This window comes from Macadamia integrifolia, chromosome 12 (assembly GCF_013358625.1).
Source record: "Macadamia integrifolia cultivar HAES 741 chromosome 12, SCU_Mint_v3, whole genome shotgun sequence".
In the NCBI taxonomy this organism is placed as follows: domain Eukaryota; kingdom Viridiplantae; phylum Streptophyta; class Magnoliopsida; order Proteales; family Proteaceae; genus Macadamia; species Macadamia integrifolia.
Window position 1 is genome coordinate 30,100,544 of NC_056568.1, and position 144,179 is coordinate 30,244,722.

Sequence of the window (144,179 nt, forward strand, 5' to 3'; positions counted from 1 at the left end):
GCTCTATTCATGACCAAATACAACAATGAATCTAGGATCCTATGACTATTTATCATATAGTTATTTGGGTCATAAGGTGAAAGCTTTAATTAGTGGTCCTTGAGCTTGCAACATGCCATGTAAGGATGTGAATTTGAAACCGAAACTGAATCGAGCCGTTTAAGTCAAAACTGCAAAATAGTTTAGTAAATGGTTTGATTATGATCTCAAGTTTCGGACTGATTAGCTAAACGGGTCAGATCTGTTTTAACCATTTAACCCGATGGTTTCAAACCGAATTGAACCCATGAAAATAGAACCGTTTAAATCGTCAAACCGATCCGATTAACCGGTATAACAATTAAGTAACCAACTTTTGGAGGTAATATTTTATCTTTTAACCTCATATGAAATTCTATGGACATTAGTTTCATATTCTAAGTAATTGTTTTCTTCCTTTATATAGCTGAGACAGATGAAGAGGAATTATTTGAATCCTTGGAATGTGTTTTCAATTTTCAAAGCCTTCTACTCCTATTTTAGCATCATCCACCACTATTACCGGTGTTCATTAGTAGTTTTGTTTGCATTTCACTTTTTCAATGTAATATTTTCTTTTGCCTAGTTGTTTGGTTGTTTTAACAAAACATAATGATTTGCATTTCACAATCTCAAGATTGAATCGTTTATCACCAAAAGTGAATTTTACTAAACAAGCGAATAAACTAGCAAACCGATTGCTAGCCATTTAGAAACCGTATGGAATAAATCAAAATTGAAACCATTTAAAATCATAAAATTGAAACCATTTAAATACCGTGGAACCGAAATCGTTTACCAAACAGTTGTGGTTTCAGAAAATACAACCGTTTAGTAAATGGAGTGGTTTTGGTATCAGTCAAATAAATGTGAATCGAACTGAACTGCACTATTTAAATCGAATCCGAATCGATTAACACCCTTATTGCCATAGGGGAGGGTAATGATCACAAAAAAACAATGAGTTTAAAGTTTAACATACATGATAATTGTTATTTGCACTGCTATTAAAATTCAATGAGTCTTGATGGATTTGAACAACCATCTCTTGGGTAATCCCCAAGTGCTCTACCAGTTTAAGCTAAAGACTCTCATACAAGAAGAATGAGAGCAATTACAAAGCCCACTCCAAAATCATCAACCAAGGCTATCACAAGAGAAATAAAATTAGGAAAATGTTGTTTTATGGGTGTCCTTGTTGGCAACTTGACCACGTGGCGAAGATGACATGGCCAGTTTGGGTGACGTGGATGGAAATGATGACATTGCAGTGTCCCATGTCACCGATGAGATAACAGAGCAGCTTGGTATGCATGGAATGGTTTAATACATCCTTAGTATGTGGTGCTGATTTTTGGGTCAAAACTGGCAAAATTAGTTTATTTACGCTTGGGGGCATTTTTTGTAGTAAAAATGATAATTTTGAAAGATCATTTCTTCATGAAAAAGATATATTATAATTTATCTAATCCAGTGCATCTGATTTTATCACATTCCGATACCGTATGAAGAAGTTACAGCATTTGTGGTAGTCGATGGTAGTTTCAGTATTTAAGATGAATTTTTTAAAGGAAGTGTTCTCCATGTAACGATACGAAAAAAATTCAATCTTTCCAACGGTTATGATTTCATCGCGTTCCGATTCCGTATGAGAAAGATGCGTCATTGAAAAGGTCTAGGGCATTTTGGTCTTTTTATATGGCTGAGTCAGAGGATCGGGTCTTTTGAAAAGTCATAGAGAGTCCAGTCATGGTTCCAACGCACTTTGTTTCATCTCGATCGGATATCATTTGAAAAATTTATAAGTGTTTCCGTGAATCCGGTTTGAAAATCCAAACCGAAAATTCATCAGTTGCTCTTGGTGTCGAGTGGATTTTTTGGAATTTATTTTTAAAATTTGAAGGGCTTTTGTATAATTTCAAGATTTTGAAGGTCTGAGTTGCAAGGGGTCTTTAAGCACTGAAATATATGAAGGCAAGGGTTTATGTGTATATAAGAGAATCAGAGGGATCCTTAATAAATGGCTCCGATTGAGCCAAGCCGGTCAAATTCAGATCTGACGTTTCGTGCAAGAGCTTGCGTTGAAGATGCTTACCAGAGGCTTCTCATTGGTGCAGTGTATTAGATATGATGGTCTGGCGCTACACCATATTGCATTTGACTATTGTGTGTCACATGTGCATCATCACCGAAGCTTAGATTCCAATCCCTTAGATCTGGATCAACTAAATCTTATAGATCCAGATCTAATGGTCTCTAAATGATTCTCCTTTAAGGGTTAAGCTGACAACCTTCCAGAATATGCGCTGATGTCGCCAATTCGTGGTCGACAACGCCTCTGACGATATCAGCGCCTACGTCATGATGATGTCATTGAGATTCAAAACCTATGGTTTAGATCTATTGTCCGTTGGTTTAATTGGATAGCTCAGATTAAGAGATACCTTTTGATGAGATTTACGGGCAGATCTGCGCCTCTGTTGCATGTGCCGCCGGTGTAGCCTACGCCACCCCTACGAAGATTTCATTTCAGGCTATTTCATTACTCCAACTTCAAATGGTCATATCTCTCTCATTTTAACTCGGATTTGGGTGAACCAAGTTGTAACTTCTTCGTTTTTTCAATCCCTACACTATGGAAGCAAGAAAAATGAGTTTTGAGTGAAGGAAGGCTACAGTTTTGGCAAAAGAAGCTTTTCCCTCTTTGTTGGTCCTTGAATGAACATGAATACTTGATGATAAATGTTCTTAGGCCATTAAAGGAGGTAAAAGAGGTGACTGAGGTGTGTTAATGATACATTAACTCAAAGCCAAGGAGGAAGAGAAGAAAGCAATGATGTGTTTGCTTTATGAGCAAGAAGCCAAGGAGAGAAAAGGTGTGAGCACCAAACTTGTCAGTACAAGTTTTCAGTCATCCTAGGCAATCGGTTGTGAGATTCTCTAACCTTTGATTTACATTACATGCATGTATGTATATTAGGGTTAGTTGTGGATGAATGTATATATGCTAGGTTAGTTGTGGATGAATTGTAAGCATGGTAGCCAGTTGTGGATGTATATGCTAGGCTGAGCTTGACTGTAGGACATTGATATAAGCCCAAATTTACTGTATTATTTATTGAGTGTTTAGTGGATGTTAAGCACCGGGAGTGGGTGTTACACATTGTACCGGCACTACGAGTGCCATCTCAGCTTCGGCTTGAGAAAATTAGGTGTGGGTGTAATAAAAAGTAGTGTATTGAGCAGGTACGAAGCCTTTACAGGCATTATTCAGGGGATATAGGCAAATTGTCCAACCTCGTAAAAGCCCTGTGTTATGGGTGCTTGTTGTTTGTATTTTATATTGAAGTGCGTGGAATGTGGAATGGGTGTGCACACTTGGAAGTGCCTATGAGAGGCTGTGTGCATATGACTGTAAACAGTGATAGGTATATCAGGTTTTTCTTGGCCAGACCTCGGATAGGTTTTTAGGGATCGAAATTGGACTCACTAATTCACCCTCCCTCTCAGTGATTGTTGGGTTACAATAATTTATATCAGAGCAAATACTCAGTGACAATTTGATCAACAACTGAGTAATCCAAAGGCAATGGTAGTGACAGTATGACAGGTGAAAGCCATTCAGGACATGCACTAAAGTTTGATGGATCTGCATTTATCTTATGGAAGAGGAGAATGTAGTCGTACCTAGGTTCACTAGGTTATGATATTTGGGCATCAGTTCTAATAGGGTACAAGGAACCTGAAGGAGGTCCGATTGACAATGAAACTAAGAAAGCTTATTGTTACAATCAAAAGGCTGTGAATGTAATAATCTCAGCGTTAGATAAGAGTGATGGCTAAGGTAATGGATTGTGACTCAGCCAAAAATATATGGGGAAGACTGAAGAGCATTTATGAAGGAGATGAAAAGATAAGGAAAGCAAAGCTTCAGGCCTTCAGAGGCCAGTTTGAAAGTCTATTAATGTAAGAGGGAGAGAATATTGACACCTATATGATCAGGGTAAATAAAGTGGTCAACTCTATTAGGGGTCTGGGAGCCAATTTGGATGATTCAGTTGTTTGTCAAAAAATCCTGAAATCTTTGTTGCCCAAGTATAACTCCAAGGTGTCAGCTATTGAAGAGGCAAAGGACCTAGACACTATCATTCTTGATCAAGTGCATGGCACTTTCATAGCTCTTGAAATGAGATGGAAAAATGGCAAGTCCACTGACAAACAAGCTGTTTTCAAGGCAATGAAAAAATTGAAAATCAAAGAGAAGAAGAAGCAGTCTGTAGAGGATACTAATGAGAGTGAATATGAGGTTATAGCTCATTTCACCAGAAAGTTGAAAAAGGGAACAGGAAAATATAAGGACAAGTTGCCTTTTAAATGCTTCAACTGTGGAAGGGTTGGACATTTTGCAGCCAAGTGTCCTAACCAAGGAAAAATAGAAAGTGATGAAGATGAAAGTAAAAAGAAAAGTCATTTCAAAGGAAAGAAGAAATTCTTCTCAAACAGATACAAGAAAGGCAAGGACAAGAAGAAAAGTTTGGTTTATAAGAAATGCAGTGACACATCTAATGAAGAGTCTGAAGAATCATCTAATGATGAAGATGATGAGGCTATGTTCATGGTCTCAATAGATATGGAAGAAAACAAAGAAGATTCTTCTAGCAAGGAAGATTTTACAGAAGAAGAAGAGGAAGATGAAAAATCACATCTAGAGACTGAACTCACAGTGGCCCTTAGAGAGCTTAAAAGAGAAAGGAAGAAAGTGAAAAAGGTCACTCAAGACCTTAAGGGACAAGAACAAATAGTTCTTGAGTTGAAAGATCAAGCCAATAAGTCAAGGAAGACCTTAAATGATCTTGAGTATCAAGTCTCACAGAAGACCATTGACTGCAATACTCTTGAGTTAGAGAAAGTGGCTTTGAAAGCACAACTAAATGAGCAATATGAGATTCTTGCACAATTTGATGGTTATGTAGATGAGCTAGCCTTATTAAAGGCTAAGGTTGAAGACTATGGGAGAACTGAGATTGAGAGAGAAGACTTAGAAAATGAAGATGTTGATGATGACTCTACTTCAAAGAGCATCCTAGCAATAATAAGCTTAATGACATCATTAATGCTCAAAGACCGACTCACATCAAATTTGGGCTTGGATTTATTGGGGAATCTTCGAAAAATACCAAGGCGGGAATAGTACATAATCCTGTCAAAGTCAATGATAGGAATGCTCAAAAAGGAAAGGCACATGTTACTACGGCTGGCAATGTCAAGAGAACAGTACAAAAAGATAAAGTGCAGACTGGTCCAATCAGAAGAGGAAATCCATCTATATTCCATAAGACTAACTATGCTAGACAACCATAGTTGACAAGGCCAAATAGGAGAGCAGAAAGCTATGGATACAATCAAGGTCCTCAATAGAGACCTAGAGCATTTGACAACTTTAGAGCTCCTTACAGATGGTAGATGGAACATGTGATGCAGAGTATACCTTTCAAGGTTATTGTCACAAATGCAACAATTTTGAACACAATATCTCAGATTGCAAGTTCAATATTGGTCCAAAGAGTTATGTGGACAGAAATCCTTTTACACCCCTTATGGAGAAAACAGTTGAATGTTATAGATGCAACAACCTTAGACATATTGCAAGGAATTGTAGAACTGTGTTTCCCCCACAAAGACAAGAGAATAGAAGTAAGTAGAGAGTTTTCAGAAACACAGAAGATGATGAGATGGAAAGACAGTTCTCAAGATAGAAGAAAGCAAAGAAATCTCAATCTGTCAAGAAAGTTTGGGTTCAGAGAAGAGAGAGTAGAAGATGAAGAAGATGCAACAACATTTATTATTCAGAAAGTTTTCAAGGCTCAAGGAGACTCTACTCCATGGATTCTTGATAGTGATTGCTGAAGCCACATGACAAGAAATAAGAAAATGTTTGAACAATTACATGACTTTGAAGGTGGATCTATGAAGTTTGGCAACAACAATGGTGCCATAATTACAGGGAAGGGGTCCATAAGTTTGAACCATGGGAAGGTGAAATCCCTTGATGTCTTGTATGTTGAAGGGCTCAAACACAATCTTCTCAGCATCAGTAAAATTTGTGACAAAGGACATGAAGTAACTTTCATCGGTAAAGGTTGTGAGATAAGAAGATCAAGCAGTGGAAAGGTTGCAGCTACTGGACAGAGAACTTCAGGGAACTTGTACACCTTGACAGAGTTAGAGAAAGAATCTTGCATGGTCAGCATAGATGAGGAGACATGGTTGTGGCACAGAAGACTTGGGCATATTGGTTTCAAAAACCTTGCCAAGATTTCTTCGAAGAAGGCAGTGAGAGATTTTCCTGAGTTGAAAAAGCTCTCCAATCCTATATGTGCATCTTGTCAGAAGGGAAAGCAAACCAGAATCTCTTACAAGTCTAAGGAGTACTATTCTAGTTCTCCATTGCAGTTGATTCACACAGACCTATGTGGTCCTATGAGGACACCTAGCACCTCAGGAGAGAGATACATCATGTTGTTTGTTGATGATTATTCAAGAATGATGTGGGTTATGTTCTTGAAACATAAGTCCGAGGCTTTAGAAAGATTTAAGATCTTTAAGAAGCAAGTTGAGAATCAGAAAGGGAAGAAGATAAAGTGTCTGAGATTTGATAGAGGAGGTGAGTACAGTTGGGATGATTTTGATTGAATAATACTACTATGAGCATGGTATCAGGAAACAAACTTCAGCTCCAAGAACACCTAACAGAATGGTGTTGCAGAGAGAAAGAATAGAACAATGCAAGGCATGGCTAAAACAATGTTGGCAGAGAATGATATGAGTAAAAAGTTATGGAAGGAGATAGTTCTAATTGCAGTGTACATCCATAATAGATGTATGTTGAAACCTCATGAAAGCAAGACTCCATATGAAATCTTGTTTGGAAGAAGGGCAACAACAAGACACTTCAAGGTCTTTGGTAGCAAGTGTTACATCAATAACACAACCCAAGATTTGGGTAAGTATGATGATAGGGCTGATGAGGGTATATTTTTAGGCTATTCTACTTCAAGTAAGGCCTATAGATGCTACAACAACAAACTTGGGAAAATTGTAGAGAGTGTTGATGTCACAGTTGATGAAAAAAGGGATATTCCTTCAGGCTCAGGAAATGATCTTCTAGAATTTGAAGATCTTGATGATGAGAATGATCTGATTGATAGTAGACCCAAAAACAAAGATGAGGTTGATGTTGAACAGGCTGAGGTAGATTCAAATGAGCGGAGGAGACACAACAGAGTTGATCAAAAGGAAACAGATAAGTTAATCATTGGTGACCCCACTGTAGGTGTTCAGACTAGAAGAATGAAGACCAACACCTGCTCTCTTCTTTCGAAGATTGAACAAAAAACTATTGATGAGGCAAGCAATGATGAGAGTTGGATGAAGACCATGAATGAAGAACTTGATCAGATAGAAAGGAATCACACTTGGGATCTAGTCCCTATGCCAGTTGACAAGAATGTGATTGGTACTAAATGGGTTTTCATAAACAAACTCAATGAAGATGGTCAAGTGGTGAGGAACAAAGCAAGACTTGTAAGGGGTATGCTCAAGTGGAAGGCATTGGTTTTGAGGAAACTTTTGCTCCAGTGGCAAGACTTGAGGCTATCAGAATGTTCTTGGCTTTGTCAGTGTACAAGGGGTTCAAGGTCTATTAGATGTATGTCAAATCAACTTTTCTAAATGGAAACTTGGAAATGGAGGTTTACATATAGCAACCTGATGGGTTTCAGTTGAGTGAGGGCCCCACTCTTATGTGCAAATTAAAGAAGGCATTGTATGGTTTGAAACAAGCTCCAACGGCATGGTACTCTAGATTGGACTCTTACTTGTGCAAGTTGGGTTTCAAGAAAGGCTTAGTGGACAGTAATCTCTACATCAGAACTGAAAAAAGCAGTCAACTTGTGGTAGTTGTGTATGTAGATGATATCATCTTTGGAGGTCACAAAGATGAATTGTGCAGAGATTTTACAATGAGGATGCAAGATGAGTTTGAGATGTCTATGTTGGGTGAACTATCATTCTTCTTGGGTTTGCAGATAAGTTAGAAGAATGAAGGTATCTTCATATCTCAGTCCATGTATGTGAGAGAGATGTTGAAGAGATTCACCATGGAGGATTGCAAGCCAGTTAGTACACCTATGATGATTAGGTGTAAGTTGAGCAAGGAAGATGACTCTTCATCAGTTGACCACACCTCGTATAGGTCAATGATTGACAGCCTATTATAGCTGACAACTAGTAGACCTGACATCTTCCAAGCTATGTGCATGGTAGCCAGATTCCAGGCAGGACCAAAAGAGAGTGGCAGCAGTGAAGATAATTTTCAAATATCTGAAAGGGACTAGTGAGTTTGGGTTATAGTATCTGAAGATCAAGAACTTTAGTTTGTCAGCTTTTTCAGATGCAGATTGGGCTGGATGTGTGGATGACAGGAAAAGTACCAGTGGTGGTGCATTCTATTTAGGGAGTAGCTTGGTGGCATGGTACAGTAAGAAATAAGAGTCAGTCTCTCTTTCAACTGCAGAGGCAGAATACATTGTAGCTACAATCTTGTTGTACACAAGTGTTATAGATGAAGCAGATGTTGAAGGATCTGAGTGTGGAGGTTGAGCAGGCAGTGCCACTATATTATGACAATACTAGTGCTATCAACATCTCCAAGAACCTAGTGATGCATTCTAGAACGAAGTACATTGCTATACAATATCATTTCTTAAGAGACAAGGTGATGGAAGGTGAAGTAAGGATGGAGTTTGTTTCCACAACAGAGCAAGTGGTTGATATCTTTACTAAACCACTTCCCAAAGATCAGTTTGAGTTTCTCAGACAGAAACTGTGAGTGGTGGTTCTTCCCAAGCACTACGGGCATTGGGGGAGAAGGAGCAAGTTGCTTGATGTTGCTACCCCATATTGGACTCAGGGGAGTCCATTGGTTCCACCCTCTGTACTTGTTGTCAAAGGGGGAGACAATTACTCATCGGAGTTTTGGAATGTTTTAGTGATGAGGTGGTTGTTACTCATCGGAGCTTTGGAGTGTATTAGTGATGAGGTGGTTGCTAACAACTCCAAAGGGGGAGACTATTTTTTTATGATTGTCCTTGTTGGCAACCCAGCCACGTGGCGGTGATGATGTGGCCAGTTTGGGTGACGTGAATGAAAATGCTGATATGGCAGTGTCCAGTGTCACCGATGAGATAACAGAACCGCTTGGTATGCATGGAATGGTTTGATACATCCTTTGTATGCGATGCGGTTTTTTTTGTCAAAACTGGAAAAATTGGTCTATTTACGCTCGGGGGTATTTTTGGTAGTAAAAATGACATTTTTGAAAGATCATTTATTCATGAAAAAGATAGATTATAATTTATCTAGTCCAGTGCATCTGATTTTGTCGCATTTCGATACCGTATGAAGAAGTTACGACATTTGTAGCAGTCGAGGGTAGTTTCGGCATCGAAGATGAATTTTTTAAAGAAAATGTTCTCCATGTAACGAGACGAAAAAAATTCAATATTTCCAACGGTTCTGATTTCATCACGTTCCGATTCCGTATGAGAAAGATGCGTCATTGAAAAGGTCTACGGGCATTTTGATCTTTTTACATAGCTTAGTCAAATGATCGGGTCTTCTAGAAAGTCATAGAGCGTCCAGTCACGGTTTCAACACACTTTGTTTCATCTCGATCGGATATCGTATGAAAAAGTTATAAGTGTTTCCGAGAAACAAGTTCGAAAATCCAAACCGAAAATTCATCAGTTGCTCTCGGTGTTGGGTGGATTTTTTGGAATTTATTTTTAAAATTTGAAGGGCTTTTATGTAATTTCAAGATTTTGAAGGTCTGAGTTGCAAGGGGTCTTTAAGCACTGAAATATATGAAGGCAGGGGCTTATGTGTATATAAGAGAATCAGAGGGATCCTTAATAAACGTCTCAGATTGAGCCACGTCGGTCAGATTCAGATATGACGTTTCGTGCAAGAGCTTGCGTTGAAGATGCTTACCTGATGCTTCTCATTAGTAAAGTGTATTAGATATGATGGTCTGGCGCTACACCATATTGCATTGACTTTTGTGTGTCGCATGTGCATCATCACCGAAGCTTAGATTCCAATCCCTTAGATCTAGATCAACTAGATCTTATAGATCCAGAACTAATGGTCTCTAAATGATTCTCCTATAAGGGTTAAGCTGACAACCTTCTGGAATATGCGCTGATGTGGCCAATCCATGGTCGACAACGCCTCTGAAGATGTCAGCACCTACGTCATGATGACTTCATCGAGATTCAAAACCTATGGCTTAGATCTATTGTCTGTTGGTTTAATCGGACGGCTCAGATTAAGAGATACCTTTAGATGAGATCTACGGCCAAATTTGCGCCTATATTGCGCGTGCCGCAGGCGTAGCCTACGCCACCCCTACGAAGATTCCATTTCAGGCTATTTCATTGCTCCAACTTCAAATGGTCATATCTCCCTCATTTTAACTCGGATTTGGGTGAACCAAATTTCTACTTCGTTTTTTCAAGCCCTACATTATGGAAGCAAGAAAAATGAGTTTTGAGTGAAGGAAGGCTATGGTTTTGGCAAGAGAAGCTTCCCCCTCTTTGTTGGTCCTTGAATGAACATGAATACTTGATGATAAATGTTCTTAGGCCATTAAAGGAGGTAAAAGAGGTGGTTGAGGTGTGTTAATGATACATTAACTCAAAGCCAATGAGGAAGAGAATAAAGCAAGGATGCATTTGCTTTGAAGAGCAAGAAGCCAAGGAGAGAGAATGTGTGAGCATCAAACTTGTCAGTACAAATTTTTAGTCACCCCAGGCAATTGGTTGTGAGATTCTCTAACATTTGATTTACATTATGTTCTTGTATGTATGTTAGGGTTAGTTGTGGATGAATGTATACATGCTAGATTAGTTGTGGATGAACTGTAAGCATGCTAGCCAGTTGTGGATGTATATGCTAGGCAGAGCTTGACTGTAGGGCATTGATATAAGTCCAAATTTACTGTATTATTTATTGAGTGCTTAGTGGGTGCTAAGCACCGGGAGTGGGTGCTACACATTGTACTGGCACTACGAGTGCCATCTCAACTTCGGCTTGAGAAAATTGGGTGTGGGTACTCCCGACTGTGGGTGCAGTCAAAAGTAGTGTATTGAGTAGGTACGAAACCTTTACGGCACTACTCCGGAGATGTAGGCAAATTGTCAAACCTCGTAAAAATCATTTGTTGTGGGTGCTTGTTGTTTGCATTTTATATTGAAGTGCGTGGAATGTGGAATGGGTGTGCACACTTTGAAGTGCCTATGAGTGATTGAGTGTGCATACGACTGTGTGCAAACAGGGACAGGTATATCAAGTTTTTCTTGGCCAGACATCGGATAGGTTTTTAGGGATCGGAATTGGACTCACTGAATCACCCCCCTCTCAGTGACTGTTGGGTTACAACAGAAAGCTCAAGTTCACATTGAGATATAAGATGCTACTGAATGAGTTCTCTTATAACAATCCAAGTTGCATTGCAAGTTGTTTGGTACCCTTACCATAACCAGCCACAATAATTCCACTGAATGGATGGGTAGGGGACCGAAAGTGGAAAACACTTATAGACATGGTTGCAGATCTCACAGTAAGAAAAAATTAATTTAGGAGAAAAGAGAAGTACAAGATTGGGGTTTTCTTTCAAGCATAGAAAGTTCATCACAATAGTCCCTTACTTGGATCAAACAGATTAATGAATACTAAGCACTTGAGGCAAAAGATCCAACACTCACCTAGTTGCAGACAAAAAATATATATATATATATATAGACATGGTTTATTCAAGAAAAGACCATAAGTGAATTTCTCTAAACAGGAACAACCCTCAATTACTACATTGAATTATGAAAACTTAAAAATGCAGAACAAACCTTCAATTCCTGCTTTATTGTTGAAGTTAAGATCTGACTGAAATTCCAGGGCAAGTAGAGGGACTGCACTCCCGTAGATAGTAATGTATAGTCATTACTACCAAGTGAAAGGTAAAGTACCTACTGAGAGATTATAGCATTTGCTACCTCCTTGCCCAGGTTTAATATGAACTACTGGAAGGAATGATGCTGGGCTGATGAGAAGAGCCATGAAAGACATAGGAATTAAGAAAGCACCCGGTGTCAGATGGGAAACACAAACACTTTGTAACTTGCAGTTAAATTGAATAGATGGGAAATACAATGCTCTGCCTCAAGAATCAAGAAAGAAAATAAAAGACAAAAATGACTCTATGTTTAGGTATAGATCATATTGTTGAAAGGTTTGCCATTCAAAATTCACCTACTTATCAGCTAGTTTGCTATGTAATTAGGAATGACTTGAATCCAAAAGAACTTATGCCAATAATATAATGGCTATGGTCTTTCTGACAGTTGAAAGTAGCCTGATGTCTCTGAACCATTATCTTTGTGATGAAAGTAGGCTACCAAGGAGAGTAAACTCTTCATAAATGCTTACTACTATCTAATGATGGTTGCTACTATTACCCTATGATGACGATGCATATTCTGATTTTTCTTAAACACCTTCATAAGGGTGACAAAAAGTTAAAAGTTGAACAGCAGAGATGCTAACCAAGTAAAAGGTTGGACCACACGTTCCAATTAAGAATCACAAATCACAGTCTATATACATGGTATAAACAAGAGTTTTAGAGGAACTATCTTATAGTTGTTTCGAAAACATATTCTTACCAAGAAGGTCCATGCATTGATGTGTCACGCTTTCAGAACCAATTGGCAATGAAACAAGAAGTCTAACATAAACTTTCCAATACTGAAGATAGGTATATCAAGGATATAACTAAGTAATCAGTTTCAGATATTAGTTTTCTAAACTTTAGGTTTTACTTTATTCTCCCTGAATTCCTTCAAAGTAGGGGACATGGCAGAACGACTTTGACACCGTCAAGTAGTTACTAACAATAGATTGCAAAAGTGAAATTGATCGATGTTAAAGTCATCCCTGCATTGAACAACAATATAGTGAGCCCAATTTCTAAGGAGGAAGTGTAAACCAATTCAACAAAAAATAGCTTTAATAGGAAACCCTTTTTTCTCCAGGGATAACCTAGTGAAGACCCTGTCACCACCTAATAATGGATTTGATTTTAAGAGAAAATTTTCAAACTCCTTAAGTCCTTTTGGGTTTCTTATTTTTAGTGCAAAAATCATGAAAGCTTGCATGCATCCATAGGATATCCCATTTGAATCAACAACAACAAAAGTCAATTCAAAATTCTACATATGTCCCCTAAATCTCAGATTGGTAGATGATAAGTCTATATTCAATTGGGCTGAAAATCAATGTCAGAATCATTAGTTCAGCTTGTTTGAAGTGTAGATAGATATGAGAAGAGAGAAACAGAAGCAGAGAAGAAGTACCATCCAGTCAACCATGAGGCCAAGGGCGCCCAATCCTTGCCAGCAAGCTTAGCACTCCAGTAGTAGAGACCACATGAGCTTGGGTAGGAGGGGCATATCTCAGCCATTGATAACCCAACAGTCATGGTGAAGAGATCAGCAATCAACCACCCATAAGTCATAACAACAGGGCCACCATATATAAGCACAATATTGTAAGGGTAATTATCCCTGTAAGCACTGATATAATCAAAAACGAGAACGTAAAAATTCGAAATCACCCTAAAAATCCGTAGAAGACCCATGAACTATAATTATACCAAAAAGTGAAATCAACAAAACTCCTATGATTCATCTACTCAGAATGAAGTGGGTATCAATGAACAGAAGCAGAAAAGGAAAATAAACACACGAGAAGGGGAGTTCGAAGTGGTTACAAGAGATCATGTTTTAGGTCCTGCTTGTAACCGAGTTGTTGTAGACGTGTAATGCCTGTATACAAAGACGCATCGCCGATGTGAACTCGAGAAGGGAGGTCTCCCTCTTCGCATGTCTGATCCTTCTGTATATTCGAATGATATAGATCAATCCAAAAGTAAACAATCCCAAACAAGAAAGCCCTCTTGCTTGTAAAAGGAAGAGACTTGAACAAAAAAATAATTGGGATGAGGAGTGAGGATCACTTGAAAAATAACTCAGATGTCAAAATTCAAACTTCTATATGCTTAGCAAGAAAAAACCAGTTGTAGAGAGGAAGCTCCCATCTTTAATGAAGGATAACCACATTTCCGTAGACGCACGATTTAGGGCAATGGAGGTGCAGCCAGAATGAAGCTATCGACGGGGGAGAATCAAATGTCAAAATAGAACGAAACTGTATTCCTTTGGAAGGGATCGTATTTCGCTCGAAATAGAGTGAGGTATGTAGTATGGAGTATAAAATTAATAAACGAGTGAGTAATTAGCACGTATTATAACAATTAAATTTGGTAAATTTGATTCTTTTTATAAAAATCCATGATATGATCGATCAAAGATTGAATTCCGAGCTTCTCTTGATGTCTTTCTCATTCACTTCCGAGAAAACACTTTTGTGTGCACCCATTCGGATATGAAATCTTTGCTTGCGATAAGTAGCCTTCAATTTTGATCTCTAGCCTGCTTTTATTTGATAATCTCCATTTCTCTCTCTCTCTCTCTCTCTCTCTCTCTCTCTCCCCTCTCTAATATATGATCTATTAACCAATTGTGATGCGGTAAAAATTGACCAGTCGATCTTCTTCGCAGCTCCTGATGCTCCAGTTGATCTGTATAGAAGAGAAGACAAGGGAGAGCCGGGCTGACTCGATGGGGGACTCTCCGATGCCTAATTCAGATCTTTCCACAACAGTTTGTTCAAGAGAACTTTAGTGAAAAAAGTGTTCCATCCCTTGTGATGGAGCTTACCTTGGCATTTATAGGCTGCTGATGGAGAGACATTTGTGGAGAGTCCTGTCAGGTGTCAAGTCATTGAGAGGAATGGCTTTCTGATTCTAGGAATATCTTAGATCCCATGGCATGTTCTGGGAATATTCCTCTTTGATCTCTGAGGTGCAAGTCGTGAGAAGGGTGGATGCTTATGGTGACGTGTAACGACCTGAGTCTTGCCTCTATAATCAGGGGTCATGTCCCTTAAATGTAGGAGTGGACGTGTGCACATTTCTGGGTGCCTTATTTGATTGTGTACCGAACCGAGGTGGCAAGTAGGCCTGAGGAGAGACCAAGGTGGCAAGTCAGCCTGAGGGGTCGACTCGGCCAAGGATGACCCAAGGGATGACCCGAGGGAGTGGCATTTTTACCCTCATCATAAGCCCCCCACTCCTTCAGGTCGAGGTCTGTAGGTCGACCTATAGGAGTTCCATAAGTAAGGATTATGTGCTCGGATCAAGTTATAGATCTTCAGTTTAGTGAAGACAACATTTTTATTTTTTATTTTTCTATAGTTGTCTCTCCGTACCGACCTTTGAAGTTGGGTTTTTGAGTGCCGACCACCAAAGAATCATTGGCTTGATGGCCTTTGGTGTCGAGCTGAGGTTGGGCCTTACATGCTTTAGTACGTAAAGCCTTGGCGTGTCGAGTTGAGGCTCAGGCTCGCGTGCCTTAGTGCGTACAGTCTTGAGGTGCTGAGCCAGAGCTTGGGCTTGAGTGCCTTAAGGCCTAAGGGCTTGAGTGCCTTAAGGCCTAAGGGCTTGAGGTGCTGAGCCGGGGCTCGATCTTGCATACCTTAATGTTTAAGGGCTTGAGGTGCCGAGCCAGAGCTCGAGCTTGCATGCCCTAATGTCTAAGGACTTGAGGTGCCAAGCCAGAGCTCGGGCTTGCATGCCTTAATGGGTAAGGACTTGAGGTGCCGAGCTGGGCTCAAGCTTGAATGCCTTAATGCGTAAGGTCTTGAGGTGCTGAGTCAGGGCTTGGGCTTGTGAGGTGTCGAGCTGGGGCTCGGGCTTACATGCCTTAATGTCTAAGGGCTTGAGGTGCCGAGCTCAAGCTCCGGCTTATGTGCCTTAATGCGTAAGGTCTTGAGGTGTCGAGCCGAGGCTCGGGCTTGCATGCCTTAATACGTAAGGGCTTGAGGTGCCAAGCCAGAGTTTGGGCTTGTTTGCCTTAATGAGTAAGGTCTTGAGGTGCCAAGCCGGGGCTCGGGCTTGCATGCCTTAATGAATGAGGGCTTGAGGTGTCGAGCCTGAGCTCGAGCTTGCGTGCCTTAGTGGGCAAGGGCTTGAGGTACAGAGCCGGAGCTCGGGTTTGCATGCCTTAATGTCTAAGGGCTTGAGGTGTCGAGCCAGAGCTCGGGCTTGTGTGCCTTAATGCGTAAGGTCTTGAGGTGCCAAGCCGGGTCTCGGGCTTATATGCTTTAATGTGTAAGGGCTTGAGGTGCTGAGTCAAAGCTCGGGCTTTTGTGTCTTAATGCGTAAGGTCTTGAGGTGCTATAGTTTGTGGATGAAATGTTCTTTTACCGACCAGTTCGGGTCGGCCTTTCTTTCCTCGCGAATGAGGTCTTCTTTTGCCAGCCATCGGGGTCATCTCATCCTTTCATTGTGGATGAAATCTTCTTTTACCGATCAGTTCAGGGTGGCCTTTCTTTCCTCATGAATGAGATCTTCTTTTGCTTACCATTAGGGTCACCTCATCCTTTCATTGTGGATGAAATCTTCTTTTATCGACAAATTCGGGGTGGCCTTTCTTTCCTCGCGAATGAGGTCTTCTTTTGCTTACCATCGAGGTTGACTCATTCTTTTATAGTGGATGAGATCTTCTTTTACCGACCAGTTCAGGTCGGCTTTCTTCTTCGGTGGAATGATTATCCCATTATGGACCGTGATTCTCACCTTTGCCCATTCATTTTGCTCGGCTTGGTCTCATTATTATCGATGGGGTGATCATCACGCCGACAACCTTGTTCAGGTGTTCATGAATAGGCCACAGTTGATTCTTTGACTATTGTCGCGATTAGTTCTATGGTTTGTTCATCCTCGCTCCATGAGATATTGGTGTTATAGCTCATACAGTTTAGGCTCAGCTATGTCAAGCGGTCGATCCGTCATGTTCTTTTTTGGCTCGCGAGAGACATCCCTAAGCTTTGGGGGTCTTTTCCTTTCTTTCTCTGGTACCTCATTCCTGTCAGTTATTCCCTTGGCGGCTAGGACCTCTTCCATGTTGGCATACTGGTTGCACCTTCTTAGCAACTCGGGCATTGTATCTGGCAAGTCGAGGGCCAGAGATCAAACCAAATTAGGGTATGTAATCCCATTGCACAATGTGCTATAAGCTACTCCTTTCTGGCAAATTTTTCACTTCCAGTGTCACCTTGGTAAATTGGGTAAGGAAATCCCATATAGTCTCCGTGGACCTCTATCTCATGTTTATCACGTTCTTTGAGGTTTGCTTCTGCTTCATGCTAGCTTGGAAACGTGAGGAATGTTTTCGTCAGTTCTTCATAGTTGTGGATGGACCGAGACCTCAAGTTCAACATCCACACTAGCACGACCCCCTTCAGTGAGGCTGTGAAAGCTCGACAAAGAGTTGCGTCCGATCTCCCATAGATTGTCATGGATGAACTATAGTATAAGAGATGATCATAGGGGTCTGTGGTGCCATCATATGTGTTAAAGACAGGCACTATGAAATTTGGGGACAGCTCGACCTCTATCAATTCATTGGATAGTGTATTATGGTGTTGGGTCACTGTTATGTCAATCGGGTGTCTCTACCTCTTCATTCCCTCGATCCTTTTAGTGAGACGCTGGATGCGCCTTTCCAGTTCATCCCTTCTCTCCTCGACTCGGTGGACCATGGAGAGGCGTTTGCGTTCAGCTAGTCTGGGGCTTCTTCCTCAATCCTAGCATCTGTCAGGTTGGTCCTGTCGGTGCTGACGCTCTCCCCTAGTTGGCTTGTGAGGGGAGTTTCGACGTTCCTCTGCCCTGGGTGGGGATCTATTGGCATCTTGTCTCTCGGGGCTCTGATCGCAAGTTGAATGACATGCCCTCTCGTTCTGGGCAGGTGAAGGCCCTCGTTGACGTCTCTCGATGGGAGATCGGGGCAGCACCGAGCGTACCATACGTGACATCCTAACAGACCCCCCCTCGCTGTCGATTGAGGGCCCACTTTTATCAGGTGATTTATCCGGAGCTCACCTATCCGGAACTGGCCTAGGTAGCTAAGCAGAGCCTGTGCGGGGTACAGGAAGCACCAAGCCGAACTGGCGTATGAAGTCCCACACCAGGTTGTTGGTTGCAAACACCTGCAATTGCAGACTCTGGTTTTGTTCTTCCACAATCGGGTGGGTTATCTGGGATGAACTGCTTTGGCGAGATTATTGAGGGTTTCGATCGCGCTGCCCTCCTTCTCCTGGAGTAACCCCTACATCGGCCTGAACTTGTGAAGGTCTCGATAAGGGCCCCTCTACTGGTGAGGCATTCTCTTGGTCTGCCATTGGAAGTGGGCGAGGTTCCTCTATTTGTTCAGGTAGCAAACCACGAGATGATCTTACTCGTGTTGTAGTGGAGGAGACGGCCTTCTCTCTTCTTAGTTGCATTAGTTAAAGTAGCTTTTCATATCAGTTTCCCACAGACGACACCAATCTGATGCGGTAAAAATTGACTAGCTGATATTCTTCGTAGCTCCTGATGCTCCAGTCAATCTGCACATAAGAGAAGACAGGGGAGAGCCAGGCTGACCCGACAGGGGACTCTCCGATGCCTAAGTCAGATCTTTTCATAACAGTTTGTTCAAGAGAGCTTTAGTGAAAAAAGTGGTCCATCCCTTGTGATGGAGGTTTACCTTGGTATTTATAGGCTGCTGATGGAGAGAGAATGAGAGACGTTTGTGAAGAGTCCTATTAGGTGTGGAGTCCTTGAGAGAAATGGCTCTCTGATTCTAGGAATATTTTGGATCCCAGGGCATGTTCTGAAAATATTCCTCTTTGATCTAGGAGGTGCAAGTCGTGAAAAGGGTGGATGCTTCTGGTGACGTGTAGCGACCTGAGTCTTGCCCCTATGATCAGGGGTCACGTCCCTTAAATGTAGGAGTGGACGTTTGCACGTTTATGGGTGCCTTACTTGATTGTGTACCGAATCGAGGTGGCAGGTCAGCCTGAGAGGAGATTGAGGTGGCAGGTTGGCTTAAGGAGAGACCGAGGTGGCAGGTCGGCCTGAGGAGAGACCGAGGTGGCAGGTCAGCCTGAGGGGTGGGCTTGGCCAAGGATGACCCAAGAGATTGGCATTTTTACCCTCATCAAGTTGTAAATCTATTATGAACCTAATTACAAAACTGATTGGAAACGTTAAAACCGAAAAGTGAAAGAAAACGATTTTGATTTCAGCTTAGTCTTATCCGGTGCAATTTTGACTTCACATTATCAAAATATAATTCGGATCAGAACTAGACCGAATAATAAAAATCGCACTGTTTGACACACTAGTTATGGGTGGAAAAATAGCAAGCGTCTTGTCTTGTCTAACCCATCTCTTCCAAAATCCTATCAATTTGGTGAGATTCATGAGAGGGAAATAAATGAATAGTGATGAGTGAAAGGAGATGCTGATTTTCGTCTCAATGGCAAGAACATCTTCAAAGTGAGGAAAATGAATGTCGGTGTACCATCTCTGCCGTTGAACAAGGGAAAACGAAGGAGGAGCAATGACCACAAGCGAAAGTTGGGGGGAACCCCAACGTATTCGCATGGGATCTCTATTGCTGAACCTTATTCTCTGCCATTGAAATCTGCATAGAAACCCCTCAAGCTATGTTTGGTTGTAAATGGAATAAAAATGAATGGAATTGAAATTTTCATACTTAAAAAATAAATATATTTAATAATTATCCATGTGACTTTAACATTAACTTCAAATCATTCCATATTTGGTTATAAAATTTCACTTTACTTTGCATCCAAAACCCTTTGCTGTAATATGTAAAATACATTAGTACTAAATATGGTTAAAAAAAGTAGATAGTTTATACAATCATATGGGGTAATGACTATAAAAATTATTTTTAAAATATGAAAGTTTCACTTTCCTTTCCTTTAAATTTCCATTGCAACCAAATGGAGCCTCAGGGATTTACTTCGCGATACCTATCATGGATTCATCGCTAATACTAGCATGGATCAAATTTATTATGCCGAATCGGACAATTTTAACCCTCAAATGATGGATATCATTTTTCATTTTTACTAATTTGACTTCCCTGTACTTTATACCACCAATTCGATATCTATCATGATTCACGAATCACGATCAATACTAACTCGGATCGCGGATCCGATCCTGATTTTTGAGTCGTAACTTGTAAATCCATGGTCCAAGTATTTTTATTTATTTTTGGTAACCATCCATGGCCTAAGTCCAACCCCCAAAATTTTCCCACAATCTTGAAATGGGGTCCTTAGGGTAAAGTGCATCAGGCCCATACCTCGACGGTTTTTATAATGCAGGCTCTAGAATTGAGAAGGTAAGATGGAGTAAACGGGCCGACCCAACTTTTGTTTGTCAAATCATGTGGCCGTAATAGAACAGGAATGGCCCATACATAGGTGAGGATGGCGTTTGTTATCATCTAAACTTCGATATTATATTGTAAAGGAGTGAGAGGGGAGCTTCTCCTGCACTGCAGACAGGCTGCACTCTGCAGCCTTTGCTAATGTCTATTTTTTTTATGGCAGCTTTGCTGACTGTTGCCTGCTTTTGTATGCTACTAGTGCCGCATGGGGGACCTGACAAGGGCACAAGGTCCACGTGAAATCCATGAACCCTTCTTAACAGGTAGAGTGACAAGTAGTAGTCTAGCAGAAAAAAAAAGTGACAAGTAGTATTTATTTATTTATTTTTATAAGGCCTAGAATTTTCCCTATAAAAAAAAGCCGGTTTATCTCAGGACAAAGAAAAAAGAAAAAAACGGGAGAAATCTCAAGCTCATATGCACAATGTATTTTGCAAAAGCATTTCATATACATTCAAGAAGATTTGAAAAGAGAAGCGCAGTAGCGGCCAGCTGGTGGGAGTGGGACTAGCTCAAAAAACTTTTTGTTTTTTCGGTGAAAAGGCAAGCTCAAGACACGAGAAATTTGTAAGGAGAGAATGGGTGAAGGAATTTATCAGAAAATAAAAAAAAAGGTTGAAGGAAAACAATCGACTACGGCTAACTTTAAACAGCCTATCAAGGGATTGTCTCTTGACCATGGTTGAAGGAAAATCGGGTCCAACATAGAAATTCTTGGAGCCGAATTTATGGCAAATTACCGTAGCTACTCTTTATCACCATTGAATACTCTAAAGCTGAGTCTGGCATACGAGTGTTTTTTGGGGTTGGGGTTGGGGTTGGGGGTGGGGTTGGGGGTGGGGGAAGATGGCATGAAAAAGTACAGTATGTGTGAGATAGAAAGAGGACGAATGTTTTCAGAAATGGTGAAGAATGGGGATGAAGATTGAGAGAGACTAGGAGAATTGAGGCAGTTGAGAAGTGAGACCGAGAGAAATGGAGAGTGTGTAGAGATTGAGAACTATTCACGATGTAGAAAATACAACAAAAACAAAAAGAGATGCCACGCTCTTGTTTTCAATGATGGCATGATCGCTGCTTTCGTGTACCTAAAGTGATGCCCTCGTTGAATGGAACTTGCTTCCCATCGATCAATACAATGTCTGCCACCTCTTTCAACAGCCTTCTCCTCCCCTCAAGAGGTGTTGCCACCACCCTTCTTCTCCTACTTCTTCGGATATCAAGCTCGATCGGGAGAGATACCTTGATCTGCCTCCACGTTCTATTGACCATAATTCATCATCCTTATAGGTTCTTCGTTTGTTTATACTCTATCATATACAATAAGTTATGACTGTCAATCTAATGCACCATTACAAACGAGCCACAAGCTTATCAATTTCACTATAATGGGCCTAAATTATAACAGAGTGACGGTAGAGCGTCGGGGTTGGGTAGGTTAGGTAAGACAACAAGTACCCAACGGTGTAGATTTAACCCTTCTAATCTAACAGTCAAGGCCTGCTAGCATACCTGATACTTGGGTATCTTGCTAGCATACTTGTCCTGAATTGAGATCTCGGGGGCTCCTCGTCCCTTGACATAACACAACACCATCTCCTTCTACCAGTCATTTTCTCCTTTCTTCTCCCTCACAACCTTGAAACCACACTTATCTTCTACAGTCGCATTTTCTAGGTTGCCGCATGTGTAGTAGTTGGAACCCACCTTGTCTTGCCTTGCCCTACTTAGTGCATCACCCTTGAGCATCTTTGATGCAAGCACGCCCCATCCCGCCTTTGTGCATCATCTGGCTAGGGATGTCAAAACTTAGCCTGAATCGGTAAACCATAAATGACCTAGAATTGATCAAATCAAACTGAAGTCTTAATGGGTTGGTTTCGATTTTGGATATTATGACCCCAGACCAGATCGAATCGATCGCAATAGAAACAGACCCAAAATCAAACCGTAAACTGATACAAAACCTGGACAGAAACCAAAACCAACCCAAAATTCCTTAAAAAATCAAGTTTTTTTTTGCATTATGTTGTATAAATTTGCATAGCATGTTGAACACAAATCGAACCAAAATCAAAACGAATTCGATTATAAACTGAACGAAGCCAAACCAAACGAAAATCAGAACCAAATCGAAACTGATATTTGCTAACTGAAACCGATTGGATCTAGAACTAAACCGACGGATTGACACCCCAATCACCCTTGTGTGTCATCGATGCAAGCCCACTCCATCTTGCCTCGCCCTGTGTGACTGTGCATTACCATTGCTGCTATTGAACCTATGCATCGGCCCCTATGGAGAAATCGTGAAGAAATCGACAGGTAAGCCGCAGCCCACCCCATCACCATCTATTTTTTTTTGCAAGCCCACCTGAGTCAGTGTTGCACGTGTGCATCGCCGTTGCAAGCCATCCTATGAGGGAAATTGGGGAAAGACGAAAGAAGAAGTGTAGTTTTTATTTTTATTTTTTCCGAAATAGATTATTAACTTACATAAGTACTTTTTAAAACTTCAACAGAAAAAGTACTTTTGAAGGAAAATTACTTTCTTTAATAGAAATGATGCCAAATAGATCCATACATTTTTTTTTAGTAGAACATAAATGTGCTCAAGGCGAATTTACTCACACACAAGAGAAAAGGGGAGGGGAATACGTGTGACCGGGTGTTGATCCGTAGATCACAAATTGAACTCGCCTTCTTTATCAACAGAGACTGCAACCAATGCACTATGCATTGGATTCACGTATTCCAAAAAACTCAAACGATCCAAAGAAAGTGTAATTTTTTACAAACGTTGCCATACACTGTTTTTTTGATAAAGAACGTTCCCATTCACAGTTTCACACCCTTACATACCCAGTTGCATTGCCTCTTCGGTCTGTGGACCCTGCTCTCATTCTTGGGTTGGTAACCGTTTGAATCCTTTGAACTCTTGCCTCGCTTTGTACCCAGAAAAAAAGAAAAAGGAACTCTTGCCTCGCCTAATGCTATTTCACAGTTCTACGGCGCTATCTCTGAAGAACCCAAGGCATTTTATAGTTTTATAATCTGTTCTTGGTGGCCCCTGCTTCTCCTTCATGGACAGGACGAGCCAGGGATTCAGATCGAGATATAGGATGTGTCTCTTGGCTGTCTTCGGGAGTCGCAGCGTGGTATGAATTAACTCCCTCTCCAGTCTCCAACGATGCTGAAGCTGTTTTAGTTTCACGAAGCGAAGTTGATCATCTATGCGAAGTGGGTTTCTGGTTTGAGTCTGGAAGTCAAGGTTAGACCTCTGCTTCTTTGCTGTTCTGGATGAAAAGGATGTTATTTCATCATTGAACGACTTACGATAGCCTTAAGTGGTGGTTTTTCTAGTTCCCGTTATCTCTTTCATGGAGTAATGAATTGAAAGGTTGCAGCTCGTCTCTGAGCGTTCTTCGATCAACCTTCTTCTTCCTTTCCTGTTTCCTGGTTTATTCTACTTATCTTTCGCCTTCTGTTGTTCGTTTTGCTCGTCTTCCTCTTCTTTCCTTTATATTTCACTAAAGGAATCAGGGTCTTTGCTGTTGATAGATAGCATTATTTACCGGGGTTCGGTGAAATATCTTGTTGAACTATGATCCTACCTTTCTTCGTTTTCTATCTTTCGTAAGAACCTTATTGTAATTTTGAACAGTATTAAAGATTTGAATCGATCAAAAACTCTAGGAGTTTTACTTCAAGATGTTTTGGATGCTAAATGTGATATTTCCGTGATAGACCCCCTGATCTGAAAGGTAGTTGAATCTTAATGAGTTCAGTTCAGTAGTTGTAAAGTACAACTGTGGAACTAAACGAGGTTTCTGCTCCTTCTTACGAAAGATATCTTCTCCTTGAAAAAGGATCTTCGGGTAGATTTATTTTAGCTTTTCATTATATGTATTAAGTGTGGCAATGTCTTCTTCCAGACCCAACCAGTCCACGAGTAGTTCTAGCAGATCTAGACACAGTGCTAGGATTATCGCTCAGACCACTGTTGATGCAAAGCTTCATGCAGACTTTGAGGAATTGGGTAGTTCATTTGACTACTCAACTTCTGTGCGCATAACTAACAAGGTATCTGGTGATCAGCAACCCACGTCTGATAGAGTAACCACAGCTTACCTCCATCACATACAGAAAGGCAAGCTGATCCAACCTTTTGGTTGCTTGTTAGCCCTAGATGAGAAGACTCTTAAGGTTATTGCCTATAGCGAGAATGCCCCAGAGATGCTAACCATGGTTAGCCATGCTGTCCCCAGCATGGGAGACTACCCAGTGCTTGGCATTGGCACAGACGTGAGGAGCATTTTTACTTCCCCTAGTGCCTCTGCATTGCAGAAGGCCCTAGGATATGGGGAGGTTTCTTTGTTGAATCCTGTCTTAGTGCATTGTAAAACTTCTGGGAAGCCCTTCTATGCAATTGTCCACAGAGTTACAGGTAGTTTCATCATTGACTTTGAGCCCGTGAAGCCATATGAGGTACCTATGACCGCTGCTGGGGCCCTCCAGTCATACAAACTTGCTGCCAAGGCGATTGCACGCTTACAGTCATTGCCAAGTGGGAGCATGGATAGGCTGTGTGACACGGTAGTCCAGGAGGTTTATGAACTTACAGGTTATGACAGGGTCATGGCCTACAAATTTCATGAGGATGATCATGGTGAAGTTGTGTCTGAGATCACCAAACCAGGTCTTGAACCGTATCTGGGTCTACATTATCCAGCCACTGACATCCCTCAGGCAGCAAGGTTCCTCTTCATGAAGTGCAAGGTTCGTATGATATGTGATTGCCATGCGAAGCATGTAAAGGTACTGCAGGATGAGAAGCTTACATTTGATTTGACATTGTGTGGGTCGACACTGAGGGCCCCACACAGCTGCCACTTACAGTATATGGCGAACATGAGCTCCATTGCTTCTTTGGTTATGGCTGTGGTTATTAATGAAGGAAATGAAGAAAGTGAGAACTCTGGTTCTTTGCAGCCACAGAAGAGGAAGAGGCTCTGGGGCCTTGTGGTCTGCCATAACACAACTCCGAGGTTTGTTCCCTTCCCTCTACGCTATGCCTGTGAGTTTCTAATCCAGGTCTTTGCCATTCATGTCAATAAGGAGATAGAATTAGAAAACCAGATTCTCGAGAAGAACATATTACGTACACAGACACTCTTATGTGACATGCTGATGCGGGATGCACCTCTAGGAATTGTTTCACAGAGTCCTAATATAATGGATCTGGTAAAGTGTGATGGGGCTGCACTTTTGTACAAAAATAAAATCTGGCTACTTGGAATGACTCCAACCGAATCCCAGATACATGAGATAGCCACATGGCTCTCTAACTCTCACATGGATTCCACAGGGTTGAGTACAGATAGCCTGTATGATGCGGGGTTTCCAGGGTCTCTTTCTCTTGCTGATTTAGTATGTGGGATGGCAGCAGTTAGGATAAATTCTAATGATATGCTTTTCTGGTTCCGGTCCCCCACTGCTGCTGAGGTTCAATGGGGAGGAGCAAAACATGATCCAAATGATAAGGATGATGCAAGAAGGATGCACCCACGATCATCATTCAAGGCTTTCCTTGAAGTCGTTAAGACAAGGAGTTTACCTTGGAAGGATTATGAGATGGATGCCATCCATTCTCTGCAGCTTATTCTCAGGAATGCTTTTAATGAGATTGAATCCACAGATATGAACACTAGCATGATCTACTCACGGCTTAACGATCTAAAGATTGAAGGGATGGAGGAGCTAGAAGCAGTGACAAATGAGATGGTGCGTTTGATTGAGACAGCCACAGTGCCAATATTGGCAGTCGGGTTTGATGGGCTCATTAATGGGTGGAATATCAAAATTTCTGACCTAACTGGGCTGCCTGTTGATCAGGCAATCGGGAAACATTTGCTCACTTTAGTTGAAGATTCTTCAATTAATACAGTCAAGAAGATGCTGCACTTGGCACTTCAGGGTATGTCCTTACTTTCTTTTTGGTTCTTTTTCAAACCCCATATGTTTTGTTTTGCGTGATCTCATTTTCATTATTTAATGGCCATATCCCCTGTGAATAACATGGATGCAGAATGATTTAAGTATAGAATTTCATGCTGCCTAATTGTTTATTTAAGAAATATGGAAGAGGGTGGTTGTTTGGAGACTGTTTCCCTGGCACATTTTACCAATCTAAGAGTAAAGAAATCAGTTACTTCTGCCGTTGTTTATGTTAAAATGTTGCGATTACCTGTTTCTGAGTTATTGTTTCTGGTCAGGGAAAGAGGAGCAAAACATCCAATTTGAGATGAAAAATCATGGTTCAAGGGCAGACAGTGGTCCTGTTAGCCTGGTTGTGAATGCTTGTGCAAGCAGGGACCTTCAAGAAAATGTTGTGGGGGTGTGTTTTGTGGCTCAAGATATGACTGGTCAGAAGGCAGTTATGGACAAGTTTACTCGGATTGAAGGAGATTACAAAGCGATTGTACAGAACCCAAATCCACTAATTCCCCCAATATTTGGAATGGATGAATTTGGTTGGTGCTCAGAGTGGAACCCAGCAATGATCAACTTGTCTGGATGGGATCGGGAAGCAGTGATTGATAAGATGTTACTAGGTGAGGTTTTTGGGACTCACAAGGCATGTTGTCGACTCAAAAATCCCGAAGCTTTTGTAAATCTTGGGATTGTATTCAATAATGCAATAATGGGTCAGGAAACTGAGAAGGTTTCATTCAGTTTCTTTGGAAGGGATGGGAAATATGTGGATTGCCTTCTCTCTGTGAGCAAGAAATTGGATGGAGAGGGTAGGGTAACCGGGGTCTTCTGCTTCTTGCAGCTTGCTAGTCAAGAGCTACAACAGGCACTACATGTGCAGCGACTATCAGAACAAACCGCTTTTAAGAAACTAAAGGAATTGACTTATATAAGACAGCAGATTGGGAATCCTCTCTCTGGGATTATATTTTCTCAGAAGATGATGGAGGGTTCCGATTTGGGTGAAGAACAAATACAGCTTTTGCATACCAGTGTTCGATGTCAACACCAACTGAATAAAATTCTTGATGGCAATGATCTTGGGAGCATCATGGATGGGTATGATTTTTTCATTATTTGTTTGCGTCAAATTATTGAATAGTAGACAACCAGTAAAAGCAATAACAATTAATATGTCATGTTATTCTGTTAGTCTGTGAAACTTATTCATAGGCTGTAATTTCGATTATTGTAAGAAAATTCTTAACTGAGAAAAGGGACTAGAGAGTTCAAAATTAGTCTATTAAAAAAGAGAATGTTCTCACAAGAAAGCCAAGAAAAGGGTAGGTCAAGAAAACAAAACAAAACAAACAAAAAAGTACACTCAATAATTAAACTCTTTAAGATAACTAAGTTTTGGGTTGTGACCAGTTGAACCAAAATTCAAACACCTTTTGCGTAGAGTATAGAGTACTATAATAATTTTAATGATGCTGATCGACATCAACACAACATTCAGTGGTTAAGTAGTAGTAGTAGTAAATTAATTATTTTAATGATGCTGATCAACATCAACACAACATGCAGTAATTATCGGCAAGTATTTTTGGTAGAAATTTTTAATATTTTTTAATTACGTTTTAGATATTTATAGTTTTCTGAATAATAATTTTGTTTTTTTGCTTGTCTAGCTTTCTGACCAAAGTTGTTGAACCTTCCAACCCCATCCCTCTAAAGGAATTTCAAATGCTGTTCTACTAAAAGTTTCCCATGTAAATAAAGGATGGGCTTCCTCAAGGATGAACTATATCTGTGTATCACTTTGAGTCACTAATGCTGATGCTAAACAACTCTTCTGTTCCTCCTATGATTTCTTTCCCTTTGGGATGGTCGATTTGGTGCAGTTTCTATCACCAATGGAATTGATTTAAGTTTTGAAGCTACATGCCTTGAGTGACTCTTGGATGGTCTACTTAAATGAATTCATGCTATTTGATGGCTAATAGAAGAGTTCACCACTGACTCTATGGTCTGTTTCTCTTATCGAAGCTTCCACTGGCTCCCTCTCTGGAAGCCATATGCATCTTGTCCAATATCAGAGAGAAACCAGGTTTTCTATCAAGTCTTAGATAGGGATGCTAACAGGCCAGACTCAGGATGGATCCTAGCAGATCCAAATTTAAGATCCAATTATTGATCCAGCAGATATAGATAACCTGATTAGGGATTCACATCCGATTAGTATCAGATAATTGGATTTGGATTCGGATTGGAGATCCGGTAATCTTAATAAACCTGTCAAATTATTTTCTGATATAAATTCTACCCATAGATACCATCTTTGATGGGGTTTAAATCCACCTAACACTGGTCAGAAAACCAACCACAAGCCAGAATCATAGACAAAGGAAATAGACCAGATTCAAAGAAAATCCAATAAAATAGAATCAAGGACTTAGATGTGAATAAAATTGTGAACAAAAACTAATCAGATGTAGGAGAATGACATACCAAAAATGCAGAACAATCTGAAGGTCAGAGTTTAAGATTTGACAGAGTTCCAGTTCAGCAGGTAATCTCAACACAGAAATAACAGCAGCAATATTGGATAAATTAAACAACAGCAGATCAGAGCGGCCTGAAGTCTGGTTGAAGCCTATTGTGGGGTGAGAGAATAAAACTCCAAAATCTCAGATTATTCAAATGGTTGGATTCTGAGATCAGGTAATCTCCTAATGTAACAAGGAATTCCAAAATAGAACTGCATCAGATATTGACTTCAGAAATTATATATTGACAAAGCATTGATCAAGCAATGTGTCTAGTGATAAGAAACAGCAGCTGAAGATTAACTGAGATCATAAGGCTTGTTAGAATCAAATTAATAGTTGAATATAATACAGCAATAAGAAGAAGATACAATAAGAGAGATATGAACTATGGATTCACCAAAGTCAGAGTCACCACTAACCAACTGTTGCATCACCACATCACCAAAAGATTTCATGAAGCAAAATTCATAATGAAGTCAAATCATGAGCTCCTGCTCAGCAGCTTCTTTATTTATAAAACATCATAATGAGATTCCTAATAGGAATCAACAACAATAAAGAAATCAATATAGACAAAGGATAGGACCCTTAGGTCAATATACCTAGTGAAGTGTCCCACTCCCATCGGTCTAAAACACTACTAGATTATAGCGTCCAATTAATTAAAATTTAAAACAAGGGTGCCTTAACTAATTTAAACACGTAAGTAGATATGATAGTATTCTAATTAGGCAGGACTCTAGTTCAACTAGAAATAAGAATTTAACTAAATAAAAGCAAACAAATAAAGAACCAAAACAACAATCCCACTATGGAGAAGGTTGAGCTGGTTCACTGCTGGCCCAAATCAGGTGCACCAAGTTCAGAACTGTTGTAATAATGGGTTTTAGGGAAAGTGTCAGTTGTCAAACATACCCTTAGATGTTTAATGGTCTTTGTAATTCTCTAGAACCTTTTCTCCATTATTATAAATAAAGAGGGCTGGTGTCATATTTCGCACAAGTCATTATCCCATCCAGCATGGAATCAGAGCCATAGGATCTGAAATGGTAAGGGCTCTCTCTTTTTTTTGTTAATTTCTCTCTCTCAGGGCCTTCCTCCATCTGCGCCTACCTCCATTTCTCTTTAATTGCCTCTTCCTCGTGGTGGGAGCTTCTTAAACCACTAAGAGGATTTCTAGCCTCCATCCATCCTTCCCGTGGGCTCTCAGTATTTTTTCTGCAATGATCTGAGAGACCTAGACCCCTTTTTTTCCATCTCTTTTTCAGGGTTTTCTTTTCCTTGAAATCGTTTTTCCATTGCCAAAATGCTTTTCCCTGCTTGATTCTCCGATCTTTTGATGTTTGTTGCAATTGGTGCTCCTTATCCTTGTAATGGTATGTACCAACCACTTTTCCGTTTGAGGCCTCTGTTCTAGAGCTATCCCCAAAATCGATTTCTTAGGGTTTTTCTCCCTTTATCGATTTTTGGGTTTTCAAGCCTTTTTGATTTTCTTGTGTTGTTTCTATCTTCGGCTAGTGTCTCTTTTATTTTCATAGCCCCTTTGAATAGCAATCATGTCTACCAGCTCTTCAGCTTCTACCGGCGGAGGCACCATAGCTCTTTCTACCTTTCCTCGTTGTGCTATCAAGCTTACTGGCACAAACTACCTTATGTGTTCACGCTCGGTCTGCATCTCCATCAAGTCTCGTGGCTATTACGAGTACCTCATTGGAACCACGAAGCGTCTGACCATCAGTTTTGAGATCGACAAGTGCGGGTGTGCCAACTCTCTAGTTATGGCCTTCCTTGTCAACTCTATGTTGCCACAACTTTCGCGTGGCTATCTTCTCATTGACTCTGCTGCGAAGATCTAGAAGTTTGTCCAGGATATCTATTCCTAGGTGGGGAATGATGCTCAGGTCTTTGAGCTTCGCCTGAAGGTTCGTGATCTGAGGCAGAGAGGGCTCACTTTGTCATTGTACTACTATGAATTGTGGACACTGTGGATTGAACTTGACTTCTATGAGGAGTATACTCCTTCCACCCCTGCAGATGTCACCAGTTTTCAGAAGTGAGAAGACAAGATCCGGGCTTATGACTTTCTGGCAGGTATGAATGTGGAGTTTGATCAGCTGCAGACTGTAGTCCCAGGTTTTGAGTCGTGACCCCTTCATACGTTGGATCAAGCTTATGCTTTGATCCAATTGGAGGACAGCCGATGTACCACTATGCTTCCATAGCCTACTGCGACTCCTAGTAAGAGATCTGCACTTGTCTTTGGCACTTAATCCCTTAGTGCAACCCCACAGATTGGTGGCTCCTTTACCAAAACTCCATTGAAGTGCAATTGTTGTGGGAAGGAGCGTCACACCAAGGAGCACTGCTGGAAACTTCATGGCTGCTTGCTGATACATCTAGCAAAGGGCGAGGGAAGGGTTGTTCCGGTACACCTGGGCAGGCTAACCATACTGAGAGCCCCGACTCTGACTCTACTCTTAGCACCTCTGATGAGCTTATTGCTCTCCAACGTCTTTTAACACGTTCGGACTCTTCTGTATAAGCCACTGCGAGCTTTGCTTATTCCACCTCTTTTGGGTCAGGTATCTCCTTCTGTGGCCATATTATGTCTGTCCCTTCTACCCCTTGGATTATAGACTCTGGGGCTTCTGATCATATGGCAGACTGCTTACCTCTTTTCTCACAGTACAGTTCTTACCCTGGTAATGGTAGGGTCAAGTTGGCTAAAGGGACTTATTCCACTATTCAGGGAAAGGGCTCTATTAGCTGTACCCCTTCTTTTTCCCTTTCTATTGTATTGCATATTCCTTCTTTTCCCACTAACCTTTTGTCCATTAGTAGTCTTACTTCTAGTCTTAATTGCAAAGTCACTTTTATCCCATCTTATTGTGTTTTTCAAGATCTGGTGACAGGGCCAACAATTGGCTCTGGTAGGGTGCGTGGTGGTCTGCATCTGCTTGATGATGACTTGGCATTGGTCTTTGGTCAGGCTCTTCGGACTTCTTCTACGTCACCTCCCATCTCTGAGTTACTATAATGGCATCGTCGGTTAGGACATCCCTCTTTGGGAACTTTAGCTAGGTTTTTCCTTCTTTTAAAAATTGTTATTCGAGTTACTTTTTTTTTTTTTTTTTTTGGTGATGCATGTGTTTTGACCAAAGAAACTCAGACCACTTATTCTGTTTCTGAAAATAAAAGTGTCACTCCTTTTTTATTGATACATTTTGATATTCGGTTGTTTGTTTCTTTTATTGATTGTCATTCTCGGACCACTTGGGTTTATATGCTGCGAACCAAGGGCGGGACCTTTTATTGCTTTCAGCAGTTTTACCGCATGGTTCAGACTCAGTTTGGTGCTCCCATTAAGATCCTTCGAAGCGACAATGGCCATGAATACTTTGAAGGGTTCTTTCAGGCTTGCCTTTCTGATCATGAGATATTCCATCAGACTAGTTGTGTGGATACACCGGCTCAGAATGGGGTTGCTAAGCGGAAGAATCACCACCTTTGTGAGGTAGCACGCTCTCTTATGTTTGAGATGCATGCTCCTCCCCAATACTGGAGTGACGATTCTCGTTACTACCTTTCTTATTAACCTAATGCCTTCTCAGGTCCATTCTTTCTGCTCCCATCTGGATCTTCTCCAAGATTCCACTGCTTTTCCTGTTCCTCCTAAGGTATTTGGTAGTGTTGGCTATGCTCGCGACATCATCCTCATGGAGGCTTTGATCCTTGTGGTCTCCAGTGTATTTTTTGGGGTATGCTCCCACTTAGAAAGGCTATTGGTGTTTTCATCCTCCCACTCGGTGTTGGTTTATGACTATGGATGTTGTCTTTCACGAATCTGCGTCCTACTACGTTGTGACATCTCTTTAAGGGGAGTCTCCTTCCATTGTGGAAGATGTGTCATCGCTTTTGAAATTGCTATCCCTGCCAGTATCTCATTTCAAGGGAAGAGTGACACTCTTGCTTCACCTCGGCTAGAGATACGTGTTTATAGTCGCAGAGAGTAGGCTCAGACCACTACACATCCAACATCTACCCTACCATGCCAGTTGTCTCCTTGGACCCATGTAATTCTCCTTCTTCTGTTGATTAGTCTCTTGAGTTGGCTATTTTTATTTGTAAAGGCACTAGGTCTTGTACTTTATATCCTATTGCTAAAATAGTTTCTTATAACTCACTTTCTCCTTTTTACTATAGTTTTGTCTTTTCTTTCCTTTGGGTCCATTCCTTATACCTGGTAGGAAGCGAGTGTAGACTTACAATAGCAGACAGCTATGGTTGAAGAGATGCAGGCTCTGAAAAAGAATGGCACATAGGATCTGGTATGTCTTTCCTCACAAAAGAAGACAGTTGGGTGTAAGTGGGTTTTCACAGTTTAACAGAAGGCTGATAGTATAACGGTACAAGGCCATACTTGTTGGCAAGGGCTTCACTAAGACTTATGAGATTGACTACCAAGAGACTTTTGCTCCAATTGCTAAGATGAACACAATTTGTGTTATCTTAGCTTGTGCCGCTAACTTAGATTGAGATCTCTAACAGATAGATGTGAAGAATGCCTTCCTTCATAGGAAACTTGATGAGGAAGTGTATATGGACATTCCTCTTGGGTTCACTTGTTCCAAAACCCAAAGGAAGGTATTCCGTATGCAAGCTGAAGCGTGCATTGTATGGGCTGAAGCAATCCCCTCGTGCTTGGTTCGGGCGTTTCCATAAGGTTATGGTTGCTACAGGCTACTCTCAAAGCAATACTAACCACACTCTGTTCATTAAGATATCTGGTGGGAAGATTGCTATCCTGATAGTCTATGTAGATGATATTGTTGTTACTGGTGATGATCTAGCTGAAATCTCTCGCCTCAAGAGATATTTGAGTGAGGAATTTGAGATCAAAGATCTAGGACAAATTCATTACTTCCTTAGCATTGAAGTTGCTAGGTCTTTTCATGGGATATACTTGTCTCAGTGGAAGTATGTGCTTGATCTTCTTTTTAAGATAGGCATGTTGGGATGTAAGCCGACAGACACTCTTATTGAAGCTAACGGTCACTTGAGTAGCAAAGAAGGTGATCCTGTGGATAAGGGGAGATATTAGAGATTAGTGGGGCATTTGATCTATCTTTCTCATACACGCCCTGGCATAGCATTTTTCGTCAGCCTGGTTAGTCAGTAGAAGCATGATCCCTACTCCATTCATAAGGAAGTTATGTTGCCTATTCTCTGGTACTTGAAATCTGCCCCAGGACGTGGCATCATTTTTTCTCCTCATGATCACCTTCGGGTGGAGGCCTTCACGGATGCTGATTGGGCATATTCCCCTGATGACCTCAAGTTTACTACTGTCTATTGGTTATTGCACCTTTATTGGTGGTAACCTTGTTACATGGCGATGCAAGAAGCAAGTCGTGGTTGCTCGTTCAAGTGTCGAAGCAGAGTTTCGTGCTATGACACATGTCATTTGTGAGCTCCTATGGCGTCATGGTCTTCTTACAGATTTGGATGTCCCTGCCACCCTTCCTATGCAGCTCTTTTGTGACGGTAAATCTGCCATTAGCATGGTTCACAACCCTGTCCAGCATGATCAAACCAAACATGTGGATTTTGAACGACACTTCATCAAAGAAAAGCTAGATATGGGTCTTATCACTCTGCCTATTGTTCCCAGTAGTGAGCAACTAGCTGATGTATTTACTAAATGTCTTTGTAGTAAGATGTTTCATTCGATTATCTGTAAGTTAGGCATATGTGATAACTATGCACCCACGAGGGAGTGTTGTAATAATGGGTTTTAGGGAAAGTATCAGTTGTTAAACGGACCCTAGAGGTTTAATGGTCTTTGTGATTCTCTAGAACTCTCTCTCTCCTTTGTTATATATAAAGAAGGCTGGTGTCATATTTGACACAAGTCATTACCCTGTCCAACAAGAACTGAGTCAACTTGGTCGAGTTACTGAGTTGACTCTGATTTTTTTTTTCCCTTTAGTATATTTCATCATCAATCTTTAACAAAAAGTGTATAGTTTTATAGGGAAAAGGTGGTGGCGTGCCCAGCATGGCAGCATGTATCATCCTCTCTCCTCCCCCTTTGGAAAGACCTCCTTGCTCTCCTGTGTCCAGCCCTATGATTGGTGCATGCCGCTAGCTAATTGAAAGCTGGTGGCATGCCCAACCCTCTCCCATTTTCATATTACTAATTAAATAAATATGTTATAAGTAGTACCCCTAAAAAAAAAAAAAAGAAGCATGAAGTATCTGTTACATATGAGAATATAGCATATTATAAGTATTATGTATGGTATGTTATATCTATTTAATGTGATGCTATATATGTGATTTATATATATATATATTTGTTTTATACGTGTTATCCACCTAAACGGAATGGATACACATTGATCCACCAAGTGGATTCTAGCTTTTCTTGTCTGACCATGGAGTCAATAAAAAGCTGTTGCATCCTGCACTATCATATCCCCATGTGTTCCAAGTTCTTCATGACTTAATTCATGAAATGACATAGGTGGATGGAGGGAATCCATGTTGCATACCATTGGGATTTACTTGAACCAGTTATATTAGTAACAAATTCAGTACTCATTAAATATGAATTAATAAATTGGTGAATTGCTACTATTAGGCGTTCCAGTGGACCTTAAGATTAACTCTGAAAGCTATATTTCTACCAGAATGCCCTCAATGAGTTTTGTGCTATAAACTGACACTGTTCTTTCTCCTCTTCTCTTTCTCCTCTCTCCCTTTATATTCTTCTTTTCATCTATTTTTTCTATCCTCTCATTTCTCCAGCATCTTATATGGATTTCTGGCCATGCATCTAATACTGTATGATATCGATGTTAACAGCTATTTGGATTTAGAAATAGTTGAGTTTACCCTGCAAGAAGTGCTGGCTGCTTCAATTAGTCAAATCATGATTAAGAGCAATGATAAAGGTGTTCGGATCATCAATGATACAGCAGAGGAAATCATGGCCGAAATCCTCTATGGAGACAGTCTGAGGCTTCAACAGATACTTGCTGATTTTTTGTCAATATCTATGAATTTTACACCAACTGGAGGTCAGCTTGCTCTTGCTGCCTTTCTGACCAAAGATAAGCTGGGAGAATGTGTTCATATTGCATGTCTGGAGCTTAGGTATTGATCCATTCACTGGTTCATACATTTATGGTTTGCATCATTTTGTAAATAGTATTGAAATCCTGTTCCTAGTATTTGGCAAGTCTCTAGAATTTTATTTATATATAGATCTATATACTAGCTTTGTGTGCTAATTCTTCTTTTCCTCGGTTCCTACTGTTATTGTGTGTGATAGTTTGATTTGATTTGATTTCTGAAAAATGGTTGCTACGGGTGATTGGTACTTTATAGGATTGTTATAGTTGAGGTTTGGAAGCTGTCTCCTGTTGATCCCCTTGGCTCAAAAGTTGATATAGCATGATATAGCAATTAAATCCAAGCTGGGGGCCAACCGCAGCTGCATGGGTCACAGGGCATTATTTACCATCTATTGGATACAATGTCTTCCTGTTCTACAACATGAATATTGCATTACCTCTATATTTGTAGTCATAGTTTTAAGCTGGAGTAACTGTCATTGAGGTGACCCAGCAATTCAAGGGTGGGCTAGGCAACACTGACCTAGGTGATGGAGAAACTAGGTGTATGCCTAGGTTGTCATTTTGATTGGTGAATGCCTGACTAATAAAGTGTCTGTATATGCGCTTTTGTTCTGTTTTATTTGATGTGATGTATATGTATCACAAGTATTTCTTACAGTGTCATTTTCTATTTGTCATCATGTGCAGAAAAACAAAATTAGTTGAATGCTCTTTCTCAAGTTTTTTGCTTCCTTTGCAAATATATCTTTACGTGCTTGCGTTATAACACAAACTCAAATGGGCTTCATGGTTGGGAATCATAGAACTCGAGAACCTCCTGGTTGAATTAAACATTTCACATCAGCCAATTTTTCTGGTCTTGCCACTGTGCCTGGTTTAACAAGTATGTTTAATAGTGCATTTTCTGTCAAGTTGTTTTGCATGACTAATTGGAAAACGTTTAACTGATACACGGAGGCTTCTATGCTCATGACACTTGATAGCAACTGTGGTACCTGGACACTTCAAAATAGATGTGGAGTTTGCCTCTGATATGGCTACTCAGATTAATTGTTATAAAGTTGTTTATCGGTTCAAATAATGTCCTGCAGTTGAGTTTGACATTGGGCTTGTCTATGTATATGAGAAACATGAGAATCCACTCATGTTGTAAACTAGAGTCAGCCTCAGTTGTCATTTGTCTCTTTAAGCATTTGGGTCTTGTTGCATATTGGTTGTCCTTGTTGGCAACCTTGGCCACGTGTCAATGATGAGGTGGTCAGAGATGATGTCATGGTTGTGTATGATCACTAAGTTATCTTGATAGTGCTCAGAGACGTGTCACACATTGCATGCGTGAAAGTGGAAGTAGTGTGTGAAGGACCCTTCATTAAAAGGGAAGAAATCATTGTTTTATACAATGGCAGCACGTTTGAGGGTATTTTCGGAAATCTAGATGAAATATTTAAAAAAATACGTGCATGTAAGTTGTAGATCCTTGAGCTCTGAGTCTATCACAATTGGAATCACGTCGATCGGATATCGGAGTAAAAAGATAGGACGTGTTCTTCAGGCCAACGTGTAAGCTGAAAAAGGCAATGTCTTATACATTAGTTGGGTTCAATCCAATTTTTGAAATTTATGCATTACATCTGGGTTGAAAGTATACACATGAGAAATGTAATTCTTTGAGTCTTCTATCCGTAAGAGAAGAAATCGGGCCAATCGGAATTCAGACGAGAGAGATGATCATTTTCGTATGATCGCTTTGAAACAAAGCCAACCCAGTTTCTTATGACGGGTTCAGTTCACATGACTTTGAGTTGAATTTTGAGATATTTTGGAGAAGAATTAAAGGAAATGATATTTTTACAAAAGTTGTAGATATTTGAATCTACTTCAGAAGCAACAAGAATCGGTTTATATGGAGTTATATATAAAAAATTAACTCTCGCATTGAGGTAAGGTCAATCTGCCAGAGTAGATTCCGGTCTGAACCGGGTGGTTAAATCTACACGATTTTGGGGTTTTTGTTGGACCTTTTTAAGTGGATTTTGGGGATTTTCTTTCATAACTTCTTGAAGAACAAAAGGAAGAACATCCCTAGAAGAGAAAAGCGGAGAAAACAGAAGAAGCCAAGTGTATGTTCTCATGCTTAAATCTTGGGAAAAACCTTTGTTTGAAGATTTTTACGTATTGAATACTTTAGTGCCATCACCACCAAGCTTGAGAAGCCATTAAAGACAACATTGAAGGTTGGAGAAGGGTTTTGGAGTTCATTAAAGACAAATAAGCTTCTTGTGTGTGATAGAAGAAGAAGAAGGAGAAGGCAAAGAAGATGGGATCACCATCTTCAACTCTTGAAGGTTTAAGATTCTCCATCAAGTTCATTAAAGACAAAGAAGCTCCTTGTGTATGATAGAAGAAGAAGAGGAAGAAGACAAAAAAAATGATAAACCATCTTTTTCTCTTGAAGGTTTAAGATTAGCCATCAAAGAGGGAAATTTGAAGATTCCAGTGTATATAGGAATCTCAAAGAAGCTCTCCACCTCTTACTAGTTAAGTGAGGTAATCTTTGCCCACCAAGTTCTATTTTGTATGACCTAGGTTGTTAAAGTTGCATAACCTAAGATATTGATTGTAAAGGGAGGGACTTGTACTTGTATCTATCATCATATACCTTGTAGAGGGGGGGGGGTGAAACCCTAGCCTGAGTATTATCTCAGGTAGTTAGGTTGAAGCAGGTGTCATAACACCTGGACTGTTGTAATGGTCTCAAGTTAGTTGAGTATTGAGCAAACTATGAAACCCATAAAGGGTGTTGCTCCGTGGAGTAGGTAGTGAATCGAACCACGTATATCTTGTGCCATTTGTGTATGTTTGTATATTGGAATGCGTCGATTGTGAATGCGTGCAAGATGGGTATGCTTGTCTGGTAGACCTGGCCATTGAGTGGTGCAAGGTGGACAAACATAGGATTGTGTGTGTTGAACATAATAAAGGGTAGCTTCAAACAGACATCTCCAGGAAAGATTTTATGGACACTGTTCACCCCCCCCCCTCTTAGTGTTAACTTGGGATTAACAGGTCTTTTAGTTTTGTATGACATTTAGACCTTATAGTTTTTTTTTTAGGTGAGTAAATAAATTCATTACCAAAGAGGAAGAAAAAGGGGGGAGGTGGGAATATACAGCCCCAAGGGGCAAAAAAAAAAAGGAGGAAGAGGGGGAAGGGGGAAGGGGGAAGGGGGAAGGGGGAGGGGGGAGGTGAAGGCCCAAAAAAATAATCATACTAGGCGGGGGGGGAGGTACAAGAAGAGGAGAGCTCCCAGGAAACAACAATGAGCTTATTCCTTAGGGAGTAGCGATAAGGACGGGGAGGCTTACGTAAAAAAAGATGGTTTTCCAAATTGTATCAAAAGAACGAGAGTTGGAAGTCCATTTACGAAGATTTCACTCCATTCAGATATGATTGATGGTCGCCCAAAAGGCTAAGTTCCCAGTAGCATCACATATAGAAGGCTCAAAAACCTCATATCGATCCAAATCCATTCTCTAGCAAAAGGGAGAATCCTTCTCCTAGCAGGCCAACAAGCTTTAAGGACATGCTTCCAGATTTTGGACGTGAAGGGACAGTTGAAGAATAGATGATCAACGTCTTTAGAACCATTCCAGCACAGACAACAAGAAGGGGAAACAGCGATGTGCTGGGAGAGGAGAAAAGAATGAGTGGGGAGGCAATTAGAGAGGGCTCTCCACATGGTGAAGCTATGGCAAGGGATATGGCCAGGGAACCATACAATTTTCCACCAGGGTACTAGGGGGGAAGGGGAACGAACAAAATGCCAAGTTGAGGAGGAGCTGAAAGAACAAGAGGAGGGGGACCAGATGATTCTTTACTTCTTCCCCTGTGCCCAGGGGGATTGGGAGGGCAAGGAACACAAGAGGTCGAGGAGGGAGGAGCAAAAGTAGGAGCGGAAGGAGGAGGGGACCAACCATCTATGGAGATAATCTAGGAGACCAAGGAGAACTTGTCCAGACCAAAGGAGTACACCGATCTGGCTCTGAAAAGAGATAGGAGAACCCCTTGAGGGTGCCAATTGTCAAGCCAAAGAGAGGTGGAGAGGCCATTCGAGATAGAGGAGTGAATTGCCTGGATAGCCACCATCCGAGATAGGCCTTATAGTTTAGATTCTGGTAAAACACATTGAGCTAAAATTTTCTCATTTTCTGGCTAACAATACCTTGGGGCCTCTGGTTCAGTATGCTATTTTCCGTTTTTTACCAAAAGAAAGGAAATTGTCTTTATTTATGTAGTAGATAAGAATTGGACTCTAGGGAGCCCTCGTACAAAAGGTCAGTGAAAACCCTGGTGGTCAAACTAAAAAAAAATTTATTGGCGAGAAAATAAGACATGAGAAGTGAGCCAATCAACAGCCCAGTTTACTTTACGGAATTGGTGTTGTAGATGTATCCATACGAGTTGTGTCAGATGTAGTTGACAGTCTGTCAGAATTGTCCTGTATCTCCATGGAAGATATCAGAGGGATCCAGGAAATATTAAACTACAACAAGAGTGTCATATTCAATAATGAGATTCTGTAAGTTATGAGAAATGGCATAGGACAATGCAGTGCGAAGTGCTAGAGTTTGGCTGTTAGATTAGTAGTAATTCCTAGATATTTAAAAAAAAAAAAACGTGTATATATATACTAGGGCCTTGGGAATCACAAATGAGGCCATCTATCATGGCCAAGATTTGGCTTTGCAGAGCCATCTGTGATCGGGCGGGGGGGGGGGGGGGGGGGGGGGGGGGAGGGCGCCATAAGAGAAGTGGCAGAGGGATGACAAGTGAGGCAGATAAAAGAAATTCTTCAGTGTGAGAGGAAATAGAATGAAGTATGAGAGAGGGGACAAGGGTTTATATTGAAACAGAAAAGGTTCCTCACTTTCCAAATGCTCCAAAGCCAAAGTGGGAGATATGTTGTAAATTTTCCAGGACAAGGGTTGTTACATATAACCTGAAGAATCCATGAAGAAAATGGCATCGTGAAGAGAAGGGGACCATCATGTAGGGGGAAGTGGATAAGGCTTGGTTGAGTTCAGTTAGTATGGTACTTTGGGTCTACTCTTACCATTAAATTAGTTATGGAAGGGAGAATGAGGAACGATTTCATTTCCATACGTGTGTACTGGTTTCTATTGATTATAGTTCTTAATTGAATCCCATAAGGTGCAGAAATGTAGTGATTCAACCCCAAGGCATCTTGTTTGCGCAGCAACTTGAGAGCATGCGCACGCACATATGAAACAAACCACCTAAGTGGGTTCTTACTGAGTTCTGTGTTGGTGTTCCTTCCATTTTTACTATTATCTTTGTCTTTCACGAATCCATGTAGCTAAACCCATGTAGTTGGGATAAGGCTGAGTTGTTGTTATCGTCATCGTTGTTGTATAAAATAATTTAAAATATTAATAAAAATGTGCCTCTTAATCTTCTTGTCGGGTTTGTTTTTGGTCCAAACACCTTGCACCATATCCGTTATATGAGGATGACAGTAATCAACCCAAATCAAGTTTCTGTTGGTATAAAAGCTTAATTTAATTAGGTTCTACATTATAAATCAGATACGTAATCTTGGTGATAAGACTGGGCTACAAAAACTAATTTGTTCTTTCATCTTCATATGGGGGAGAGAAAACTTTCCTATTTTAAAATGATTTTCAAATCCTTATTCAAATAGCTTAGATGGTCAAATTGGATACACTTGTGGCAATAATCCTTTCTCAGGTGCTATTGCTCCAAAATACTCCCCTTCTTAACAAAACTGATGCACAATATTTTGCATCATTTTGGTTGAAAGCATAGAGTATCCAAAAATTCCCCTCCGCCCCGTGTGCATTCACTAGCCTTTTTTCTTTGTTTCAGGATAACACATACTGGAGCTGGGATACCGGAAGAATTGCTGGGCCAGATGTTCGAAAGCTACAGGGAGACATCAGAAGAGGGAATAAGTCTACTTGTCAGCAGGAAACTGTTAAAGCTAATGAATGGAGACATTCGGTATTTGAGGGAAGCAGGCAAGTCATCTTTCCTTATATCTGCTGAACTTGCCTCATCCCAGAAGTACCCATTCTCAAACAGATCTAGGAGGGGAGTAGCTTTGTGAAAGAATGTGTAGAAAAGGACGCGTGATTTTCTTTTTTGTACTTGATTGAGTTTGGTTAACTGCAAGCCTCGCTTCTGTTAATCAGAGTTTGAGAACACCTCCCCTCACCCTCACCCTTTGGGGCGGGGGGGGGGGGGGGGGTGAGGGGGAGAAAAGAGGCTATCATGGCCAGATAGTCATGTAATATGGATGAATCATGCTGCCGTTTACATTGCTATGGAACTTTATAAAGCATTGCTCTTGTTAAAGCGAGCAAGATTGACCTGTGTAGGTACTTTGATAATTTGTATGGTTGCGGTTGTGGACCAAATGTTGGCTTCTATGCCGTATCCGGGATGTAGTGAAGCGCTTTCTTATTTCATGGGTTGTTTCGATTAGATTAGTTGCATGGACTGGTACTCTTATCTTCTTTTTCTCCGGATTGGTCAGGGATTATACAATATTGCCCGGGGGAATGGTTTGGTGTTGGGGTCCTTTTGCCATAAAAGTGAGATGAAATTGGCTGAGGCCTTCTCTCCAATTGATAGGTTTCATTTGTAGTATTCCAAGTAAGGGTATGCATAGTTGGGTTTGGGCTGGGCCTTGATTGTTAGCCCAGGACTAGCCCACTTAAACATAGCTCAGGCCCGGGTCAACCCAAGGCTCAAGGAAAGTCCAAAACATTCCAAGCCAGTCCACCAAAACGCACCGACCCTGGGTTGGGTTCAGGCTAGCCGATAGCCTAAAAGAGTGAATGTACTGTACATAACATATGGTAGTTAGGAAATTACGTTTATGCTATGGATGGCCTTGAAACGATCAACGCTATTTTTTTTTTTTTTTTTTTTTAATGAACTCTATTTGTTTATTAGCCTTGTTTTGTTGTATTTTTTTCCCTTCTAGTAAATAGAATGAAGGTAGGTAAAGCACCTGGACCGAATGAGATCCCAATTAAAGTGTGGAAGTGCCTAGGATCCCACGGTATGTTTTGGCTAACAAAGTTGTTTAACAATGTTATGATTTCCATGAAGATGCTGGATGATTAAAGGAGAAGTATTGTAATCTTGATTTATAAGAACAAAGTGAAATCTAGGATTGCAATAACTATAGAGGTATAAAACTAATGAGGCATAACATGAAACTTTGAGAAAAAGTCATTGAAGCACACTTAAGGTAGAAATTGTGATATCAGAGCATGGTTGGAAAATCAGGTTTTTTGACCCGACTCGTCCGCTCAAAAACCTAGCGAGTTGACCTAGTTAAACCCAATGAGGCCGAGTCTTTTTTTTCCTATTATATATATATATATATATATTTACATACAATAAATATGTAAATAAATCATAAAAATACTGAAAAATATGAAAAGGAAAAAAAATCACATATCAATAATTCGAGGGTTGCAGGCAAGAGCCTTTCTCTTGGTTAGAAGTTAGGTTAGGGTTAAGGATTAGAAAATATAAATTATATCTTCCAACAATCCAACTTTCAATAAAATAAGAACTTTGGATTTAGAAATATGGGAAGTTTCTTGGGTCCCAAGTTCCTTTTGGTAAAAGGAAAGGAGTAGGAGAAGTTGCTAAGTTAGGAGTCTTGGGATTTGGGCTTGTAAAGAGATTTTATTTGATTTTTTTTTTAAACGCCTTTTAATATAATGATCAGATTCGGTGGGTTTTTCTAGACTTGGCCAAAAAATCGAGTCAATGTAGAATCATCTTGACTAGTCTCGAGTCTTGTTCTTTTTTAAAACAGGGAGTGTCTTTGTGACTCTTGACCAGGAATCTCAAATTTTGACTCGACTCGGGCGAGTCTTCCTAGTCAAAACCTGGTTTTCCTACTATGTATCAGAGAACTAATTTGGTTTTATGCTAGGGAGATCCACTATAGAAGCTATCTACCTTTTAAGGAAGTTTATGGAAGTTTATAGAGATCACAAAAAAGATTTCCATATGGTCTTTATCGACTTAGAAAAAGCCTATGACAGAATACGAAGGGAGTTAATTTGGCATATCCTAAGGAAGAGAAAGGGCTTAAATATCTTGATAGATATAATTAAGGATATGTACGAGGGAGTGGTGACGAGTGTCAAAATGTTAAAATGCCAAAGTAGTGAATTCTCAATTACAATTGGATTACATCAAGGATCTTCCTAAGCCCCAACCTATTCACACTCATCATGGATGAGCTAACGAAACACATCCAAGATCAGGTACCATGATGTATATTATTCACTGATGATATTATACTCATAGATGAGATCGTGGAAAGGACTAACACTAAATTGATCGATTTTAGAATCAAGAGATTTTATGATAAGCAAAACAAAAATAGAGTATATGACGTGTCCCTTCAATCAGACTAGGAGGGGCGATGAGGCTGTGAATATGGCAGATAGGAAACTACCACAGAGAGACTATTTTAAATACTTAAGGTCAAGCATTAGCAAAGATGGAAATATAGAGGATGGTGTGTCCTATAGAATTAAAGTTGGATGGATGAAGCGGAGGAGTGCATCGGGAGTACTATGTGACAAATGTATGCCAGTTAAACTCAAGAAAAAATTCTCCATGACAACAATATGACTTGCAATAACTTATAGGACAAAGTGTTGGGTAATCAAGTAGAATAATTTGAATAATCTAGGGGTAGCAGAAATGTGGATGTTATATGGGATGTGCAGCAAGACCAAGAGGAATAGAGTAAGAAATGATTGTATTAGAAAGAAAATGGGGGTTGCTCTGATTTAGAATAAGCTCCGCGAGAGCCGGTTGAGATGGTATGGCCATGTCCAATGGAGACCTATGGATGTCCTAATTAGGAAAAGCAACCAAATTCATATAGAGAGTTCCAGAATAGGTAGGGGGCTTAAAATGACCATTAATGAAGTGTTAAGGAAAGATATGCAAATGGTAGGGTTGGATTCTAGTATGACTGTAGATAGACCGTTGTGAAGGACAAAGATCCGCATAGCCGACTCCGTCTATGTTCCTGAGATGCTGTTCTATTTTACTGCTAAAACTTATTTCCTTTTATCACCTTTTAGTCTTATGTGCATTTCATTTTTCTGTTTTTCTTTTACTTTGATACGTAGCCGACCCCATTAAGTTAGGATAAAGTTATGGTGGTTGTTATTGTTGTTGTTGTTCTAGTAATAGAATTTTACATCAGAATTTTACTTTTCTTTTTTCTTATATCTGCTTTTTTGGCATTTTAAATTGAACAAACGATGAAAAAACACTCAATTTACAAGAAAACTTTTCTTTTCCATCTCTTGAGGATCCCACATCGTATGGGAGTGGGATTTCCATTCTTCATATGCTTGTGAGTCCTTCCAGCTTGTCTTCGGGGTTGAAACTTGACATGGTATCAGAGCAAGTTTTTATCTTACATGTGTGATATTTTTTAGTATGAAGTCTATTATGATCCATTTACACGTGAGTGGGAGTGTATTAGGATCTCAATTTTAATTTTTTCTATTTTAGCTTTGCATTCTCAGAGAGCAATCTTAGCCCTTAAAAAAGAAGAAGAAGAAGAAGAAGCAATCTATGCCAAGACCACATTTGGAACGACAAGAACGCTATTCATTCGATATACATTCCTGTCCTAGATTTCTAGAATGTGATAAAAAATGGCCTCATTCTAAAATGAACCATTTTCTGCGTGATCGTCTACCCCTTGATACAGAGAATTAATTGTGCATTTCTTCATAACGGATTTATTTCTTTGAACGAGTTCATATCATTGAATGGCCTCCCCTTGGAAAGTTGATGAAATGGGGCCAAAATGATATGCTTTTCCCATTCCAGAGTGAAGACTGCATTCTAGGCAAATAAATTCCATCCAATCATCGCTTCTTTAAAATGAGTTTGTGCATTTGGTAATGGGAATCATGTTGGTAAGAGAATGCGTTCTTCAATTTAAAGCTAAACTTTTTTTTTGGGGGGGGGCGGGGGGTGTGTGGGGTGGGGGGTTGGTTAAATGCTTTAAAGCTAAACCGTTGTATCAATTTACAAAAGAGCTCTTTTTTTGGCGTAAAATACAAAAGAACTCTCTTCGCAGAAAAGAAAAAATGCTCTTGATTCCAGGGTTGAAATCGTCTATAATTCCGATCTCGTACAATGCCGTGCAATACCACCTTCAGGCGGTGACACGTGTATTGATGCCAATACAATGGCCCGGATCTGGTACAACTAATAAAATATTAAATCAATTAAAAAACATTTAAATCAGATCTGGGCCATTGTATTGGTATCAATACACGTGTCACCGCCTGAAGGTGGTATTGCACGAAATTGTACGAGATCGGAATTGCAGACGATTTTTTTCCATGAAATGTATTACAGCCTGTGACTGTGACATAACCTGCCGTTCTGGAGGTTTCCGGATTAATTCTAGAAAAAGAAAGTCTTTTTTTTTTTTGTGGTACACAACTCCCAAGTACGAAGGTTGGAGTTAGAAGCTGATGCCTTGGATGGATATACATGTGAGGATGAGACTGTGGGTTGCGGAGTGGGATCGAACATCCATACATGCTCAAAGTTCACGGTGATATGACCCATCTTCATCTGGGAGTGACTTGTGTACAATCACTGAAATCTTCGTCTGCATCCATGGCTCCTCTCAGCGTTCAAAACCTCCGAATCCCACCTTTGGATTCTCAATTTCTTGGTGAAACCCGTTTCAGTCTCATCAATTCTCCTTGCAAACAATCTTTCAGAATTCAGAAAGCGCCATCTACTTCCCGTAACCTAAAACCCACGGCCAAATTCAACCTCTCGGAAGTCATGGGGGGTAGAGGACTCTGCAATGGAGAGCGGGGCCTTCAATTAGAGCTCCAGAGAATGGTTGAAATTTCAGAAAATACAGGTACGTCTTCCTCATCTTCTACGGTTACTGTTGTGTCGTCGTCGTCATCATTTGAAGTTCCAGAAAATGCTTTCGAGAAGGAGTTATTGGGCCTTACCGGGGGATTCCCTGGCGGTGAGAAGGGATTGAAGAACTTCATTGAAAAACAACCTCCAAGAAATGGGGATTCTGATTCTGAGCCTCCGGTTCCGTTTCCAAGCTCAAAACCCAAACCGCCAGAATTACCCCTGTTGATGCCTGGTATGATCGCCATCGTCAAGAACCCAAACAACCCATTTTACATGTATTGTGGGATCGTCCAGAGAATTACAGACGGCAAGGCCGGAGTTCTCTTTGAAGGTGGGAACTGGGATAAGCTTGTCACCTTCCGCCTCGATGAGCTCCAACGGAGGGAGAAGGGTCCTCCCATGGTCAATCCCAAGTCTGCTGTCCTTGAGTCTATGCTTCCAAAGGAGTCATCATCACCATCATAATAAGTACATCTGTACATGATTCCTGCCTGATTTATGGGACCGAGAATTCTTCTCCCGAGTGTCTTTATGATGTTTTCGCGTCTTCCTCTCTGTTTATGTTGCCTTTCTTTCATCTACTATACTACCAAATTTAAGTGATCCCTCTGTCTTCCATTTCTCAATAGAGATATCAATTTAGCAATGGTGATTGCATTGCATTGTCGAATAAAAGTAATCATGTAGCTGTAACACGATCGCAATTTATCAGTGTTACTTGGTTTCTGTGTGTTGAAACGGAGACAAAATCATGAAATCAAAAGCTAAGTAAACTAGATATATATGAGCTTGAGTGAAATAGGAAAACAAGATTGACCAAAAAGAACCTTTTTAGCTCACTTCGTATAGAATCAGACCTCACACAAAACCCTTGGATTTTGAGTGAGATATTATAGCAAATCTGGCATTTAATGGACAGAAAATAGGATAAAACTTCTTCAATCATTTTAAAGGAGTTCAAATCTCTTTTTTCCATTTTTTATTTTTTTTCAGTTAAGATGTGTTTTAAAAAAAAAATACAAGTTAAGATGTGTTGGAAACATTGTTGGAAAACCAGGTTTTTCGACCCGACTCATTCGGTAAAAAACCTAGTGAGTCGACCTGGTTAAACCCAGTCAGGCCGAGTCTTTTTTTTTTTCTATTATATATATATATATATATATATATTATATATATATATATATATAAATACAATAAATATGTAAATAAAGCATAAAAACACAGAAAAATATGAAAAATGGAGGAAAAAAGGAAAATCACATATCAATAATTTGAGGGTTGCAGGCAAGAGTCTTTCTCTTGGTTAGAACGTTAGGTTAGGATTAAGGATTAGAAAATATAAATTATATCATCTAATAATCCAACCTCTAATAAAATAAGAACTTTGGATTTAAGAATACGGGAAGTTTCTTGGGTCCCAAATTCCTTTTGGTAAAAGGAGAAGAGTATGAGAAGTTATTAAATTAAGAGTATTGGGATTTGAGATTGTAAAGAGATTTTATTTTATTTTTTTTTAAAGTGCCTTTTTCATATTATGACCAGATTCGGTGGGTTTTTCAAGACTCGGCCAAAAAATTGAGTCAACGTAGAATCGTCTTGACTCGTCTTGAGTCTTATTTTTTTTTTTAACACAGGGCGAGTCTTCGTGACTCTTGACCAGGAATCTTAAATTTTGACTCAACTCGGGCGAGTCTTCCCAGTCGAAACCTAGTTTTCCAACTATGGTTGGAAACATAAAAAGGAATATTGGCATAACTCTTTGGGAGCAAATAGAAATGAGACTTCCTAGTGGTATTGATGCGATAAAAATTGACCAGCCGATCTTCCTTGCAGCTCCTGATGCTTCAGTCGATCTGTACAGAAGAGAAGACAGGGGAGAGCCGGGCTGACCCGACGGGGGACTCTCCGATGCCTAAGTTAGATCTTTCCACAGCAAATACTCAAGAGAGTTTTCAGTCAAAAGCAGTGATCGATCCTACAATGGAGGCTTACCTTGGTATTTATAGGCTACTGATGAAGTGGAGAAAGGGGGAACGTCTGTGGAGAGTCCTACTGGGCGTGGAGTCCTTAAGGAGAATGACTCTCTGATTCCAAGAATATTCCAGATTCTGAGGGCATCTTTCAGGAATACTCCTCTCTTATCTCGGAGGTGTGGGTTGTGAGAGGAGTGGATGCCTCTGATGACGTGTAGTGGATAGACTCATGTCCTTGTGATCAAGGATTACGTTCCTTGAATGTAGGAGTGGATGAGAGCACGTTTCTGGGAGCCCTGCCTGATGATGCTGGGCCGAGGTGACTGCTAGGCCAGAGGAGAGGCCTAGGTGGTAGTACGGCCTGAGGAGATGCTGAGGTGGTAGCTCGGTCTGATGAGAGGCCGAGGTGGTAGCTCGGCCTGATGAGGACCGAGGTGGTAGCTTAGCTTGATGAGGACCGAGGTGGCAGCTCGGCCTAATGAGGACCGAGGTGGCAACTCGGTCTGATGAGGAGCCGAGGTGGCAATACAGCATTAGTTCGAACGGTCCTTGGCCTTGCTGTGGTCATCGACATTTACCCTCATCAGGTATCTTTTTTTTTTTATAAAAACAGTTATGGTTATATTTGGTATCATTTATGGAGCTTGTTTCTATTAAAAAAAAAAATGATAAGATATAAAATCAAAAAGAGATCAAGAGTTATTTATGTATTTTAGTCAAAATTGATTTTCAATTATTTTTACGATGAATTTTAATTGAGCACATGTTTAAAGTCCGAATATGGAGGGTTAAAGTAGTCATTTTTTTTGTAAATAGAAATCCAAGCTCCTTATCTCCTTTTCTTCAATCCAAAGTAGAGAATGATAATTAATTATAAGAAAGATGAGTGTAGAGAACATCTCTTCACCTATTTTTTGACAGAATCATTTTACATATAAGGATGTCAAACTAGTTCTCACATAAAACTATTTTTCTCAAGTAGTTATTGAATTATTTTTATATTTTGATAAAAAAATAGTTTTCATTAATGATTTTTGTTAAATAATGAAAAATAATGATAATAATAATAATAATTATACCTAAGAGAGCTTTAGTCAGCAAGCTTGAAACCCAGGAGTCGATAGATCAACATTTTTTTTTTTTTTTTTTTTTTTTTTTTTTTTGAGGGTTGAAACGATAGATCAACATTGGATGAATATCAACTGACATAGACGAGGTGTCGATAGCTGACATTCATTTTTGAGCCAAGTGCGAACCTGGGTTGGGTCCAGATCGGACTCATCTGATAAACTAGGATAAAAGGTCACCTCTAAAATCATTTAAAACATCATGAGTCTATCAAATCTAACACATTCAAACATATTTTATGGGTAAGAAATACGGTTTGGACCCGACAAAACTTATCAATAGTATTTTTGTTAATCCCTGCCAAATATGTGAAAAGTTTACCTAAACGTAGCTGGAGGCACAAGAGATCTTAAGAAACATCTATACAACTCCACAAGATCAGGTCTTCCAGGATAATAAAAATGAGTTGTCTAAAGAATGTCTCCCTTCGATTGATAATAATTAAGTAGAAGTCACCAACTAAATGAAAAAAATGAAGTGTTGACTATGTAAGATGTATGATTGTATATCAAAATGAATTTTTTTTGTGGGGTGTACACATACTGGTATATGTTGAAGTCTTTTTTTGTTAATCTTTGTCAATTGATTATTTCACCCCGTGTGAATGGCCCAAGGTGTACCTAGTGAGAGTCGAACTTAAGACATCCAAGTTTACGGCTCGTGTCAAGTTCATTGCTCACCAACTATACTACTCCCTTGGGTTTATGCTAGTCGACTCTATTTTAGCTTCATTTGTTTAAATGAAAAAAAGAATTCCAAGAAATAATTTACGAATGGTTTTTCTAGCTGTCTCATGCACATCAAAATCTATAGGGAAACACCTAACTTTGCCATATGGTGAATCATCAAATTTAATGGTGCTAAATTTTGTGGCAGGTAGGTAGTCCCAAGGTCTTTAGCTTCTCTGAGCTAAATATGAAATAAAACTTGAAAAATCCAAGGCTTTGACTATTGAGAGGTTTTAGGCCAATGGATGGGAATATATGTTTAAATTTGATGTATGAATATCATTCTAAACCATTTCCTACATATTCCAGTGATTATGCTATCTTTCCATGTATCACAAATAGAGGTTGATTTGAGTTTTTAATGGAAGTTCTTCCTCTTGTTTTCGCTGCATTAGCCAAATGATGACAAGTATTAGTCACCACTTACCATCATATCCAAAAAAAAAAAAGTATTAGTTACTTACCCAAAAATGAAAAGTATTAGTGCTCACATCAATTCCTAAAAAAAATTAGAAAAAGAAAAAGAGAAAAGGTTAAGGTTGACTAGGTGCTTCCTATCGGCTAGGGAAAACTAGGGCTTTACCATAGTATACGCGAGAGGTATGTATGGAACTCTAATACTAAATGTTTGGATAAACAATTGAATAGCATTTCATTGGTGTAAGTTTCCGCCTAGAATATTTATGTGCTTGACTGATCTTGTTTATAATAGAAGGAGAACAAATAACTACTACAAGGGCAAGGCACGCCTAACCCGGAAAGAAAAAGAAAAATGTGAACATTGGCTAATTATTAATGCTAGAATAAGGGTCTGACAGAAAGCTATCATCATTACATTAATGATCAATTGTAGGTAAATAGAAAATAATGCTCCTTAAGTTTCTTTAACAATTCGACATTTTTTTTTTTTAATCAATTTATCCATGGATATGCTTACCGGATTTTAAAGGGAGGTGAAAAAGAATTAGACCAAAGAAAATGGGAGAAGAGCCAATGGTAGAAGAATCTGACCTACTAGATAGGTGGCATTTGGTACCTAAATTAGTTACTGTGAGATGTCTCCTCGTCATTGCTTTTATTAAAGGGTACGTTATCTCTCTTTTCAGATGGATATCAATAATTTCTCTTTACAGTATGATCTTAATGAACAAGTATATTTGTTTTTATCCTTCGATTTTTCCCAAATGAGGAGGAGCATAATCTTGTATTCAGTCTTCACTCATGTATAATTTAAACCAATCCTCTTACAATTAATTTTCAAATTTACATTTCCCTTACAATATAATGAATTCAAAACAATCCTTGGCCAATCACGCATTGTTTGTCTCTTCTTGTGATTCTATTATTAGAATTATATAATAGATTATGTTGTTGATATAGTCATAGCAAGAAATGATCTAGTTATCATTAAGGTGGTGTTCAAAATTATTCTTCATAGTTATTTTCATAACATTAAAATACTTTCTTTGTATTGAGGTTGCTAGACTAGATCAACTAAAGGAATTTTTCTATCCCAGACAAAATATACCTTGGAGATGCTTATTGATGCAGGTTTATTTGGATCAAAACCAATCAAATTTTATTTAAAGTAAAATATGAAATTGAATGGTGAAGATGCTAAACTTATTTCCAATCCGAAAGAATATAGAAGACTTGTTGGAAGATTGATTTATCTCACATTAACAATGCTTGAAGTCATCATGCAATGCAAGTTCTCAGTCAATATATGGAAAAAAAAATTCAAAAACCTCATCTAGATGTTGCATTTTGAATTTTATGCAACTTGAAGTAATACACAATGAAAGGTATTTTGTTATCACCGGCTAGCAATCTTCATGTCAATGCCTATTGTGACTCAGAGTGGGCTACTTGCCCCACCTCTCGTCACTCTCTTACTAGTTACTAAACCTTTATTGCAACAAGTTTCATCCCTTAAAAGAGAAAAAGGCAGTCAATTGTTTCATAATCTTTTGTTGAAGTTGAATATAGAGCTATGGTTGCTACAACTAGTGAAATGAATTGGTTTTGTTACCTGCTCAAGGACTTGGTGGTACTATATTCAGAACCTATGGAATTACATTGTGACAATGAAGCAGTCATACACATTGTAGCAAATTAAATCTAGGTTTTCACGAGTGAACAAAACATGAAGAGATTGATTGTCATGTGATTCATGAAAAAATCAGACTTAGAAAATGCATATTGTTTTGTTTCTACGAAACAATAAGTGGCAGATACTTTATAAATTAAAGCTACTAGTCAAGAGAAATATCATTTGTTTTTTTCTTAATAAACTGAGCCTACATGATGTTCACGCTCAAACTTGAAGGAGAATGGAATATGGTTGAGATGTATTTGGTAGGGTCATAACTAATACCAAAGAAGAGAGGTGAGGTAGAATACAAACTCTTTCTTGTTCCGTGGACATAGGCCTCCGGGCGAGCCACGTAATCTATGGTGAAAAAAGATGTATCAACAGGTATGTAGTAAACTATTGTGAAATATGAGTAGGTTGAGATTTTGTATGATCAGTAGCATGAGAGGTATTTATGTTTATGTGCATCTATACACTTGAAATTCCTTTTCTTTTCAATTTTTTGCCCTAATAATTATATGACATGAGCTTCCTCTTTGTGTGCCATCCATCATACAGGCACAGTGAGAGAGACCCATACCAATTATTACAATCAATACATATCACAGACTAGAGAGAGAGAGAGGGTCATGGAATATTTAGATGTTGGGCATCATTGGGCATTTGGGCGGACATCGTGTTGCATTCCGCTGCTTTCACACAAGTGAGATTGATTCCAAATGGATGTTGAGAGGTCGAATATTGTTGGTGTTATATATGGGTATTTTGGTAAATTATTCATATAGGGTTTTACTATATATTTGTAGCGACCGTTCTTCTTATGTGATCAACTTGAGAGAGGTGTGAGAATGAAAGAATGTATTCCTAATGTTCACTGATTGTGAAACATATCTTATATCATTGTAGACGTAGACAATCTTATCAAAACACGTAATTCTTATATACGTTGTGTGATTGTATGTTTATAATTTTCATTTGTTATCTATATATACTGTCTTTTAGGTTCTCGGAATCCCATTTTCTACATTGAGTGTCGAAGCTATGTAAGGCCCTTAATTGATGTGCTACAAAGTAATTACAAATACGTGTAATGTTGATTGGAAGTTGAAAATTAAATGTACTTACGAGTGGTGGTTTGTAATTAATTAAGTAGTTCTAGGAAATAGATCAAATAGTAGTTATTGAGTGATACATATCGGAGAGTACAATCCTCAGATGAGAAATGGAAGAAAGGCAGCTAGGGCCCGGGTAGGATCCTCCTCGCTCTCACAAATATTCTCCATCCTCGTATCAATGACGATGCTTTCTGGCCATGTGCGTTCTAATTTTCATATCATTTTCAACATTGGAATTCGGAAGGCAACGATTTCACATTTTCTTTTTAATTAATTATTCAAAAAATATTGGTTTTCAAAATGTAAATAAGGAACGAGTTTATTATGAGATTATGATTGATCAATAATGGCCAAGGAGTACTGTCACTTATCATAATATCGAAGAGGAAAGCAGGCATGTTGACCAAATGTTGCATTACCCGAATGAGAATAAGAGAGCAGCCAATTAGATTTTTTTTTTTTTTAATTGTTTATTCCTGTGGACAAGAAATTAAGCAGGTGCAGTTGCTCCGGTCCCAAAAGAAACACTCCACACAACACACACAACAAGGAAAAAAGACAATATAAAGAAACGCAAATGCTGAAAATGCAGGAAGGAGGTTATGAAGAACCGGCATCACCCGCAATACATGTCTATCCTACTATGTTATTTATGAATGGAAGAGATAAAAGCTACTGTAAGAGACCAGAAAATGTAGAATCAATCAACGTGCAGTGGCGCCGAATATGGCTTATGGGCAATATTATTATTATTTTATTTTTTTTGGGTAAAGATTATGGGCAATTGCAATTGACTACGAAGGAAAAGAGAGAGAGAATAATATTTTTAACCAATCAATTATTAGTTAATAGGGGATTCCATTTCCAGTAGCTAGTGAGCAGTGAACCAGTGGTAGCTAGATAGCTAGCTGGGTCGAATGTGGATCGATGGATGGATGGATCACTTCTTGGGGGTGAGCTTGGACCTGATCTTTTCAACCTCCTTGGTACCGATCTGGAACGCCGTGGTGAGCACATGGTCGGGGACGGAAGGAGTGGAAGTGAAGAGGGTGAGGGCGATGGACTGAGTCCCTGGCATTTGGCTGTTGAAGGCCGATAGGACGGCGGCTGGGACTTTGGCGTCGTTGTTCTTCTGGAAATGGACGAGTCCCTTGGGGAAGACGAATATGTCACCCTTCTTTATGGTCTGAGACACCAGCACGTTGGCTGTGGTTATGAAGCCAACCTCCAGTTCTCCCTCCAGCACGAACACAATCTCCGTGGCCCTTGGGTGGGTATGTGGTGGGTTCAGCCCACTAGGTGAGTAGTCGATCCGAGACAAGGACACTCCCAGGGTGTTCAGCCCTGGGATCTTCTCCACGTTGGCCGGGGTCACCAGCGATCCCATGGTGTTGTTGGGCTTCGCTGCCTTGGCAAGCCCCGAGTAGAAAAAGTCAGCCGCACTCACATTCCCGGCGTTCTTGCACGGATACCCATTCACCTTCACCCCTGCAGTAATTATAATTAATTAATTGAAGTTTGTAGCAGAGTACTGTTATTAACTGTAATTAATTAATTAAACTGAAAAAAGCTCTCTCAAGTTAATTCCATTACTAATCCATTCCGATATTCATTCATTATGACAATTATGGCATATATTAGCAAATGGCAAGCAACTCGAGTAACTGATGATGATGATTATCATTACCCAATTACGTACCTACTACTCAAAGCAAATCTCTACTAATTAAATAAGTAAAATACAGTGTGTCCTCAGTCAAATTCTGATGATCTTCATAATGATGTATTAATTTCCCCATCTTTTATACTTCTTCCTTAGGATTATTAATAATGATTAATTAAAGCCCAGACACCCTGTAGTAGAAAAGTAGATCAAGGACCTTGGAGACTCAACCACCACCTACCCAACTAACAAACCAACCAACACATATATTTATGTCTACTATAAAAGTAATTGTGAACGGTGAACGGATCAGGTTCACGTACTAGAATGTTCTCGTGATTCATGGATATAGAATCTATCAAATGAAGAGATTGAAAAATGATTCTACATAAATGGATCAGAACTATTCTCGGACGTGAACTGAAACTGCACTCCTAATTAAGCCCATGAGAGAGAGAGAAGAAGAAGAAGGCGGATCTATCTAGTAAGGAATAAGGATACAAAGCTCTGGAACTTGAGGAAAGTCAGAAGAAAGGACCCAAAAATTTGTGATTGGGAGTTTTGTTTGGAGTAATTTCCACCCAAAAAAATTCCGGAGAAGACAAAGCGGTGAACTGTAAAGTAAAGCGAACATAGGCATTGGAGTTTGAAGTTTAAACAAGGGTACAAAGACGATAATCACCCCAAGATTTTAACGATAAACTAGAAAGATATATAAAAGCATATCTTCTCCTCCTCCTATGTAAGGTTTTCCTTTATATTAATAGTAGGAATCAGAACTTTAAAGCAGTAAAGCACTTCTCTTTTCTGAGGAGCTGAGGCCCGGCCCCTTTGTGATCCTGTCTTTGGTAGGAAGCAGTATTAAAGTAAAAGTGGAAAGAAAAAAAGAGGGAAAATGATGATGATTATGAAAATATCGTAGGGAAGGAAAGGGGAAGGGACAATAGGATTACCAGAAGTGAGATTCGCCACGCAGACGTCCTGAAGCGGGTCGGGATCTGATGCAAAACTGCCGGAGACCATAGCGCATATGACGAAGAGTGCGATAATAATCGACATCCTTAAAGTGCCGGACACCCTTTGATGCGGGAAGAAAAGCAAATCGGCAAGACGATCTCCCTACACTTGTACTGATTTGGGTTGGGAAATAACAGGACAGACGATGTCACGATCGATTACACTTAATTCTGCTAATTATCAGACAGACAACTCGCTCGGTGTCATCAAAGAGATAAGAGAGAGAAGACTTGAGATCTGGATGGAAGAGCCAAATTAAGGTGTATTTATATTTTAGGAGGCAGCGGTATTGAAGCTCCAGTGGATTGCGGTTGAGGGAAGGGAAAATAAATGAAGGGCGGACTTTGGCGTCTTGGCCGTATTCAGAGGGCCTGTGGAGAGAGAGAGAGAGAGAGACAGGTGGGGTATGAATAAAGAAATAATGGTGGGTTATGAAATGAAGAAATAATGGTGTTAGGTTTAAATTCTTCAACCTCAAGTTATCAAACTTCTGGACATTTACCGAAAAAGAAAAATGTATGTATAATAAGCTTTTTGGGACTTTTGAAAAAAAAAAAGAAGCTTTGGGACTTGTGTGTCCTCTGCTTTATATGGGTTTTGCAATGACACAGCATTAAGCCCCGATATTAATTACCAACTTACGAAATTTGTCTGGTCGCCTAGTCCCTGCGCCAGACGTAGGGAGACATTGATAGGGACACCCCCTGTGAATTCTGTGAATTACAAAGGGATACATATGTCTTTTGCAGTTCAAAATTGTATTACCATATCCTCATTACATTATAGGTTAGAAATACGAAAGTGCAAACGGGCCCAGGAAGAAAGAAAAGTTCCAGCACCGATCTTCTCCTAGGGGGCGGATAAAACTGTTAAAAAAGGACATGCTTTTCACGTATCACCGCTCATCACCCACCACCGAATGAATGGAGAGAGTAACAAATCGAAAAGGAAAGGGTGGTGTAGCCGTGGAGGCTGGTTCGATCAAGGGTGATTCACCGTTTGGTGAAGGGTCCTAAGATGGCGGCCAAGTCAAGAAAGTGGCAAACGAAGGAAGAAGACTTAACCTTATCCTCCAACAAACCTACGCACGCCAGCTCTCCTTCCGCGTCGTCTCTTTTCCAAGTTTCTCGGGTCAATTACGTTTCACCTAATTGTAATTTTTCTATGTTATAAATAAGGTAGAGCATTAAATTAATTGTTTTCTTTGTCCGTAATCTTTTCTTTGTTTGGGAACCCCGACCCCATATATATATATATATATATATATTAATATATATTGATCATATTTATCATTTTGGGTTGTTAGATGATCGATCTCGAGTCTCAATTATTGGTGGTCTCTACCTGAATGCTCATCTCCACCAACTTTCGATAATTAGGCCAATAGCTTACACTATTTATAACTCTGTAAGGAGGACCACTTCAAAATTCAGTTGGAGTCATTATTTCTTCACTATTTTGTAGTGTAAATTTTTTTAATGAGAACATGGGGAACGGCATCAACAGCCCTGGGTTTTTTGCATATTTCAAATAAATTAGTAAATGATGTGGTTTTTGACCAGCTAATCTTCTTTGCAGTCCTTGATGCTCCAATAGATCTGCACAAAAGAGAAAACAGGGAAGAGTCGGTCTAACTCGACGGGAGACTCTCTGATGCCTAAGTCAGATCTTTCCATAACAGTTTGCTCAATAGAGCTTTAGTCAAAAAAGTGTTCGATCCCCTGTGATGGAGGCTTATCTTGAAATTGATAGGCTGCTGCAGGAGAGAGGAGAGAAGTTTGTGGAGAGTCCTATTAGGTGTGGAATCCTTGAAGGGATTGGCTCTGTGATTCTGATAATATTTCGGGTTCCAGGGCATGTTCTGGGAATAATCCTCTTTTACCTCGAAAATATAAGTTGTGAGAAGGGTGGACATTTTTGGTGACGTGAGTGGATTGAGTCTTGCCCCTATAATCAGGGGTCACGTTCCTTAAATGTAGGAGTGGACGTACGCACTCTTCTGGGTGTGTTTCTTGTGTGTGCCGAGCTGAGGGGCAGGTCAGCATGAGGAGGGGCTGAGACGGCAGGTCAGCCTGTGGAGAGACCGAGGTGGCTGATCGGCCCGTAGAGAGACCGAGATGGTAGGTCAATCCATGGTGAGGCCAAGGTGACAAGTCGGCCTAAGGAGAGATCGAGGTAGCAGGTCTACCTGGAGAGAGACCAAGGTGACAGGTCTGCTTGAGGAGAGATCGAGGTGATAGATCTGTATACACACTTCAGCTATGCTTAAGGTAGAAACATATTTGGCCTCATCAATAGGGATGGTCCAAATGCCGATGGTACTAGTTATTAACTAGGGGTGAACGTTTCCTAAAGCAAACGACACAATGGGATATACCAGTGAGGAGTGATGAAACTATTTTATACATGGAAAGGAAAAAGAAGTCATTTCATGCGAGGAAAGAAAAAGGAAGATATTTTATTTTATTTTATTTTTCAGTTGTCCATTGTAATGGTTTGTTTTCTTTCAAAGTTTGTCTGGTAATGGAGAATTGAGAATATGCTTATTAATTATGATTGCGTTGGATAAGTAACCACTTAGTTGAATAATAATATAAGCTGATGGGGCTACAGCATGCTGCTAGCGTCCCTTAATGGGCGGTGCTATGGCTAGCTCAGAACACATCATCAAAATCTGACAGCCCATGTGGTAGACAATAGCCGTAGATCCATATGTTATGGGCGCGGTGGGGGGATTTTCTCCAATGCCAAGGAGGTTTCAGAACCTGAAATCGGAATAGGACAATTACAATTCAAGTAAATCTATAGTTTTTTCTTCTAACCTGCATGGGAAAGATGAACGGAAAATTTAAAATAAAATTAAAGAAACAGAAGCATATATAACAGACTTTTTATTTTTCTTTTATAGGTCCTTATTTCATTACTTCTTGGTTCTCGTTTTCAAATCGGATTCATATAGGCGACTCCATTTAGTTGAGATAAGGTTATATTTGTTGTTATTCTATCATAGAACTATTCTATGTGGGGGACTAACTGACTAACATACTAGTTTAGTAGTTTTTATTATTATTATTTTTTAATGAAAATTTATCTACACTTCTTGGATGCCTTTATTCACTTTGATAGAAACCACAAATAAAATCAAACACAATCATATATCATAAGACCTTAATTAGAACATGGATATGAAATTTCTCTAACAAAAACTATTGTCGAGGAGGGTAAATAATTTTCAAATTAACCATATTAGAGTAATAGGTCACAAAATGGAATTTTAATATGAAAATCAACAATTCTTCATTAATTAGATGATGATATAAATGTCATACTATCATACTACTATTAAAAAGTACGTACTCCTATCTTTGGTATATTTTTTCAAAAAAGACAAAAAAGACCATCAAGATCTACCAAAAAAACTTTCCAACGGACCAAAAAACCCCTCCAAATGAAAGAGAAAAAGAATAATAATAATAAAAATGTGGAGCATAAAGGGATAAGGTTATGTTTGTTGTTGTTGTTGTTGTTGTTGTTGTTGTTGTTGCAATAATAAAAATGTGGAGCAGAAAGGGAGAAGTAATTATTAATTATTAAGTATAAAAAGGGATAAAATTAATAATAATAATAATAATAATAATAATAATAATAATAATAATAATAATGTGGAGTAAAAAGGGGAAGTAATTATTAAGTATTAAAAATAAAAAAAAATAAAAATAAGTTGGCACACAATAACACATTAAAAAGTACGTACTCCTGTCTTTGGTATAATTTTTCAAAAAAGACAAAAAGACCATCAAGATCTACCAAAAAAACTTTCCAATAGGCCAAAAAACCCCTCCAAATGGAAGAGAAAAAGAATAATAATAATAAAAATGTAAAGCGGAAAGGGAGAAGTAATTATTAATTATTAAGTATAAAAAAGTATAAAATTAATAATAATAATAATAATAATAATAATAATAATAATAATAATAATAATAATAATAATAATAATAATAATAATAATAATAATAATAATAATAATAACAACAACAACAACAACATGGAGTAGAAAGGGGGAAGTAATCATTAAGTATTAAAAATGAAAAAAAAAAAAAAAAGTTGGCACACAATAACACGCAAGAGGCTTGGTTAATCATTTCCCTAATCATGGGGAGAAAAAAATGAGAGATTTACAAGTGTAAATATGACGAGAGATATAATTATGGAGAGTGGGGAGGGAGTGAATAATTAAGGAGATATTTACGTAGACAAATATGGAGCAATATCTTTCATTATGGCAGTAATGTTTTTCTCCATCAATTGGAGAGTGAATAATTATGGAAAAATTTACAAAGATAAATATAGAGAGAGAGAGAGAGAGAGAGAGAGAGAGAGAGAGAGAGAGAGAGAGAGAGAGAATTATGAAGCAGAATCGTTTGGTTATTCCATTGTGAGCAATTCGTCTCTTCAATCCTAACAATCCTTATTGCCCTTACCGTTTTGTTCTCTTGATTTTATCGGTAGGATGGCATTGGCGAGAGCAAGCTCTGGCCTCGCTTACCCGCAGAGATTCTACGCCGCTGGTTCGCATATTGGTCTTGGTAGTGAAGGATGTTATTCCTACTAATAACAACAGATAGAATCTTGCCATACAATCATTGAATCACAAAATTAAACTATAAGGGTCGACGTATATCGTTTACCATCGATTGTGAAGAATTTACCGTCATTATATTCTTCATGTATCTTTATCCTTGCAATCCTAATCACGAACACAATGGATCTTCTAGGTTTCTCCCACTAGCTCCCTTAATGCTCTCTTGGTGATGGAACCAATAATGAGATTGACGTTAGAGTAGGAGGAGGACCTAGAGTCCTATTATGTAAAGTTTTACACCCTCCCATCAAGGTGTGCAAATAGGGTAGGACTATTTTTCCTAATTTGACAAGAGTGGGTTTCCTATTTTGAATCCAATTCTATGAGATTAGTATCGATCAATAACCTAATTGGTATATGGGACAATAATAGAGAATATTCTTACAATCTCCCACTTGAACCATATGACCACATAATTATAATCTCAAACATAATTTGGATTATAACATCATACTGCAGTATTTGAAAGTAAACCCATCAACTTTATGTCATCACAATCATAATACCATATTTGAACAAAACTACTAATGCGGATCATGACGGTTATACATCATATAACGACACACTCTCTTCCATAGTCACAACACTAATAATTTCATCCAAACAGGTGCAAAAGTAGGGAATAGACTAGAAAAGTCTATAAATAAATGGTCCAACATAATATCTCACATATATTAAATAAAATGTGTACACACAATAATAAAGTGAGAAATATTCAGAAACAACAAATATCATGATCATTTAAATAAATAAGTAAAAATGTCTAACATAATATGACCATTACATCAAACTTTACATAAACACATGTCCATTACAAGATCTGTAAAGTGTTTAGGTGCTAATGCCTTGGTCATAGGATCAGCAATCATCAAACTTGTCTTGATGTGTGTAATAGACACTTCTTGTTTTTAAACTGATTCCTTCACAAAATTGTATTTTACTTCAATATGCTTTGCTCTACTTGAATGCTTATCATTCTTGGAGTAATATATGACAGCAACATTGTCATAATACATTCTCAGCGGCTCCAAAATGGTGTCGACAACCCAAAGTCCTGAGATAATGTTTCGTAACCAAATTGCCATAGATGTGGCCTCAAAGCATGCTACAAACTCTGCTTCCATAGTAGAAGTAGAGACACAAGTCTGTTTCTTGGACTTCCAAGAAATCGCCCCAATAGCAAGTAGAAAGATGTATCATGATGTAGATTTCCTACTATCGAGGCATCCTACATAATCAGAGTCTGAATATCCAATCACTTCTAATCGATCAGATGCTCTGTAAGTAAGCATGTACTCCCTAGTCCCCTTTAAATACCTCATCACCTTCTTTGCTGCAACCCAATGATCCATGCCAGGATTACTCACATATCTGCCTAACATACCAACAGCAAAACTGATGTCTGGACGAGTACAAGTCATTGCATAAATAAGACTCCCTACTGCAGAAGAATAGGAAATATCCTTCATTTGTGCTCTTTCTAGATCATTCTTTGGGCATTGATTTAGATTGAACTTATCTCCTTTGATAATGGGGGAAACACCTGATTTGCAATTCATCATGCCATATCTTTCCAAAACTTTGTTAATATAGGTTTTCTGTGATAGCCCAATTATCCGACGAGATCTATCACGAAATATCTCAATGCCGATAACAAAAGAAGCTAAACCTATGTCTTTCATTTCAAAGTTCTTAGAAATAAAGGTCTTTGTATCACTCAACAAACCAAAATCATTACTAGCAAGTAAAATATCATCCACATATAAGACCAGAAATATAAACTTACTCCCACTAAGTTTCAGATATATACACCTATCAAAGGTATTCTCAACAAATCCGAAAGAAACAATGATATGGTTAAATTTAATATACCACTGTCTGGAAACTTGTTTAAGTCCGTATATGGATTTCTTAAGTTTGCACACTAGATTTTCTTTTCCTTGATCACTAAATCCCTCAGGTTGGTTCATGTAGACTTCCTCATCTAAATCCCCATTCAAGAATGTAGTTTTTACATCCATTTGGTGAAGCTCTAGATCATAATGAGCTACTAATGCCAATATGCTTCTCAGAGAATCCTTCTTAGAGACAGGAGAGAAGGTTTCATGGTAATCAATGCCTTCTTTCTGAGTGAATCCCTTTGCAACTAGTCTAGCTTTATGTCTCTCAATATTACCCTTCGAGTCGCATTTGGTTTTAAATATCCATTTACAACTAATCGCCTTAAAGTCCATTGGTAATTGAACGAGATCCCAGACATCATTGTCACTCATGGACTTCATCTCATCTTTCATGGCATCTACCCATTTAAGAGAATTATTATCGTTTATGACCTGTGAAAAGGTTAATGGGTCATTCTTGATTCCAATATCAAACTCTGATTCTTGAAAATATACTATATAGTCATCAGAAATAGCAGACCTTCGAACCCTCTGAAGTCTTCCTTGAATTTCCAGTTAAGAAACATTCATAGCATTATCAGTGGTAACTACATCATGGAGTGATACATCTTCAATAGTTTGTTGTTTCATAGGATCATTTTCAATAGTTACTTATGGGACAACATCATCATGATGAATATGTACATCTTCTATAGTTTATTGTTCCACTAGTTCATTATGAACAGTCACCCGTGGAACAACAATGTTATCATGATGTACATAAGTCGGTAAAGAAAATTAATGTTCTTCAAATACCACATTACGTGGTTTCTCACTCCCACTAATGTTACCATCCTCTAAGAATCTAACAGCTCGAGTTTCCACAATTCTGGTACTATGTGTTGGTGCATAAAACCTGTAACCCTTTGACCACTGACAATAATCAATAAAGTAACAACTTATGGTTTTAGGGTCAAGTTTTCTTCCATGTGGATTGTACAATCTAGCTTCAACAAGACATCCCCATACATGTAAATGCCCTAAACTAGGTTTCCTTCAATTCCATAACTCGTAAGGAGTTTTAGGAACTGACTTACTAGGAACCCGGTTCAAAATATACACAATTGTTTTTAATGCTTCGCTCCACAAGAATTTAGGCAATGAGGAGTTGCTCATCATGCTACGTACCATATCTGTGATGGTACGATTGCATCTTTCTGCAACCCCATTTTGTTCAGGTGTACCAGGAGTTGTGTATTCGGGGGTTATACCCTTCAACTTAAGAAATCGGGCAAATGATCCTTCACTTTTCCCTACATCAGTATGTCTACTATAATATTCACCCACTCTATCAGATCTCACAGTTTTAATAGTTATGTCTAACTTATTTTCGACTTCAGCACAGAACACTTCAAAAGCATTTAAAGCATCAGATTTTCCTTTTAATAAGTAGACATAACAATATCGTGAGTAATCAGTAATGAAGGTGATGAAATATTTTTCACCAGTTATACAAGGATCAAAATGGCTACAAATGTCAGTGTGTGTCAATTCCATAAGTGAATTGGTCCTTTTGACAGCAACTTTATTTGTAATACCCTACTTCTTAAACCCGATTTGATTACACGGTTGACCCGGTTTAACCATACAAGACCCGAATCGGGGAGAGTTAGAGCGGGTTCCTTATGGACTATGATGGCAAGAGTAACCTTAAACACCAGCTGGCCCGACAAGTCTGAGCCAGTGCCAGAAGAGACGGGTCTACCCAAGCCGTGTACATACACCTATCATAGGGCCATGTACGGATAAAGCAGGTATGTAGCCGTATATTAAGGCGCATACGTATATTACATCATATGCCAAGAGTGAGATTCGTGCTGAGGACCGAATTCTGTTAAAATCCTAAATTTTGGCCCTCAGGTGGGCAGACAGATGGGCGCAGCCACCCACCTGAGTGACCCACCCATGTGAATTACTTAGTTATTTAAGAAGTATATATAGCATTTATGATTTTCTTTTCTTTTCTCAATTATGACACTCGGACGTTGGTGAGAAGAGTAAAGAGGAGAGAGAAAAGAAAGGAAAGAAGAGGAGAAGAGAAGGAAGAGGAAGAAGAGATGGATGTCAACGGCGCCGAAGCTTGATCTTCCCATTCCGACGCGGAAGAGTGATCTCCAACACTAGATCTATGTTTAGAGGTGAGCAAAGGTTGGGTTCCTTAAACTTTCACCATACCCAAGTAAAACCCTTGATTTGGGTAAGGTTTCTTAAGATCTTGTAAATCCCCCTTGAAATAATGAATCTAAGGTTTAATAGATGATTTATGTGTTGATCTTGAAGGATTTGAAGAAGTATTTACAAGGTTGGAGAAGCATTGTGGATTTGAAGTGATTTTGGGGTTTTGAAGGTGTTCTTGAGCAAAGAAGGTAAGATGGCTTTCCATTCCTTAAATCTAACCTAGATCTAGGTTAGAACCATCTTATGAGACTTTGAATGTGTGAAGAATGGGTTTGGAAAAGCCCCATTTGAATCCCCAAAGGTTAGGGGAAGTTTGGGAAGAAACAACAGGTTTCCCGCTAAGACCGGTGGGCCATCTGGCCCGCCTGTGGGCACCCACCTGAGAGGGTAGGGCCCTCGGGCACAACCGACGGGCCAGACCGTCGGGCCACCCTGTCCACCGATCTTAACAGGGCCTAGGGCCCAACGGACGGGCTGACCTACCCATCAGTTCAGACCGGTGGGTCAGACAGGTGGGCTGTCCAACCCACCCAAGAGGCTCCAAATGTGATTCTTGCGTCCGATTGGACCCAAATCGGACGTGTGACCTTCTTTTAGGATTCTAAACATGATCTTGTCATTGGATCGTGTTAATCTTGATTCCAAAGTGGTGAAGTACTAACCCCGCTCACTCATGATAGGTTCACCAAATCCTATGCTTCCTGCACCGGATCTCACCCGTACCGAGCGTGAATCCTTGTACACTACAAGTAAGTGGGGAGAGGACGTTTGGCCTTGTTTCAAGGCATTGTTTGGCATTCATTTAATCGTATCTAGTATGTCATCATGAAAATGCTATGTAGATTAGTCATCCTCACATGGTTATGCATGGGTGTTGTGTTTATTTTCTAAATGCCAAGTGATAATATGCTTCTGTGATAAATGTGGACATCATTGTGTTTGATGCATTAATAGACTAGATGTCATAGTCGGCTTGAAAATGAGTGCATTGGTGCCCCGTGGTATGGGACGCGGTGGCACTATGCAATCGTACTATTGTCATATAGGAGCATGAGGTTTAGGATAATCATCTACCCGTGCTACGACCCTTCCCAGCAGGGGTTAAGGTGTTGGGTTACCATTTGGGGGGAAGTAGTGGTCGCGGTTGTCGGGTCACTATGGCGGTTAGACATTACGTCCGGCTGGTCATTAGGACAGTTGGCAACCCTGGTGGTATATTCAAGAGGGCCAATCGTACTGCTTTTAAATTGCTGGAGTCAGCACCTTTAATTTTCAGTCATTTACTTTATGTTGAGAGCCAGTGGTCGGCATATTTTTATTTTTCTGAGTACTCACGGTGGGCCTTCTCCGACAGCCTTATGGGCGTATCGCGGGATGGAGTTCGCGGCTCGTACCCGGAGCATACGCGCACTGTGGTTGTAGTAGCACTAAACCAAAGACCTAGTAATGTTGCTTAGGTGGATGTGATTTAAAATGTATTGCATAGCATATAGTGCATATGGTTGTGTTTTGTTGTGTGGACTGTTGTGTGGTCCATCTTTCCACTTACTGAGCTAGTGAGCTCATCCCACTTGTGCACCTCTTTTAGATGATTTTGCAGGTCATCCATCTGATGAGCACAGGGCAGTCCCACAGTTGAGTTCCCTGAAGAGGACTGGTGGGCCCCTGAGGAGTTAGAACACAGCACTGATTACTCGTGCAAGAGTTGTGCTGCAGGACCGCAGTTCTGATGCTGAGCTGAGCTCTACTTTTGATGCCGAGCTGAGCTCCACCTTGTGATGCTGAGCTGGGCTCAACCTTTGATACCGAGCTGAGCTCTAGGCTTTGATACCGAGCCGAGCTGTATACTATGATTTTTGATGATTTCTTTTATGTACTTGATATGTGAATTGTACTCTTATTGTGTAAATATCATACCTTCGGGCCCACATATATTTAACTATTGTATCACAATTCGGGTATCAAGTATTATGAGAATATTCACAGGTAAACTAAGTCTTCTGCTGAACTGATAAGCTCTTTCTTAGTTGTGTGTATGCTGTGGTGGAATACTGTATCAGATGATCCTGGCAGGTTTGGGTTAACCGGTGTTAACCAGGTCACTGACCCGGTTCTGTGTGAACTGGGTGTGACATTATTTGTCTTAGATTGCTTACCTTTGATGCAATCTATACAAGTGGTGAAATCAGTGAAGTCTAGATTTGACAATATTTGATGCTTCACTAACCTCTCCATTCTAGGTCTAGAAATATGACCTAAACGTCTATGCCATAGGGATGAGGAATCATCATTGTTGGATTTACGCTTTGATCCAACATTCACATGCAGTGCAAGAATGGATTTAGAAAAATTAGAATCTAAATTAAGTTTATAAAGGCTATCACATAAATATCCAGTGCAAACTAGATTGGTGTCTTTAAAAACGTTTACAACCTTATCACCAAAATTAAAGTTAAAACCTTCACAATCAAGTCTCGATAATGAAACTAAATTTCTAGAAATAGAAGAAACATAAAGAGTATCCATAAGGTCCAACTGGAATCCAGTGTCCAAAATGAGTCTATAAGTACCGATGGATCGAACTTCAGACTCTTGCTGGTTTCCCTTGTAGACGACGCTCTCATTTTGATTTGGTTTTCGGGTTGTAAGAAAGCCCTGCATAGAATTAGAAATATGAACAGTTGCTCCTGAATCAATCCACCAAGTATTACAAGGAACATCAACAAGATTGGTTTGAAAACATACTAGGATAGAATCATTACCCTTCTTTTCGAACCAAGTTTTCCGTTTCTGACAGTCTTTCTGAAGGTGTTCTACTTTTTTACAGAAGAAACACTTCAACTTGTCAGTTTTCTTTTCCTTGTCATCAGACTTTAGATTGGAGGCTTTCTTTGATGCATTGTTCTTTTAAAATTTCCTCTCTTCCTTTTATTCTGGTTGGATACAAAATTGACCTCCTGGCCTCCCTCGTCATTCAATCTCCTTTCCTCTTGGACACACATACTCTAAAGTTCATTCAGAGTCCACTTATCTTTATTTGTATTGTAGTGGATCTTGAATGCTCCAAAACGAGAAGGAAGTGAAGTCAGAATGATTTGGACAAGGCAACCTTCATCATTATCAATTCGAGGGGTTTTAGTTGTACACATATACTTGCCATTTCAGAGATATGGTCCCCTATCCTATTAGTACTAGTATACTTCATTGTTACTAATTTGGTCATCAAAGTCCCAGCCAAAGATTTATCAGCAGTAGCAAAACGGTTCTCTACATTGATTAGGTATTCCTTTGCATTTTCAGAAGTTGGTATGGAGCTTTTGATAGTCTTGTTAATCGTCTTCTTTATATATAAAAGGCAAAGACGGTTGGAACGCTCCCACCAATTATGTAATGTAACCTCATCATCAGTGCTCTCATCAGTGAGAGCAGCAGGTTTCTCATTACGCAAGGCATAATCATGATCCATGGCAGCAAGGTAATAAATAAGTTCTTCATGCCAGTCATTAAAGTTTGATCCATTCAGAAGTGGCACATTATTCGAAATAGGGATAGGTGTTGAACCTATGAATAAGAGTAAATAATACATGTATATCAATCATCATGCTTTGAGTTTCAATAATAGAATATTAGAATTCTAGAAAAGCAACCTATTGCATCATTATAATCTATGTTGTGGGATCGAGATGGTAACATGCTAATAGTTCACTTTACATTAGATGGAAGACATTTTTAGGGTAAAATATTTAAGTCGTCAAAATGGTAAAATAAGACGTATACCTGTGGATATTCTCATCCCATTTAACTGTTAAACTATCATATATAGATCAACGCAGTCAATCAAGAATGTATACCTGTGGATATTCCCATTCTATCTTGACAGTTACATAACGATCATCATAAGACCCTAAAGTTTGAAATTTAAATTGAATGTGTGATACGATTATGTTTAAGGCCAACATATATAATTATTGTGATCAAGAAAAATGTGTACCTATGGATACTCCCATTCAACTTAATCACATAATCATTGATGCCCAAAACGCATTTAAAATTGAGAATTATACACTTTCAATTTAAATTTAACATAAATTGTCATCCAAACATCATAGGTATTCTAAAATAATGCATAAAGACATAGACAACATCTATTTCTATCTATTTCTATCATAAAAGTATTCTAAAAATATAGAAATTCAGTTGGTAATATAGAGCATAAGTAGAAATAGATGCACAATCCATGAAATATGTACAAACTTAAGTAGAGAGTACAAAGAAACCATATCTATTATGATTAAAATCAGAAATAAGGCATAAAGAGAATATGGGCTTACATAATGGGTTTATTTCATTAAATCTCATAATATGGACTTTCATAATGGGTTTAGTTTATTAAACCCCACATATGGTTTTTTTATTATTATTATTTTTTTTTTAAGTAGGGTGCCACAAACTCAAAACCCTAAATTACATTATAAAAAATAAATCCTTGGGTAAAGTATAACAAATAAACCCTATTTTACAATTAGAGTTTAAATCTTTTCAATACTTGTGAGTCCCATGCAAATAACATAAAGAAGATTTTGCAATTGTCTGTATAATATTGGTCATGAATCATATGGATTAATATAAAAAAAAAATTAATACAATTCATCCCATTCAAGTCAATTCGATCAATCGGACCATACAAACATAATATGGGTCCAGTACTATCATGACCAGTAATTGGCACTATTCATAAAACAGTGACGTAAATAGTATCGACACTATTCATGACCAGTGTCGTGAACAGTAATGGCACTGTTCATGAACAGTACCGTGAACAGTGAACCGAACCTCACCCACCTTTTTTATCGTAAAATGGGTACTGAACAGTACTAAATACTATTCATGAACAGTACTCTCCATGTGATTCAAGAACGCATTGGCGTAACATGCAGCTCTGATACCACTTGAAGGATGTTATTCCTACTAATAATAACAGATAGGATATTGCCATACAATCATTGAATCACAAAATTAAACTATAAGGGTCGACGCATACCGTTCACCATCGACTGTGAAGAATTTACCGCTATTATATTCTTCCTGTATCTTTATCCTTGCAATCCCAATCATGAACACAATGAATCTTCTAGGTTTCTCCCACTAGCTCCCTTAATGCTCCCTTGGTGATGGAACCAATAATGAGATTGAAGTTAGAGTAGGAGGATGACCTAGAGTCCTATTATGTAAAGTTTTGCACCCTCCCATCAAGGTGTGCAAATAGGGTAGGACTCTTTTCCCTATTTTAACAATGAGTGGGTTTCCTATTTGGAATCCAATTCTATGAGATTAGTATCGGTCAATAACCTAATTGGTATATGGGACAATAATAGAGAATATTCTTACAGGTAGATCTCCAAATTCATCCAAAGGCGTGATTTCGAAGTTCAAGAACGACGCTGCTTTGTTGCTTTACGGATTATATCAACAGGTAAGGATGTAAATTGTATAAAATGATTTGTTACTTGTACAACCATGGTGGATCTATTGTTGGTAGTGGCGATTTTCTAGTGTTATTCACCTAAGGGCTGACAAAGTATGAGTTTTTTGGGTAGTGGCGCGTTATTACTGTCTTGTTAATTATAATTTACTTGAACAACTTAAAACTTGAGCCAGATCTGGGTTTCAAATTGACATAATATTGTGTAGAATTTTGACTCGGCACTGGTGAACGCAGATCGGTTAAAAGACATGGTATTTAGGATGAGATGTTGAGATCCCTATTGGAACATGCTGAAATCATATGTGTATGTAGTTTAGGGTTGATTTTTCAAATACTTCCATCGAGACACAGAAATTGTGATGCCTTTATTGTTGAATTTGCTCAAAATGGGCTTCTTTGCATTGTTTGAGAAATTTAAATCATGAGGAGCTACTAAAAGTGGAAAATTATCTTGAACATTGAAATTGGTATATTAGTTATCCAAAAAAGAAAAAAACCACACTAAAATTGCTATGTTATCGCAGGCAACAGTGGGCCCTTGTAACGTTCCTAAACCTCGAGCTTGGAATCCTGTGGAGCAAAGCAAATGGACAAGGTGATGTCTATGAACAGAGTAGTAATTCCTTGGTGTAATTTGAGATAATTTTTTAATGTTAATTTTCCCCCTCTCTCTCCTTTGTTATTCTCGGTTCACATGAGTCACTAAAAGTTTATCTCCTTTTCAGTCTCTCGCATTGCCTCTCTGTTAATCTCTCACGACTTTGTGTAACCGATAACTATGTAATCTATGTGGGAAAAAAGTTCAAGGAAGTTGTGACATATAAGAAGAAACAGAGACAACATGGATTTGGATGCTATTAAATTTCATGGAAGGCTTCCTCTTTGCAATCCTTGACATGAAATCATTTTCAATGGCTGCAAATCCTTCTACGTCACGGAACCTTGACTCTAGAAGAATCTGAAGCCCCTCTATTCTACCACTTGCCACAATGCTTGATCAAATATCATTCTATTACCATCTCGATCTCATGCTGCCATTGGGTCACCAAAAATTCCCCCATTGTCATATCTTCGGTCTGTAAGTCGACTTAGCATTGAATTGATTTCTGATTTGGGATTTGGATGCATTGTAGTTAGATGAAAGTTGCTAGCTTGAACTGTGGATTTGCTTGGTATCTGTAAGATCAAACACCAAGAAACACGAATAATAAAGAGACAATAGATCCGTACGACACAGAGACTTAACGAGGTTCACACACCAGGGTGGTGTGCTACGTCCTCGGGCGAAGAAGAAGATGATTCACTATGCAGAAGATAAATTACACCCTAGCAGCGGCGAGGAAAAACTCCCCCTGAAACCCTAGCTGCGTGAAAACCCTGGAATACAATGCCTTTCTCAACAAGCAACAGTACATTATATATCGGCCCAACCCCTCTGCTTCCATCACAGACCTTAGAAATTGTTTCATTCGGGTCACCACCAAAATATGTCAGATTGGGTCAATCTTCAAAACGGGTCAAGAATTCGAGACAAACTTAACAGTATCAAATACAAGGAGATCCATTTCTTAGGTTCCGATAATTCATTTTCTTTAAGTATCCTACTTCTGTAATTTTTACTATATATATATATATATAATAAAATTCCTGGGTTTTCTGGTTCTTTAAATTGTCATTGCCATTTGTGGAATAGATTAGATTTTACCTCTATTGGCACGTATATGATATGCAACTGGTTGGTACTACAAGAAGACTTCTCTTTGAAATAAAAGCTCAGGTTTATTTCCAACTCTATTTGATTAAAACACATTGATGACATCTTTGTGCAAAGAGGGTAATCTAGAGAATGCTAGGAGTTTCATGCAAGAAATGAGGGATGTAAACTTTGAACCTTATTTGATCTTATCTAATACCTATATTGTTACACTTTAAATTGAAGATCTTCAAGCAACAAAGGAATTGCTTGTAGAAATGCTTCAAAGCATTTCTCTTCTAATTAAATAATTTTTCCAAATTAATGAATGAGTTTCCAAAGGCAGTTTTCATTTTTTTTTTTCGTAACAAGGCAGTTTTCATTGATGATGTGTCACCCCGCTCACACAGAATCGAGCCAGTGATCGAGTTATCTCCGGTTAACTCCCAAACCTGCCAGGATCAACAATGCAATAACTGCAATACAACATACATCTACTAAACTAAGATAAGACCTGTATTTTCAAAGGAAGACATGTTCATAATAATACCAGCAATTGTTTCCCAAATACTTGATACCCAAATTGATCATAAAAGTTATATACATTTGGGCCCGAAAGCATGATATATACACAAAAATATAACAATTTAAGCATCAAGTAATCATGATTTAGGGAAAGAAAAATCACGTCTATTGTGGGTTATTATGTGGCCTTTTTTTTTTCTTCTTTTTTAATACTTAACAATTATAATAAATGATCACTCCCCTTTTCTCCTCCACATTTAGGGAGAGGGAGAGAGAAGAGAGTCATAGAAAGTTTATTATTATTATTATTATTATTATTTTCATCTTCCATTTTGAGGGGTGAGAAGATGAAGATGAAGAAGGTTTTTTTTAAATAATTATAGATATTTAAATATGGAGAGAGAGAGAGAGAGAGAGAGAGAGAGAGAGATTTAAGGAGGAGTAATAACAAGAATTATTTCTCCCTTTCTCCTCCATATTTAGAGAGAGAGAGAGATAATTATTATTTTTTTCATTTTCCATTTTGAGAGGTTTTTTAGTCATTTAGATTTTTTTTTTCTTAAATTATAGAGATTTAAATATGGAGAGAGAGAGAGAGGAGTAGTAGCAAAAATTACTTTCCCCTTTCTCCTCCACGTCTATAGAGAGAGTAATTTTTTTTTTCATCTTCCATTTTGAGAGGTTTTTTAGTCATTTATAATTTTTTTAATTATGGAGAGAGAGAAAGATTTAAGGAAGAGTAATAACAAGAATTACTTTCCCCTTTCTCCTCCATGTATAGAGAGAGAGAAAGATTTAAGGAAGAGTAATAACAAGAATTACTTTCCCCTTTCTCCTCCATGTATAGAGAGAGAGATAATTATTATTTTTTTTTTTTCCATTTTGAGGGTTTTTTGGGTCATTTTGAAACTTTTTTTTAATGTTTTTGGTTATTTGGAATTTTTTTATTTTATTTTATTTTATTTATTGTCAATGGTTTTTTTATCTTTTTAAAAAAGTATACCAAAGACAGGGAGTACGTACTTTTTAATAGTAGTATGATATTGGACACATTGTTGCATCAACGCATGTGTTATTGATCCATTTAATTAGTCATTTAATGACAACAAAACTATCCTGTCGTATATAAACAATATGATTGGAATGCCTTCCAATACTCTATATTACTATTAGAAAACCAACTGCTTCCTTCCATCAACCATGGTTATTCTTCATCTTTAATTGATCTGAACTTAAAGCTAATTATTGACTTACCAACTTAATAAATAAATCATAATTTGAATTGGGTGAACATTTTTCAAAAAAAAAAAAAACCTTGTTTCATCTAATTTTGCTACATTCTTTAATATTTTAAATAATATCTACTACACATGCGGTTCTATGGTGTAGTGGTTAGCACTCTGGACTTTGAATCCAGCGACCTGGGTTCGAATCCCGGTAGGACCTAACTGGGGGGCTTTGTTTATTTTGTTTCTCAAATTACATTGAGAACCACTTACTCCCAATGTGCAGGCCAGTCCCTTCTGTACTTCGAGAACTATTATGTTTTGTTGTGCATAGTTTGAACATCGATCTGCCATCATGTGCAGAAGCTCAAGATTTTATTATTAAGTCTTTGTTTCCTAATTCTTTGGATAAATCAAAAACCTTGAAATGGAAGCTATTTTCAAATATTGGCATTGCATCTAAGTGAAATAATTTTTCTTCGTAAGACAATTAAAATCTCCTTCTATTTTTACTGTAGTTTTAGACGAGAGACAATTCCTCTTAAGTACACAAAATACTCTTTACTGATTCTTTTTTTTTAATATAGAAACGGCCTCAGACCTTGGAATTGGGCGATTCCACTGGTTCTGATCCCCTTTTAAACCATGCAGCAAATCGTAACAAATTAAGGACAGCAAGGTTGAACTATAGAAAAAATAAATGGCTAAATTTCTGTAATATGACAGGAGGATTGAGTTTTCCCGAGGCTGCCCGTCACAATCACAGACAATAGGGAGAGAGAGATGGGGATTACATCTTGACTGTCCCATCAATCTGCCACTGTTCACCGATGAATGAAATCTTTGTCGAAGGATATTTTGATCATATTCCATACTCCATGTTCCGTTAGGTTTCCTCAAGGCTGTCTTAGCAGCAGGGACCTTACTTGCAGTCCGATGAAACATTAGATTGCTGGAGCTCTCTCTCTCTCTCTCTCTCTCTCTCAAACAGTGATTTAGAATGCAATTTACCTAAAAAGCGCCAAATTTGAATTTTCCGAAGCAAAAAAAAAGAAAAGATTTATTAATAAACATTTGGGACCTTGTCTTGTTCCTACACGCACGTACCTATGGTAAAAACCTTGTCTACACATCTACTTTTCTTTTTGGTGCAAGTCTATGCATCTACTTCATAACCCAATCACTGCCATATGGCAGCTCGTATAAATCCAAATTTTGAAAACAGATGGACCCCTAAATCCCTTAATCACATTCAAATTCCAGTCTAATACAGTTTTTTTTTTCAAATAAACATAGTGTCTGTATCGGTGCCAACCATTTTATACAATATTTCTCATTCTTGATATATTTTTGCTCTTTCCTTTTCATGTTTCATCAAAGGTGGCTTTGTGTGTGTGTGTATATATATATATATATATATATATTAAATGTTGGATTTTTATCTCTTAAGTAATTCTTTTTGTTAGATCCCTTTTTTAGGATTGAATGAGATTCAGTTTTCCTTATTGGGATACAGCAGTGACAACCTTGAGGGAGCATCGCCGGCCGTTCTTTTTCTTTTAATAATTATTTATTCATCTAAGAAAAGTGACATCCTTCCTCTCCCATATTAGTCAAAGGGATCTAAAATAACTCTTCAAGTCCCCCACCTCTTGTGGTAAGAAGTGATGTTGAATATCCCATTGGGTAGAGGCCTTTTTTTTATTTTATTATTATTATTTTTTTTTAACCAAGGTGTCCGGGCCAGTTTATGCGCACCTCAAATAATTTTCGGGGAGACTAGCATAGCAACCCACCACTATGATCTTCACTTAAATCACAGATGCATAGATAGATAATCGAACCTGAGACTATGGGCCTAATCCACACAATCCCCAATTCGTCCTAACCATATGGGCAACCTACGGGTGGGTACGGAATAAATAAGAAAACACACACACACACAATGAGTATGACAGGGTTCGATCCCACGACCTCCTCCCCTGGGTTGCCGGCTCCACAAGCCGAAGCTACCACCAATAGGCTATCCTAGTGTTCGTATTGGATAGAGGCCTTTACTTTTCACACATTTGCACACATGTCTAAGGTGTTTTGAAGCTAAAGATATCTCACCACATATAATGAAGGCTACATGCTTTAACTTCAAACCAATGCTAAACGAAAAAGACCGGTCGACGATGCTCCCTTGAGGAAAATCCCTAACTGTTAACAATCAAGGGCAAAAATAAAAATATGAAGAAAATTTTTTATTGTTCGAAGCTACAAATATTGAAATGATTCTTTGAACATTGTCTGTTGCAGGCTTGCAGTGTTGAGTAGGGTAGGTAAAGGGTGTTGTGGCACTTGAGAAAAGAAATTGCACTTGGCACCAAAATTGAACGGTTGGGATGTTTTTCTCTTAATTCAATGGCAATAAGGTGCTAGAGTGGACAAGCGTGGGAGATTCGACTTCATACTGTCGATTCAGAGAACACTTTCCCTAATACTGAAAATCATTTTCATTATTGATTTTTACATTCCCCTTAAAAAGGAAAAAAAATTGGCTACTACAAGCTGCAACCAAAGAAATGGAATAATTCACTTCCCCCTAGGTTCATAACTACCTTTCTAGGTTATAGTATTTTCCAAAATACTCTTTTAGATTCCATTTCTTTGACTGTCACAGGGGTTGTAGCTACTTGGCTACAACTCGGGCAGCAGCTAAATTTCGTCTTTTAAAAATAAGTCATAAAGAAAAACAAAAATGATAGCAAAGAGAGCCTAAGGGCATGTTTGGTTCAGTAAATCAAATGGTGTATGTATCAGATATGGATATCAATCTTTCGATGGACATTCTTCTGAATTGTGTTTCTTGCTGAAAAATAGTTTGGTTGCCTTAAGTCTAGAACATGTTTCTTACTGAAAAATTGTTTGGTTACCCTAAATCTGTAGAGTGATTCATACTGTAAAATTGTTTGGTTATCCAAAATCTGTGTAATGATTCTTACTATAAAACTGTTTGGTTACCCTAATCTTATGCGGTGATTCTTCATATAAAATTGTTTAGTTAAACATAAGAGTGGTGAAGTGAAAAACTGTAACCTTTTTTATTATTTTTTATTTATTTCTAAAATGCAGAGTAATTGTTTTTCTCTTCTTCCATCTTTGATTCATAAACTAAGAGTGTTTGAGGTTTATAAACATTTCGGATTGCAGAGAACCTTGAGTATGATCTTGTTGACATTTCAGGTTATAATTAGATTAAAAATGATCCAGTTTCTAAAAATATTAATCAGAATCACTAACCCATTAATGGCTTTGAACTTCAAGATTAGCAATGTATGGCGTGTATAACTAGCAATGTATACATCATTTCTATGGCAACTTTGAGCATTCATTTCTTTAAGTGGACGTCTCTTTTTTGAATGGTATAAGGTTTCCATAAGTCAAATTCTCTTACCTAACTAGTAGGAAAATTTTCAATGCCATTGCACACAAAAATTTTGTGACAATGATTTTCAATGCCATTGCATACAAAAATTTTGTGACTGATTTGTTTTAGGCTCATTCGTTTTCTAACAAAGTTTTCCCTGACCGTGCGATGAAGTTCACTTTGCAATCTAAGGATCATAGATCCTGCCTTCTCCTCCCACAACCCCCAATCGTGTGACCTTGAGAGCACGTAGTGAACAGATTCCCATTCACTTTGGCCTCAGACATATCGATACCCAACCCTCAAGGGATTTACATCGCTTTCATTTTCAAGATTTCCAAGTTACTTTTGGTTGTTTGGAGTGTACTAAAGTCTTGCTTCCATTGACCAAAGACGCATTTCAAATCCATCTTACAGTTTCTGATATCCATCTTATTTCTACCTTCATCTATACAGAGGCTTTCCATTAACCATGGATATCTTTCAATTCATCTTACAGGTTTCAGATATCAACCTTAATTTCTACCAGCATCATTAGAAGGGTTCTTCTTGAACAGGGGATCAACAACTACTTGGGGCTCAAAGTCATGCTTCACAACTGAGCAAGCATCTCTGCATTCATGTCATACCGGCCAGTCATTCGAAATACCCACTTGTCTTTCAGCTGCCTACAGAGATTGAGGTCCATGTCTGATATCATTAACCCATCCCTATAACGCGATGGTGATGGTGTGCAAGAAGCATCTGGAGCTGAAAAATGGCTTGACCCATAGGAATGTCCGAAAGCTGAATGCTGAGGCTTACCATCACCAGAAGTGAATGGATTGGGGAAGGTCTCAGTTCCAACACGATTGATAGATGCCACAAAATAACTGTTTGCTATAGCAGCATTCCTGGCCTGAAAAACCACATCAGTGACAAGTAACTTTAAATTAACAACAATGTCCTGCAATAACTAGAAGCTTGATTTCAAAAATCAGAATCAAATCGATATATTCAAACTGAAATCAACCATGAGTGAACCTGGAATTTTGGGACTAATTCCAATCCCATCCAGGTTGGAATTGGCAATGACCAATTCAATCCTGAATTCAGAGTTTAAAATCCATGATCAGAAGGCAAAACTAGTGAAAGCACTATAGTTTCTGCAACAATCTCTGATATTAACAACAATCTTCAAAAGGGGACCTATATTGGCCTGAAATACGAAACAGTAGTTTAGAAGAATACATGAACCTCAATAGGCCACATTGGTTCACTGAGTTCTCCTACAGTAGCAGATGGATTAAAGACAATCTCAACGCCATTCAAACCAAATGCCAACCAATTCAGAGGATGGTGCCTTCCATAACAGATATTAATAGCAATCTTCCCAAAATCTGTTTCAAACACAGGATGGCCTATGTTCACTTCCATGTAATATGTGCTCTCATTGAAATCCCCAACTCTAGGTATATGATTCTGATAGAAATCAGTGTCATTACATGATTCTGATAGAAAGCAGTGTCATTACATGTATAATACAGTGAAAAATGACATTATTTCCACACCAAACACTGAATGTAGCATTTAGCTTCATGGCTCATCCATTCTTCCTTGGCGGCAAAAGCCTTGACAACACGGTACACATCTTCACGTTGACTAATCACCTTGCATAAAATTAAAGAACATTAGTTTATTCACACAAACAAATAAATCATAAGTGTAACTGTTCTTTGACAAAAATTAGGTAAGAACAACCATTGAAAGAGAGGGGGTGGGGAGGAACCTGAATGTAAGATGTTAATTCACTTAAGAAAAATATAAGTGAGAAATAAACAGAAGTGTACTTTTATGGACTGGATGATTCAAAACTTATCCTAAAGGTCCTCAGATAGAACAAACAACAAGGAATAAGTAAATCAATAAAAGTTCATCAGATTCAAAAAAACAAGTAAGGTCGTAAGGGATCTTATAGTTACTATAACTTGTGGATTGAAAAGTGTACAAGAATAATCAGGAATAAAGGAAAATCAAGCTCCCCACTACAAAAACTAGCACAAAGAGAAAGAAAACATGTCCATATGATTCACTAAGCTGCATTTCAGCTAAATTGTGTCCATGATCCACAAATCAAATCAGAAGTCACAATTGAAATGCTTTAGAGGGACCCATGACCACACCAAAAACACCAAGAATATGTAAGGTGATGCAGGAGCATGGATTGCAGGTGACATTACAATTATTTTGTGCATGGAGGAAAATTACATGCAACATAATAATCCAACAGGAGGCATGGAGAAGTTAAGGTAGTTCCGATTTCATTCAAATACAAACACACACACATGATAAGAGAGAGATGGTTGACTATTGAAGGGAAGCCTGGGTAGTTACGGTTTTGTTCATTAGTAATTATTATAAATATGTGTACATAATGGGAGAGAAATGATTATGGAAGACATAATTGAAAGTGTTTCAACCTCACAGTTATGATTATGTAATAGTCAATAATGTGAATAACACAGAGATTCAGTGCAACCTTTCTAGTATGGACACATGCCTATACTAGTTTTAAGAATGCAAAGATGAAAAAACTAGAACAAGAAAAATAACTAAATCAGCAGGTTTCACCTGCACATCTGACTATGGGCATCTATTCTCCTCTCAGCTTCAGCACTGGCTTTACGTACATCATCAGAAACAGATACCATCTTTTGGAATGTGCATGATTGCAGAAGTGGAAATTGTTGTGCTTCTAGTTCTGCTAGAGGTGAAATAGCATTCATGTATGTGACCTGAAAAATATACATTATCAAGGGGAATAGAAGCCACTGCATCATGGAACTCTTTTGACTTTATAATGACTTGGTCAGACAGTTTGAGAATGTCAGATGCAGAGAGATTAACATGTACATTCAAACCCGGTAGTTATGCCATATCCACCATAAAAAGAAGAAGAAGTCATATGCCGTTCGAGTCTTAATGGCTAATGCAGTAATGCTACACATATTGAAGGTATATGTACATAACTTGAAAGTAATGCCCCATCTGTGAACCATTTAATTATTAATACCCTACAAGTTTATCTTACCCAAAGATTTCCTTTCAAGAAGCCAATGGAATTCAAAGCATTATGTGCCAAGTCTAAGAAAAAAATACTCAGCATAAGACCAAAAAAAAACCCTACATGTAGAAATTGTTAGTATGCAGAAAATTTACTATTGCAGCTTTGCTCTTCAGAATCAGACGACCCATGAAGGATCACACACCATAGCAAAAACTAATTTACCATATATGCCCATGAGCATTATAGATAAACAGACATCCAACTCTATTACTTTCCAATAAAACTCATAATACCTTCTTACAGAAGCTTACCAATCACCAGCTGATCAGTTTAAATGAGAGAGTTCAAAAATCGAGTCACTATTACATCACCAAAATAAGCATTGCAAATGTTTGTCATATATTGTCTAGTTAGTATTTACTCATGTTTTGAAACAACACACTAATCATAAATAAATAAAGTGACACCTCCTCAATCTTGACCACCATCTTCGATATTCTTCATGTAGTGTTCAAACACTTTAGGCTTATCTACCTCGTTGGCATTCAAGAAGATGAGAGCCAATTCCTTATGTTGCATGGAGAATTGTTTAGCACGCAATTTTTTATCAAACTCAACTCCTGGAAGTGCATCAATCTCAATACATAATTTTTTTACAAATTCCTTCCGGGGGTCTTGCTTGGCCATCTCCATAATTGCATTGGCTATCACCTTCAAAGGACTAATAACCTTCTCTGCACCTCCTTTCTTCTTCTTCTCTTTACTTGTTACCCCTGAACTAGGCCTACCACGGGAACAATTGCTACTTGCATTGGGAGTATAATGGGCACTTTCACCAACATTATCATCAATAGCATCATAATTGTACAAGCTAATTTCTTCATCAATTGGCACTGGAATGTAAGGCTGGTCCTCATTGATTGCATCGGATGGGTGTGAAGATCCAGCCCCGGTAGCAATTTCATTATGCATCCATTCAACAGTTTGTAGGTGAATGGGAAGCACTCTATGCTCTCTCCAAAATCTTTGCTCTTGTTTCTAAAAAAAAAATGATAATTAAATCTTGGATTGTCAGAATAGTAAACTGTTAACTTTACCTTTAGTATAACTTTCTAACAATCTAAAAATAATGCATCAAACATTTAATTAACCTTGAATTCATTCCACATATGTTGCGGTGCATCAAACTACTTCTCATGGTCATTCCAACCCATTCCACTGTTTTTTTGCAAGTCAACAAGCGACTTCAACCTTGCTTTCCATATCCTGTAGTGATTGCGGCACTGTCCCTAGTCATGTGTCATATGAAATCTATCATATAATTCAGTTGAGACTACTTGAAATTGTTTTTTTTTCAACCCATTATCTCCATTCTTTCTCCTTTGTTGTTGGTGTAGAAGACGCTCCAAAAAGTAGTGAGATGTCTCAGAAGGCCATATAGCAATTTTTGAGTTAGAACCCTCAACTGCCCCATCTTTGCTACAATGAATCCTGATATCAAATATTTAGCCCCCCCCCCAAAGAGGAAATAACTGTAACCATAAAAAAAAAAAGCATAATATTCCAAAGAACGCATATTAATAGTCAAACCATGAACTGCAAGAAGTTATTACAAGCCAAGACACACAAAACATGTTAATGTAGTTCAAATTACAAAATCTTAAAACGAAACCAAGTCTAGTTCAAGTGGTTAGGATAAAAGATAAATGGATTCAGTCTATATCTTCTTGTGATTCATTTGAAGAATTATGCATTTCTTCATCTGAATCATCTCCTGCCATTCAATCATTCCACATATAATCAGCCATCTCCTCTCGGAATTGATCTTGATCAGAGTTATCATCTTCATCATCAACGTCAGAATCCTCATCACTATCTTCATCATTGTATTTTGTTTCTTCATTAGTATTCTCACCTGTAACTGCATTATCCTGTTCAAGCCATTCCTCTTCTTCTTGACACTATTTTGGGTAAGGATATGATTGTGTATCATAGCGCAACCTTGTACAATCCTAGCCTGAGTCTTGAAAGGATACTCTAGTTGGGTTTTCAAAATCTTGAATCTTGACTTCAACAATCAGAAAGCCCACTCAATTATGTTACGTAATCTTAAATGATGCAAGTTGAACAATTCTTTCTTGTCGGCAGGAGAAACATTCGAATTTTTCCACTTTTTCAAGTGGTATCAAACGTTACGGTAGGGTCTTAAGAACCCCTTCTGGTTTGCAAACCCTGCATCTACAAGATAGAATTTACTTCTAGGAACTGGTAGCTTTGCCTCACCTTCTCTGCGAATGGCATCATCTAATATTCGTGAATCAGATGCTGATCCTTCCCAACCAGAAAGTATATGCGTGAACTTCATATCAAAATCACAAACTGCTAGGATATTTTGTGATATATTTCCCTTCCTATCGTGAAATGTTCGATGTTGAGCAATTGATACCCATGCAGGGATATGCAATCCATCTATGGCTCCAATGCAATCCTTGAAGTAAGAGTAAAAGCTCCTATGGTTACCTGATATTCGCTCATGGGTTAGGGTACTCGGAGGCTTCAACAATACCAGGTACAGTTTGAGAACTGCTCCCAAAACACCATTGAAATACCGTCTGATAGTTTCACCTGAATGCCCAAACAAATGTAAGAGAACGCGGTTCTTAACATTGTGATGGATTGCATATAAAAAAATAACCACTTGTTCCTCCACTTGAACGTTAGTTCTATCATACAGAAGACCCTTGGCACACATCACTTGACATAGGTTAAAGAACGCCTTTCGACTCATTCTTATCATGTTTTGACATGTCTTGTCCGTATGTTGAATGATTCATTGTGTCTCAACGGAGCCACGTCAAGTCTCATTATGATAAGGTTGTTTACATAGAAATAATTTCTTATACTGTTCCACTGTTATAACAACTGCAGTAGCCGCAAATATTATTACTTTCTTGCGCCTCTGATAATACTCATCATATTCATAATCACTATCAATTTTTTATGTAAATCTACAATTTAGAATTAAACAAGCACTTCAAAAAACCAGTAATGTATTCATATGTATTCAAAGAGGATAAATCAAAACTATTAAAAGAAAGAAAGAACGAATTAAAAATTTCAGGCTTTCAAACAAAAGAATTCAAATGAAATGCTTCTGAATATAGTAGATGATGTATCTTAGAAACTGAAGCATAATGAGGATCGACAATAATACGGTCGTCAGGATCAAGAGAACTTTCCATTAGCAGGCAACGACTTGGTCTCACAAGGGGCTTTTCACAATTAATCCACAGGTAATAGTAATCTCATCCTCTTCAGTTCTAGTAGAAAGTTTTAGACACTGAAACCTATTTTCCTTTGTCTTATACTCCTACAAGCATTCCCTCTAAGTCCATTACCACCAATAACTACAACGTCCATTACTTCACCATAACAACCACTCAAAACAAAATTGATCAAGGAACCTAAAAAAAAATCTCTGCAAAACAATTCTTTGAACCTGCCAAATCAAAATGTAACCTGAAATTTTTATTCCATGATATTCACTAAACTAATTTCTATCCACAATAATGCTCTTAAATTAACATATCAAATACTATTAGATGTATTTATTTATTATTTTATTCGGGTGCTACATATTGTAAGAAAGAGGAGGCATTCAAATGCCACAAGTAATGTGTCAATAAATATCTCAAACTAAAAATAAGGTAGATAATATGCACAAAATTTGTAGTAACTTGCAATTCAAAAACTGATAGCAAACCTGATTAACCGATCCTCATGAAAACTGATAGCAAACCTGATTAACTGATCCTCATAAAACAAGTCCAAAATGCACGACAAACATAGAGAGGGAGAGAGAGGAGGAAGGGAATACCAAATCCAAATTTGTAGAGTCGCCGGTTGGCTGTAGCAAATGTCGTTGGTGGGAGGGCAGGCAAACTAGAGCAGATCACTTCAATCGCCACTACTATATATCCATGAATAGATCATATGTGGTATGAGTTAAAAAAACCTAAAAATAATGCTTACAACACAAAAGAGAGAGCCATAGGTTCTGGTTTTAAGAACCTAACCTTACAACTCAATGAAAACACAATAGATAGCCGTAGACAGAGAGAGAGAGAGAGAGAGCGAGCGAGAGAGCGGTAGGTTATGGTTTTAAAAACCTAAACCTACAACTCCATGAAATCAAAATAGAGAGCTTATGGTTTTAAAAACCTAACCCTACAACTCCATGAAAGAGCTTATGGTTTTAAAACCTAACCCTACAACTCCATGAAATCGAAATAGAGAGCTTTTGATTTTGAAAACCTAAACCTAAAACTCCATGAAATCGAGAGAGAGAGAGAGAGAGATGGAGGGCTTACCAGTCGCCAACGGCGGACTCTCGGTGAGAGTGTCGCCGTTTGAGAGGTTGCAGGATGTGGTTTGAGAGGTCACGGGTTGAGATGTTGGCTTCCGTAGAAAATGTCTTTCCATTTTCTCCTTTTATACTAGGTGGTAGAAAGGTTGCTCAAATATGAGTTTAAGTATTGAGATAAACTCATATTTAAAACACATCTTTTGTAATATGGTCATTCATGAGAAGTAGGATGCTCACTTATGAGGGTCATCCTAGTGGAATCAAACAACTCAAAAAATTAATAATTATCATTCTAAAGAATATCATCCTAAAGATTTACCGAACCAAACACCCCCAAAGGAGTAGACGCTAGCACCTTCTCTTTTTCCAACTCATATGGAATGACCCTACTGCCCTCTTATGTACGAAATCAGTTTCAGCGCGTTGCTCTACACCGTTTTGCTCTTATCAAAAGGAATTGCGTCTCAGTTTCCGATTACAACCGTTCCCCATTCAAAGCCAGTGGTCACGATCTTTTCCGGTTTCATCCTCTCAGAGAGCATTGCGTGTAGTCATTCTTCCCTCCTCTTCGGAATAATCCTCTCAGAGTCGAAGCCGTGATTCTTCCATCCATTATGGTTGACGCCTGGTCTTATTCTTCCCTATTCTGAGGAGTCACTGAACCAGATATTAAGGCGAGGTTTCAAGAAATGAATAGTTCGTGGAAGAAATACGAGCTCATATTTCTCGGCATCTATGGCGTCGCTTTTTATATCATTATCATCTGTCGATCTCTTCAGCTCTCTCATGGTGCTTACCCTCCCTCCTTTATCCTTCTTCCTTCGTGTGTAAAATAAGTATCAAATTTAATCACTTGGAGTTCGTTTATATGTGTTTTTTGCTTCTCTAATTTATTGTATGTCATATCCATCACCATGCCAACTAATTTACCATTCATGTTTTATTTGCTTAATTTTCACTTATAAGGGGCATCTCTGTGTTTTTTTAGGGGAAAAAAGTAGTTTCAATCTGGTTGAAAGTAATGTGAAGGGAAGGAAAATGAAATCAAATAAAAATGAAAATCAAAACTTTTCTAATCACTACTAATGACAACAATTGTGTTATTAACTCAAAAAACTTACTAGGATAGTGATTACGTTTTACTCACTTTTCCAACCATATTACCTGAATTTGTTTAGGAAAATATGATAGGGCTAAGGAATATATTTGAAAATTTTAATTAGTTAAACAAAACTAGTTGCCAAATTTCCATTTCCTTCTTAAATTAATTTCACTTGCCTTCGTCCCTGTTGCTTATAACCAGATGGAACTGTAGTGTTTAGTCCCCCACTGTGAGAATTTCGAATTCTGCTTAAATTTTGTACCACCTAGCATCTGGATTTGTCTGTTTCCAAAATGAGCCATCATTCGTATCAAGAAAATCACTAAAAAGGCCAAAAAAGGGGAAAAAATGTTGATGACTTCGATGGGTGATTGTGCCCCCTTTAGATCACTTTGATGGTGAAATTTCCCTGAGACCAACCTGAATATTTTGAAGGCATAGGGCATCTAAATTAAATAGTAGAATGCAAATTATCAATGTTGAGAAAATATAAGCTTCTGTTCTTTCCCCTGTTCGTCTCTAGATCACTTGGGAAGGCTTTTCGGTTTGCGACGTGGATGGATTGCAAATCTTCCAAATGTATGTTTTTCACTTCCTAACCTTGCAGTTTGTTCGTATTGTTCTTGTTGTCTTTAAAAATGGAATTTATCTGTCCTTGTTCCTATATTGTTCTGATAAATTGTTTTTCAAGATTCTTTGTATAAACCCACAAATCAATGCCTAGCTAGATGTCTTATATCCTTAGAATGAACTTGCTTTTCTATATATTCTTGGTCATTTTTCATCTTTATTTGGATTGGCCACCGCACCCTTGTATTTATGTGCAAAGTTCATAATAACTTGTTAATTTTCCTCAAATTCATGGAAGTTTCTACCAAGTGATGTTTCAATCATCTGATCACATTGAAATTTTTTCGTATTTTTTGCATATGGAAACTTTACAAAACCCAAGTATCTTTTGTCATTGTGAATTCTCCACCATATGTTCTTAAGTATTGTTTAAAGACACTTGATTAGACTTTGTTAGGAAAACTAATCACATATCAGATGTTTTGATCTAATTCAAGTAACAACAAAGAGCTAAAGGAATGTCAAGAATGAAGTAATTCTATGATTACTTATGCAGTGGATTGGAGGGACTATGACCTTTGCTGGGTGTAGGAAAACTGGTCTCACCAATACTAATAGTGAACGAACTTCCTTAGGTTAAGGCAGTTATTCATCTTTTTTTTTTTTTGGGTGAATAATTAAATCATTAACAGGGAAAAAAGGGGGGGGGGGAGGGATATACAAAGACGAGGAGGCAAAAGCTGCACAAATCAGGGGGAAAACAACCCTAGGGGCCGGGGGAGGGGGAATCAAAATAGATAAAGGTAGGCCGAAGGAGACAACAATGAGCCTGTTCCTTGGAGCATTGATTACCAAACCATGAGGGGACCTATTGAGCTTGGAGGAGACATCGAAATAGATAAAGGTAGGCCGAAGGAGACAACAATGAGCCTGTTCCTTAAAGCATCGACTACCAAACCATGAGGGGACCTATTGAGCTTGGAGGAGATATTGAAGTAGATTGCATTCCAAATCTTGTCGAAGGATCTAAAGTTAGAAGTCCATCTATGAATATTCCGCTCCATCCATAGGTGGTTGATGGTAGTGCAAAAAGCAAGCTTCATTGCGGTGTCACAGATTGATTTATAAGCAAAAGTCATATTAATCCAAATCCATTCTCTCTGAAGTGGTAGGGGACTTCTCTTAGCTGGCCAACATTTGACAAGGACACACTTCCAGATGGTGGAAGAGAAAGGGCAATCGAAGAAGAGATTGTTAGTATCTTTAGAACCATTCCAACAAAGGCAGCAGGCGGGAGGGACAAGGATGTTATGGTAGATGAGGAAGGTTTGGGTGGGGAGACAGTTGGAGAGAACTCTTCAGACCGTGAAACTATGACAGGAGATGTGGGATCTAAACCAGACCACCTTATGCTAAAGGGCAAGAGGAGGACCATATGATTTTGTCAGATCTGACCAGCTTGGAGGGAGGGAGGGAGGGAGGGCTAGAAGGGAGAAAGACAAGGGATATCTAGAGGAGGGGACCAGGATCCGTTGGAGATGATAGAGGAGAGAAGTGAGTCTTTAGGAAGCCTAGATGAGTAGACATATCTGGATCCAACTTGAAGAAGAAGGATGTTAATTATCAAACCAAAGAGAGTTGGAGGCACCATCTCTAATACATGAATGGATGGCAGATAAGGTAAGAGGCCTGGAAAGGAGGGTGCTAGGCCAAACCTAAGATGAATTTGGGGAGATGTGGGTGGTCCAAAGGGAGTCGGAATGGAGCAGAAAAGGGGAGGATTTGATGGTGGATTTGGGGAGATGGAAGACCTCAGATCAATAGATGTAGGATGATTGGAGAACAAAACGGATGAGTTCTAGAGATCCGCGTAAGCGAGGAGCATTCCTTTCCAAAGCTGGAGCCTTTTGCAGATTTGACTAATCATGGGGGAACAATGATGTGCAAATAACCTATTGGTTATGGCTCCTTTGTTGGTAACCTTGTTACAGGACGAAACAAAAAGCAAGCTATGGTTACCTAATCAAGTGCTTAAACAAAGTTCCATGCTATGGCTCATGGCATTTGTGAGCTTTTATGGCTTCATGGTCTTCTTACATATTTGTCTGTCCCTACTACCCTTCCTATGAAGCTACTTTGTGACAACAAATCAGCTGCCAACATTGCTTACAACCTTGTCAATTATGATCGAACCAAGCATGTGGAGATCGATCGGCACTTCATCAAAGAGAAGATAGATATGGGTCTTATCCTTACGCCTTTTGTTCCTAGTAGTGAACAACTGGCTGATGTATTTACTAAAGGTTTTAGTAGTAAGATGTTTCATCATGTTATCTGCAAGTTGGGCATATGTGATATTTATGCATCAACTTGAGGGGGAGTGTTGTATAATGGGTTTTGGAGATGTTGTTAGAATCCAAACAAGTCCTTAGGTTCTTTAGGGGTTTAATGGTCCTTGGAATATTCCTCTCAACATTCTCTCAATGTTAGTAGCGCATCAAGCATTCTACCGCAGCATAGGCTGACGCAAGGTCTTGCACCCTTTGTTTGTACATCTCGGTCCTATACCATGGTTTCTATCCCTCAATGAAATGGACCACCTTGTTCTTCTCAACAATAATCAACCGGGAATCCACCAAAACCTCAGAAGCCGGGATTAGCGCTTCTCGACTTCTATAATCTCAACAATAATCAACCGGGAATCCACCAAAACCCACTTCTGAATCCACAGAAGTACTACTCATAATCCACTGAGTCAACCCCTGAATCCACAGATGTCTGTGCCTGAAGTCCATAGACCAGCAAAGCTACAACTTCACTCATTCATCAAAATTTATTTTTGGGGCTGTAGCTTCTCTATATATATATATATCTTGAGTAAAACAGTTTCTAACCCAAAAAAGGAAAGACTAAAGTCAATCTTGACCCAAAAAGAAAGAGCCAAAACATAAATCGACTCTAACTCTTCCAATTAACCAGCCAAGGAAAAGTCCTAATCTGACCAAACAACTTTAAATAATAAAGAAAAGAAAACCAAACAGGACTGAAATTAAATAACCTATCCAGCCTTACTAAAACAGTAAAAAAAAAAAAAGGAAGGAAAGAGGAACTGGACATGAATGGTAAATGTGAACGGTATCCACAGGCTGTCATGACAACTAAGTGGCTGTGACATGCCAAACTCGCAGTCACATTTGCTGTGACATCTGTGATGTCGCAAAAGTAGTTTTCTTCTTTTTCTGTTGCTGGTACTGCTGAATTTCTGCATCAATTTTCCAAATTTTATCTTTAAATTCAGGTTTCTTATTAGGGTACGAAGTATTGGTCCCTTAATCCATCAGCTGTTCAGTGGAACATGTTGTTTGCAAGGAATGGTAGAAAATTTGGTAACTATCTTCTGCTACCTTATAGAGTGGCAACCACATAGCTAAGGACGTAGTGTTTTGGAATTCTTACCGTAAGTAATTTGAAACCTATCAAGTATAGAGATTGAGGTCAATTGGGCTACTTCCATAGTTGTCATGGTGGCAAGGCGAACCAAGGAGTTGGAGGACTGCCTAAGTGCTTAAGTGACAAGGTGCTTGCCTTAAGGCGAACAAGTGTTATTTTTTTTATTTTCCTTATTTTCTAAGATTATTTAGCATGCAACATATACCTTGTCTTATAAAAAATGAACATTAAGCTACATTGAGTCATAAAAAAACAACATTAAGCCACATCAAATCATAAAAAAATCAACATTAAGTCACATTAAGTCATAAAAAAATCAACATTTAGAGAAATGGTTTTGTTTTATAATAAGTTTGACTGGTCAAATGATTTTATTTTTTCATGAGACTTTTTGCATTAGGTATAACACAAAACCAACTTTCCAACAAGTCTAAAACTACTTAAATCTGAGTTGTAATGGCAAAGTTTTGTTCTGGTCAAACTTATTTTAAAGTGCGCGGATGCTGTAAAAATCATCTGAATGAAAATAATTTTATGGACATCAAACAGAAGATTATTTTATCGGATTTTTGTTTTTTTACAATGTTTTACCATGATAAGATCTATAAAATTTTCAAAATTGAGAAAACCCCAGCATTTGAAAGTTGAAAATCGCTTCTACAACCAAAAATCCAGTTTTGTTCTTAGACTGGGGTTTTTTTATTATTGTTTTGGGATTTGATTTTTAAACTATTTTTATTTGATTCAAATAAGGGGGGTATTTGCTTATTTATGAATAATATCCTAAGTAAATGAAATAACATAAATGAGTGCCAAAATATAAGCGGCAGTCGCCTAGGCCCCAGATAAACCACCTGGACGCTTAGGCTACGCCGTGACAATTGTGGCTACTTTTTTCTTAATGATGTTTGAACTTTTCAAGGTCTTGTAAGGTATAGTCGTATAGAAACATTTTTTTCGCTCCGAGAAGAGCCTTTGTTTACTCCCTACAGTAAGCTTCTTATTTATTAAAACACCCCCCCCCCCAAAAAAAAAAAAAAAAAAAAAAAAAAAAAGAAGTAAACTTCACTTTTTTTTTGGGGTTACAAGTGGTATTATCAAAGAAGAATTTCATGTGGTGGTGGGAGTAATAGGTTTGCTACTACCTGATGGTGCTCAATGTTATTTTTATGTTTGTAGCTTTTAGCTGTGTGCTTGTGCACAAATGAGTAATATCACTCGCTTAATTTCATCTTCCAAAATTTTATACCAAGTGTTATTGGCCGGTCTTCGCTTATAATACATGAAATACCCAAATAGATCCCCATTACTACTCTGTCTTACTTGCAAATATGTTCTGTAGGATTTGTCAGATTCTCAATGGAGAAACTTCCGTGGAAACTTGCCTGTTCTTACTCTTGTTATGGCGATCTTCATATTGGTGGCAAATATTTTGAGGGCAAAATATTGTTTAAAATTGAAGGGAATGTCAATTGTTTGGCTTTCGCTTTCTTTGAGTTATTTGTCATATCTTCATGGAGCTTGGTATGTATTTTCCTACAAAAAAGAAAAGGTTGAGTTTTCCTCTTTTATCTGTTGAATGGAGTTTCCCTAACTTCTCTTTCACTAACCTTGCAGTGTAATATTCATCATTTCAATTGCCTCAGCTAACTTTTTTCTAGTAAAGGTTTGTCTCTTGGAAGTTTTCGACGCTAAATTTCAGCTAGTTTTGCCATGCATGTATTTGACATGGAAAAGTAAAATCTTTTACTTGCGTTCAGCTAATTCTCATAATTATAAAATCGTGCAGTAAAGCTTTCTAATCCTCTTCTTATTTTTACTAATTATGTGTTTCTACAGATATTTTCACAATCTAAATACTTCCTACTTATGCTTTGGATATTCAACATTTTCGTTCATCTGGGCAACCGTGTTTATGAAGGATATTCATTCTCCATATTTGGGTTAGTAATTGGCTAGAGTAATTGGTTACTACTGTTTGCTTCTGATGTTAAAAACTTTTACTCTTAAAAGGAATCAATATATGATTGATGGCGTCTTTTTTCTTTCTTTGTAACCAAGTTTTCTTTAAGACAGGCAAAATTTGGCTTTTCTGGACAACTACCGTGGCACCTTTAGATGGCATATTTGCTTTAACTTTGGTACTTTCTTATCTGGGATGTTATTCCATTCTTTTTCTTGGTGGAAAAGTGTCATTATTCTACCCTTTGAAGATCTAATTGCTTTTACATTTGAGTCTTTCTTACATTTTGTATTGCACTTGCTGGATGTTTGGTGCACCTTGATTGATACACGTACCTTGATGGTAGGTCTAAGAGTGGTAGTCAGGTGAAGCATCTTTAAACATCTGATTGTGCATTTACATTTGGAATCTTAACTTCATTTCATTTTCCTAGATGTCTAAAGCATCTTCATAGGCTTAGGTGTGGGAGGTAGGTTCAGTCACCTTCAACCTTGGGGGTGGGAGCCCTAACACACCTCGGTTTGACATTTTTACGTTTTGGCCACTTTTTGTTTGATGAAGGCTACTCTCTTTCCAGGACTGGAATTTTGAACTCTTGATATTCAATGTTTTGACTTTGAACCGACCATCGTTGTCATTTCTGAGATTACTACTATGTTGGAAAAAAAATTGAGACTAAAGATTTGGAAAACGGAGGTGCTTTTTGGGGATTGAAATTGCTAGTTCCAAGAAGGGTATTTCCATCTCACAGATGAAGCATCTCCTTGAGCTATTGAAGGAAATTAGCATGTTAGGAACATAGGGTGAGATTATCCCCTTTTTCTTTTATTATGATGAATGTTGGATTAAGCGCTCAGATACACATGTTGGGAAGAAACTCAAGTTGGGGTGATGTGGATCTGGGGTTCGGTAACCCGATTCAGGTCGCTTAGGGCCCTTCCAGGTGTGAAATGATTCAAACCACAAGCACCAATGGCAAAACAATAAATACCTTGCAGTTTTAAAACAGAGTGGCAGTATTGTAATTAGAGAAAGTCTAACCCACAAGAAACTAGAACAAATAAGGGACAAGTAACATATGAAGGAAAGGGGTAATTTGGGAACGGGAAGTAAATCATGGATAGGAGAGAATATTAGAATAAGAGAAGGGTAAAATAGGGAGGGTTAAGATGGCCTTTAATTACCCAAAGGAAGAAAGATGCGTCTTTAGCCTCCAGCGCAAACGAGAGGCGGAAGTTCAGGAACCCTATAATCGAGCTAGCCACCCAACCAAGGCTCGAAACCTCTTAAAAATTTGTGAACAGTGTTGATATCTTCGGCCCTATGGACTCCAAGTCTCGTTGATGTCAACAGCAAGCTTCAATGAGGAAATCAAGTTCTGAACTTCTCCAGGCTGCAAGAAAGAACCAGATCTGAATCTGAGTTCGATTTCTCACAGCAGAACAAAGTATTGGAAGTGACGCTTTAGGGTTTGTTTTGCCTATGAAGTATCAACCTTACCCACGATCTCTGGTTCAGCAGCCTTGGATAAAGCTCTCGTCAGTCCATCTTCTTTGATCAATAATACCGCTCAGCAGGGTTGCAGGGAATTAAACTATGGGATTCCAGCGAGGGAAGTACAGGAGAAACAGTGAAGAAGGAAGAGAGGGAAAAGAGAGAGAAGAACAGGCGAAGGAGAGAGAACTACGCATGCCTCTTGGCAGCCATGGTTTCACCGAACTATCATTCAAATCCAATTCTAAAAAAAGAAAAAAAAGAAAAAAAAAAAAAGAAAGTCCTCTCTGGAATTGTTTTTCAGCAATTTAAAGAACTCATTATATAAAATTGGAAACTAATTAAAAGATAGAAACTAATCTGAAATAGAAACTAATTAATTTGCAAAGGAAATCCTACGTATCTACTTCTAAAACAATTTAGGAAATCAAATAAATTAAGATTGCTTCCCTAATTATTGACTACCAACCCTTGCCAGTCTAAAAACCCGGCTTGACAAGGTTGCGTCTTGGCTTAGGCCTCCATAGTGGGTCGATTCAATCCAGCCAAGCCAAGGCATCTGCATCATGGTTTGAATATGATTAACATTCTAATGGATGCTGGGATATATCAGAAAGTATGATGGCTCGTCTAGTATGTGACTCATTTTTGTCTTGATATCATGTATGCTGTGATCATGGAGTGTTATTTGATGCAGTGTCAAAGATGCAATCTGGAGCAGCTTATTTGATTCACTGGTACTTGACATCATGGCCTTCAAAGAGTCTGCTTTTGTTAGACTTTGTTTGTCATATTTGACTTGACACTTACAGAGATATTGATTGGGTTGGTTAAGTAATAGGGAAGATATCTACCTCAAAATATTGTACTTCTGTTAACAAGAACCGTGTGACCTAGTGCAGTAGTCGGTGGCTATGAGTCCTAGCACAGAGGCAGAGTTTAGATATAATCATATAAGTCCTGTGACATTTCTTGGGTCCTGTTGTTGAGGTCATTACTGAGTCAGACAGGGCTTCAATACTCAGGGATAGTGTGCTTGTATTGTAATAAGAAGGCTGCCTTTAATATTGCTTACAACCTTGTGCAACAGTACCAAAGCAGGCACATTGAGATTGCTATACATTTTCTAAAAGAAATTGGATTTCTGAAGATAAGATACTTTTTTTGGATGAATAAATAATTCATTACCAAAATGGAAAGAAGATACTAGGAGCCCCTAAAAAGGGGGGAGAAGAGAAAAAAAAAAGAACTAGCAATAAAAACAAAGCGAAGCCCAATCCTCAGGGAGGAGGCAAAGGGATGTAGAAGGGAGAGGGACAGTTCTCAGGACACAAGAATTATGCCTGTTCCTTTGGGGAATCAACACAACGTGAGGTGACCATAGATAACTTGCTTTTGAGATCAAAAGAAATGGAGACACAGATCTACTTGAAAGATACGGAACTGGGGGACCGCTTCATGAGATTATGCTCTATCCATATATAGTTAATAGTGGCACCAAAGGAAAGCTTACAGGAAAGCTATATAGTTAATAGTGGCACCAAAGGAAAGCTTACACACCACTTGACAGGGAGACTTACTGGCAAAGGAGATTTCCACTAAAATCCATTCCCTCGCAAATGGAAGAATTCTTCGTCTCCTTGGCCGGCATTTTGCTTGGATCCTTTCCAAATAGAAGGGGAAAAGAGGCAAGCAAGAAAAAGATGGTCCACATGCTCTGAAACATTCCAATAGAGGCAGCAGGAAGGAGAGACTGGAATCCGATGATGAGAGAGAAAATACTGTGTTAGGTGGTAGTTGGAGAGGGCCTGTCAAATAGTGAAACTATGATGAGGAATGTGGATTTTGAAACAAACAAGCTTGCGCCAAGGGGATAAGGGGCCACGAGAGCTGATGTAGTCCTAAGCCGCTTTGGAGCTAAAAGAGGCTCAAAGACGATGCAGACCAAACAACATTGTCTCCCCTACCATGAGACCTCTTGGCAATGGAGTTCAAGGCATGCCACACAACTGATAACAAGGTAGAGGAAGAAGGCGGCCGTGGGGTGGGGGGGCTATCGCCCTAACTAATGGTGCATGTAACCATAGACTGCTTAGAAAGGCCTGAACTGTAAATGGCCCTAACACCAACTATACCTTTCCCGTCTGTACTTGGAACAACCTCACCTTTGAAGCTGGGGCTATAATTGCCCCCTCTTTGCTTTAGACCTTTTACAAACCCTGGCGGTAACAACTTGCAAAGAATTAAAACAGGACACTACATTACTGCACTATGGTTACAGTTACAGTTACTGATTGTTTGGGTGGTTTTTTTTTTTTTTTTTTGGTGGTTCCTCTCTTAATTTTGATCTGGTTTATCTCTTATAACAGTTATCTTGCGCATGATAAGCTATGGATATGATTATTATTGGGCACAACAGGATTCTTGCTTTGATCAAAAGGTATGCCTGGTATTATTTATGTTTAATTAAAAGAATTATTTCTTTCTGCCCCACCTTCATGACGACTAAATTTTGGTTTTTCTACTTTGTATATTCAGATCAATGGTATACATTTTTTTATACCTTGTTATTCCTCATCTTTAATAAAAAGAATGCCTCCTTCTGCTTCACCTTTACAGCAACTAAATTTTGGGTTTTTCTACTTTGCTATTCAGAAATTGTTGAGAACCTTGGGTCATTTTGTGTATGTGGGTATAAACATATTCTTTCACCCATCAGCTTAGTTGAAGACCCATTAGTGCGAGCTTCAAACTCCATGAATGCAATCATTTCTATTTCATTTCTTTCTGGACGCATTAATCATTCATTCGTCCATCTTACATCCTCGTCTTTTCTATGTTCATTTCATGGATGTGTTGTTTGGTTTCCCAAGATTGTTTCCCATAAAGCGCATTTATTCTTTTCTCTATCTCACTTTATCTGCTGTCATTTTAATTTGGTTGCAAAAGTCTACAAAAACACCTCTCCAGGTCATTTACCATGCTCTATTTGATTATGATACGAGTGATTGGATCAAGACCACCAAATATTTAGGGATCTTTAAGTCATCAATCTGAATATTCTTTTTTACTCCTCACCAGAGGGGGGATCTAACTATCAGGAAATAGGTTACAAGAAGGATAAAGCTGCTAGCAAGGTTCTAAATCTCGGTTTTCGAGGCAGGTTTCGGACTTGGCCGAAACTGTGATGTGTCGGATCTCCTTTGAGGTTCAACATTGGGTTTTGTTTCGGCCAGGCCTGAAACCGAGACAACTTGGAGATTTTGTCCAGTTTCGACTAAGATTTAGTTCTATGGCTGCTAGTGATTCAGAGGGGATCTTGCTATTGAATAATACATCGATTGTGTGTTACCTTGGATGGAAATGGAAATGGCTAGGAGATATTTCATTTTTATCACTTGGCTGCCTTTGTACCATGCATAATTATCAAGGCACCAAGACGACTGAAGTGGTTGGAGGGCCACCCAAGTGCTTAGGCAACGAGATATACCAGGTTTTGACTGAAACTTGGTGTTTTTCTGGGCTAAACTCGAAACCGTAGGTTTTACCACAACAACAACAACTATTCAGCCTTTTCGTAACTAAATGGGGTCGGCTACATGAATTCGTGAGAGGGAAAACAACAAACTTAGACTTACACCATAGATCCTCATCTTGAATGTTCCTGGTTAAATCATCCATGATTAGCACAAACAAATAAGGGCTTAAAGCTGATCCTTGGTGTAACCCAATTGTAATTGGGAATCCACTTCCTTAGCCTCTACCCATGGATAAAGATCTCGGAGAGATCTCGCTAATATCTCATTTTTTCAAAAAGCCGAGATGAGATGCATAGCGAGGTATAAATTGTACAAAAACTCGACCGAGATTTCGGCGATATTTTTACTTTTTTGAAGAAAAAACATTAAGGAACAAGGATTTTGGTGCTTTTTCTTGAGGATGTCCATTCGTACACTCGTTGAAGCTTAAAGAATAGAGAATATTACCTCCTCGTCCACATTTAGAGTTACTTTTCCTCTCAAGAACCGTTTTGGATAAAAAATCTTTTCAAACCCATTTTTTCATGGAAACGTCATTAAAACTTCTTGGTTTACATTTGTTTTCTTATATGTGATGCATATGACACTGATCTATGGATTCATGGAGGAAGTATATTTTTCTGTTTTAATTTTTCTTTCTGTTCAGATAAATGATGCATATAACACTGACCTTATGTTGTTATGTTGCTTATCTTATGTCGTTTCAAGTTTTCAATGTATGTGAATGTGACTCATCAGTCATTAATGTTAATTGTTAAGCAATTAAGTAATTATCTATGATGTCTTTTTAAATTCTTATGATTATGTTGTGTCATGTGTTGATTATGGAATGTGGATTGTGGAATAGAGCATACTAGCCTAGGGTTCGAAGAGTCGGAGACTACTTACATTGTGTACAAAGTCAAAGGACCATTTTAAGTTTGATTTTTAGAAAAACTGATGTTTCTATTGTGTTTAGAAGGTCTAAAATAGGGTAAGTACCAAATTTTAGGGGCTACAAAGACTATATGGCCACCAAGACCAACCATTGAGTTGACTAGGGAAAAAATACATGATCTCGAGATATCGCAAGATCTCTCTTTTTTGGATCAGCGAGATGGGGGCGAGAGCAAGAACTTAACCTTGCCTTTGACGGTTGTCACACTTGTCACCACGCCCTCATGTGTGTCTTTAATTATAGAGAAAATTGCATTGCCACCCCCTGAACTTAGGTCGTTATTCAACGCCACCCCCTGGACTTTTCGAAACATCAAAGCCACCCCCTAAAAATTCAAAAAATTTCAAATCGGTCCCTGCCGTTAGCCGACCGTGAGAAATGAATGAAAACCGGTTAGTTTTTTTTCTAATATACCCAAAATACCCCCACCTATTGTGAGAGGACAATATTACCCTAAACCCATCTCCCATCTCTCATCTCACTCCTCTCACTCACTCGGTCGGACAAGAAGAAGAAGACGACGACTCGACGACAATACGGTAACCTGCAACTCAATCCATCCCTCCGGCGTGCGATTCTCCCCCCTCCGGCGTGCAAAGCTCTCCGGACCACAGAGCACAACATTATTATAGTCAATATAGGTTTTCCTTTCTCTCGATCGTCAATACAGGTTCACAAATCTCTTATTTGTTTCTCACTTTCTCATTCTTTCTTGATTTTTTCTCATTCTTTCTTGATTCTTTTGATATCAGTTTCATATAGTTTCGATTTGGATTGTTGTTTCAACGATTTAAGACTTGAGTCTCTGTTTATAAGACGAGTTCTGATGTCTTTGAAGCTTTATTTTTGTATGGTTTTCTCGAGTTGAATTTGTATTAATGAGGTTGTTACTGATTTTTGTATTTCAATTCTCTTTTCGTTTTCTTCAATATTGCATTGCTTGGTGAAGAATCTCTGATTTGGATAATGTTTTTGGATGAATTTGATCTTCAAGTTGTATTTATTGCTACTGGTTTTTGTATTTCAATTCTCTTTTCGTTTTCTTCAGTATTGCATTGCTTGGTGAAGAATCTCTGATTTGGATTAACTTACTTACATTCGATTCTCTTTTGTTTGTTTTTTGCTTTCAGATGAAGGGAATTCTGTCGCTTGTTAGGTTCTAGTTCTTATTTCTTGGATCCCAAGATTGTGTTGGAGCTGTTTTTGATTTTGTTTTGGATGAATACCTCTATTGCTGTTATGAAGACTAATGATACAAAATGCCAGATATCACCTCCTCCAGTGGGAAGGAATGGCAGGATTAAACTTAGGTCTAGGGATTTAGTTTCTGATCATTGTAGAAGACGTAGGAACATTGAACATATGAAGCACAGAGATAATGGAGATTCGGCATCAGATACCACCAATGAGAGGGATATATCGGTTTCGGATTCTGAAAGTGTCGTCTCTGGCTCCACCACCGCTTCGGAATTCGAATCCTTCATAGGAAATGGACTGATCAGGTTGGAAGAAGGAGATAATGAGCACGACATCATCAAGAATAGATTCATCTTGGGTTTGGGTTCTGTTGGAAGGCATGCTATGGTTGTCGCCGTTCACAAAAATTCTTTCTCTAGCTTTCACAGACAAGCTCGATTTCAATCGTTCAAGATCTTCTCGGAAGCGATGTCTCTGAAGTGTAATGGCAATGCTAATATAAAATACGCTTGGTATGGAACTTCGAGGGAAAGGGTTCATAGGACCGTTCACAAAAATTCTTTCTCTAGCTTTCACAGAAGAGCTTTGCACGCCGGAGGGGGGAGAATCGCACGCCGGAGGGATGGATCGAGTTGCAGGTTACCGTATTGTCGTCGACTCATCGTCATCTTCTTCTTGTCCGACCGAGTGGGTGAGAGGAGTGAGATGAGAGATGGGAGATGGGTTTAGGGTAATATTGTCCTCTCACAATAGGTGGGGGTATTTTGGGTATATTAGAAAAAAACTAACCGGTTTTCATTCATTTCTCACGGTCGGCTAACGGCAGGGATCGATTTGAAATTTTTTGAATTTTTAGGGGATGGCTTTGACGTTTCGAAAAGTCCAGGGGGTGGCATTGAATAACGACCGAAGTTCAGGGGGTGGCAATGCAATTTTCTCTTAATTATATCCACATATTTGCTCATCACTTTTCTCTTCTCTAGTACATGCTAGATTAACTCTCTAGGGACTTCGTCTTATGATTTTTTAAGGTCAATAAAGAGCATATGGAGATCCTTCTTGGAAAATCTTTCCATTAGCTTCCTGAGTAGGTAGTGAGCTTCTGTCGTGGATTTACCTGGCAAAAAACCAAAATTGGTTCTCCAAGAAGGTGGGCTTTAATAACCTTCTCACATAATTTCATAGTATGACTCATTTTATACCTCTATGGTTATTGCAACTTTGAATATCACCTTTATTTTTATAGATCCGAACTACAATTATTCTCCTCCATTCATTTGGCATTTTCCTTGTGCTCATAATCTTGTTAAACAAATTGATTAACCAAGGTACCCCACATAATCCAAAGCTCTCTGATGTAGATAAGTCACTTGGGCTTTTTTTATTGCAAATTATCCTTGGGTTGTGTTATGTATGTGTTAGGCCTTTGATCCCATGGGTTTTCTTTGAAATGGGCCACTTTAATGAGCTTAAAATATGAGTTGAAGGTAGGTAAACGGGATTTAATTCATTAGTTTAAGTAATTATTATTTAATTCAATAAAAGCCCATTAGGCCATTGGTCGGTTGTAAAGTTCTATATAGACTATTAGTTAGTTAGTTCTACTCCATGTTGGAGTCATAAAGTCAAGTCGTCCTATTTTGAATTCCTAGTTGTAGTAGGGGTGTCTAGTCCTCTTTGGAAACTAGCTCCTAGTCATATTATAATTGTAAACTTCCCCTCTATAAATAGAGAGGCATATGTACTGTTATTGGACAGATTTGAATGAAAAGAAAGTTTATAACTAAATGCTTAGAGCGACTGAGATAGCTGTGGGTGAGAAGCCCAGGCTGAGATAGCCACCTCCTCCCCCACTTTCCCTTGTTTCTTCTTTGTTTAATCTTCCTATTTTCATTCTTAATTGTTGCTGTTTATTTACTGCTGCTGTAAGTATGAAAGAAGTTCAGATCTGTCCAAGCATTAAAAACCAGAATCGATTAGCCAAAGAGTTCCTGTTCTTGAAGCCGATCAACCCTCATTGCTGCCCAAGTCTGAGATCTGGTATGCAGATCCTTTTGGGGACTGGTTCTACACTTTTAGAAGGTCAATCGATCCTCTCTTGAAGACCATCTGAAGTCGACCGGCTGTTGTTTTGAAGAATCTTGAAGTTTTTTCTCTCCTAGGTCAGAAAATCAAGAAAGCTTGTAACTTCATAACCAACTGTCAGAATTCTCTTGACTTTGGGGGTTTTTGTACGCTCCCTAGGGACTATCTACGCCTAAGAGTGAAGCTCAATCGGACTCCCACAGACCTGGCCGCACCTCTCTTTCTCTAGCTCTATAGCAGATCTTTCTCTCTCCTATCGGGTCGGGTTTTGGGGTGGTTTTGCTCCTGTATGGGTATTGTATCCTTGGTGGTTTATTTGATGGTCTTATTTCCTTATTTCCTAGTCTTATTTATGGTTTTCTTTTTAAGTATCTTCGATTGTAATTCCACCCTTGGAGGTGTTAATTTTTAGGATCTGTTTTGTGGGGTCTTGTGTCGGTTATTAAGTTCTGTGTGTCATAAATTATTGGGATTATAACCTGTTGGGTAGTTTATTTCTTATAATCTACTCCTACATTACTCTCCACACTTCTAATGGGCTCTCTTCTGGGCATAATGTCTTACCTACTGCCATCTTTCTTAAAGTTTCTTTAACTTCAGCCACTCCAACCTTTCGTATATATCTATGACCTGTGCTATCTTAATGAATAATGTAATCATTTAGGCCATTCTTACTCGAATTGTTTTCCATTTAATAGGTCGCAAGAATACTCATCCCATCTTCATAACGTCCTCATTTCTTACTAGCATTCTACCATGATTGCTTCTTCCCCTTCCTTTTTGTTTAGATTATTATAAAGGTCATCATATTTCTTTGCCCTTGCTTTCCCTAGAATCTTCCTAGCTTCATTTCTGGCAACGATTTATATCTATTTTATTTTCTACCTTTTTAGTACTTTGCCAAGTCTTAAAACTCTCTCTCTTAGTCTTAATGGCTGCCTAGACCTCCTCATCACACCACCAATTCACCCTAGGGGCCACACGAATATCATTTGATTCCCATGGAGCTTCTTTAGCAACCTTTTGAATATAGACCATCATCTTAGTCCACATCGTGTTGGTTTCTCCCTCGAAGATCCAATTTCCTTGTTTGACCACTTTATCAGTATATGAATCCAAGGAATCTTCTTTTAATCTTCACTACCTTACCTTAGGGTAGCCATGCTTCCCTATATTTTGTTTCTACATACTGAGGTACATATCCAAGACCACCAATCTATGTTGAGAGGTTAGGCTCTCCATAGGTTTAACTTTACAATCCTTACACAACAATTTGTCGAACCTCCTAGTTAGAATAAATTCTATTTCGCTGGTATGCTGCCTATGTTTAGTTGGTATTAGTGCCAGGGATCGATTCAAGAGAAGAGAGGAGAAAGTAAGAGGTGAGAAGAGAAAATAAGATGAGGGGAAGAGAGGAGAAGCGAAGAAAGGAGGAAGAGATGTGCAACCAAAAGTGCTGGAGAAAAGATTCCTCTACCCTATTTAATTTGCTAACATGATGAGAGAATTACATACACCTCTTTAGGGAGAAAATTACAACATAAGGCAATAAGATAGAAAACAAGTGCCCAAACTATCCTTATTACATAAACTCTACCACTCCCCTCAAGTTGGAGAATAAATGTCATACATTCTCAGCATTCATAGAATGACACTAAACTTAAGACAGTTATGAGGGATGAGCCCCTTGGTGAAGATGTCAGCCAATTGATCGCCTGTCTTCACAAAAGTTGTACAAATGTAGTTAGACTCAATCTTCTCCTTGATGAAATGTTGGCCCACCTCAATGTGCTTTTCTTATCATGCTACACAAGATTGTGTGCAATACTTATGGCAGTCTTGTTATCACAATAGAGTCTCATAGGTGCCTCAGTATCAAATCCCAACTCTTGGACCGGCTGTCTTAACTATAGAAGTTCACATACTCCATATGCCAATGCTCTGATACCAAGATGATGTAGGGAGTTCCTAGGTGACTAGGTTTCCTACAAGATTAACTAACTAGGTAGAGTTAACTCAAGGGACTTGGGTAGATAGGACAAAAAGAAACTCAACAAACAAGATTAAGCATGCAAAATAGAATGAGACTAATAAACAAAGTAGAAAAAAGCAATAATAATCTAGGCGGAAAAACACAAACTCTTACTTAAGCTTCAAGTGGGGACATGGGGAAGGGAACAAACGTCATACGAATGTTAAGTTCAGCACAGATCAATCCAGATACCAAATAAGATATGCAAACAATCAATGTCCTCTCGCAGCCAGCTAAAATAGAAAATCAGCAAGGGTTTTGGAGATATAACAGTGACGAAACGTCTTAAAACAATGGGTAAAAATAGGCATAAACAAAAGGGCAAAGGCTGGTTTCAGTGTTAATGGGCTGCAACATATAATAGGGATTAATGGAGGTGGGGGGGGTTTAGTTTAATTATTTACCTTGTTGCTGTTCTGGTCTGAAGAGAAAAGAAGAGACCAAGGTCCTCCAAAATCAAGAGATGCAGTCCACTTTTGGTTGATGAAGAAAAAGTCCAGCCGGTTGTGTAGAGATCCTTAGTATTGTCGATGTAGCTTGGTGAATGATGTTGGGACTCTCAGCAACTCACGGACAGCAGGTACAGCCAGCAGCAGTAAGTAGTAACCGAGAGGGACAGAGAGAGAGAGAGAGAGACAAGATGAGAGAGAATATCGAGAAAGAGAGGAGGGATGAGAGTGAGGCGAAAAAAGGGAGGGGGAAGCAAGAGAGAAATTGTGGGGGTTGGGGTGTTCTTTTTCTTTCAATATTTTTTATTCATTCATTGATTTGGAACCGTGGCCAATGGCCTTACATAAATAAGAGACTAATTACTAAAAAGAAAAGAATATTCTAGGAATGCTATTTCATAAACAAAGAAATTTTCTAAAAAGAAATCTTCTAAAAAGAAATCAATAGGATATTTACTTAGTTTCCTAATTGACTTAAAGACTCAAATAAACAAAATCCTAAGAAATAAAACTACTAACATATCAGATTTGGTGGGGGCCACACAATCTTGACAAAATCCTAGGAAATAAAACTACTAACATATCAGATTTGTTGGGGGCCACACAATCTTGGCAAAGAAAGGAAGGAGAGGACTCGATCTAGCGCAGGGAAGGCTGGATTGAGCCTTCCTTTTTTTTTTTTTTTTTTTCTTCTTCCTCCTTCTAATCCTCCAACCACAAAGAAGGTTGGGTCTTCTTCTTCCTTCGGCTATACATCTTGATGTCCCCATCAACTCTCCCCGGCTTGGAAGAATTCACCTCCGGTGAATTAAAGCTCATGTAATATTTAAGTAGGTCTGGGTTGAGTTGTTGGGTTTCTTGCATTGTGATCAAAGTGTTGTCAATTTCCGGATGTCCACGCCACTTGACCAAGAACTCTCCAGAACCTCCAATGTGTGTGGACAATCCTCTCATCAAGGATTTCCTCAACTTCTTCAGTTCTTCTCGTGACCTTCGGCACAGGTGGTAATGAGGTGGGGGGAAGTGGTTGGCTTGGCTCAGAAGTCTCATCAATGTTGAAGGGGAAGTCTTCAAGGTCATCAGGATAGAAAGGGGTAAAGGTAGAGGTACCATGGTATGAAACTAGGTCTTCAACATTGAAAATATTACTGATCTCTATGCTAGCTGGCAGATCAAGAACATACGCATTAGCACCTATCCTCTTGAGTACCTTGAACGGACCTGTGCTACGAGCATGTAACTTGCTCGCTTTTCTCCTAACAAAACATTGCAGCTTGATTCTTACCATCACCATATCGCCCTCTTGAAACTCTTGTAGCCTTCTGTGCACATCTGCCTTCAATTTGTATTGCTCATTGCTCAGTGCTATCTGTCTTCTTATACCTGCATGCAAATCATGTATATGCTGAGCAAAAGATTCGGCTGACTGGGAGGTCTTGGAACTAGACACGACTGGGATAAGGTCTATGGGTGCCCGGGGCTGGTATCCTGAACAGATCTCAAAGGGGGATAGACCAGTGGTACGGTTCTTAGAACTATTATATGCAAACTTAGCCTGGCTAAGGACTCGATCCCAACTGGTAAGGTGTTCTCCTATGAGGCAATGCAATAAATTCCCTAAGCTCCTATTGAAAACCTCGGTCTGGCCATCGGTCTAAGGGTGGAAAGTGGAGGAGAAACGGAGCTTCGTGCCCATCATCCGCCATAAGGTCTTCCAAAAATGACTAGTGAACTTAACATCCCTATCGGACACTATGGTGAGGGGTAACCCATGGTACTTGACAACCTCATTAAAGAAAAGTTTGGCTACTATGGATGCATCGGAGGTCTTAGAGCATGGGATGAAATGGGCCATCTTCGAGAAGCGGTCCACAACCACATAAACAGAATCATGGCCTCTCGAAGTTCTTGGTAGACCAAGCACAAAGTCCATGCTAAGGTCCTACCAAGGGGAATGGGGAACGGGTAGGGGAGTGTACAAACCAGTGTTTTGCTTTTGTTGTTTGGCGGTCTGGCATGTCCTACACTGACTCAACTCTAGCAACATCCCTCTTCAGTCCTGGCCAAAAGAATCGGTCTTCAACGAGGGTGATGGTCTTATCGCGACCGAAGTGGCCAGCGACTCCCCCAGCATGCTTCTCCATGTAACCATATTACCACCTACAAATGTGCAATATCTTGATGTAGACCATCTATCAGAAACTAAACTAGCCCAATATGCATCAATGTAGCCCTCTATCCTCAGATGATTGTGCATGACATATAAGAGTCCTTTCCTTGGAGTGGACTTCAAGTACCTGAAGATACGATACACAACATCAATGTGCCCATTCTTGGGGGCATGCATAAATTGACTCACTACCCCAACTGCATATGTGATATCTAGACGAGTCAAAGAGAGATAAATCAACTTCCCTACTAGCCTCTGATATTTCCTTGCATCAATAAGAGAAGGACCACAATCTTCTCCTAGCTTATGATTATGCTCAGTTGGAGAATTTTCTAGTTTACAACCTAACATCCCCTGTTTCTTTCAACATATGCTTATTCCCTTATGAGACCTTGATACTTAAATCCCCAAGAAATACTTTAAGGGTCCCAAATTTTTAATCTCAAACTATTGGGCCAAGTAGGTCTTTAGTCTAGCTATCTTAGCCCTGTCATATCCTTTTACCATAATGTCATCCACATAGACAATGAGGGCTGTGATGATACCATTACCTTGCTGGGTAAATAGGGTATGGTTGACTTGACTCTTGGAATACATGTTATTCAGAATGACCTGTCTAAACCTTTCAAACCAGGCCTTTGGGGATTGTTTGAGTGTTAGAGTTTATGTCATTTGGGGATTGTTTGAGTGTTAGTTTATGTAATAAGGGTACTTTAGGGTCAAGTATATTTTACTCTGTCACTCATTGTACTTTCTTTTTCCTTTTTACCTCCCTAAGGAGGTGTATATAATTTGATATATCTTGTTAAGTGAAGTAATATATATGTGGTAGAGAATCTTTTTTCTACAGACAACATTCCACCATTCTCTTCTCTCTTCTTCTTTTCTTCCAATCTCTCATTTTATTGTTCTCTTCCCATCCTTATGCTCTAACTTGGTATCAAAGCCACACGGTGTTGTTTTGAGAGTTGAGCTACAAGTTTCTTCTTTCTCTTCTCTTTGGAACTCTAGGTTACAAAGGGATTACAAGTAAAGGGACTTCTATGTAAAAATATTTAAGAAATCGTGAGATAGCCATGCAATGAGTCCATGGAGACACCAAGGGAAGTTTCCCTTTGAAGGAAGAGGCAATTGATGGTTGCAACAAGCAAAACCAGGCATAGGGAAATTCACCGCCAACCTTGGTTTGCTTTTCCTCTTTTTCTCTCCTCTGGTCAGCTCTAGAGCTGAAACTATGCCTATTTGGATCGCCCTAGGGTGTATTATCACCCCTCGTTGGTCTCACTTCAAGCTTCTTTGAGTTGTGGCTGCACAACTCATTATACCTTGGAAATATGGTATCACCAGCCTTTTTTTTTTTTTTACTTTTTTGTCTCTGAAATTTGGCTTGTGATGCTTCCGATTGCTATTGTTTGTAAGGTATGATGCTTGGGACTATTGAGCTCTTATGTTATGATTCTATATTTTGAAGAATGTGGTTGGTGTGAATTTCTTTGACTTATATGCTTGATTTACTTGCTGGATTTTTTTTTTTTTTTGTTTTGAGAAGACAATATTTGGGTATTTTGTTACCTCTTGCTTTGGATCTCCAACTGTGGTTGTTTAGGAGTATTCATATGTTATGTTTGATCTCACTGAACCTTTGGAAGCTACATCGGGTGGGTCAAGTAGAATCAACCCCAGCCCAATTGTCTTTGATAACCCCAACACTTAGATTTCCCTTGTCAAATTGGATAACACCAACTTTTGGAGTCGAGAGAAACTTGGGTATATTAATGGGACTATCAAGGCTTCACTGTCTCTAATCCAGAATATCAGAAATGGAAAACTGTGTATTCCACTATTATGTCTTGGCTCCTTTTCTCCGTTAAACCTGAGATTGGCAGAAGATTTATCCGGAAGGAAACTGCTATAGATATTTGCGATAGTGTCTCTTAGACTTATGATAGGGTGGGTGACTCTGTTAAGGTCTACCAGCTTCTTTAACAGGCTCTCTCTATGAAGCAGGGGAACATGACTATCTCTGACTATTACAATACTGTTGTAGGACTCTGGGAGGAGTATGATAATTATCGAGACCTTTAGTTTTCCAATCTTGAAGATGAAGCCAAAGTCTACAGATCCCTTGAAAAGGAGTGAGTTTTGATCTTACTTGGTGGGTTGAACTCAGACTATGGGAAAGTCCGGATAAAGATTTTAACTTGGTCCCCCCTTCCATCCCCTGATGAGGTGTGTAGCTACCTATTGAGTGAGGAGACCAGAAGAGGTGCTATGGACCTTGCTCCTCCACTTAATGATTTGATCTTTTTTTCACTGCCTACAGAGATTGGAATGGAGGTGCCCGAGGCTAAGGTTCATCCCGTGGAGATGATAGGGTAGACCCCGACAGTGTGATCATTGTGGGAAACCTAAGCACATGTAGTGGCCGCAGATGAGGTGCTACAACCCATGCTACTATGACAGAGATTGATCCTAGAGGACCCTCATAGGAAGATACCAGTTCCTTCTTTGGGAATGATATTGTAGTGCTTCACCGGTTCATGTCTCAACTTGATAGTCTATCTATTTCACAGGATGCCTCTGCGTTCGCTTGCATGTCACCGCATCTGCACCTTCCACAACTTCGTCGTGGGTTATTGACTTTGGTTCCACTTACCACATGATTGGTACGTCCCATTATTATGATTCTTACTCCATTTATTCTAGTAAGGATAAGGTTCGAGTGGTTGATGCTACCCTCTCTGTTTTTGGTAAAGGCAGTATTCCCATTGCCTCTTCTGTTTCCCTTAATTCAGTTCTTCATTTTCCTAACCTTACCTCGAACCTTTTGTCTGTGAGCACTTTGACTAAATCCTTGAATTGTTGTATAACCTTTTTTCTTTCCACTGTCTTTTTTAGGATTTTGTGACAAAGATAATTATTGGCAGTGGGCGTGAGGAGAGTGGACTGTACCGCCTTGAGCCGTAACTTTCTTTTTTGACTACTCCACAGTCCTATGCATGTGGTCATAGTGATAGTAGTTCTATGGATTCAGTGATGCTTCGGCATCAACGTTTGGGACATCCCTCTTCTGTTATGAGGAAACGATTACCACATTTATTTACTTCTTCTCATGTATTTCATTGTGAACCATGTATTTTTGTTAAACATTGTCGTTCATCTTATCTCTATCATGGTAATAGATTTGTTGTTCCCTTTCACTTTGTGCATACTGATGTTTGGGGACCTTATCTTACTACTTTCTTATTTGGCCATTGTTACTTTGTTTCATTTGTTGATGATTTCTCTCGTTGCACTTGGACCATTCTTTTGAAACAGAAAAGTGATGCGTATGATGCATTCAAAAACTTTTATAAAATGTTCTACACCCAGTTTGAAACCAGGTTCAAAATTGTCTAGTCTGATAAAGTGGGGGAGTATATATGTAGTGGTCTACAAGATTTTTTCACTGACAATGGTATTATCCATCAGCTTGTGTGTGTTGACACATCCCAACAGAATGGGGTAGCTGAGAGGAAAAATCGCAATCTGTTAGAATATGCTAGAAGCCTTCTATGTGGTATGCATACTCCCAAGAGTGTCTACTTGGATGTTGTGTACCACATCCTCAGATACTTGAAGTCCTCTCCGGGAAAAGTAATTTTGTATGCCTAGAACAATCACTTGAAGATAGAAGGTTATTCCGATGCTGACTAGATTGGATCCTTTTCTGACAGATCTACTTCTGGCTATTGCACATTTGGTGATGTTAATTTGGTCACATGGAGGAGCAAGAAAGAACCTGTTGTAGCTATATCTAGTGCAAAGGCAGAGTACATGGTAATGGCTGATGGAGTTTGTGAACTCATTTGGTTGCGACGGTTGGCCCTTGAGTTGGGATATGGTATTGACGGACCTATGCATCTCTACTGTGATGACAAAGCAGTCATAAGCGTTGCTTATAATCCTATGCAGCATGAGAGGACAATGCACATTGAAGTTGACCGGCACATCATCAAAAAGAAAAGATCAACTCTGATAACATTGCACGCCCTTTGTGAAGACAGATGATCAATTGGCAGCCATCTTCACCAAAGGACTCATTCCTCACTAGTTCAGTACCCTCTTAAGCAAGCTGGGAATGTATGACATTTATTCTCCAGCTTGAGGGGGAGTGTTAGAGTTTATGTGATAATGGTACTTTAGGGTCAAGTGTATTTTACTCATCACTTATTGTACTTACTTTTCCCCTTTTACCTCCTCAGGGAGGTGTATGTAATTTCATATATCTTGCCATTCTATCTTGCATGGAAAAAAACTGAAACAAAGCTACTATATCTATAAATTAATTCTTCAGAAATCTAAAAAATGTTACCTTTAAGCTCCAATGACGCAAATACACACTGTGGAAGTATTAGATGTGTACGCATTACACTGTTCAATGAAATGATTAGGGTGAAAAATGGAAGTTCTTGGAAAATCCAACTCCCCTATGACCAAACTGTTGAAATCTCCCCCTCGGTCGAAACTGGTCAAAGTAAGATAGCTTTTGATGGAAAAATGGGATTTTAAGTGGCTGGTACGACCATGGTTCAAAATCTCGTCGGGATGTCGGTAATTTCGGGATTTGTTTTGGCCGAGATGAGTCATGAGATGTCCTACGAATTACTAAAAGGACATCATCTCGGTCGATATTTAGGTATCTCGGTCGAAATTTCGGTATTGTTTCGGCGAGATAATGAAATGACACTAACCTAAGCCTATAAATACATCATTTCATTTGGGGGAATCGAAATTTTGGCTCCAACTAGTTTGTTTGGGTGAAATTTTGGCTCCTTGCATTTGAACACAAAATCACTCTATTTCCCACTAATTAGCCGCATTATCACATCTATTGCCTTGAAGATCACTCCAACTGGAAGATCTACAGATATCAAGCTTTGGAAAGGTAAACCACTTTCCTCAAAACCAGTTTTTTGAAATAGTAACATCAATACATGTTGGATAGGATGCTTGACTCCATCGTACTGTGCGTGGAATCCAGCTAGACTGTCATAGTTCTTTTCAGTAGATAGTCATTATGATTAGTGTTGTATAATTAATATGTTTGGGACTTGGGATATTGTCATTTCAGACTTTGAGATTTAAGAGTTAGACGCTAGGTGGATGACTTTAGTTGGGACTTGGGGGTTAGGGAGTTGCATAGTATATTACTCTAGTACTCTAAATATTAGTTAATTAATGTCGAGGTATGTTTTGATCATGGCTTGGATGCATTATTTAATTATTTTACTATTATATTGTATCTTGTTCTAGCAATGAAGCGGGTAAAATCTCCAGAACAGTTCGACGGTTGTTGCCAAACAAGGGTGCAACTCTAAAACTGTCATGTTCTAATATTTTTGCAAATGTAAGTTCTAAGCATGTTTATTAGCTTTAAAACAAGCTATCCACCATGTTTCAGGTCATAATATGGCTGTTTGACCACCGAAACAGTCAACCGAGTATTAAAAAAAAAAAAAAAACACCAACTCGCCGAGATCTCGAACCTTGGGTAGGACCAAGTTTAGGTCAAAGCTGGTCCAACTAGGCCGAAACATGCGTAACTGGTTGAAACCTGGTATGATACAGTTTCGGCCCAAGGTTTCATATCGGTACCAGCCAAAACATAGATATCTCGTGCAAGTTTCAACCAGGATTACTAACCATGGTGACAACTGTTTCATCATAACAGTGGTGCATTGTTTGTATTGATTTTGTTAATTGTTTAATGTCAGGTGCGCCATTAGTTTTCAAAAATATAGTCTTATTTTTGTTACATAAATGACTAATCCTGCCACTATTTCTTCTTTCTTGTGGTTTCAGAAGCACATTCATCGTTGCCATATTTGTTCCTCAGGAAAAATTTGTTACCTACTTCTGCAGGTTGGCTGTTATTTTTTTTTTTCATTCATTGTTTTTGGCAGTATTGCCTCTAGTTATTGAATTTTTGACATTGAGGATCCCCATAAGGGTTTCACTAGTTTTTTTTTTAATTTTTATAATTAATTTATTATGATTATTTTTTTAACCAGGAAAAAATTTCCAAAATTTCCCTCATAAAAATTTCCAAAATTTCCTAATGTTCCTCACATACTTGGCTGAGATATTTGAAAGTTAGGAAAACGTGAGTACTAATTTTTTTATTTTTTTATCATAATTTCCTTATAAAAAAGTCCAAATCTTGCTGAAATTGAAGTGGTTCTCTCTTTCCAAAAAGTTTACATTTCAACAAAACTTTAGGAAAATTTCACTAACTTTGATGAATATTTTCTTAGAAGTTAATTCACACATCATATCCAAAATTTGCGTCGGATTTATTTTATTTATTTTTCATGGAAGAATGAGAAAGCTTAAACAGAATACATATAGGAGATACATAATGAGTAAATTATTACAAATCATTTGGATACATGTTTATTTGAAATCTGACACAAAATAATATAATACGTATTTCATTTAGATAGTTAAAATTAGAAAAAAATCGTCTGAAAATATATATATATTAATTAAGGCTATACAAAGCAAGTTCGAAGACCACTTAGTATAATGAGTAAATGCATTAGGATTCGGTTATAGATTCAAAACTCCACAACCTTATAAACAACAACAAACTCAGCCTTATCCCAACTTAATGGGGTTGGCTACATGGATCTGTGCAAAGACAAAATAGGAAAAGTGAAAGTTAAAGGAAGCAAAATAGTATGAATCTTAGCTAAATTGGGTCTGCTACATGGATCCCCTTGCCCTCCAGTCAGCCCTATTTGAGGTCATACTTGGGGCAAGACCTAGACTATGTATGTCTTTCCTCACTACTTTTCCTATGGTCATTTTAGGCCTGTCGCTAGCTCTTTTAAAGTCTGAATCAAGTTAGTCCTCCTAACTGGTGAATCCGCAGGCCTCTGTCAGATGTTGCCATACCGCCTCAAACGACTTTCTTGGAGCTTTTCATGGATCATGGCAACTTTTTCATTATTGCATCCCGAACAAAATAACAGTCCACTTCAATATGCTTATTCCTTTCATGAGAGACTAGATTACTAGAAATGTAAATAGCTGCCTGGTTATCACAGACATGTCCAGAGGTTTGCTAACCAGAAGACGAAGCTCCTAAACAAAGGATCTAAACCGCATTAATTGAGATGAGTATGTACCATTGCTCTATACTCAACTTTAGCACCAGAACGAGATACTGTAGTCTGCTTTTCACTCCATGTAACAAGATTACCTTTGACGTACAATAGCAGGTAGTAGTCTAGTAGATCTGCGATTATCATCAACACTAGCCCAATCAACAACAGAATAACCAATAATATTGGTATGTCCATTATGACGATAAAGAAGGCATTTCTTTGGAGCACCTTTGAAATATATCAGTATACGATATGCTGCCTCTCAATGAGCTTGCTTAGGTGTCTCCATGAACTGACTATTCTCACCAAAACCAAAGGATATATCAGATTAGATAATAGTAAAATATATAAGTTTGTTAACTAACCTCCGCTAATGTTTGTAAGCAAATTCTTTATCATCAGGGCCTCCAAGTTTAACATGAGGGTCCATAGGAGTATCTATAGGCTTACAACCTAACATTCCTGTCTCACTCAGTTTGTCAGGGACATACTTCCGCCGAGATAAACTAAGCCCTTTCTTGCATTGAATAACTTCATTGCCAAAAAATATCTGAATGCGTCCAAATCTTTTATTTGGAAGTGTTGCTCTAAGTAAGAGTTAACTTGTTCAATGCCAGACAAGTCATTACCAGAAACAATAATAGCATCAACTTAAACGACCAGCACAATAAAGAGTCTTGACGTCAAACGATTACAAAGTGGTATGAGTAACATTAAGAAAAGTCGCAGGCTGACTCGCAGCTAGCAACAACTCTACTGAATTTATCAAGCCCTGTTCTCCGAAACTATTTCAACCTATAAATAGCTTTGTTCAGTCTACAGACTTTTGTAGCATTCTCCCCTGAGCAACATATCCAGGAGGTTTGATGTAGATAAGTCACTTGGGCTTATTTTATTGCAAATAAGCCTTGGGTTGTGTTATGTATGTGTTGGGTCTTTGATCCCATGGGTTTTCTTTGACATGGGCCACTTTAATTGGCCTAAAATGTGGGTAGAAGGTAGGAAAACGGGATTTTATTCATTAGTTTAATCAGTTGCTATTTAATTCAATAAAGGCCCATTAGGTCATTAGTTTGTTGTAAAGTCCTATATGGACTATTAGTTAGTCCTACTCCATATTGGAGTCATAAAGTCAAGTCCTAGACCTATTTTGAATTCCTAATTGTAGTAGGAGTGTCTAGTTCTATTGGGAAACTAGCTCCTAGTAAACTTCCCCTCTATAAACAGAGAGGCATATGTACCATTATTGGACAGATTTGAATGAAAGAAAGTTTACATTTATGAAAGAAAGTTTGCAACTAAATGCTTAGAGCAGCTGAGATAGCTATGGGTGAGAAGCCCAGGCTGAGATAGCCACTTCCTTTATTCTCTTTCACCATTCTCAACCCCCCATCCGTTTTATTCGTCTTTTTTTTATTTTATTTGCTGTAACATTCAAGATGTATAATTCAGATTCTGATAAAAGTCTCTAGAAATCAGAACCGATCAGCAATCCAAGTGGGAATGGGAGAGAGATCGATCTCCTCTCTTTCTCTCTTCTGTACTCTGTTCAGCCAGGTCTTCAATCAGGGTATTTCAGGCCTCATAAGGGTCCCACGATCCTTACCTAGTCACTGTTGGAAGCATTCAGCTGCTATTCTTGAAGGTTCTTTTCAGTTTTCTCTCCTAGGTCAGAAAATCAAGAAAGCTTGTAACTTCACAACCAGCCATCAGAATCCTTCCAACTTTGGGGGTTTTTGTACCCTCTCTAGGGACTATCTACGCCCAAGAGTGCAACTCAATCGGACTCCTACAGCCTTGGCCGCACCTCTCTCTCTCCAGCTCTATAACAGGTCTTTCTCTCTCCTATCGGGTTAGATTTTGGACTGGTTTTGCTCCTATATGGGTATTGTATCCTTGGGAATTTATTTGATGGTATTATTTCTTTGTTTCCTGGTCCCATTTATATTGTTTAGGGTTATAAACTGCGGAGTTAGTTACTTGTAATCTACTCCTGCATTAAGGTTGCTCCATATTAAACTCCTCTTGCAAATCATCCTATAGAATGGCATTATTATTGTCTAGCTGAAAAGAGGCCAATTAAGGTTAATTTCCAAAGAGATCAAACTCTCATAGAATTCAAACGAGCAGCAAGAGTGAAGATTACAAAATAGTCAATGCAATATGTCTAAGTGTACCCCTTAGCAATCAAACGAGCTTTGAAGTGCTCAACTAAATCATCTGGGTTATATTTAATGGTATAAATCCACCAACACCACTCAAGATCCCTATAAGGAGGTAGATCAACAAGAGTCCAAGTCTTACAAGAAACTAAGGCATCTATTTCCACATTCATGGCTGACTTCCCACCTAGGTTGCGATAAAGCATCTTGGTATTTGGTGGGAACAGAGTGAGGCCAATGAAAGAGAAAATGTACAAAGAAAAATAGGAAGTTGGGAGAGAGAAACATAATTAGTAATTGGATAGGCAACTAAAGAATTCTGAGTACGAGAACGAGTACCTTTCCATAGAGCAATAGGCAAATCATCAGGAGAAGAGCCTCCCCCTAAACTGCAACCTCTGCTAGGAAATCTAGTGCCACAACTGTGGCCACAATTACTAGCAACAAAAGCAAAGTTATCTTTATAGGAAGTGGTGGATTCAAATTGAGACATGGAGGGGACTTAATTTGTTGAATCTTATCGTAGGCATAATTCATAGAGTGAATCTTGTGACCGGCTAATATTTGACTCTTGATAAGTTGAAAGTTAGAGTCTATTCTAGACAAATTTTGCAGCCAGGAATTCAGCACATTGAGATTTAAGAACTTCAGTATCAGTAGAAAAAGGTTGGTGCACATTGAGTTCCTCCCACATGCCTTTTAGAGAACTGTAGTAGTCACCAACTGATTTTCCATTTAGCTTAAATGAGGAGGACTTCTCTAATAAATCATATGCTCTGGACATATCCTGATATTGTGAATAACTTCTTTGAGATCATCCCATTCACCCTTGGTTGTGTTATTAAACATTACGTTTTCACAGAAGGCTCCAACATTGTTTCACAACCAACAAAGTAATTTAGCATTCTTTGTCGCCTACTCCTTATACTCAGTAGACAACTGGAGACATAGTTAAATAGCCCATCTTCCATTTGGTGGAGATACAATTGGGAGCCCCATTCAGTTTAATATATATAATCTAAACATTGATGTTGTCCGTCGGAGGCTTGGAATAAGCTATATTGCTGTAGGTAGTAGAACGCTTTCACTTAGTGTAACCCAGATGCAAATAGTTACTAGTGGCACCACCAATAACAACAACCAGCAATAGGAGCAGTAGCTAGAGGCATGAGGCTCAAAGACAACATCAAAGAATCCCAAAACCAGAAACTCACAGATGCCAAATCCTTGAAATCACAGATGGTTATGAGTGTTTGTTTGGTCTGAAATTCTGACCACACATGACATTGTAAAGGGAGAAAAAATCGTGCAAAAATCACAGCGATCAACCGACGAGAGTCAAAGTTCTTGGAAAATCTCCCAAAAATGTGGAGTTTTGCCCAACAATTGCCCCACAAGTTAGAGTTTTGGAAAGAATAAGTAAAATCGGATCTTCCACATCAAGGAGAGTCAAACCCCTATGCACCTGAGAGGAATACGTATAGCCCAAAACAAAAAAGCCTAGCCGAGAAAAAGGTTTCTTCTGATAAAAAGTATTCCTCCTCCAATAATAGCAATAATGAAACCCTAGTTGTGCATATTCAAGAATTATGGTTCTAACAGACAAAAAAGAACATAGGTGGCTGTACACCATAAGGTAGGGCAAACCCTAAACACACGCTAAACAGAAACCAAGAAGGAATCCTAGGTACTGAAATCAAGGTTAAATGTTTTTGTGGCTAGTTTCAATGGCCAAATGGAGAAATTAAACCATGAAACTTCTAGGGAACCCATTTTAGGTCCTCTGAACATGGTGAAACCCTTATATTTAATAAAACACACTCAAAATGGTAGTTTGACTTTAGACCCTACGTTGGTAGTGTAGCTATATATATTCTCTAATATTTCCTATTCCATATAATGTTTTGTACTAGAACCCATATAATTTAAATAAAACAACTTAAATAAGTATTAAGAATGGATAGACATCAAGTTATAAACCATTTGATAATTCGTGCATCATACATGGTTTTGTTACAATTTACAAATAGTCACATATATTGGTGTCAACTGTCAATAATAATACAATAAAAGCCATTGATCACCCTTATGCTCATCCTAGAGTCCTAGACTCCTAGTATTAAAACGAGTGCTGAGCCGGATCGAAACCACTAGATGTTGCTGATGCCGAATTAAGTTATCCATCACCTGTATAAAAAAGCTGGTCATGTCATAGTATGGTGGAAAAACACTCAAAAGTCTTCCACAACTTCCATATAAATGGAATCATCAATGTACTGGAGGGTAAACCTAGGGTATATATCTCTGAATGGTGAGGAACTTGATCGAGAACCACTGCTACTGGATGGTGCTTGCGGAACTGTAACCGAAACTGACTTATATGGTTGTGGCTTGGGAATGAGAAGATGCTATCTACAAAATACGACCCAGTGTGTGACTAACCCTTATAATAAGGCAGAGGGTATGGATGATGGAGCTTTAAACTACCAAATCGACCATAGCCAATAAATTCAAAACCAGTGCTCCTTTGTCACATCCGTCTGATGGTGCATGCCACTACCCCCATGCATACCATTGTCCTCTCTACTTAGGCCCACAAAAGTGTCAATCAAGCTCGTGACATCAACGTCCATGGACTCCATGCTATTCTGCCCCTCAGGTGGCATTGTGAAGGTATGAATCGGTGGTGCGAGCCTCTCGAGTGGCCTACATGTATGGGAACACATGCATTGAGGTCCTCATCCTGTTTGGTATGAGTGAACTGAGTCTCCTGTGAAGCACAGTGGCTCCGGCTCCTCTCGTGCATCCCCCCATCACCCTCATCGTCATCATCACCATCACTATCATCTTCATCATCACCACCAGCATCAGATGGGAGCAGTGTGTGAGTGTGGCCACTGGGATGTGACCATCCAAGGTCATCATCATCATCCTCACCATGTTATGGTGCCTATGAAGGAACAAGGCCCTCTCGAGATGCCATATACTCGTCCACATCAGCATGCATATGACTATCTATCTCGGGGTCACGCCTACCCCCAGCCTAATCCATAATAGGGTCACTTCAATCCTTTACCCACTATTATAGGGGATCCTCCTCATCTCTATTGGAAAGGCAGGTTGCATCTTCGGCCAAGACCTGGGTTGTGGAGAAGCAAGACCAGCTTGGCTCAGTCTCATGGTATTTTGCACATATACCACTTGCTCCAATTATTTTTCTCAAGTTAGGTGCATCTCTCCCATAGAGCACCTACCATTCACCTACATTAGAATATTAAGATTCAATAACAAAAACAACTCAACCTTTTACCAACTAAATGGGGTTGGCTACATGGATCCACAAGAGGGAAAGAAATAATAAAAAGAAGGAAGAGAGGAAGAGAGAAATAGAGAAAGAGAGAAAGAAAAGAACCAAAGCAAAGCAACACCCTCTGGGACATCCCAACTACAACGATCGACAAGTTGGTACATAGGTATATGAATTCAATGGAGATAAGATGACAAATAATGCGGTGGACCTACCAAGTTCTGTGCCTTCTCTAGCAGACTTTGCGGCTGTACGACTGAAACTCCCAAGAGCATCCTTGAAGGTACTCGTTCAAACATGCTTGCATTAACAAAATCGGGTAATTACATTCCTTATAAATGCAACAACTATTCTTTCATCAATTTAAAAAAAATTTCAAACCAAAAGAAAATTTTCCCTAGTTTTCTGTAATTAATATAACGACAGAAACTCAGACTTATCCCAAGTTGATGTGGTCGGCTGCAACGATCTGTGCAAAACAAAGTAGGGAGAAGGAGAAATTAAGTAAATAAGAAAAAGGAAATTATAAAGAGAAATGGCAGAGAGATGAAAGTGAGAGGAAAGAGGCACAATAATTATAATAATTAATTCTCAGATAAAAAAACGACTCTATGAGTCCGTATATCGGCCAATGGTGTTTAATACACTAAGTATTAACCTTATTTTTTTTCCTACAATTTTGTTGCAATAAAGTAAATTTTTCCCTAAAATAAAAAAATGATTTTAAAAACAAAAAATGAAAGCATGCCTTTTGATGTCATAGATCGGGTTACAGTGTATAACAGATAAAAAATTGAATGGAACCACCTTGTATTTAGCCTGTTTTATTGTAAAAATTAGTTTTTGGGAAAAGTGCTATACCTCTAAGGCTCTAACTTTGTATCTTGCACAAATCTTCCAAAAACACAGCATATTGTCTCTTCCACTATTTTCCTCTACTGCCCAAAGACTGGCTCCAAGCTTTTACGGCAGTGATTTGGCCAAAAGAGCAAGAAAAGAAGTGGAGTTTTCAAGGTTCTCTGTCGAAACCAGGCTGAAGTCACGAAATGGGTCGAAATTTTTTCGTGCGAAACCTGGTATTTATACCAAGGATTGGAATAATTTCGATCAAAATATTGGTGAAACTGTTCTCAAGACTGATCAGCATGAAACATTGACGAAAGTGTACATCGCAGGCTGTTTCGTTTTGACAGCAAGTGAAACTGAAATATTTCGTGAAATTTCGTGAAACCTTGATTGAAATCAATGCTTTGATACGATGTGTCAATAAGAGAACCTTAATCAGTACCTGCACAATTCCTCAATATCTTGTTCATTAGCAAAGCAATATTTTCTTTGTGCGTCAGTAGAAAAAAAACATGGTTTTTTGGAGAGAGATACTATTTCACTAATCAAGTCACAAGTATCTGACATTTTCGTACCTTATGATTTTCAGTAAAGTGGTGGCGAAACATATAACTTGTAAAAATTTTTCCATTTTTCAATTAGATCTGATCTATATTCTTTTATAGAGCTATTTACTCGATCGCAGACATTTTTGGAACCCCTCTAACAGAGGGGCAAAGAGGAAGAGAGAATACTTTAACCGTGGGGTGGAGGATCTATATTTATAATAAACAAAGAAGCAATTACAACCTAAACCTGGGTCCACATCCTAGAACTGACTTAAGAACATAAGAATATAATAAATAGACAATGAGAATGTTACCCTCAAGTCCTTAACTTAAAGAACTGACACACACACACACAAACACACACAACCCCAAGTCGACATTTCATAACTTAACACTCCTTCTCAAGCTGGAGCATAGATATCATGAATCTTTAACGGATGAAGCGCAAGGATCCTATAAGCCCACTTCAGGTGGCTTCTTGGGTGTTATGTGGAAAAGATTCCAAATTTTGTTGGTTGCATGTTTTTATACCCTTAGAAGCTTTCCCAAACATGCATATAGTGGAAGGAGTAGGAGAAGGGGCACCGAAGAGGAAGAAGACTGTGTGAAGTCAGTCTTCTCATTCAATGAAAACTTGGGCATTTCCTTTATATTTATGTCTAAAAGAAGAAAGGTTTTCATTTTACACAATAAGTCTTCTTATTTTATAAGTAAAAACTGACAAATAGCTTATTTTAGAATAAATCCTTCTTCTAAAATAAAATCAAGGAGCAAAAATCTGGTATTTTACATCTAACCCTCCCTCCTTAATATGACATGCTTTGTTGTAATTGGTACCATGCTGCCTGGCCACCACCTTCCCTTGCCTTGTCACCAGGACAACCATGTTTCCCCTTTAACCTTTTCATTATTTCGAGCATTACAGTGTTAAGTTCCTTGAAATTTCTGTCATCCCTTTCTGGTGAAATTACTAGGTATTAATAATACTGACATTAATGTTTACACACCATTCATTACAAGATTGATCTCATCATGTTCTTTACACCCACAAACCAACCACTAATTTTGCTTATTAAGGTACTTTTATAGTTTGAGCTTGTCCCTGTCAACAAAATGCAGTTTGAATATAAAAATTGAATGAGAACAAGGTAACAAGAGGAGAGAAAGAAGTAGAGGGTTGAAGGAGAGGAGGAAGAGGAAGAGCAAAAGGAACAAGAGAGGAGATGATGGTAGAATGTTGTGTGTAGAGAAAAGATTTCTCTTCTACACCTATATTACTTCACTAATAAGATGAGATGAATTTTATACATCTCCCTAGGGAGGTTTGAGGTAAAAGGTAAAAAAGAGAAAATACAATATACGACAACTAGAGAATAAACTAGTTACCCTTATTACATAAACTCTAACAAATGGAACATATATTTGATCTTCCACCAGTGAATTGAGATTGTGAAGTTCCTTTAAAACATACTTGTTAATTCATTTATGGGGGGAATTTCAATACAATTTCATTTTATAATTATTGTATCTTATATCTAAGAAGTTATTTTTTTTTATATTATTTTTCTTGTTATTATTTTTTTTTCTTTCAGGAGAGGAGTGTCGACATAGATAAGTTCTCACTTCGCATTTACCTATGTTATTTGGTATATGCTCCCCTGTACATTGCTGGACCAATTATAAGCTTCAATGCATTTGCTTCACAGGTCAGTCATTCAAAATTTCCTCTTTTCTTAAATACTAATGTTCCATTAAAGTTACACATATTTGGATGGAGCGCAATCTCCGTAGATGGACTTCCAACTCTAGATCTCTTGATAAGATTTGGAAAGCCATCTACTTTGATGTCAGCTCCAAGCTTAGTAGTTTTCATTATCGCCGTGTTAGAGATACCCCAAGAAACATGCTCATTGTTGTCTCCTAGGGTCTCATCTCTTCCGTCATTGCCCCACCATGATGTATCCTTTCTCTTAGCTGGGCTCTTGCCCCACTGTTATTGCTACCTCCATTGAGGTCTTGTCCCTTGTGGCTCCCCCCCCCCCCCCCTCTTTTCCATATTTTCCTCTCTTAATGCAATTATCTCTTAATGACCCAAAAAAATGTTCCGTTAAAGTGAATAGTTTGCATGGGAGAATGATGCCATATGTCAATCAAACAACTCTTGCCTTATTTTCGATTCCAATGGGAGTCGCTGGATCCATTTAGCCATATATAGTGTTAACTATGAGCCCATGACAGAAAAATTCATGTGTTTAACCTAACATTGTAGTTATACAATTGTAATTGAAGTTCATGCTTTTCTTATCGTTGAACAAGTCATTATTATTATGATATCTAGGTACTTTATCAAGTTCCACTATTATTATGATCTTTCCATTTTCTTTTCAGTGGGGAAATTAATTCATACCACTATGGTCTTGCAGTTAGATATACCGCAGAGAAATTATTCTACCAAACAGGTGGTTTGGTATGGGTTCAGATGGGTCCTCAGCCTTTTCCTCATGGAACTAATGACACATTTCTTCTATTATAATGCTTTTGCAACCAGGTGAATACTCTATGAGGAAGAAGAGGTTCCCCCCCCCCCCCCCCAACCAAACTCAAAATCCCCACAGCCCAAAAAAAGTTCGAATTTTGTGTAGCTCTAATCTTGTCATTGTGCTGTTTAGTGGCATGTGGAAACAATTATCTCCTTTGGAGGTCTCCATCATTGGATATGGGGTAAGCGATGTTCCTTAAATTCTTAAGGTTCTTGGCTGCATTCTTGGTAGCTCTCTTCTTCAATTAACTGTAATAGCTTTTTAGTTCTTATTATATTCTTGTGACAATCCCTTTACATTCTTATGGCAATTGATTCAGAACCAATGTTTTGACATGCAAAATTTGATTGTATTCTTGAATCATGCTTTCAGATGTCATAGCATTTCAACTTAAAGTTGATGAAATCATGTCATCTGTGAACTGCAATTGAGACACTTCCACGGTTCCACCACCACATTACCAATTTGGAAGCTTGTTGAATAAGTTCATTGGCTATCTTAATTAATGACTGAAGATATTCAGAAGACGGGTTAAAAGGAGTAGGGACAGTTTGGGTTCTTGTCTGATAACCTTTAGCTTGACAGGATCCTGTTGAGGAGCCATTTATCTATCCTGAAGTTGACCAAAGGTCCAAGTCCTTTTTGTTTTTGGTTCCACAATTGCAACCCCCCCCCCCCAAAAAAAAAAAAAAAAGAAAAGAAAAAAAAAAAGAGGCATGCTCAAGGAAATAACAACTACTATCATATGATCTTTTGCATATGCTGAATGAACCCCTCCCGAGTGAAACCCCTCCCCTCCTCTCCTCTACCATGTCCTAGTCCTATATGCCTGTCCCTTCTCCGGCTCCGGTGGCTGTTGCCGCTGGAACCCTGTCCCCATCCCTCCCTGACCCTGCTACCCTTCCTCCCCCTTTCTTCCTGTGGTTATCAGCTCGCCTCCCCATCCTTCCTCTACCTCACCTCACCTTTCCATCTCTACCTCTTTTACCCCCGCCTCTCATTCTCCTCCCTAGGTTCCAAAACCATGGACCTCGTGCTTCCATTCAACCCCTTCATCACCCCTTCTGATAGATTGTCCTTGCACTTTGTCCCTCCTTCTATTGTTAACAACACCAAAGTTGGGCTTTGCCCTCCTGGCTTTCTTTCCTTTGATATCTCTAATTGGAAAAATTGCACTATGGGTCATTTTCTCTGCAGCTGTCCACCATTCCCTGTTGTAAAGTCCTCCCTTAACAATCAAGGGAGACTGTGTGGTACCCTGTCCATTTTTCTGTTGGACAATGGAGCATTCCTCTTCAAATTTTCAGACGTGACAAAGTCCGTGCTCTTGAAGGTTGTCCTTGGAAAGTGGGGAAGAGACCCATTTCCTCTGGTAATGGGACCAATACACTCAGATAAGAAAATTCGACTTCATCTCCATCTGTTTGTGGTTTTCTCTTCCCAACTTACCATTACACTACTAGTGCAGACAAGGTCTGAGCCTTGTTGGGTCTATTATAGGTAACCCTCTTTACTCAGATGCTCAAACTAAATGTTTGGATCGTCTGGCCTTCGCCAAGATATGTGTAGATGTCTTGGTTGATTCTCCTCTTCCCACATTTGTTACGATCAGGCTTTACTTTTCACCACAATGTTCATTTCGACTGGGTTCCACCACCGTGTCTCATCTGCAAGGTTTTTGGGCACCATACTAAATCATGCTCCTCTACATCCACTATACCCCATACGTCCTTGGACCATTCTTCCGCCACTCTGGACTCATCCTCCATGCAAATCCCTCGTTCAACGGCTTATCCTCCTCCACGGTCCTCTGTTGCCTTGGAGTTGGCACAGGCGAGGCTTCCATCCTCGGCGTAGGCATCCAAGCAAATCCCTGGTTAAAGAAGCTTCAATTTATCCTTCGGATATCCACTCTCTAATTGCTGCCTATAACCGATTTGACCTCCTTCGCTCCCCTGATTCTCGTATAGAAGAAGTTAGCCCTTGGCTCTCCCTCTGCCACTCTGAGATCTCTGCCAGCCTCCTCTCAGGCTCTTGCTGGTTGGTTGGAAACTTCCCCCAGGCCTTCTGTCACCTCCTTTCCTCTCATTGAACTCATTGCTTTCGCCTCTTTGAACCCTAATCCTCCTCTAAGAAGAAACCCTCCTCTTTTGCCTTTGCCTTCCCACTTAAGACCTATCCACTTGCCTTCTAGCCTGGTCCACCATTCCCCAACTGTTGGCCATCTTTTATCCAAACTTGTCCCTCCCATCCCTGCCCAACCCTGATCCCTTTTGGCCCAAATCACTCCCTTATATCACGTAGTTCAACCCTTTCGCTGTAACCAGTTGGTTCACTCAAGTTCTCCTCCCATTTGAATCCTCCTCGGGCCCTCAATCTTGGTGGTTCCCTTGACCCATCGGTGTCTCTTCTTTATCCGACACTTCGTCCCTATAGGCTCCACTTGCGGAAGTTACCCCCTCTTTCATCGACACCACTGACAGCTCCTCCGTCATCGATTCTCTTAGTGACATCCTCTCTTCTCCCTTTTAGGCAATTATCCCCCTACTTCTTCTTTGTAGGTATCCTCATAGGCTCTAGCTGCGGACGTTGCCTCTTTTGTCCTCGACATCAGTAACCCCTCGACTCCTCTGGAGGGATCTCTCTAGCCCCTTGTGGACGGCTCCTCCTTGCAGATTGCCTTGCAGGCTCCACCTGCAAACGATTCTTCTTCAGCGACGATCCTAATCTCCTCACTTGACAGTAGCCACCTTGATTCCTTGAAGATTGCTCCTCTACCTTCTTCCTTAGTGTTGGCTATTCCCCCGCAGGCTCATCTCCTAGCCTCTCAGCACCACAACTTGCAGGCTCCACTTGTGAAGTGTCTTTATGTAGTGGCCACTCAACACCATCCCACATCTATTGACCCCTGGTCACGTCTTCCTCCGAGAAGAACACATTTCCCATCTCTTTGGCCTCCTAATGCCACTTGGATTCTCTTTAGGTTCTTGACACTTGCTCTCCCACTATTGTTGAATACAAAAGGCGTCGCAAGTAAAAGCCTTATAAATGCAAAACTCACTGATGATGAGCCTTTATTGCCCCTCCCCGGCAAGTCCAAATAATTTGGTGTATTTGGAATGTTGTGGTCTTAATTCCCTGGCCAAGCAAGCCGAGGTTCGATCTCATATCAAATCTTCTGATACTGCTTTGTGTTGTCTCCTCCAAACCAAAGTCCCTGAAACCAATGCATTGCCACCTCTATTGCCCCTTCTTGGTCTCCAACTATCTCCACTACCCCAGTGGTCGAATTTGCCCTATAAGCTTCTCATCTCTCCTCCCATTCTTCCTCCCAATGCATCTAGTTCTCTGTCTTCGACTCTTCCAACTCTTTGGTTTTCTCTACTATCTGTGTCCTCAATTGTGCTTCTGACGTGACGTCCTTTTGGAATGATTTCACCTCCCTTACCCTCTAGATTGGATCCCTCTCTTTCTTGGGACTTGGGGGGTGATTTCAATGTGGTTAGGATGGCCCATGAGAAGATGGGAGGCTCCCCCATTGATCCCTCTTCGGTTGATGCTTTTAGTGATTGTCTTGAGGACATTGGTGTTAATGACCTCTGCCAGTCTGGTTGTAAATTAACTTGGCATAATAAGAGAAGTGGTGCCAACAAAATAAGATGTAGGCTTGACTGACTGATGGTCAATGACCATTGGTTAGACTCCTTCCCCTCCTCATGCCACCTTTGACCTTTCTGGTGTTTTTGACCACAATCCCATCTTCCTCCTTGTCCAACCTTTCACCGCCTTCCATTAAATTCTTCGATATGTGGTCCCTCCACCATGTCTTCCTTTCGATTGTTTGTTGTGAGTGGAATAAGCCTGTCCAGCCCTTAAGGCTTTGAATTCCTCCACATTTGGCAACATTTCCTCTTATGTCTCCTCTTGCGAAGCCTCTCTTGCTTCCATCCAATTCAGGCTTCAGGATGATCCCCTTAATCCCTCCCAAGCTGATGAAGAGAGATCTTCTTCCATTGAGCTTGCTTCTCTTGTAGCTAAAAAAGAAAGCTTCCTTAAGCAAAAATCTCGTATTATGTGGCTTGAGCTCGGTGACTCCAATTTTATCTACTTCATAGATCCCGCAAAGCTAGGACCAATTCCAACTTTATTCCCTCCCTCATTGCTAGAGATAGGACTATTCTCTCCTCCTCGGTGGACATTAAAGTTGAAGCTTCTAGTTATTTTTCTGATCTTTTCCACCCCCCTTCCTCCCTTCCCTCCCCCCCATCCCTCTTGGTCTCTTCAACAAATCCATTCCCTCTCATCTCAGCCCTTCCCTCCATGCCATCTCCTCTGATGAGTAAAATCTTTAATGTTGCCATCTCTTACAAATCAAATAAAGCCCCTGGCCCTAGTGACTTCAGCATGAGATATTTCTCTTCTTGCACGGACATTATTAATTCTGACCTGTTTAAAGCCATTAGAAGCTTCTTCTTCAACCACTCTCAGATCCTTGGTATAAGCCATACCTTCCTCTGCCGTATTCCAAAGAAAGAGGGAGCTTCCTCTATGACCGCTTTTAGGGCCTTCTTGGTATATTTCTTTTCCCCTTCCTCTTCTCCCTTGCCCTTGAAGTTCTCTATATCCATCCAAGCTTCTACAAACCTCCATCTCATCTCCCCTCTTCCTAAATGCAAAATCCCTAGGTCTCACACATCGTGCTTTTGTGGATGATCTAATGATCTTCTCCAAGGTTGATTCTCTCTCCAACGACTCCATCATGTCTTCTCTCCTTTGGTTTAAGCAATTGTTTGGTCTTTATGTCAATCTCCTCAACATCTCTTCCTCTTCGGGGTCTCTGATGACTCCAAGGCTTTCCTCCTTGCTCTTACCAGATTCCCCCTAGATTCCTTCCTATTAAATACCTTGGCCTCCCCCTAATCTCTGCTAGGATGTCTGCCCACCATTGCAACCCTATGCTAGACCTAATCAGGAAGAGGCTCCAGCTTTGGAAGGGCAAGCTTCTTTTCTTTGCCAGTCTCTTAGATCTCAACAGATTAGTCCTTCAGTCATGCTACATTTATTAGTCTGGTGTCTATGAGCTTCCTCTCTCTACCATCAAGAAGTTGTATCCCTCTTCTGCACTCTTCTTTGGAAAGGAAATGAATCCTCTAGATTCCTTCACCCCCTCGGCTGGGCCTATGTCTGTCTTCCCAAAATGGAAGGAGGCCTTGAGCTTAGGAGGATTCAGGATGTCAATTTTGTTGGTATTCTCAAACTTCTTTGGAAGCTTGCTTCCAAGCATAATTACATTTGGCTCTTCTAGGTCTACTCCTCTTTCCTTAAAAAAGACCTCTTGTTGACTGTTCCCATTCCTCTAATGCTTCCTGGTTTTCACGTAAAATTCTTAACCTTAGGCCTCTTGGTCTTAAGGCTATCTCCTCCTTCATTGATAATGGCTCTTCCACTTCATTGTTCATTCCGGCTTGATAACTGGCACCCAAAGGGTGTCCTTTTTTCAGTAGTTGGAGCTAAAGCCATTTATTCCTTTGGTCTCCCTAAGGAAGCCCTTGTTGCGTCCATTATCTTCAATGGCTTTTGGGATCCCCCTCTTCCCTCCCTTCCTCTCCTCTCCGGCATCTAGTCTTCCCTCCCCCCAATTCTTCCGGGGCATAGAGCAATTGAGGATCGGCTTATCTTGTCCCTTGCCCCCCTCCAAATCTTTCTTTTCCTCCACTAGGGACCTGGTCAAATCTCATGACTCTCTCTCCTTGGCGCAAGATTGTTTGATTCGAAGGTCATATCACTCGTCATAGCTTCACTTTTTGGAGAGCCCTCTCCAATTGTCTTCCCACCCAATCCTTCCTCATTCATAGGCACATCCATGTCCCTTAAGCTTGCTGCCTCTGTTGGAATGGGATCGAAGATTCGAACCATCTATTCTTCAGCTGCCCCTTCTCCTCTTTTTTGAAAAAGAGTTCTTGCCTTGTGCTGGTCAGGTTCCCGTCTCCCTCTCCTCATGAGAGAATGGATTTTGGGTAGACATGACTTTTGGTAGTAGCCCAATTTGCAACACCGCTTGAAAGCTTACCTTTTTTGCCATGATCAACCACATTTGGATGGAGCGCAATCTTCGAAGATGGACTTCCAAATCAAGATCTTATGACATGATTTGGAATGCCATCTTCTTTGACAGCAGCTCCAAACTTGCTTCCCTCCCCCATGGGCATGTAATCGACTCCCCAAGGAATAGACTCATTGTCGTTGCTTGGGGTTTACCTAACTCCATTTTACACACCCCTCCCCCCTTAGGTTGCTTTGTGTTTGCTTTTTAGCTTGTTCTTCTTTTCTTTTCTTTTTTCCTTTTCTTCCCCCTTGGGCCTGTATATTCTCTTTCATCTTGTTAATAACATTTTTATTCATTAAAAAAAAAAAAAAAAAAAAAGAAAAGAAAAGAAAAGAAAAGAAAAGAAAAGAAAAGAAAAGAAAAGAAAAGAAAAAAGAAAGAACACGCACTACTACTATTATATGCCTTCTTAAGATCAATTTTCTCACTCCCCATCTTTCCAGTGGTTTATACCATAGTTGTCATGGTGTCTAGGCAGATCTTAGGTGTTGGAGGAGGGAAAAATTAAGGCAACCCCAACAAGGCATCCAAATCATCAAGATGTAGTCTAGGCATCCAAGGCTCCCTCCCAGCAAAGGGCCCTTGGACGCCTAGGTGATGCATTGGCTACTATAGTGTATACTGATGCTTTTATCTACACATTCGTTTGCAATTAAAATTTTGTCAAAAGGCATGTCTAGTGCCTTTAAAAGCACCCTAAAATCAGAAAATGATCGCTTAATAATTTCATCAACTTGTAGACAAGACCTCAATAATTACCCTAAAGGTTCTACCTTTTTTTTGGGTGAATAACTTCCTATCTGGTTGATTAGTTGAAGTCCTTGAGGTTTGATGAATCATCCTTTTCTAGGATAAGGCATTCAAGGTCAAGTTAATGTTGTTAGGGAATCGACCCCTCTACATTACAGACCTTCCTCCGGTGGCTGCTACCGTCAGAACTCCCCCTCTCCTCCCTGATCCTCCTCGAAGACACCTCCCCTTCTAATCCTTCCTCTCCGCCTCCTTTGATCAATTCCCCCGCTGAAGATACCTCCCCTTCTCCTAATCCTTCCTCTCCTTTGCCTCCTCCCCATTTGAAAACCTGGGGCTTTGTCACCTCCTCAAGCTCTCATCCCTCCCTCATGGACATTCACATTGACGAAGGCTTCTCCTTCACTCAGGAATCCACTATGACTAGTTGCCTCCAATTTGTACCATCTACAAATCCTTCGGCCACAAAACTGATAGCTGTGATCCTCAAACCGCCCTAGTTACTGAAAGTTCTAATCTAGCTATTGACACGATGTCTTCTGCTCTTGCGCCGTCAAAAGTTCACTGTTGAAGAAGAAAGCACCGCCACGTCCTTTACGGAACCACAACCGAATGGCAGAACCTCGGCTCTCTGAGAATCCGAACTCCCCCCGCTGCAAAACCTGCTTCCGTTGGGCCATAGGACACTGCTCTTTTACCCATTGGTTCCAACCGCTTCCATCTCTTGTCCAATCCATCCTGTTCTGTCTCTGATTCCACACCATCCCTCTCCTCTGCGAGGGTTTCTTCCTCCCCCTGTTCTGACACAGTTGCCTTGCCTCTCACACTCCTTCCTCTGCTCTGCAGGCTGGCTAGATCCCCATGCCGTCTGTTGAACTGGAACCTTCCCCCTTCCTCTTGCCCCTTGTCTATCACTCTTTTCTCCTCTCTTGGCAATACTACCCTTGTCGACATCTCTTTCTCCCTTCTCTCCTCCCTCTTCCTTATCTTGGGCGAGCCCCTTAGTTGGTGGTCCCACCACTAGCAAGCCTTCCTTTTCTAGTCCTACTAGCCAGACTCTCTTTTCTGACCCTCCCTATCCTAGCCATCCTTAAACTATCCCACTTACCTCCCACCAGTGGATCCTCCTGACCCGCCTGATCAATTTACCAAATCCATTTGTAACCCGACCTTCCATGACCCATCCAGCCTCCTTCTGGCCATGATCTGCCATATCTCTATGGACCCGTCTTTCTCGGTTGCTTCCCCTGCCCCCTCCTATCCTGGTCACCTTCTCTGCTTGCTGATCTTAGCTGATACCTCTCTCTCCGTTGCGTGTGTCCATGCTACCCCCTCTCTTGGTAGGCTCCAATGTTGCTGCCCCAATTCACCCCTTGGCCTCCTGTCAGGCACTGCCCTCCTCGTCGGCTCTACTCACACCTGGGAAGGCGGTATCTCCAACCCTACAATTTGCGCCAACAGCCAGCTTGCTGCTTGCTTTCTAGGGACCTTGATCGACATTTTCCCTGCTTCCAACCCTCCTACTTGCCCCGACAGCCTATCAACCGCTCCACTGGCCCTTCATCTGTCATTGCAAGCACCCCCCAACTATTGTTACAAGCGCCCTCGACCTCTTTTGACTGCTGCCTTGCCTCGATGGCCTTTCCTGCTACGACTGGAGTCGTCCGCTCCTTTGTGCCCCCAATTGACTTCACCCTTACTGCTGTCTCTCCTCTCATCGATTTTGCTCAACTCACTGGCCTTCCGGCAGGGACAACTAATTTCGCCTCCCCTGGTCTTCCACCAGGGCTGATAGCTCCTCCAAACATGGCTGATCCTGCTGCTCAACTCTCTGGCCTTCCGCTAGGGATAACTGCGCCCACCTCCCCTAGTCTTCCACCAGGGCTGATGACATCTCCAACCATTGTTGATTCTTCCGATCAACTCCCTGGCCTTTTGCCACGGACAACTGCTCCAAGCTCGCTGCTAGTTGCACTGCCCTGCCTCAGCCTACTGCATCTTCCTCGATCTCTCCAAGTCAGGGCAGGCCCCTCCTGCCCCCATCGGCTCCTCTTTCAAACATTCCCCAAATATGGGGTCATAGGATTGGCTCTGCCATTGATCCTATAAAGAAAGTCAGATTCCTCTGATCAGCTTCACTGTAATCTAAGACCACATTCCCCAAATATGGGGTCATAGGATTGGCTCTGCCATTGATCCTATAAAGAAGGTCAGATTCCTCCGATCAGCTTCACTGTAATCTAAGACCCCTATGATCCCTTAGCCCTCTCCCCTCAAAGAGTACTCTCATAGACCTAAACATCTCCTCCGCTTCCCTCCCCAGCTCCCGGAGCTCTTGCTACTAAACTCTTTCTGTTCCTAATGATTCCTTGGATCATCTATCAGAGGCCTCAACTCCTTTGCAAAGCAATACGCTATCCGCTCCCGCATCAAGTCCTCTAAGGTAGTCATTTGCTTCCTCCTGTAGACCAGAGTTCTTGAGGCTAATGCTTGCATTGCCGCATCAATTGCTCCCTCCTGGTCTCACATCTCCAGCTATGCCCATTCCCCCATTTGTCGCATTTGGGTTCTTTGGGACCCCAATTCCATCCGCATCACTCCCCTGACCGTCACCTCTCAAATCATCAACCTTTCTCTCTCCTTCTCTCCCTCCTTGTCTCTTCTTTGTCATCTATGCTTTTAATCGTGCACCTGACCGCCTCCCTCACTGGTCTGACCTCCGATCCTTTGCCCCATTGGTTGATAGCCTTCCCTGGGGCATTGGAGGTGATTTCAATGTTGTCCGTGCTTCTCATGAAAAGCAGGGTGGCCGCCCAATTGATTCTATTCATGTCAATGATTTCAACTGTTGCATTGATGATCTTGGCATAAACAACCTCCGATGGTTATGATTTGTGCTCAAAGCAGGCGTGGGAGGAGGGGAAGAAATCGAGCCAGGCTTCATTGATCAGAACCCTGCCCAGTTTGCAAGTAATGCGGGCAATGCCAATCCGAATTGGAGTAATCACCGGATAGGCCAAAAGGGAGGGTCTAGACGAAGGGGCCCAAGATTCTTGCGTATGGAGGAGTTAGTAGCAAGAGGGGGGATCTCGAAGAAGCTTGCATGTAGGAGATAGGGGCTCAAAGAGAGGGGGCAACTTCAGGGGGGCGAGATGGTCTGGGCAACCCCAATAGAGCAGGGGGCAACAATGGAAGCAACTATGTTGGTGATGGCAACAGGCTGGGTGCCTGGCTTACAGGAGTGAGCACAGTGGAGGCATTATGCTGGCCAGGCTGGGTGCCTGGGCTTACATGGGTATGTAAAGAGGAGGCTGAGATGATCTGGGCAGTCTAATAGTGCAGGGGGCAACAATAAAAGCAGTTATATAGGCGGTGGCAGCAAGCTGGCTAGGCTGGGTGCCTGGGCTTTCAAGGGTGAGCAAAGTGGAGACATTATGCTGGCAAGGCAGTGTGCCTGGGCTAACAAGGGAGTGTAAAGAGGAGGTGATTGTAGCACCTTCCAAAGAATCAATGCTCATTGGAGCAGAGGGGGTAGGGAGATTCTGGACAGCCCTGAGGGAGCAGGGGATTTCACCGTTGGATACGTGAAAGGCAACCACTTCAGGAGGAATCTGCAGGGGAGCATGACTGATGAGATTGTGCCGACCAAAGAGAAATAGGGTCACTTTCTAAGGTGAAGAGGCTAGGCAGGAGAACCAAGGGAAACCAAGGGCGAGGGGGTGAAGGGGCCCGAGACATGGGCGGCAACAAGAGGGCCCAGTTGGCCAGCGGAAGGTGAGAGAGGTTGGGGCCATGAAACATAGACAGGAGCGGCAATGGGGTAGAAGGCCGGGGATGAATGTGAAGAAAGGGTGGGGCTGAGAGTGGAAGAGTGGTGGATGGAGACAAAGGTTAAAGGAGGATCGGAGGGAGGACACAAGGATGTCGAAATGAAGGAGGTGTCAGAAATATCAGATCAGTAAGGAAGAAGACCTGTCGGGCAGGGGAGAAGACTCTCATGGGTTGAAGGAGTGTTAGTTAAGCGGAGGTGGGTTGGCCTAGAAGGGGGATTAGGCATAAGTGGGCTGAGATAGAAAAAGGACGGCTGACAAGTAGATGGATAGTCCATGTTGAAAGAGGAAGATTTAAGAGGAGGGCCCATAGGGGAGCATGGGCCAGAAGGAGTTGGCCCAACGGGGGGAGGCTTAGAATAATAGGAGGGCCATAGGCTGTCACTCCAGAAGAGGGGATGGGAGGCCCAGGAGAAATAAAGAGAGTCTAAAGAGGGCTGAGGTGAGGAGGTATAAGGGTTTTGAAGGTCTTCATCAGAAGGACAGAATGAGGGGGCGATGGCGGTACCGTGATAAGGAGTGGAACCAGAGGCAACAGGAGAGCTCGAGGTGACCCTGAGGTTGGCGCAGCCCATAGTAACAACAGAAGCTTTAGGGTCTTCAACGTCGGTGTCAAGGGGATCAGAAGGCGACATGCTTCCCCTATTGTTGTCAGAGTCTGAAAGTGACAGAAGGGCAAACATGTTCTGACCAGTGGTTTGAGACTGAAGGTCTCGAGAGTCCATTGATTTGGGTCTAGCAGAGGGAGAGGCCCTTTCCCGATATGATGGCACAACATTACAGCTCTTTTTCCGGCTTTGGCGATGGAGTCTTCTTCCCCTGGGAAATGGGGAGGGAGAAAAGCAGAGGCATCAGCAGCAGTGTGAACGAGAGATTCAGGCAGAGTCGAGGAGCCTAGAGGAGCACCCTTTTCATTAGGGCCTCCCAGAGGACCAAGAGAAATGCATTTTGGAGTTCATTGTAGCGGATTGAAGCGGTATAGCGTTCGCTTTGGAGCAGTTCTTTGGAGAATGTTCAAAAATTTTGCACGATAGGCACTGCGGAGGGATCCATTCATACGCCACAGATTGCACAATGGTGAATCCTTCATCGTCCATGATGGTCACAGTGGAGGGAAGGGGGTTCTCAACCGATGCTTTAACACAGATCATGGCGAAGAAGAGGCGATCCATTTTTCTTAGTTCGTTGATTAGAGAAAGGTTGAGAGAGCCTGCAATGCTTAGACCTTGGTGACACCAGAAATGCAGAGGCAGATTTGGCGGGGCACACCAAATGGGGATTCAATTTAAATCCACTTTGGCCAGTGTAGTATATCCCAACGTTTGAGGAAGATGGGCTTTCTCCCAACTTGCCAAGGGCCTCCTTCAAGGGCCGTGATCTTATCCAGCTCTTTTAGAAAAGTTGAAAACAAAAAGGCCATTATCAAGGAGGAAAGTGGAAAGGGCACCCCGTCTCCATTGCTTCGATAGGGAGGACTTCACTATGTGGAGAGAGGGGGGGGGGGGCAAGCAACAAGGAAGTTGCCCACAACATAGTTGCTCCATTTGTGAACTTCAGCCTCGAGTACACTTGTCGGACAAAGGCCTATAGGCTTATCATGGTAGGAGGAGGGCGGGACGTAGAAAAGGGAGTGGCCAGCAATGATCAGATGAGATGGGGAGGAGGGGGTGGAAGGAGGGAGGAGAAGAGACTACAGAGGACTAATTTTTGAGAGGCAAAGAAGTAAAGAGGGAAGGTGGAGGAGGGGAGGGAGCAATATAGGGATTAAGGGAGAGTGGGAGCTGATGGCAGGAGTTGCCGGGAGGGATATCGGACATGGGAGGGGGTGTCAACAGGGAAGAAGGCCCCTTTATCAAGGACCAACCCTTATTGGACCAAAAGACCTGCTTGGTTCGAGTTTGTCTCTGTTTTGGTTTCTAGATCGGATCATACTGGTCCAACCATGCACATGCAATTGCATAGATCTTTGTTGTAGTAATTTTTTTCGGTGAATAATAATTCATTACCAAAGAGAGAGAGTACAACAGCCCTTAGAGGGGAAAGAGACTAAAACAATAACAAGACCAACCCTTGAAAAGAGATGAGCGAGGGCACCTGGAGAAAGGAGAAGGGGAGAGGCCCTACGAAACAAGCATGTGCTTGTTCCTTGGGGAGTCATTACTAGTGGAGGTAACACCAGATAACGTGACTTTAATGTCAAAGGAAATGGAGTCCCTAATCTGATGAAGATATTTAGAATTGGGGGGGGGGTCCATTTCCTTCGATTGTGCTCCATTCAAATCGGGTTGACAATGACACTGGAGGTGAGTTTTCCCACGATTTCATAGATGGAAGAACCAGCAAAAGACATATCCTCCTAGATCCATTCCCTCTAGATGGGGAGAATTCTCCAACTTCTAGGCCATCGTTTTTCAAGGATCCGTTTCAAAATAGAAGAAGAAAGAGGGCACACAAAAAAGAAATGATCAATTTCTTACATCGTGTTTCGGTAGAGACAACAAGAGGGAAAGACGGTGGATTAGGAAAGATTCTGTGGAAAGGCAGTTGGAGAGGGCTCGTCAAATTGTAAAGCTATGGCAAGGAATGTGGAACTGGAAACAAACTAGCGTGCGCCATAGAGATAAAGTGCCTCGAGACCTGAAAAAATCCCAAGTCACTTTAGAGCTGAAAAGGCTTGAGGAGACAGGGTCCACAGGATATTACTACAAGTCGCTCTATTGTAGTAATTATTACCTTAGTTAATTGCGTTCTCTTCAACCTTTCAATGTGGATTGGTCCATCCCAACCATCATGTCGCTTCTTTCCCAAATGCTTGATCAGCCACACATTTTTAAATTGGAAAGGCCTCACATTTATGTTTCCTTCTTTTCACAGGAAGGTTTGACAACGTCCTTTGGATCCTATGAGTTATAAGACTTGAAAATTATCTCTATGAGTATGTAGGTTTGCTAATAATAATAATAGAGGAAAGTAATAATTTTGAAGGGAGAATTTTAGTAAAATAAAGATAAATAAGAATGTAAAAAAAGCTAATCGTAGGATTAGATTTCGATCTTGGAACATTGGATCCTTAACGAGTAAGAGTATAGAGTTGATTGATGTTATGAGGAGAAGGATTAATATTTCCTATATTCAAGAGGCTAGAAAGAAGGGTTAAAAAATTAAGGAGTTGGACGACTTTAAACTTTGGTATATGGGAGATCAAAGTAAAAATATGGAGTGGGCATAATAGTTGATAAAGATATAAAGATTGAGAGATAGGATTATATCCAGCAAGCTTGTGTTGGAGAAAGATGTCCTCTCCACCTACTGGCTTGCTAGAAGATCTCTCTCCCTTCATAGAGAATGGAACCTTCGTAGATGAACTTCCAACTCCAGATCCTTCAATTCTATTTGAAGTGCCATCTTCTTCGATGTTAGCTCTAAGTTGGTCTTATCCCCTGCTGGCCATCACCTTGTAAGAGATTAATGAAGGAACATGCTCATTTTTGTTTCCTAGGGTCTACCCCCTCATTTATTCCCCTAATTGGTGGTTTTGCTGCTTTTGCTTTTGAATTGATTTTCTCCCTTTGGGGCTTTTATATCCCTTCCTTTTTTTGTTTTTATGAATAAATAAATTAATTACCAATGGAAACAAAAAGCCTAAGAGGGAACTTCAAAGGGCAAGGGGCCGAACTAAAGAGAAAGGGACATCAAGGGGGGAACGGTGAAGGGAGGAAGCCCCCAGGCAACAACATAAGCCTGTTCCTTGGGGAGCTAGAAGTCTTGTGATGCCGGATGCATCCAATCTTGAAGCTAACATCAAAGAAGATGACATTCCAAATCTTTTCAAATGAACGAGAGTTGGAGGTCTAGTTATGGAGATTTCGCTCTATCCAAATGAGGTTGATGGCAGTCGTGAAGGCGAGCTTCCCAACCTTATCACAGATAGTAGAACCACTATAAGTCATTTCAATCCAAATCCATTCTATAGACAAGGGGAGGATGGACCTACGGGATGGCCAATTGGAGCTAAGAACCCTCTTCCAAACTGATGAGAAGGGGTTAAAGAAAAAAAGATGATCAGTATCTTCAGAACCATTCCAACACAGGCAATAGGAGGGGGAAACCTGAATGTGCCGATAGAAAAGGAAAGACTGAGTGGGTACACAGTTGGATATGGCATGCCAAAAGATGAAGTTGTGGCGGGGGATATGGCCTTTAAACCAAATGGTGTTATGCGAAGGGTGTGGGGGTTTTTTATCCAAATGAAGTCCCAAGTAGAGGCAGATTTGAATGTATCCGAAGAGGAGGGTAACCATAGAACCTTGTCATCCCATCCACAGTGGCCTGGAAGAATGGGAGGGAGGGAGGACCAAAGGTTAGCAAGGAGAGGGGGAGATGCTGGAGGAGACCATCCCTGGCGGGAGAGGATGGAGGAAACCCGAGCAGATCTGGGGAGCCCAGAGAAGTAGATGGCTTTAAGGGAGACCAAGTTGGACAGGATACCAGATGGGTGCCAAGGATCCAACCAAAGGGAGATGGAGGATCTGTTACCGATAACTTAGGAGATAACAGGGAGGGCTAGAGGCCTAGAGCTAAGGATTTTGCGCCAGATCCAGGAGGTGTTAGAGGGAGGGGAAACAGACCAAAGGGAATCATTTTTTAAGGGGGAGGAATAAATCCAGGAAATAGAATTGTTGTTATGTTTGGAGGAAATTTTCCAAATGAGCTTAATAATGCCTAACGAGTTGGTGTCTTTGATAAGCCTTAAGCTAAGGCCTCCCGTAACCTTACGAGAACAAACTTTTGACCAGCTCAAGGGATGAGGAAATTTTGGGGATTAGCTCCTTTCTAGAGAAAGGAGAAGAGGAGGGAATCGATGGATTTGATGGTGGTGGCAGCAGGAGGGAGAAAATGCCAGACCAGTAGAGGTATAGAGATTGGAGGACCGATTTGATTAGGATAAGAAGCCCTGCATAGAAAAGGAGCCGACCTTTCTAGAGCTGGAGTTTTTTTCCTAATAGAATTGAGGATTGGAGAGCAATTATGAGCAGAGTTGAAGGAAATAAGGGGCAGGCCAAGGTGTTTTATTGGAAGGTAGCTAAGGGAGAAGCCATAAGTGGCAAGGAGTTGGGCTTGGCGGGCTTCAAAGGCACTGGAGAGAAAGATGCTGGATTTGAGGAGGTTGCTGCGAAGGCCATAGAGGGATTCAAAGAGGTGGAGGGAGGACATAATGGAGGAAATGGAGTGGGGGTCGTCTTTGGAAAAAATCATGAGGTCATTAGCAAAAGCAAGATGGGTGAGCATGAGAGCTTTGCATTTAGCGATGGGAAAGGGGAGGAGCTGATCAGTCGAGGATTGGATAGAGAGGGAGACCTCAAGGGCGAGAGAAAAGCTGAAAGGGGGAAAGGGGGCATCCTTGACGAATGCCAACAGAGGAATAGAAATAGCCGCCAGGCTGCCATTGATGAGGACAGAGAATCTAGGGGTGGAGATGCAGGATAGCATAGGACCCAATGGACAAAAGAAGGGGGGGGGGAGACATTTGGAGAAGGTCTTTTGAGATGAAGTCCCAGCGAATGGAGTCAAAGGTTTTGTGAATGTCAATTTTGAGGAGAGTCGTAGAGAGTGGGATTTACGGTCGAACCCTCTGACAATCTCATGGCAAAGGATGATATTATCAGCAATACTTTTACCAGCAATAAAAGTCGATTGATTGGGGCTGACTAGGGAATCAATGACCACCTGAATTCTTTTAGCCAAGAGGTTGCAAAGGGAGATAGGCCTGAAATCTGGCATTGACTGAGCTCCCTCTTTCTTTGGATTGAGGCAAAGGAAGGTGTGATTGATGCCAGAGATTTGGCTGGAGTTCAAGAAGAAGCTTTTGCTGGCAAGAATAAGGTCATCACTAATAATGTGCCAACAAGAAGAGAAGAAACCCATACTGAACCCGTCAAACCCCAGGACCTTGTTGGATTTATAGGAGAGGACAGTTGCCAGGATCTCCTCGTTGGAGGGGATAGCTTGGAGGTTAGGGGGGAGATGATCTAGAGCGAATTTGTTAAGGAGATCGGGGGGTAAGGGAGGAGGGGTGGAGGTAATGAATTTCTTATTCACCCAAAATTAAAATATAATTAGCGCCTATGCACCCTAACTCCCTAAGTAGGTTTGGGTGATAGTACTAAGTTACAATTTTGGGAACATATGGATGGGTCAATGAAAGGTTGTAGTTAAAGAGAAAAGGTTGTTATAGCCATGGTTTTAAGTATCGGTGCGTATCGTGCCGCATCGGCCGATACGTATCCGTTTCGGTAGGCATCGGCACGATACATACCTATACGCTACATGGAATTTTGGGCCCTCTTTTGCGTATCGACGTATCGGTCGTATTGTATCGTGCCGTACCGATACGTACGATACTCTGCGAAACGAACTTTTGAAAATATGAAAATTCCCGTATCGGTACCGTATTGGTACGTATCGACTGTATTGTATAGTATCGAGCCGTATCGTACCATATCGGTACGATACGGCTACTTAAGTGTGAATGTGCCTTTTGTTGTTTGAAACAAACACTTCAAACTCTCACCAACAATTTTCTATATTTCTCTTCTTTCTTCCCCTTTGATTCACACACCTTTTTGAAGACTCAAATGGTAGATTGAAAGAAACATTGTGGAAGTGAATGGTTCAAAGAAGGAGAAAAACATAGTCCAAGAAGAACCTTGAACTTGAAAGTTGAAAATTTTGAATAGTAAGTTCTTGAATCTTTACTCACTTTTTTCAACTTTAACCTTAGATTTTCAAGTTTTTTTACAAATCTAAGGTTCATCATACTTAGAATCACATTTTGTGCATCATTATTACATGAAATCATTGGATTTATAAGGATTTACAAACTTTTTTCAAGAGAAAATGAGGGTTTCAATTTTTTTCAAATTTCTTAGATCTACTCATGCTCAATGATTAAAAATGTTTAGATTTTTTATATGTTATGTAAAAACAAGTGTTCTACAACTTCCATGGAAAATTTTGATTTTTCTCAAAAAAATATATTTGTCTATCAATACGATACCCTCATCATTTTGAACATTTTCAACTCAATATATTTGTCTATCAATACGATACCCTCTACTTAAGTGTTTATGCATTCTACATGTTATATATAGCTTTTTTTAACTGTTTTTTTATGCAAAAGTGTATAAAAATGTGTTCCCTATCCATTTATGTGCGTATCTTTAGCGTATCTCCGATACGATACGATACCCTCCGATACGTATCTTAATTTTGACCGACCGATACGGCGACCGATACCGATACTTTAATCCTTGGTTATAGCTAGTGTTTGGTGACCTAATTGACATGTGGCGAGAGATCGTAAAGGTTATAAAGATGTACATGGAGGTTATGGTGTTGGAGAAAGGAATTAGGAGGGGATCTCAGTTTTAGCTTTTTCTATCTTATGATTTATCCTTTGCAAACACTTTCTTTGAAAAGAGAAAGGCACATTTAATTACATACAAAAGTGGGCATCATTTCAGCCAAATTGATTTCTTGACTAGAAGGTCTGATTAATTGTGCTATAAGAATTGTAAGGTTATACTTGGGGAGAGCCTAACCACTCAACATAGACTAGTGGTCATGGATGTGTGCCTCATTACACATAATTGTAAGATAGGGGAGTCTATTTGCTCGGGAGGGTCCTTAAATTCATTTCTTGATAAGGAGCCAAAACAAGGAAAGTGGGACTTTGAGCGAGACACTAGTTCGATTTGGAACAAGATGACAACTTGTATAAAGAAGGTTGCTAAAGATGTCCTAGGGGAATAAAAAAGATAACATCATGCCCCTAGGGAGACTTCGTGGTGGGATGATGAGGTACAAGTAGCCATTAAGACTAAGAAAGCTAGATTTAAGATGTGACAAGAGACTAAGGATTTAGATGATTTAAAAATGTATAAATTTACCAGATATGAGGCTAAGATGATTGTAGGGAAAGCAAGAGCAAAGAAATATAAAGATTTTTATTAAATCTTGAGCACAATGGAAGGAGAAAAGCTATCTATAAGATAGCTAGTATTAGAGACAAGAAGAGTAGGGATTTTGAACATGTTAGATGCATTAAAAGTTAGATGGTATAATACTAATAAGAGATGAGGACATTAAGGAGAGATGGAAATTCTATTTCTACAACCTGCTAAATGAAGTCATTACGAGTATTAATGTCTCAAGAGATTGCATGACTAATTTAGAAACCACATGTCGTAAATATGTATTAAGAATTAGGTTGTCTTAAGTAAAATAAGCTTTAAGAAAGATGAAAGTATCCAAGGCTTCTATTCTAGACGGGTCCCAATAAAAGCGTGGAAGAGCTTAGGAATCTGTGGTTTATTTTGGATGACCATGTTGTTCAATAAGGAAAATGCCACATGAATGTAGTAGAAGCATTGTGGTACCGATTTACAAAAATAAAGGTGATATACATAGCTGCAATAACTGTAGAGGCATAAAACTAATGAACTATACTACGAAGTTATAGGAGAGGGTTATTGAAACCCACTTGAGAAAATAAACTATTATGCCAGAGAACCAATTTGGTTTTATGCCAGAAGATCCACGATGGAAGCTATTTTCTTTACTTAAGAGGCTCATGGAAAGACGTTAAGAGGGCAAGAAGGATCTCCATATAGTCTTTATTGACCTGAAAAAAGCTTATGATAAACTTCCTAGAGATTTAATCTGGCGCTTATTAGAGAAGATAAGTGTGTCAAACAAACCCTTAAAAGATATGTATGATGGTGTGATGACTAGCGTAAGACATGTGGGGGGCTACAACAACAACAACAACAACGAATCTAAGGAGTGGCCAGATCCAGATGGAAGGGAAAAAAGGTAGCAACAACAACAACAACGAATCTAAGGAGTGACCAGATTCAGATGGAAGGGAAAAAAGGGTAGCAGCAGGCCTAAAATGTCCATAGAGGATGTTGTAAGAAAAGACATGTAGAGGCTAGGTCTTGACTCTAGTATGAATAGAGCTGTTTGGAGGGGGGGTAAAGATCCATGTTGCCGACTGATTGTAAGTGGGATGTTCCTGTGGTGTTGCTATGTTTCTTTCTTTTTCCCTTTTTTTTCCCTTTATGTTTCCTTTTTTTTTTACCCTTTCGCAGATCCATGTAGCCGATGCCAGTGAGTTGGGAAAAGGCTAAGTTGTTGTTGTTGTTGCTATATCGAGGATCGTCCTTAAGCCTTTAGTTATTTTTACACTTATCACAAATGATTTAACTAGAGACATCCAAGATGAGGTTCCTTGATGTATGCATTTCACTGATGATATTGTTTTGATAGAGGAGACACAAGTAAGGATTAACACCAAGTTGGAGTTATGGAGATCAACCTTAGAATTAAAAGGCTTTAAGATAAGTAAAAGACGGAGTATATAGTGTGTAACTTTAGTTGTGAAAGGATAGTTGATGAGGTGGTCAATATTGATGAGAGAGAGATCCCACAAAATGATTATGTTAGGTATCTAAGCTCAATCATAAATAAAAAAGGTGACATAGAGGATGATGTTACTCAGAGAATTAAAATAGGTTGGATGAAGTGGAGAGGTGCGTTCGGATTATTGTGTGATTGACATATTCCTTTAAAGCTTGAAGGAAAATTTATAGAACTGTTATATGACCGACTATGATATATGGTGCGGAATGTTGGGTAGTTAAGAAACGCCGTATAGATGAACAAAGTGTAGTGGAGATGAGAATGTTGAGATGGATGTGTTGCAAAAATAGGAAGGACAAAGTACAGGATGAGAGCTGACTTGGGAGTAACTCCGATTTATGATAAGCTATGAGAAAGTTGTTTGAGCCTTTGAGGTGGCATGGGGCATGTTCAACAGAGGCTTTGGGATGCTCCAGTTCAGAGGAGTGATTTGATTAAGATTGAAAGATCTAAAAGAGCTAAAGGAAGGACTAACATATCCTTAGGAAAGGTGCTGAGGAAAGACATGCTTAGCTTAGACCTTATACCATGTATGCCGTTGGAATAGAGTTGATTGGAGAGTAAAGATCCGTGTAGCCATTCCCATTTAGTTGGGATAAGGCTATGTATTGTAATAATGGGTGTAATATGGGTATAAGGGTAATCAGTCCATAGGGATATAATTGTACTTGTACCTGACTTTCACTCATTAGAAATATAGAGTGCCTGTCAACTAGACAGACCAATTTATTCCTCATAATCGATCGCTATGTTATTTTTGTTGTTATTGTTGTAGGGTTGAGGGGGGAGAAATAAACTCAAGAATCTCCATTAGATGCTATAGGAACCGATCTATTAAACTAAACCTCAAACAATGCTATATCGGAGTAAATATATAAGCTGGTTGGTTGAGAGAACTATTTCCTTCCAAGAGTACTTGAAAAAGAAATTTATTATCACATGTATAAACAAATCAGCTGGTCAATGAATCTGTGTAGTTAGCTAGATTGCATTGGAGAGTCCTAGTTATGAATAATAATCAAGATCTTGTACAAATATGGGGATCTCTTTAAGAAAGGGAAACT

The 144,179-nt window shown here is 39.6% G+C and overlaps 6 protein-coding genes, 1 non-coding gene and 1 pseudogene across 10 annotated transcripts in view; 4 read left to right on the plus strand and 4 right to left on the minus strand.

The window, feature by feature from the left end:
* The first annotated feature begins 23,133 nt into the window (after positions 1 to 23,133).
* LOC122058202 (phytochrome A) lies at positions 23,134 to 42,696 on the plus strand. The gene is made up of 4 exons (XM_042620760.1): positions 23,134 to 26,481; positions 26,780 to 27,596; positions 35,897 to 36,187; positions 42,079 to 42,696. Exons 1-4 carry the CDS (start codon positions 24,426 to 24,428, stop codon positions 42,317 to 42,319), a joined length of 3,405 nt encoding a protein of 1,134 aa, XP_042476694.1. The 5' UTR covers positions 23,134 to 24,425; the 3' UTR covers positions 42,320 to 42,696.
* Positions 42,697 to 46,738: 4,042 nt separating this feature from the next.
* LOC122057480 (NAD(P)H-quinone oxidoreductase subunit S, chloroplastic) lies at positions 46,739 to 47,818 on the plus strand. Its single transcript, XM_042619592.1, has one exon. The coding sequence runs from the start codon at positions 46,828 to 46,830 to the stop codon at positions 47,635 to 47,637; it is 810 nt and encodes a 269-aa protein (XP_042475526.1). The 5' UTR covers positions 46,739 to 46,827; the 3' UTR covers positions 47,638 to 47,818.
* Positions 47,819 to 54,926: 7,108 nt separating this feature from the next.
* Positions 54,927 to 57,221, minus strand: LOC122056961 (germin-like protein subfamily 2 member 4). Its single transcript, XM_042618934.1, has 2 exons — positions 56,828 to 57,221; positions 54,927 to 55,699 (listed from the first exon to the last, which is right to left on the minus strand). Exons 1-2 carry the CDS (start codon positions 56,931 to 56,933, stop codon positions 55,152 to 55,154), a joined length of 654 nt encoding a protein of 217 aa, XP_042474868.1. The 5' UTR covers positions 56,934 to 57,221; the 3' UTR covers positions 54,927 to 55,151.
* Positions 57,222 to 74,728: 17,507 nt separating this feature from the next.
* On the plus strand, positions 74,729 to 74,800 carry TRNAQ-UUG. The gene has a single exon. It is a non-coding gene; the product is annotated as a tRNA-Gln (tRNA).
* A 3,609-nt stretch (positions 74,801 to 78,409) lies between these two features.
* Positions 78,410 to 85,513, minus strand: LOC122058385 (annotated as a pseudogene).
* On the minus strand, positions 81,019 to 82,491 carry LOC122058386. Its single transcript, XM_042621056.1, has 2 exons — positions 82,190 to 82,491; positions 81,019 to 82,076 (listed from the first exon to the last, which is right to left on the minus strand). The coding sequence occupies exons 1-2, from the start codon at positions 82,205 to 82,207 to the stop codon at positions 81,510 to 81,512; spliced, it is 585 nt and encodes a 194-aa protein (XP_042476990.1). The 5' UTR covers positions 82,208 to 82,491; the 3' UTR covers positions 81,019 to 81,509.
* Positions 82,820 to 83,790, minus strand: LOC122056930. Its single transcript, XM_042618895.1, has 2 exons — positions 83,230 to 83,790; positions 82,820 to 82,999 (listed from the first exon to the last, which is right to left on the minus strand). The coding sequence occupies exons 1-2, from the start codon at positions 83,788 to 83,790 to the stop codon at positions 82,820 to 82,822; spliced, it is 741 nt and encodes a 246-aa protein (XP_042474829.1).
* Positions 85,514 to 85,815: 302 nt separating the features above from the next.
* Positions 85,816 to 144,179, plus strand: part of LOC122058117 (membrane-bound O-acyltransferase gup1) — an 80,404-nt gene continuing 22,040 nt past the window's right edge. The window contains exons 1-11 of one of the 4 annotated variants that reach the window (XM_042620607.1): positions 85,816 to 86,193; positions 87,030 to 87,085; positions 91,869 to 92,050; positions 92,144 to 92,192; positions 92,366 to 92,469; positions 92,603 to 92,667; positions 96,353 to 96,423; positions 112,237 to 112,296; positions 121,999 to 122,112; positions 122,830 to 122,954; positions 123,076 to 123,127. In XM_042620607.1, coding sequence (XP_042476541.1) covers positions 86,094 to 86,193; positions 87,030 to 87,085; positions 91,869 to 92,050; positions 92,144 to 92,192; positions 92,366 to 92,469; positions 92,603 to 92,667; positions 96,353 to 96,423; positions 112,237 to 112,296; positions 121,999 to 122,112; positions 122,830 to 122,954; positions 123,076 to 123,127 — 978 coding nt within the window. In that variant the 5' untranslated portion in view covers positions 85,816 to 86,093. The remainder of the gene's footprint in view (positions 86,194 to 87,029; positions 87,086 to 91,868; positions 92,051 to 92,143; positions 92,193 to 92,365; positions 92,470 to 92,602; positions 92,668 to 96,352; positions 96,424 to 112,236; positions 112,297 to 121,998; positions 122,113 to 122,829; positions 122,955 to 123,075; positions 123,128 to 144,179) is intronic. The other 3 variants (XM_042620605.1, XM_042620606.1, XM_042620608.1) reach the window with 3 other exon arrangements.

What these genes read in the sequence shown, in the direction of transcription:
- LOC122056930 (XM_042618895.1), bottom strand. Translation starts at nt 83,790, where the DNA reads ATGTGTGCCAAGGGTCTTCTGTATGATAGAACTAACGTTCAAGTGGAG. An exon ending in TCTTAAGACCCTACCGTAAC is followed by an intron (nt 83,000 to 83,229) that starts GTTTGATACCAC and finishes TACCCAAAATAG; the next exon opens with TGTCAAGAAGAAGAGGAATG.
- LOC122058202 (XM_042620760.1), top strand. Translation starts at nt 24,426, where the DNA reads ATGTCTTCTTCCAGACCCAACCAGTCCACGAGTAGTTCTAGCAGATCT. An exon ending in GCTGCACTTGGCACTTCAGG is followed by an intron (nt 26,482 to 26,779) that starts GTATGTCCTTAC and finishes GTTTCTGGTCAG; the next exon opens with GGAAAGAGGAGCAAAACATC. An exon ending in ATTGCATGTCTGGAGCTTAG is followed by an intron (nt 36,188 to 42,078) that starts GTATTGATCCAT and finishes TCTTTGTTTCAG; the next exon opens with GATAACACATACTGGAGCTG.
- LOC122057480 (XM_042619592.1), top strand. Translation starts at nt 46,828, where the DNA reads ATGCTCAAAGTTCACGGTGATATGACCCATCTTCATCTGGGAGTGACT.
- LOC122056961 (XM_042618934.1), bottom strand. Translation starts at nt 56,933, where the DNA reads ATGTCGATTATTATCGCACTCTTCGTCATATGCGCTATGGTCTCCGGC. An exon ending in CGTGGCGAATCTCACTTCTG is followed by an intron (nt 55,700 to 56,827) that starts GTAATCCTATTG and finishes TAATTACTGCAG; the next exon opens with GGGTGAAGGTGAATGGGTAT.